The sequence below is a fragment of the Ursus maritimus genome, unplaced genomic scaffold, assembly GCF_017311325.1.
Source record: "Ursus maritimus isolate PB19 unplaced genomic scaffold, ASM1731132v1 scaffold_20, whole genome shotgun sequence".
NCBI lineage: Eukaryota > Metazoa > Chordata > Mammalia > Carnivora > Ursidae > Ursus > Ursus maritimus.
In genome coordinates this window covers 29,658,780-29,802,958 of record NW_024424453.1, presented here as the reverse complement: position 1 = coordinate 29,802,958, position 144,179 = coordinate 29,658,780, and the positions used below count along the sequence as shown (strand labels likewise).

The window sequence follows — 144,179 nt, the reverse complement described above, 5'->3', positions numbered from 1 at the left end:
TATCTCTGATATTAACTCTTATTCTGGGAAGCTCACCAATTTAGATTCTTCTAGGTAGTTAAAGGAGGGGCAAAAATTTCTCCTGAATGAAAAGGGTTTCCCTTGCCTTCAGCTCAAAATAGTCTACATGCCAAAGTGGCCCATTTTGAGGAGACTTGTTCTGAACTCCTTCACACACTTTCTTTTCAGAAAATATCTTTGTAATTCCATCCTCCATTCCCAGCCAGCAAGAACTTTGAAACTGGCAGCCGGGTGGGAAGGTAGGGTGATGGCACTCTTTGCATTTTCAGCAGAGCTATCAAGAGTAAAGAATTAGACTGAAACATTTATAAACCATACCCCCAGGGTAAAGTTTCAAATACTGTCTATTGTCATTATTCACAGCGGCTGTGTCGTACACATTCGCCACAAACCCCGAGTTAGTGAATATACCTAATCATGGCTTCTAGGGAAAATACAGGGTTAGGTTCCCAAAAGCCTCTGATCACAAGATCTTCATCACTCGGTGGATATGTAAGCTTGTTTTATGTGTGTTTCTGTTTAAAGACACCTTACCTAATATACGTTGTTGATTCAGTAACATTAAACTCATGGCCAACAGCGCTAGAACTCATGCCTGAACGAAGCTTATCTAACACATGCTTTCTCCACAAGTCCCTCACAGCCTTCTGCGTTTACCAACACCAAACAGCACTTTTACACTACGCTGGGGGAGCCATTTTAAACAGTGGAGTCACCAACAAAAAGCACAAAAATGCGAAAAAGACACCACTAAATATTAGATCTCAAAAAGGACAGTTGTTCACAACAGGAGAGCTAAAAGAAGGCAGAACATTGCTTTGTTCAACATCAGCTGGGAACGTGGCCGTAGAGCAAGTTAACTATTTCGCTACTCTGCACATGTCCACAAATGACCGTGAAAGCACTGAGTATGGACCTGGGGTTACAAACGGATTTTAGCGAGAAAGCACATGGACAAATGTAGACTCTACACGTGGTGAGGATCAGCTGTATCTAACAAGTGCTAGGGCAGGAGTACCAACACATCAGAAAAGATGCAAACCACATTATTTAAGGCCCTGGGGGCTCCGGGTGTGGCAGGAGGGGATACTTTGTGTGCTGCTGGGCGCTGGGTCATGGGGAACTCTAGGGAGATCCCACAGAAAAAGCTGGGTAGCCAGGGGTGGTATGAAAACAACAGCTAATTATCAATCTATTATAGAAGTCCACGGAATTATTAATCAGATTGGCTCTATTGGCCTTTCCTAATGTCAACATAATAACAGGCTAAGAAACCCCCAATTTTCCCCATTACTCATTATTTTGTCCGTCTCCTTGACTCAGTTATGTTGGAAATTGTATTACGTTTGCCTCAGACCAAAAAAATGTAATTGTACTTAAGAGGAAATCTCCTGACAAATAATTTTAATAGCAATCTATTGGCAAACCAATTATCTTTCCAGCAGCACTGCCCTCCATCTTTGTGGACAGGAGCCAAGCCCACTCTGCCGGAAACGTCGGTGCTGTCCAAGCTTGCAAGACGCCAGTTCACAATAGCATCACACCAGTGCAGAGGGAAGTGGAGTGGAGCAGCCTGTCGGTATGCCTCAGGGAAATAATGACTGAGATGGGAGGAGACGGAGTCTGGCCCTGGCTCAACGCCCTTCAACGTCCAACCTGGTCTTGAGCAGCGCTTCACAAATGTGAGGTACGTACTAATCACCCCAGAATCTTGTGAAAGTGCAAACACTGATTCAGCAGGTCCAAAGTGGGACCTAACTCTGTACATCTCTAACAAGCTCACAGGGGATGCTGATGCTATGGGTCCATGGTCCACACTGGGAACATTAAGGGTCTAGACTGGAGCGGTGGTTCTCAGTCATACCTGAACGTGCATCAAATCACAGAGTCGGCTACAGCACAGAGTGCTGCCCTACTCTGCCCCTAGAGTTTCAGACTCAGTAGCCCTGGTTTAGGAAGTGCCATAGCGAGCCGGGAACAGCCCCACCCCTGTCGGGCACGTGACCCACACATGACCTGCCCCCAGCTGCCCCAGGTACTCCCAATGAGGTTCATTAGCCCCCCCCCCCTCCGCCCTCCACAGCACTTCCGATGGGGCGGTCATGTGACCCGATCTGGCGTCCACGTGACCCACACGTGACTGGATCGGCCCCACCCCTGTCAGGCACATGACCTGCTCCGTACACCCACATGACAGTAATTAGGCTTATTTCATCTATCAACACTAGAGCGGGCTTGCTATCTAACTACTGATTGGAATCCACCATTTTGAGAACTTATGTTGTGTAAGTATCTAATTCATCTCTAGTTTTAACCATAGCAATGGAGGTGAGATAAAATTTTATAAATGCTGGAGGGCTCTTTCCTCAGCAGATTAAGCTTCTGACTGTTCAAATTAGGTAAGATTATGAAATCATAGATTTGGAGAGACTCTTTTTTGAACCGGCCTTCTGGAGAAATCTAGCGATAGGTATTAGCAACAGGAGTATCCTGACCCACTCCTGATGGGCGCGTGATGCCAATATTACAGGCATGTGCCGCGCCCCGGGGTGAAAATGGACAAGGCAAGAAACAACAAATATTGGAGAGCATGTGGAGTGAAGGGAACCCTCTTACGCTGTGGATGGGAGGGCAAGTTGGTGTGGCCACTTTGGAAAACAGTAGTCTCTCAGAAAGTTAAAAATAGAGCTACCCTATGACCCAGCAATTGGACTACTGGGTATTTACCCCAAAGATACAGAGGTAGTGAAGAGAAGGGCCATAGGCACCCTGATCTTCGTAGTAGCAATGTCCACAACAGCTAAATTCTGGAAGGAGCCAAGATGCCCTTCAACAGATGAATGGATAAAGAAGATGTGGTCCATATATACAATGGAATATTACTCAGCCATCAGAGAGAATGATTACCCAACATTTGCAGCAACATGGATGGGACTGGAGGAGATTATGCTAAGTGAAATAAGTCAAGCAGAGAAAGACAATGATCATATGGTTTCACTCATTTGTGGAACATAAGGAATAGCAGGGAGATCGGTAGGGGGGATTGGGATAGGCCAGTGATGGGTATTAAGGAGGGCACATATTACTTGGAGAACTGGGTGTTATACACAAACAATGAATCATGGAACACTACATCAAAAACAGGATGTACTGTATGGTGACTAACATGACATAATAAAAAATTTAAAGAAAAAAGAAAAAAAGAAAAAGTGTACCATCTGTGACTCCAGAAGCTATCAGGAGCTGGCGAAATCTGTATGTCCAACTGAGCAATCCCAGCGAATTCCCACATTCATGGGACACTTGGACCAAAATCCTGAGACCCACACTCACCCCAACCCATTCTCTCCACTTAACCCCAGACTGCCCACAGAATGGTCTATCAGAATTTCCACTCTCCTAGGCACTGACACTAACCATAGTTTGGGTTTCAGAGGTCAACCCCCAGAGGCCTAGATCCAAAGACATAGGGATTGGGGAACCCTGAGCCATAGTTTATCCCTCAGCATGCCACACAGAATAAAACCGTGCCATTTGGGACTCCAGAAACTATTCAGAGCAGGAGAAATCTGCATGTCCCACTGAGTCGATCCCAGACAACTCCCACATTAAGGGGACCCTTGGACAAAAATCCTGAGCTGACATTCACCACAACCCACCAACTCAAATCAGGCCCCCGGGATGATCAGCACAAAGCCTGTAGATCGGACCTCCCATGCTCCTGGGCCCTAACCCAAATGCTAGGTTGGGTTCTCAGAGGTCATTCCCAGTGGCCTATCTGCAAGACAGAGGGTTTTGGGAAACCTGAGCCATACCTGGGAATCAGCATGACACAAGAAGGAAACCATACCATTCGGGAGCTGTAGACAGAATCCAGAGCATGAGAAATCGGAATGCCCACCTGAGCCAATCCCAGCAAACCCGCACTTTCACCACACTACTTGCTGAAAACCCTGAGCCTGACGCTCGCCCGAAACCACGCCCTCAATTCAGGCATCCAGGTTCATGTGTATCCAGCCGGCAGATCAGATCTCCCATGGGCCTCGGCCCTAAACCTACCCCAAGTTGGGTTCTGAGGGTTCCATTCCCAGAGGCCTAGCCATCAAATCCAGAGACTGGGCATCTATTAGCAATACCAAAGGACTCAGGCTGACAGAGAAGGAAACCGTATCATTTGGGACTCCGGAATGGATGCAGAGGAGAAATCTGAATGTCTACCTGCGTTAATCCCCACAATCCCCACATTCACTGGTCCCCAGGCCACAAACCCAATGCTTGACATTCACCCCAACCAATGCCATCAACAATCCCCCCCTAGGGTAATTAGCCACACAGCCAGCCTATCGGAACTCCCATTCTCCTAGGCCTAACCCCTAACCCTAGTTTTGGTTCTGAGAGGTCCATTCTGAGAAGGCTGGAAAGGGAGACATGGCTCCTGATGGGGACACACAGCCCCCCTCCAGGGCAGGGCATCGTCCTCGCCTCACAGGGGATCCATGGAGGTGTTCCATCAGGCGACTGACAGGGCTGCCTCTCGAGAAGGCTACCCTGGCATTGGGTTGCACAGGACAGAGGAGGAGAGCTAGATGGGAGGGAAGACAATACCCTGGAGGCCATGGTTGCTGGTTGCTGACCTGGGGTCATGCCATGAGCCCACATGGCACCTTTCTTTTAGAGAAGGCTACCCCTGCACCTCCTAGAAAATATTTCTAATGAAGTGCAAGTCCATCAGGACTACGGTGTGAACGGTGGTACATAGCCAACATGGTAGGAGTCAGTAATTCTAACAAGGGCTGACCCTCCCATCTCACAAAACCTTCTTCTGTCCCCATGCAACTCATGGTCTACCCTCAGAAAAACCCCCAGGAAACAAACCTTTAATCTGAATGCTCCCTTCACCTTCTGCTTCAAATCTCGTCCAACCACAATCATATGAAACTAGAAATCAATCTCAAGAAGAAAATGGGACAGTCAAAAATAGGGGCGATTTCACAACATGCTACCGAACAACCAACAAAGAAGAAATCAAAAGAAATTTTAGAAGTACCTTGACACAAATGAAAAAGAGAACCTACAAAAACTTATGGGAGGCAGCAAAAGGTGGTTGTTCTTAGAAATTCAGGTCTTCTTCAATCCACAAGAAAGCTCTCCATAGACAACCTAATTTTAAATGGTAAAGAAGTAGGGGGGAAAAAAGCAAAGACCCCAATTAGTAGACATAAGGAAATAACAAAAAGGAATATGGAAATAAATCCAATGGAGACTAAAAGACCAAAAAAAAAAAAAAATCAATGAAAATAAGAGCTTCCTTTTTTGGAAAGATAAACAAAATCATAGCTAGACTCACCAATAAAGAGAGAGGGCTCAAATACAATCAGGAAAGAAAGATAATGGATTCCTGTCTCCCATCCCAATCAAAAGAACACAGGCAGCAACCTCTTCCATCTTGGACACAGCAACTTCTTTCAAGACACGTCTCTAAAGGCAAGAGAAACAAAAGCAAAAATGAACTCCTGGGACTTCATCAAGATAAAAAGTTTCCTCACAGGAAAGGAAATGATTGACAATACTAAAAGGCGACCTACAGAATCAAAGAAGATATTTGCAAATGACATTACAGAGAAATGGCTGGTATCCAAGATCTATAAAGAACTTCTCAAACTCAACACCCAAAACACAAATAATCCAGTCAAGAAATGGGCAGAAGACATGAACAGACACTTCTCCCAAGAAGACATACAAATGGCCAACAGACACATGAAAACATGCTCCACATCACTTGCCATCAGGGAAATACAAATCAAAACCACACTGAGACACCATGTGACACCAGTCAGAATGGCTAAAATTAACAAGGCAGGGAACCACAAATGTCTGTGAGGATGTGGAGAAGGGGAACCCCCTTGCACCGTTGGTGAGAATGCAACTCTGGAAAACAATATGGAGGTTCCTCAAAACGTTAAACACAGAGTGACTCTACGACCCAGCAATTGCATTACTTGGTACTTACCCCATTGACCCAGAGGTAGTGAAAAGAAGGGGCACCTGTATCCCCATGTTCACAGCAGAAATGTCCACAACAGCCAAACTTGGAAGGAGCCAAGATGTCCTTCAACAGATGAGTGGATAAAGAAGATGTGGTTCATACATACAATGGAATATTACTCAGCCATCAGAAAGGATGAATACCCACAATTTGCATGGACATGATTGGACCAGGAGGGGATATGCTAAGTGACATAAGTCAAGCAGAGAAAGACAATTATCATATGGTTTCACTCCTATGTGGAATGGAAGGAATAGCATGGAGGACATGAGGAGAAAGAAGGGAAAAAGGAAAGGGGGGAATCAGAGGGACAGATGAACCATGAGAGACTATGGACTCAGGGAAACAAACTGATGGTTGCAGAAAGGGAGGGGTGTAGGGAGATGGGTTATGCCAGTGATGGGTATTAAGGAGGGCACGTGTTGTGATGAGCACTGGGTGTTCTATGCAAACAATAAATCATGAAATACTACATCAAAAACTAATGAAGTACTGTAGGGTGACTATCATAACATAATTGAAAAAAAAGAGAAAGATAGGAAATCCATACAGGAAAACTGTCACTATTTGCAATGACATGATGCTATATACAGAAAATCCCTCAAAATTCCACCAAAAAACTGTTGGAATAAACAAATTCAGTAAAGCTGCAGAATAGAAAGTCAACATACAGAGACCTGTTGCATTTATTTATTTATTTTAGATTTTACTGATTTATTTGACAGAGAGAGAAAGAGCAGGAACAGGGGGAGTGGCAGGCAGAGGGAGAAGCAGACTCCCCACTAAGCAGGGAGCCCGGTACAGGGCTCGATCCCAGCACTCTGGGACCATGACCTGAGCTGAAGGCAGACGCTTCACCGATGGAGCTACCCAGGTGCCCCAACTTGTTGCATTTCTAGATACTGATGACACACTTTTGCAAAGACAAATTAAGAAAGCAATGCCATTTACAACTGCATTGAGAAAAAAAAACCTAGGCATAAAAGTAACCAAGAATGAGAAAGACCTGGTACACTCAACACATGGCGGAAAAGAAAGGAAAAACGTGTGTGGGTAGGGGATGTATGGGTCAAAGATTTGGAAGGCGACACAAATAAATCGAAGCGTACGCCACGCTCATTAACTGGAAGAGTTAATTACGTGAACATGTCCGTCGTACCCAAAGCAATCAATGGACAGATGTGATGAAATCCCTACCTGAATTCCAATGGCATTATTCAAAGAAACAGAATACAGCCCTCAAGTTCCTATGGAATCACAAAAGACCCCAAATACCCAGCACTAGCTGGAGAAAGCAAGCTACGGCCACCACACTCCCGAATTTCAAGCTAGATTACAAAGCTGTAGTCATCAAAGCAGTATGGTACTGGCATAAACACACACACACACACACACAGGTCAGTGGAACAGAATAGTAAAGCTCAGAAACTAACCCACACCTAGATGGTCCTAACTTACGAAACAGCAGCAGAAGATATGCCATGGGGAAAGGACCATCTCTTCAGTGAACGGTAACAGGAAAACTGGACACTAAATGCAGAAGAATGTAACTGGATCGCTTTCTTACACCGCACACAAAAATGTTTAATGGATGAATGACTTGAACATAAGACCTGAATCCATAAACCTCCAAGAAGACACAGGTACTAAATTTCTCGACTTTGGTCTTGGCAAAGAGTCTTTGGATCGGACACCACATGCAAAGGCAACAGACGCAAAAATATACAAGTGGAATGACATCAAACGGAAATCTTCCGCACAGCCAAAGAAACCATGAAAAACTTAAAAAAGCAGAGGACCCAATGAGAAAAAATATCTGCAAATCCTGTGTGTGAGAAGAGGCTAATAACCAAAATATACAAGACACTCATACAAATCAAAACAAAACCACACACACACACACACACACACGAACTGTATAAAAAATGGGGAGAATATGTGCATAGACACTTTCCAAAGATGGTATACAGGTGGCTACAGAGACAGAAAAACTTGTTCAACATCACTAATCATTGTCAGGGACACATAAGCCAAAACCACAATCAGCTATCACCTCACAATTGCTGGAATGGCAATCGTCCCAGAGACAGACACCAGGTGTGGTCAAGGGTGTGCAGACGAGGGGACCCTGTGCACTGTTGGTGGGAATGGAAATTGGTGTAGCCACTGTGACAAATGGTATGGAGTTTCCTGAAAAATAAATACAACTACCACATGACCTAGTAATGGCTCTACTGAGTATTGATTTGGAGAGTACAAAAACAGTAGCTCAAAAAGACAGATGCACTCCCATGTTCACTGCAGCATTATTCCCAATAAACAGACATAGAAACAGAGACCTTGGGAGCCTTATGCTAAGTAACTCAGACACGGAAAGACAAATACCAGATGCTCTCATGTACATTCCACATGGAATAAACAAATACTGAATGCATAGATATGGAGAACAGGTGGGTGCCTGATTCGGGGGAGGGGAGGGACGGGTGAAGGTGGTCAAAGATGCAGTGTCTGAGTGAGAAAATCCGACAGCCATGGAATGTTCTGTGCAACATGGAGACTAAAGCTAACCCCGCAGGATGGGGTACAGGTTCCCCCACTCTTTGAAAGTACAGTGCTCCTAGGAAACCTTTCACAGCAGAAATGGTGTAAAGAAGGAATGATCATTAATTTATACGGAAAAATGAGTGAACACGCTCAGACTCCAAAAATGACTTCTCTTTGGCTTTTCTTAGGCCTCAGGTCACAACTCCTACCGGATGCCAAAAATAAATGGAGATAAAGCACAGCAGACACTCACAGACACAATTCAAAGCACTGGTGGCTGGACACGGAGAGCAGTTCCCAGGAAGGAGCTGGTTAGGGTGCACGCCACCTCTGTCGTGCTTCTCCCCAAAACAGATGCTGAATGCAATGCTCACTGTTCGACTTTTTCCATAAGAGGAAAAATCCTCTTCAGGTTTCTTCCCATTAGTGAAACCAGGTGATAACCGAGATCTTTCAAAAAAGCCAAATGTCTTCCCATGAACTTTTAAAAAGTGGGAGACACTTGTACTTGAACGTTGCTGAGGGAAGAGATGTGAAAGGTTCTCCCGGACACAAACATCAGCAGAACCACCGGGAAAGGCACCTTCCTCAGCATGTGGAATACGGACTACCTCCTACCCCCAGAAACCTTCTCCTTCCCCTCGCTCAGGACAACCCACAACAGCTGGGAGTTACCCCAGTTCCTCCTTTCTCCCATCCCCGATATCTAAGCCATTGGCAAATCCTGTGAGCTCCATCTTCAAGACGTACCCAGAATAGGACTAACCACTCCTTCAAGGCCACCTGTCTGGTCCACACTGGAGCCCATCTTTTGCCTGAGTTCCTGGGAAAGCATCATCATTGACCTCCCTTGCCCATCCTCAACCCTTTGTCATCTGTTCTCAACCCTGCAGCCAGGATGGCCCAGTGAAACAGGGTCCCATGGGGTCACAGCCCTGCCATGGCTTTCTGTCACACTCTGTCACCTCCCGGAGGTCATGTCCTATGCTGTCTCCTGTGGCCACAGGGTATTCTTGCTGCTCCTGCGTACACCTGGTCTGCTCCTGCCCGCGGCCTTTGCACATGTTTTCCCTTCTGTTTAGAATGCTCTTGATATGATATCACTCACCTTCTTTAGATCTTGACTCAAGTATCACTCTCCTAGTGAAGTACCACCTGGCTCCTATGTGAATAGCAAACACCACCCTCACCTCCCCTTCAGCACCCCCAGCCCTGTCTCCTGCTTTATATTTCCATAGCACTTAGAGTCTCCAGTCCATCTCGGCATGGAAGAAACTGAAGCATAAACTGATCGCTTCACCACCGACTACCCCCCAGTGTCGTGCTCCAAATCCCCAGGGGAAAAGGTGCCCCAGGACTCTTCCACAGCCGGGATGCCGGGGACAAGGGGTCCACCCACCTCCTGCACCCTGAACACCATCAGGAAAGGGAGCTGTACGAGGAATCCACCTGCACATGAAACCTGAAACCAGACACCTTCCTCGATGACAGGTGAGCACACACGCTTCCTCCCCTTGCCTGAGGTGCTCATCCGAGAAAGCTGAGCAGAGATGCTTCCCAGGGTCCAAATCTCCCTCTGGCCAAGGTCCTGGGAAACAGACATCTGATCCGACCCTGCCAGGCTCACACCCGCTCAGTGAATCCTAAGACCCAGAAACATCTTTCCATTCCAGCTCAATCCGTCTCACAGAGAAGCAAACTCCAGCCTCACAAACATGCTCGTCATTAGCTCTGGAATTCCCTGGGTTGTGTCTACACTGGCCCACACAGGAGTCCCATGCAGACCATTCAGCAAACGCCCTAGGCTTGGAAGCCACTTTCAAGCTACCCTTAGAAAGGCAGAAACTGGCCCGATTAGGCAGACCAGCCAAGTGATTTGATGTGCTGCAAACTCGGACAACATCCTCCCTGAACACCAATGCTTCTGAGTCCAAGCTTCCAACCTTTGCTCACTGAGCACTGAGCACCATGTCAGCGTGAACACTGCTCTTTCAACTCACTGGCCTCCCAGGCCTTCCAATCAGAAACCAAGCTCCAGACACCACTCTATTTTCCCTTCAGAGAGAGACGTCAAATGATGGAATAAAACACTCCTGTGCACAGCACACTTCTATCCACATAGAATTCTTGGTCTTTCTCATTCAGGCAGCCCTACAAGACCCACACCAATGAGAGATACCACGAGTTCAATCATCACGTATATATTTGACCTTTTGTTGTTCCTTTTGATATTTTTATCTCAAAGTCAATGTCTCTATTGCTTTGTTAAAATAATAATAATAATGACAATAATAATTAATAATAATGATGATGATGACATGGTCACCTAAGGGTCTGGCTCTCCATAGCCAGACAACATGGCTCTGGTCCAGATAAGGATGAAGACACAACCTCAGCCCATGAAGCAAACCTCACACCCTTAGGGATCCTGACACGCTCACGGGTGAAGAGTTCCTTTGCTACATGAAGTTGTCTGAGTCCAAAGGATACAGGCAACCCCCAGCATTCATTCTGTTTTCTTCATCAATTCCCCAGCTCAAGTCGCAAGTGACTCACCAGGTCAAGCTTCCGAAGCCCAGGATAGGCCTCCAGGTAAGCAGTGCCCCCCCCAACCCCCGCCCCCAGGAAGGCTGACGGGAGGCTCCATCTCCTTTGGGAGCACAATGTGCCACTCCCCGAGCTCCTAAAGAACCTACACTCCTTCTCCATTTCTCCCTCTCACAAAGGCCACCAAACCCTGTGACAGCTCTGAGGCTGTTTTACTTTAACAAATAATTTCTAATATCAGATGTGGCTCGCAGAAAAGAAAAACATGAACACCCACAAAGGATTCCTTTAATATTTCAGAAGACTGTTTTCCCATTGTTTAATTAAACCAGGAAATAAAAATGCACAGATAGCCCCTTCCACTAGCAGGTCCGATTCACTTCACTGGTCGAAAGTAGAGCAGGAAATAAAAGAGTAACAGATGTTCTGAGGACCTGTCATGTCAATCACCTCAGGTCTGAAACTTCACACGCATGCAAGGAAAGAAGCACCACCAAACATCTCGGCCTGGCAACTCTGACAGCCTGAACTGGAGTGACAGGGACAGACGATGAGGCTGTGTGTGTTTGGTGAGGCTGGTGGCCCTGAAGAAGGGGCTTGGCCAGCTCTCCACCTGTGCCTCATCTGTCCTCAGCCAGGAAACTGCTTGCAGCCCTCACCTGTCACAACTCTCACACGGGAGACTCACAGCCACCCCTGGAGCCTGCCCTGCCCACACCCTGCTGCAGAATGCACTCAGCTCTCCTCTGGGACCCCTGTCACCTCTATCTAGACCTGGAACTCCCCTGTCTGCTGCAAAGCTCCAGGTTTCCCCCGTCTTCTTCCAAAATTGCACTGCCCCAAGGCTTTCCTGAGAAAGGGAGAAGGCTACCTAATGAATGGTTCACACCTTCTTTCCCCTTCTGTCATATTTCTCTCCACTTACCTTCCTACCTGTGCAAACTGTTAAGTGACGTATCCATTGAACATGAACGTGCTCTGAGATCTCAATCTTTCATTGCAGCCTTCTCAGGCCTCCTTGTGCAATAACATACCATATCCCTAGGACAGGGAGTTTTTAAATTATTATTTACAGAATCATACAGCCCAAATCACCTCGTTTTTAGTTGCTCTTCATTAGGCAGGACAGTTTCTGTGTAAAAAGCCTTTCCATAGAGATGACCTTCCAGCAATTTTTTTTTTTAATTTTTTATTATGTTATGTTAGTCACCATAGAGTACATCACTAGATTTTGATGTAGTGTTCCATTATTCATTGTTTGCATATAACACCCAGGGCTCCATGCAATACGTGCCCTCCTTAATACCCATCACTAGCCTATCCCAATCCCCCACCCCCCTCCCCTCTGAAGCCCTCAGTTGGTTTCCCAGAGTCCATAGTTTTCATGGTTCATTCCTCCTTCCGTTTACCCCCCCTTCATTCTTCCCTTCCTTCTCCTACTGCTCTCCCTGCTATTTCTTATGTTCCATAAATGATGAAACCATATGATAATTGTCTTTCTCTGGTTGACTTATTTCACCTTCCAGCAATCTCATAAGGAGGAAACAGAAACTGTGTGGGATAACCTGACTCACCCAGCGTCGGGCAAGCAGTTCCAGAACTCAGCCTAGGGCTCCTGATGCCAAGCCTTTTGAGGCCACCAGCAGGCCTCTATCCAAAGGAATTCCCAAAGACTCTCCTTCTGACTCCACCACCAAAGAAACAACAGAGAGAACATGGTACCTCAAAATATCGAGATGATACATCTAGTAAAGCTAGTCAAGCTCAACTTTTAAACAGGAAAAGGCTTCTTTGAATAATTTTGAATTTTCCTTCGACCCTAATTGTAACCCTTGGATGAAAAGACTAATCAGTGATGAAACATCACCTTTGACAAATGACATCATCCAAGTCTGTATGACGACAAAAAGCCATCTAACTCTAAATGGTGGCCACTCAACCATATCTTAGGCCCAACTGAATAAACACTGTTAGATGGAGGAACAAAGTATATCTTAAAAATACATAAAGAGTAAATCTCACCTTCCCTTTCTAATAAAAGAGTGTTTCTAGGAAACAGCTGTTCAAAATACATTCATAAGCAATAAATGAACAGGGAAAATGGGATGCCCTGCAAAGTTCTCCCTGCTCGAAACTAAGTACCTCTTTCACCAAATCCAGAACGCTGACAAGTACTACTTAAGTTTTACTTCATGGTCCAGCTAGAGAAAAGAGAAAAGCCCAGGAGATGGTGGGTTAATGAGAGGTTTTACCTCCAGTCCTGACGTGGAGATGACATTTCGCCAAACGGACCTGCCGCTCTCTCTGAACGCTGGCGTCCTGTGTCAAGCTGCCTCACTGACTCAGACGCAGACGTTCGAAACCTCGGGTTTCGTGGAGCCAGAGCAGAGAAGTGTTGTCAGCTGGGGAGAAGGCGGCTCCTCGGAGCTAAAACCTGCACACGTGCTGCGGTTTCTGGGCGAAGGGGAACACAGGCTTGTCTTTTAGTAGTCATTATCTTCACAGCCCATTCCCACTGTCCCCAGGGGATAGGGCGCACAATGCTGAAGTTGGGTAACGGCTCTGGGGCTTTTTACCGCCACACCTGTGCCTGAGGGAACAGGGAACACCCTGGTGAACTCGGGGTACTGCGCAAGGTCCATTACCTGCACTGTGTCGGGGGACAGGGGGCACCCCACTGAAGTTGGGGATGGTGCGGTCCTGGGGAACACGGGCAACCCTGGAATGTCTGCGACCCATCCCACAAAAGCTCTGGTGAGCGGGCACCCTGGAGTTCATGGGTCTGGGGCATACGGCCAGTTGACGGAGACTGGGCAGATGAGACTTTCAGGGAAAAAGAAAACTCACCTGAGTCTCCATGATGAACTCTCTCCATACACCCTTCCAGAACCCTGCCTCCCACCCGGCGCCCCCTACTCCCGGACCCCCACCCCGGCACACAGCACGCACTCACTCAGCTAGGAACTCCACAGGTCAACTCTCTCAGAGCTCCCCTTCCTTGGCTCCTGGTCTGCGTCCTCGGGCTGCTCCAGGTCCGCCACAGAGACGTAGCTCCACCCCCACGTGATGATTGGTTGGGGAGTGTGGTGCTTCCAGCCCCTTGAATGCTGGACAACCCGCCCCCATGACCCACAACTCTGGGAGCACAGGGGGTCCAGGAGGCACCTCCTTGGCTCAACGCCCTGAGCAGGCATGAGTGGGATCGTGGGCAGGGCCCCAAACACACACACACACAGCCCCTTCCGCGGACCCCTTTAGCTGCAGACCACCCTCAGAGCCCTGCCCCTTCCCTCCTGCACCAACTCTCCCTGCAGGGGTGTGCCTGGTTCCTGGCAAGGTCAGCTGCTCTCAGACTGTTCCAGCCTTGGACTTTAGGAAACGGAATGCTTTCATGCATTTCCAAGGCAATTTTAAGCCCAAAAAGGAATGCTCCAAGCGGCAATAGCTTCGCCTTCTTGTCTCACCCATGGAGTGGATAGTGCTTCTCAGACCTTCAAAGCATCCTTCTAGGATGAGCCCATTTGTGCTGGAATCTGTATACACATACTTGGTTCTGCAGGGAAGGGGCCAGGATGAAGAACAGCCGCCCTTCTGTGCTGTTCCAGTTGTGAACCAGGAACATTTATTTTTCACTTAAAAAGAAAATATAGTGTTATTGTCGACACTAAATGAATGAACCTTTTAAAACATTTTAGAGAGAAAGGAAGAGAGTTTTATTCAAACCCAAGTCAGGACAGATGCCTGGGAGACACAATCTTCACAAAGAAGGGAGTGCTCCAGGGAAGGAACATTTGGGGCAGGATTATATATTTGTTCTGTTTTGTGTTACGTACAGAGTTACACATCACGATGAGGAAGATGATTCCAGAAAGTGACAGACTTTTTCTTGTATTTTCAATATGTACAAGTCAGTATGACTTTAATCTTACGGGAGCCAGAGAGGTTCTTTTGTGTTCTTACCTTGATGTTGGCAAAGGCATTTTTTGGTTATCTTTTTCTTTTCAAAGCAGATGGACAGTATGTGCTGGGGGCAGAAATAGGGCCCATGCTTTGAGGTTTTGCCCAGTCATTTTGAGCTGGGTAAAATGTTAAAGGATAGCTTCCTGGGAGGCCAAGATCAGGGCCCACAGATGGTATGAGATAAAAATTGCTCTTATCCTTATCATCACTACCAAATGGATGAACTTGAGACGAAAGCACCTTTCACATAGTACAAAGAAATCAAAAGGACCCTTACAGAAGGTTACTTGCTCCATGGTCAACACAAGCACCAGAGGCATTCACAGTCTCTGGACTCCGTCCCTTGTCCTGACCAAATCTCTGAAGCATAGAGATCATTTACAGTCAGAATTTTAGAACTGCTAGACATCTTAGAGATGTCTGGCACCATTCCCTTGGAGTACAGAATACAACAGAGTAGTTCACTGTCACGACATGAAAGTGCCCCTGGATGCACTAAGTTCTTTCTCTGCAAATTTTGCCTCACGGAAATCATAATCCTAACATAGAAACACTACAATGGTTGGGAAGTAAATAATCGGAGGTAAGGGAATATTTTAGCAATCTTTGGAAGCACTGTCTCACTCTGTAGAAGAGGCTGAGTGTTTTTAAATACTATTTCCGACCTTATAGCACACTCTGAACAGACCAGAGCCTCCATCAATTAAAAAAGGATAGTTCTTTCAGTAACTTTAATATCAGAAAAATATTATAGTATCTCTATTCCTAGGGATCTTTAAGTCTCTTACTCAAAGGTCCTCCACTGAGATAATTATCTTCATGATCATGATGGGCAGAGGTTAAAAGTGAGGCCGAATTCGTTCCAGTTGGCCACACAACAAAAAAATCCTAATACATCCTAGGTTTCCAGATCCAGAAGACCAGAGGTAAGAGGGAAATGGTACACTGTATGCAAGAACAAGGGATTTGGAGTCAGTTTGGAGATCCCACTTAGGTTTCTGACACTAAAATCCTCTGTAATTCATATCATCTCTGAGCCCTTGTCTAACCATCTATAAAATGGGACTCACTCTATCTACATCCTAGTTTAGAAGTTTAAGAGGGAGAATGCTACGCAGAGCCAGTAAGGTGTCTCCCAAGAGCAGGTGTTCAGGAAGCCATAATTACCATTGGGTCTATTTCTTTTCCAGAGAAAAAAACACATGTTGAAACTGTTTTTCTAAAAGATGACTCACAAGATGATTTTCAAACCTTAAGGAAGGTCAAGAAGCTGCTATTGTGTCGTATTTCTCTCAGAAATCATGTTGTTAGACTGGTGAGGACAATAGCACCATCATCACTAGGAGTGGGGAGCTTTCCATTTCCATATGGCTATGTTGACCCCATTAACTCAGGGCCACCAGAAAGGACAGCTGGACCCCCCCCCAAAGTACGTGTTGGCAATCATCCCCCCAAGCATACGGCCCAGTGATACACATGTGAAGGGTCTCATGACTAAGGTTTTATTAGATGGTAATAAATGACCCTTTCCCAACAATAGCTAGCCCTCTCAAGGTCCTGGAAACCTTGTTTCCAAAATTTCTTAGAGTCTTACCCTAACCCTAACCCCTCCCAACTTGAGGGTATATAATGGGCCACTCCTCATGACCCCGGCGCAGCTCTTTCTGACCACGGGTCCTGTCCCCCTGCTTTAATAAACCACCTTTTTGCACCAAAAGATGAGGGAGAAGGCAAGCTGAGGACAAAGCAGGAACTGACACCCCACAACACCCCCCCCCCACCATCGGATGTACATGACATTTGGGTACTGGTTTCTGCTGGCTCCAAGTGGAGGTCCCACAGCCAGAAGCAGCTAGACCAGGGATATGGAGAGGATCCCATTAGATCCATCAGGAGGAAACCTCACACGGGAGTCTTAAGATTGGCATCCGTGCTAGTCACTTAGGTGGCTATTCCGTGCCCAAGACAGACAACTTTGTGTAAGGACCGCAGTCAAGAGAGGGCATCAAGTTTCTGGGTCTTATTACCATCCCAGCCAGGGTACTCACCTCCAGCCAAAAGGCAGGCTTTTTCCTCCCCATAGAGTAGCCACTGGCTAGAGGATTGCAGCCTGACCTATTGACATAAAGAGTTCCAATAAGACTGTACTCCTTGAAGAGTCCCTAAAAGGAGAAGAAAGGAAGAGGAGAGGAAGTACTCACCAATTTTGCACCAAAGCTCAGAGTCCGGATGAAAAGACTCAAAGCCCCACATTTGAGCGCCATATGATGAGGTTATGGAATACAGGTGAGGTTCAGTGGGGTGGAGTCCAGAGCCGACGGCCAAGAAAGAATTCAAAATTGGTGCAAAATTGGTGGTTTATTAAAGCACGGGGACAAGACCCGTGGGCAGAAAGAGCTGCGGCATGGAGGTTGTGAGGAGGTGGCTGATTATATCCTATGGGGTTGGAGGAGCTTGTAAGGAAAAAGGGAGGTTGAGAAAGTACTTTCATATGTTAAAGAAGCCTTGCAGGGGTCGAGTTGTTTTTTCCTCTAGCAATGCATTAACATTAAAATAGTTGGTAGTTTCCTGGAAGAATGTCACACAAGTCCCGCCCAGAAGTGGGGGTGGGGAGAGGTTGCAGGGTGCGAGTTTGTGCCTTGTGTGCCGCCAGACTTCTGTTCCCTCATCACAGCCCACTGACACGTAGTTAAAACAAGCGGGGTGATCTTCCTCCAGGAACTCAGCTGCCTCAATATTGATACTTTGCTAAGGGCAAAAGGCAACCTTGGCTTGACATGAGCCTGACCACCAGGATCCTGTATGTCTTCTTCAACATATAAAAATCCCTTTAGAAACTTCCTTTATCTCCACCACTCCCCAAGATACATGTTAGCAATCATCCTCTGAACAAACGGCCCACTGATACACATCTGAAGGGTCTCATGACTTAAGGTTTCACTAGACAGTAGTAAATGACCCCTCAAGGTCCTGAAAACCTTGCTTCCAAATTCCTAAGAGACTTACACTATCCCTAACCCCATCCCGACTTGAAAGTATAGAATCAGTCACTCCTCACAATCTCAATGCAGTTCTTTCTGCCCATGAGTCCTGTTCCTGTGCTTTAATAAAACCACCTTTTTTGCACCAAAGATGTCTCAAGAATTCTGTTTGCTCCTGGACCCCAACATTTTGTTGAGGAAAAATAAGAATCAGGCCGGCGAGAGACCAACTGACACCTGGAGAAGTAGGAGAACTCGGATTTATTTTGCATGGCGGGCCCAGATGAGCTTCGTGCTCCAAATTCTGGGCTGCGGGCAACAGGGTTATAGGGCTTTTATGGGGGAGTGCAGGCAGTCAGGCTCCAAGGGCTATGCTGACTGCTGGTAGGTGGGTTGAAACTGGGGGAGTGGGGGCTGCTTCAGGCGGGAACAGTAGCACAGGGAGCCTGTGGCTGGAAGCCCTTTTACAGAGGCAGAAAGGGCTGCTTATCACTTGCTCCCAGTAGGGTTTCTGGTTATCTTGAGCTCATTGTTAGTAACTTTCTGTCTTCCAGGGCCTTCTGGCCTGGGCCTGTTCTGGTCAATTTTCCTCTTTAATCTGAGCAGATTTAGTTCCCATGGTATATCAGTTTTTTATGCCACTCTCCATAAAAAGGGCTCTTGGAAGGGATGGCTGGCTCTAGGAGCCAAAAATGTGACTGCAGGAGCCAGGATAATCCTGAAATATCAGAAAATGAGTAAGTACCAATCATGGAAATCCACCAAGTTGGAATTATGTCAAGGGAAACAGGAGACGACACGAAGAGCCACAGCAGGACTAAACTGATCAACTACACAGCCTACTGCTGGAATACAACCAAAGCCTATAATAACTACCCAGGGTTCACAGTGGTAAAAATAACTTATTACATAGACTTTTTTTTTTTGTAATGAGTAGAAAACAATGCATAAGAATTCCAAATGCTTGATGTAGACACTCAGCCATCCATCACAGAGGTGGAGCTAAATCCACAAAACATCTGACCATTCCTCCTCAACACTGTCAAGGTCACTGAAACAAGGCACATCTCAGAAACTGTCAGAGCCAAGAATAGCCTGAAGAAACGTGATGACCACCTGTCATGTGCTGCCCCACATGGGACCCTGGAGCAGCAAAGGCAGAACAGAGGGAAACCAGACACAATCTGAACTTCAGTTAGTAATAAGTTATCAGGGGCGCCTGAGTGGCTCAAGGCATGATCCTGGAGTTCTGGGATTGAGCCCCATGTCAGGCTCTTGCGCTGGGCGGCTGCTTCTTTCTCTCCCACTCCCCCTGCTTGTGTTCCCTCTCTTGCTGGCTCTCTCTCTCTGTGTCAAATAAATAAATAAAATCTTTGAAAAAAAAAAAGTACTAAGTTATCAATCTTGGTTCATTAACTGTGATGATTCTGGAAAAAATAGAAACAGAATAGAGATTCAAAGTCAAATAAGAGCTGGGCGCCTGGATGACTCAACAGGTTAAGCGTCAGACTGTTGATCTCAGGTAAGGTCTTGATCTGAGGGTCCTGAATTTAAGCCCTGCGTTGCCAATTTTACTTCAAATATTTTTTAAAATTCTAAAAATCAAATAAGAGAACACTGGAAGCCTAGAGGAAATGGGTAATTTCTTTTTCTTTTTTTTCATCTAGCCATTTATACCCTTTCATTTAGGTCCTACCTCAGACATTTTGTTTCAGCCATTTTCCATGAGGCGACTTTGATCAAACAAAACGTTCTCATTCTGTGCCCACTTGGAAGCTTACAATCAGAATTTCCAAAACATGAACATTTTTTTCAAAAGTTAATATCTGAGGTAACTTATTAAGACTTTATATTCTTTGACAAATTTTTAAATGTAACAAAATTTTAAAATTCTATTCCATCTGCTTTAATTTTAATTCCCTGATTTTATTTTATAATAATTTTTTAGTCTATGTTAGTCACCGTACAGTACATCCCTAGTTTTTGATGTAGAGTTCCATGATTCATTACTTGCGTATAACACCCAGTGCACCATGCAATACATGCCCTCCTTAATTCCCATCACCAGCCTGTCCCAGTCTCCCACCCTCCTCCCCTCTGAAGCCCTCAGTTTGTTTCCCAGAATCCATAGTCGCTCATGGTTCAATTCACTGATTTTTAAACTTTTAAAGAATCAACTTTTTATGCGGCTTGCAGTTTTTTACCCATATGATAACCTACTTGCTTTTGGTTCTGCTGTTTTTGGTTTTGTTTACGTGACATTCTTTTTACCACATCAAATTTCCTGATGCTCTTTATGAATATTAAAATATTTTTTTGCTCCAGTTGTTTTGATACACTTGACATACAGAACTGTGTACGTTTAAGGTACCCAGCGTAATGATGTTCCTTTAATATACTGTGAAACAATCACCAGAATACATTTAGTCCACCACCATCATCTCTAGAGATACAAAAATGAAGTAAACAAAAAAGAAAGATAGGTTTTCCTTTGTGATGAAAACTCTCAGAACTTGCTCTTTTCACACCTCTCAAATGCACCATAGAGCAGTAATGAACTGTAGTCCTGGGGTGTACTATAAATCCCTATTCCTTATTGATCTTAAAACTGGAAGTTTGTACCTTTTCACCATTCACTCAATTCCCACACCCCCTCCGCCCTCTGCTTCTGGTTACACATCAGTGCCCTTTAGTGCTGAACATCAGTGCCCTTTAGTGCTGAATAGGTAAAGAAGTGGTACCTATAGAATAGCATCTGAATCAGCCAGAAGAAAAGGACATCCTGCTAAGTGTGGTAACAGTACCGGACTTTGAAAGCATGATGCCAAGTGAAATAAGTGAGACAGGGCAAATACTTTCTGTATATAAGCACAGAGACAGAGATAGATCGATCCTGTCTAAAGAGAGAGACAGAGAGCTATTTTTCCTTCTCTGTGGAATCTGAGAAAAAGAACAGAAAAGGAGGAAGACTAACTCAGAAAAAGAGATCAGATTGAAGTAACCAGAAATGGGTAATTTCTAAATAAAAATGCACATAAACAAAATGGACCCTGATAGAAGGAAAATAGAAACAGACCAAGGAGCATGAAAAGGTCACAGTCAGGCTTAGAAATGTCCCATTGGAAAACTCCCCAGAAACAGATGGGTTCATAGTAAACACCTGAGTGTTCTGATGATCCTATCAAAGCTTGATGTATTTATAGAGTTCATCGAAGGGAGGATTCCAGTGAAATGTGCTGCCAATTCAACCATGACTTGCTGAACAAAAGAAAAAAAATGGTTGATGAGTTTCCCTCCATTCAAAAAAGAAAAGTTAATTTTTAAACAATTCAGGTTTGATGTAAATAATATAATTAAACATAAATAACGTTGCTGTTTTTAACACACCTACTTCTCCATGTGCATCCAACTGTCAACATGGAACGGAGAGGACCTTGCGTTGGGCCCAGGGTGGCCAGGCCACCAGCCCCATGCGCACCTGCTCCAGCCCCACGCACACTTACAGTCAGATGCTCTTGGTGTTTCTCCTCTCCGAGAAGCAGAATCTGTGAAAAGCACTATGGCATGCCATGCTTATGAAGGGCCAAAGCCCCGATGAAGGGACATTTGTGTAAGATACGTCATGCTGAAATGCTACAGGAGAAAGCAAAAATAAACCTGTGAGAAAGTCGGACACCTAAGGTTCTGTGCTCACCTCGGATGACACATCTCTGGGGAACCTGCCATGGATCTCCCTCCTGCGGCCTGAGGACCATCTCTCTACTTTGTTGGCACAACCCCAAATGGTCTGGAAGCTGCGGGCATCCCCACCACCCACTCACAGTTTAGCTGTGGCCAGTTCACCCACTCAGGAAAGGTCTGGGGAATCTCTGAAATTTAGAGTTCTGCGTATCTAGTGTCATCATTTGGAAATTCCAACTGAAATGCAGCCCACCATTCCTGTCCCTTGGTAGGAAAAGGGAAAGATGACAAAAAGCGAACTAGAAGGTAAATGTACAGAAGTCAGTGGATATCAGGACAATGGTGTGAATGTTTGTGTTCCCCCCAAATTCATGTGTTGGAATCCTCATGAAAAATGGGATGGTGTTAGAACAGGTGATTGGGTCATGAGGGTGAGGTCTCCTTGTAAACGAGACCCCAGTGCCTTCCCTCTAAGTGAGGATAAAATAAGCAGTCTGCCACCAGAGACACCCTCATCTCAGACATGCACCCTCCAGAACTGTGAGAAATAGATTTCTATTGTTTATAAGCCACCCGGTCTGTGATATTTTGATAGCAGCCTTGATGGACTGAGGTGATCAGCAATGATGTGTAGGACAATTGGGATGTGAAATGAAAAAAAAATCACAGTACAAAAATGAAGGTTCTTAAGTATAAATCTAGCAATACACATAAAATATTCACAAAACCTGAAGACACAGGGGGCGCCTGGGTGGCACAGCGGTTGGGCGTCTGCCTTCGGCTCAGGGCATGATCCCGGTGTTCTGGGATCGAGCCCCACATCAGGCTCCTCTGCTATGAGCCTGCTTCTTCCTCTCCCACTCCCCCTGCTTGTGTTCCCTCTCTCGCTGGCTGTCTCTGTCTCTATCGAATAAATAAATAAAATCTTTAAAAAAAAAAAAAACCTGAAAACACAGAGGAGAGAAATCAAACAACAGATAAATAAATGTGCCTTTTGCCTCTGTGCATCCGAGAGAGCAGGGTGGGTCACCAGTAGCTTGGAGCCATGTGAGGAAATTTGGCCAGGGTTCCCTTCTTCTGCCTCTGCTCAAACCCAACATCCACACCTCCCACCTCCGAAAGCCCAAGAATAGACAGACCCCATCCCCCTGCACCTCCTCTGGGCCCCTCTCCCAGCCAGCAGCCAGTTCTTGTCACCTCTGTAGGAGAGATAACCCCAGGAAGGCACAGAAAGAGGTCACAGCACCACCTCATCTGTGTCTGCCGGGAGCAAGCTGGCCCTTTAAGGGGGTGAGGGCAGAACAGGCTGTGGGGCTAACACCCCCCTTCTCTGAGGGGCCTGGATGGAGCCAGAGAGCAGGGAGGGAAGTGGTGGGCGAGGGAGTGGGGGCTGGGCAGTGGATTGTTGAGGGGAAGGGAGGGGAGGCAGGAGGGGTCACCTGCCTGCCTGCCTCCATCCAGTCAGGATGTCTGTGCAGGGTCTCCATTCTCAGAGAATCTGCAGCTGGCCAAGTCAGGGTTCTAGATCAAACCCGGTGACTGCAAAGGCTAGGAGTGAAGAAAAGGCCCTGAGGTCCTCACGGGATCCGTGCAGCAGGGTCCTGCCTCTCACTGTGACCGACTCCCACAGGACCACTTCCTTGCCAGGCATCCAGGCTCTGCTGGTCCCAAGAAAGGTCACAGGACAAAGCTGGGCTGGGCCCAGAGCTCCGTGTGTTTCCTGGGAAGGTGGAGGGGTGCCAGGGCCCAGTTGTCACCACTGCTGCAATCTGAGTGTGGGGGAGCTGGCAGGTGGGGCTCACGGGGGCCCAGACCTCCTGTGGCAGGTAGGCAGGTGGCTGCCTTCCTGGACCACATGCCCCCTAGCAGCACAGCCTCTGGGAGGCCAGCGCCAGGGCCCTCCCGCTCTTCCTCCAGGACCACTGACTGCCAGGGATCCACTGGGTCCTAGGTCAGCCACGCAATGGCCTCCCGGGCGCTAGACTCCGAGGCTCCTCGTGGGGAACAGGCGCAGTCCTGGCTCTGCAGCAGACCGGTTCTGTGGGCCCCTATCCAGGTCTAGAACAGAGAGCATGGCGGGAGGGGGTGGGAAGGGCTCAGGCAGCATGTTCAGGACTCTCCCTGGAAGCAGCCTCCCTTTCTCTTCCAGGAAGCTCTCCTGATGTCCTCATCCAGAGTTCAAGCAACGACTGTGCTTGCAACCTTCTATCTTTCCCCCCATGTGCCAGCCCACCCTCAGCCCAGGACCCTGAGTCCCTCAGGACCCTCAGCAATCCCCCACCTCCCTGCCCGGTGCTCACAGCAGCCTGAAACAGGGTACAGGTGCTGACAGGTGCCGAGGACAGAGAACATTCATGGTTGCTGCTCCACACACTCCCATCAGCTACAGAGACTGGGCAAACACACACACACACACACACACACACACACACACACACACCCCTGGGAGACGCTGCTAGGAACGGCACCTTTGGGCTGAGGGCAGCAGACCCGGACCTCTCCGTGGAGCCACAGGAGGTCCCCACCTCCCAAAGGAAAGGATTTCCTAGGTGGGACCAGGAACCACCACCAAGTGGACCACACGTACCTCACCCTCTGTGTCTGCCCTGATCCCTGGAGAGCTGACCCATAGCTAATAGACCACCACCCGGGGCCTCTAAATAACCCGGCTGGTGACGTGGGTCTACAGAGGAGCGCTGGGTGCCTGCGGCCCCGATGACACACTCCAGGACGATCACCTAGGGGTTCTGACAGTGACTGCCTGGGAGAAGGAGGTGGCCTCCACCAAGGACAAAATGCTCAGCTTTAAGCTTTGAGTTATACTTTTGGACAACAATCTTGAAACCTGGGCTCCCTTTTTCAATTTTTTTTCCGGGCTCCCTTTTGAGAGACACCCAGGGGAGGCGGAGGGAAGCCCACCAATGACAGAGAGATCCGGGAAGGATCCCAGGAAGCATCCCGTCCCATCCTCCACTAGCAGTGGGGAACCCGAGACCGCCCGCTGGAGCTTCTCCCCACCCAGGGGGCAGGAGCCATGAGGCCAGTGGGAACGGAGGGCTCTGATGCAAAGACCCTCCAGGTGGTGTTCACCAGGGCACCACAAAGGGGGAAATGTGGACTGGGCTCAGGGGCCATAGGTGCCAGCATACCACCCATGGGAACCAGAAGGGGCCAGGCACTCCACAGTGGCCACCAGAGCAGTAGCCCACAGACCACAGAGGCCCTGAGGACAGCACAAGCACCAGACCCTCCCCACAGACACCCTCAGAGATGCAGGTGGGACGAGACACACAGGAGCTGCAGACACCGCCGTAGTTTGTACTATAACATGACCATTGACCTCACAGGGGCTGCTACCACAAAACAAAAAGAAACCCACCAGAGAGAATGAAGCTACTTGTTTTGACACATTTGAGACACAGCATGTCAAATTAAACCCACTACGTACACCAAAAAAGCTCAAAGCACTGACGAAGGCCCCCATACGAGCCCCCAACTCTCACCCGAAGCCCACATCCTGGGCAGGCCAGACAGGTGGGTGACCCCAGCCCCTCCCCCAACCCTCGCCGCGGCTGTGCATGAACCTGAAGTCCCCGTTGTGCACACTGTAGAGGGATGGGAAGAATGCCACTGGAGAAGGCACGTTCTGGAAGAAGCTTCTCCTCACCCTGAGGCCAGGAGAGGACAGCTGGGGCCTCTGCACACCCAAGGAGGGTCCTCCGAGGCCCAGCTCCAGGAAGCATGAGGTCCCTGTGGGAGCTTCACTCCCTTCCAGCCAGAGGCCGCCCTGCCTCATCTGTGCTGCCTGCCTTCTCGCCTCTTGTTGGATCCAAACCTGTTCTTGGGGCAAAACCCAGCACCTGCCCCTGCGGCCTCCCGGGCTAATGATCCCATAGAACTCACTTCCACCGAGACAGGTATCCTTTACGCGGTGAGCTGTGATGGTGGGTTTAAGGCTACAGGGTGACCATTGTGTCCTCGTCCCACAGAGGGAGCTGGCGCCTCGGGAACCACACTTGTGCCACTGGCGGACGGGAGGCAGCTTCCCGCCCCACCTGACTCCTCTCTGAGCAACAGACCCACAGGCCCTGCCACGAGTGTGGCCCTCACCTGTTGAAGAGGAGCCAGGGACTGGGACCACGACTCAGCTCTGAGGCAGACCAGGGACAGCTGAGCCTTACTCGGCTTACAGATGCTGTTACTGAGGCAGGTGAAAGACCCAGCCCTGGGCCCTGGGAACAGTGATGGTTTGGAGCCCACCCGGTTCCTTCAGGGCAGGATTAGTGCATGTGAATCACTCGTGACACTCACGTGACCCGCCGGGATGCTCACGTGACTCGCCCCTGATGCCCATGTGGTGGTAATTAGGCTTATTTCATCTATCAACACTAGAGGGCGCTTGATACTTAACTACTGAATGGATGAGCACATGATTCCCCCAGGAAAAGGAGGTGACTGGCCCGGGCCACCCACGTGACCTCCACGTGACTGGAACAGCCCCGCCCCTGCCAGGCACGTGGCGGGCGTTTGACGGGAACGTTACCGCCCCTGCCGCCCATGTGACCGCCGTAGCTGCTGCCCCACATGGTGCTAAGTAGGCTCCTTACCTCTCCCGGCACTAGAGGGCGAGTGCTATGGCACTTCCTATGAATTTGCCTTTTTTATTAATTTATTTTTTAAAGATTTATTTATTTGAGAGAGAGAGAGGGCAGGAGGAAGAGCAGAGGGAGAGGGAGAAGCCAACTCCCTCCTGAGCACGGAGTCTGATGCCGGGCTTGATTCCAGGACCCTGGGGTCATGATCTGAGCTGAAGGCAGATGCTTCACCAACTGAGCCACCCAAGTGCCCTTTGAATTTGCCTTTTTAAAGCAAGGTGACAATAATGCAGCTAGTCTGGGCATCACACTTCAAGAATTACAGGTCTAATCTAATATTGTTTCCTCCAGCTTATTTATACACATAATAATGCTAGTGTTTCATCATGTTGGCCAAGAACTTAGGGTTCCTATAAAAGGTATCATGCTAGTGATGATGTATCCAAGGTCAGGAACCACATCTTACCTTCATTTCATACAATATCAGTGCACTAAGGACAAATTAATACAATCTGGATTTGTGACCATTAAATAATGAATTTTACTGTCTGATGAGAACTTTTACCCTTCTAAGTGCTTTCTATTTCAACTGGTACAAAACTAATCACCAGCTGCCAACTCACTCTCAATTCATTTTTACAAATTCCAAATTTTACAAATTTCTTCTTTCTCATTTTGCAAATGAGAAGTCCTAGAAGGAAAGCAACGGGGGAGTGGGGCTATGGCTCCTTCACTGTGTATCTCCTATGCCTAAAACAAAATCTGTCAAAATGTAAGTGCTCAATAAATATTTGAGGAGGAGAAAGGGAGGGAGGGAGGAAATGTATACTCTTAGTTAAATCCTTAGTTCAATATACAGTTGGCAGTTAGCAGGTTTTCAGAATGACTAAACTGAAACCCTTTCTAACAGCAGAATTTTATGTTTATGAAGTCCTTCTGGCAATAATAATTCAAATGATTTCTTAATAATAATAATGGTAATAAATATTAAGAGCCACTGTGTTACAATACCATTAGTTTATACAAAGCAGTTGGCAACTAGGTCACTGAGAGGGCATAACTATGATCTATTCATCAAATAAGAACATTTTCTTTCTTCTAACCAAGCTGACTGATCAGCAGAGAGTTCTCTCCTGCACAAAGACAGTGGCCACCAGCCAGAGAAAATTACGGTCTGTTTATCCAGCTACACAACTAAGGCCAGGTGTTTGTTCACAGCAAGTCCAATGTCCCTTCGCTGAGGTGTTCCAAGAACTGGTGAGGCCTATCCGCCTCCCTAGAGATGAGACCCACGCTTGCAGACATTTGTCAGGTGCCCACCACGTGGAGGCGACTTGAGGGTCTAGAGGAGATGAGAGGAGAATCAGAGGCCATCTGTACCTAGAGTAGGTCCCCGTTGATCTGGAGGCAAGAGAAGGTAAATAAGTGACTGGGTTGCCATAGTGACGTGCACAAAGGCTGTGGGACAGAGCAGGTAGTGGCAATCCAACTCCTTGGGGGAATCAGAAAAGACTTTGAGAAAGCACCAGTGGTACAGGCTCCTAAAGGATGTGAAAACGTGGAGAAGAGCAGAAAGCAGGGCACAGTGCATTCTTGGTGGAGAACACCACGTGCAGAGGTATCTGGAAGTGTACCCTTAGAGAAGAACGGGCATTGTTATACAAGTGGGGGGTGAGGGAGTGTTTGTCTTGTCTCCCAGCTTTGAGCACCTGACACCTGCGTCCACCCAAGTTGATTAAATAGCTATTTATAACACATGTAGGTATTTTCAATTCAGGGCTTGAAGACAACAGCAAACAATTTGTTAAGAATGACTGAGCCCACTCTTCTGGGTGGGGAGTCTGCTTCTCCCTCTCCCTCTGCCCCTCCCCCTGCTATTGCTCACGAGCTCCCTCTCGCTCTCGCTCTCTCTCAAATAAATAGATAAAATCTTTTAAAAAAAAGAAGAAAAGAAAGAAAGAAAAAAGAATGCCTGAGCCCAAACAATGGAATGAGAAGCACATACAGTTTACTACACGGCTCTGGTAGCAAGAGCAATAGATCTAGAAAGGTCTGGTATTGACTTCCAATTTCTCATCGCAAAGAAAATGGTAAACATCCTGAGCCACTGGGTCTCTGTTACTCCAGATTTCTTTTCTTCTTTCATTGTTTGAGAGGTGCTGACCCACATTTTGGAGTCTCGTGCCGTTTTATCCCAGCAGCACCAACACTGTTTTCTTGAATGGGAACTTGTACTTTCAGTGTTTGCCTCGGCACAGATTCAAGGTGTGTTGTCATAACAGAGATCTGGAAATAGCTCTGCACGGGGAATTCTCTTGCTTACTAGATAAGTTATTGGTCCATAAATGGCTTCTGTCTTTCGTGACAGAGCCACGAACCAAGAAATGCAGACAGCCTCGAGGAATGGAAAAAGCAAGAAGAATGCAGTTTTCCCTGGAACCTCCAAAAGGAGCACAACCCCACCAGCACTTTGATTTTAGCAAATAGCTGAGACCTATTTCAGACTTCTGACCTCGAGAACTGTAATAACTGTTAATAAATTTGAGTCGTTTTAAGTTACCAAAACAAAAGCTTCTGTCATTTGTCACAGAAGACATAAGAAACTGGAGCGCCTGGGTGGCTCAGTCGGTTGAGCATCTGTCATCGACTCAGGTCGTGATCCCAGGGTCTTGGTATGGAGTCCTACATCGGGCTCCCTGCTGGGGGGGGCAGGGAGCCTGCTTCTCCCCCCCCCATTCGTGTTCGCTCTCTCTGTGTCAAATAAATAAATTCTTTAAAAAAAAAAAAAGACATAGGAAATGAATACAATATCCTTTAAAGATAAAATGGAAGCACAGCAAAGTTCACTAACTTGGTAGTAAGTGGCTACCTGGGGTCCAAACCCCCGATTCACGTTAACTACATTAGAGCGAAATTCTGGATTTAAGACATAATATTTGGCAGGATTTGTCGACTATTTAATATGCAAGGATTTAGGAGGTGAAGAAATCCAGGGTAATACCAAGGTTTCTTATTTAAGCCACTATAAAGAAGTGACCTCATTCACTGATGGGATTTTAAGAATCAAATGAGCAAGCTTGGGAGAGGACTGAAACACAACTGTATTTAATCTACATACTCAAATCCAGATTCTGCCAATTGTGAAGCTAAACTGTGGTAGGTCCTCCTAAGGAATAACATCACCAACAGGATCTTCCCTGGGGCTCCTCATTCAAGTGCAAGGGATGCAGAGTTGGGATGGAGGGATGGAAAACCAGCATGAGAGAGTTTTGTCAAACACAGTAGTCTCTGTCTTTCAAAAGAGGACCTCCCTGTTGTGTGGGAATTATTATTGGATTGGCACCTCTCTTCAATGTCATGAACTTCTCTCAAAATCAATTTATAAACCAGCTGTCTATCAAACATTCCTAATTCACAATTCATTTTTCAATCTGCAATACAGTATGAAGATCTGAGGAAACTCCTTTGGGAGAAGTTATTTAATGTTGAGAGGAAAATGTCCTACTGGCTAATCTGATGGAAATTCCCTGCCTGAGGTAAGCACTACTGTGTAAGTGGAAACCCATAGGCTTTGGAATCACAGTGACCTGGGTTTCGAATGCTGGTTCTACGGCTTACTATCTGTGTGATTTGGACAAATTACTTAACCTCCCTGAGCCTTCTTTCCTCATTTGAAAAATGAGGATTAAGTCCCACCTATCATTAGGAGGATTAAATGAGACACATATATAAAGTGCCTTGAAGATAAAAGGCACTTAACATTTCCTTTAGCTTTTAAAATCAGAAAGACCTGTGGTAAAAAAGAAAGGGAAAAAATTCTTTCGAAATATGTCATTACCTATTGTGTGAGGTCGGTTTTACACAGTGCATTTTTACCACCTCTAAGGTGTGGGTCAGCCTTGGCAACTACTTGCCAAGTAAAATGGAGGTCTTCGTGATTACCACCCAGCTCAGATGACTTATTACACAGATTCAAATTCTGGGCTCCCAAGCTCTGCAGAGACTGCTGGAGTTAATGACAGCTGCTTTTAACACAGGAGAGCAGAGATCAAATTTCTACTCTTCTAGGGTCACTCAACCCAATCAGCTCATCGACAAGCATGACCCATGCAAAACAAGCTCCCATGAGGTCCAGTCTAATTCCATAGTTGTACTCAAAGAAATGAAGTTCAATAGGAAACATAAAATGGAAAAATCAAATATTTTCCTCTCTCCTCTGGATCATCTCCCCTCCATGACTGCTCATGAGCTATGCTCTTTCTCAGAAGACCCTGTTTCACTCTCTTCCTTCATTCAGTACATTCAAGTGTCACCTGTTCAAAGAGACCTCCCTAATGTCTTTATCTAATAGTATTGTTTCTTTCCCTTCATCCTGCTTGATTTTTTTTCACAGAACTTATTACTATCTGAAATTATACCATAGATTTATGTTTATTTGAGTATGATCTGTTTCTTCCACTCTAGGAAGAAAAGGGTCTTTCTCTGTTTTGTTATGTTGTTATTCACTGCTATATCACTAGCACTTAAAACTGGTCTGGGCACATAGCAAGTGCTCAATAAATTTTTGTTGACTGAATGTCAAAAGATCAGTTGTCTAGGATAATAATATGTATTATTTATATTATTTATCGAGTCAGACCCCCAGGAATCCTATGAGTTAAGCACTGTTATTATCATCCCTGTTTGATAGGTGAGGAAACAGATTTCATGAGCTCAAGGAACTTGCCCAGAGATACACAAGTTGCATGTGGTGGGATCAGAAGCCAAACCTACCCTTGTGCCCTGAATCCCTACACCACATCCCTGTCTGCAGAATTGGAGTAGACAAGTAATTAGATTAATGGGCCTTTAAGGCCACTTCCAAGTCAGAGGTGATGAGAAGACACTCAGAAGACTGTATGATGTTGCAAAAAAGTGAAACATTATAACTATTAGGAAGTAAGTTTGTCAGTTCCTCCCTGGAGCCTCAGCAGGAAATGGGTATGTAACTCAAATAGAGGGACAGGGAGCAAATATGTTCTAAAAGAGGCAGCATTCTCTTTTAACTCAACCATTGGAGCCTACATAGATTGACTTTATAAAGATCCATCTGTGGGGGGCGCCGGAGTGGCTCAGTCAGTTGGGCACCTGCCTTCGGCTCAGACCATGATTCCAGGGTCCTGAAATCAAACTCAGCTCACCTGCCCCCCTCCTGGCAGGCTCCCTGCTCAGGGGGCAGAATCTGTTGTCCCTCTCCCTCTGCCCCTCCCCCTGCTCATGCATGTGTGTGCTCGCTCGTTCTCTGTCTCCCTCTTTCCCAAATAAATAAATAAAATCTTTAAAAAAGAAATCCATCTGGGAACACAGAAACATCCTCTACTCCAAACCTGTTCTGTCCCTGTCCAAAGACACACCGTAGATTTACTGCTCAGAAAGGTGAGTTCATATTGAGAACAGAAGGTGTGAAGAGAAAACAATAGGTGAAGACAAGAAGCAAGTGGCTGGGACCATGCAAAGAGGGAGGTAACCCTGTGCTCGCAGCACGTATGCTAGAAGAAAGTAACTCCAAGTTCTAGGGTAGGTTGGCTTAAGTGTCACCTGGGTTTTCAGAGAATAAGGGAAGAATGTCACACACACACACACACACACACACACACACACAGCCAATTCCTCTTTTTTGAGTCCTCTGAGCCCACCACGTGTTAGGTAATGTTTAGTTTATCTGATTTCACTTGCCTCGCTCTCAGAAATACTTCCTAAAAGTAAACACACTTTCTCTCTGCAACACCAGCATCTACCAACCACAGGACTCAAAATTCAGATTCCATAAATATTTGCTAAATAAATGCACAATAGAAAAGAAAATTGATTTTTGCTAATTTAAATACCCAGATAATACTTTTAAAATATGTCATTTAATCTTTAAACGTCTGACTCATATGTACCTTTTAGCAGAGATAAAGCAGAATGGTTAAAAATACTACTAGCTTTATATTCAGGAAATCCTGGATTTCACTCTGGCCCTTAGTAGTCTGCATCCTGAGAAAATCTGTTCACCTCCAAACTTTCTTCATCTGGGCAGAGGCGATCACAGCTACTTTTCCGTCTGAGGTCACTGAGGGGACGTGACCGCTGGCTGACCCGTGACCCGGCCCCCCAGCCGTGGAGGCTCCTTACCCCCTGTGCTTGGAACCTGCGGACTTCTGCCCACCATCCCCACAGTGGGGGCCATGTCCAAGGACGGAGCTTTGAGAGAGCCGTGTGTTGTTGCGACCATCTGGATGTATCCTTGACTGAACCCATTAAGGCCTCCGTATAAACTTGGAAGATTCCAGTGGCCCGTGAGGAGATCTACTCGTTTTCCGGAGCCCGAGACAAAGCTCACGAGTAAGTTTCCTCGCCTGTTCAACCTGCCACCTACCGATCCAGAGGGGCCTGCCTCTCCTCAGTCTCTCTGCCCTCCGTCTGCAGGGACCAGTTTCAGATTTCACCCCAGGGAAAGTCCCCACGTTGCGAACCAGCACTTTCGGGGGTGTCGTGAGGGTGGTGGAAAGCCCTTGGCACAGGGTCTGACCATAGAAAGCTTCCGGAAAATGCTACGCGTTGCCCTTAGAAAGTGATTTCATTTATTTGTCTGAGGTTAGCCTCCTTGCAATGCGCTGTGTTGGAGCTCTGGGAGATAATTGGATGATCATTTTCCAAGGTTTAAAAAGTTGAAAGGAAAAATAGATATAACGAACTATGTAAGAACTTAATACTTTAGCATGTCAAAAATATCAGCAAAATTTAACCAAATAGCAAACTAGGAAAAATATTTGCAATAAATAAAATAAAGATTTAATTTTAAAGAGATCGATACAAAAAATGTTTGAATGCTATTTAAAGAGGTAAACGGTATTAACAAAAAATTCACCAAAAAGAAATTTAGGGGCACCTGGGTGGCTCAGTCAGTTAAGTGACTGTCTGCCTTCGGCTCAGGTCATGATCCCCTGCTCAGCGGGGATCCTGCTTCTCCCTCTCTCTGCTGCTCCCCCTGCTTGTGCTTTCTCTCTCTGTCAAATAAACAAAACATTTTTTTTTAAAAAAGGAAAAAAGAAATTAACATAGCTGAAAAAAACCCAGAAATTAAAAATAAAGCTTTTATACTCACCAATAATTGAAGGACTACCTAACAAAACATTGAAATGCTATTTTTTGTATCTCTGAAAGGATACACAAGAAAGTGTTGATGTTCATTGATTCCAGTAAGGGAAAATAGTGGCTAAGGGACAGGAGTACCAAGAAATACATTTTCACACCTATTGAATTTTGACTCATAATGATTAACATATTTTTTAATTAGTTAAGTTTAAAAAACAAATGGAAACAAGAGGGTATGTGTTGAATATACAATACAACATCTGGACAGCACTGGGCATTATTTAGGCCACAAGATAAGTCAGACTTGGAATATCTCCGGTCCTGAAGTAACTAAGAGTCTTTCTGGACTTTTCTTCCTCCATGTTCCTTAAATGTCAGTGTTCTAAAGGTTCTGAACCAATTCTTTTTTCGTTCCTAGATGATCCCATCCACTGTAGTAGATTTAACTATCATCACTATGCTGACTGGTCTCAAACATATATCTCTAGCCATATGGTCACCCCTAAGTTTTACCCATGTGTAATCTGTTTCTAGTTCATTTGGCCCAAGAGAGTGGTTCCTACAAGTATCAACATGTCTCATCAATCATCTTCCCTGCTCCAGAGATGGCCCCTGGAAGCCCCAAACCTAACTTCCTTTCAAATTTCCTATCTTTCGATTTTTCATTCTGTGCTTGTTGTTTACTATTGCTAAAACAGAAGAGTTAATTTAAAAAAAAAAAAAAAGAAAGAAAGAAATATTATTTTTGGTATATCAAATTATTGAGAGAGAGGGAGAGCATGGAAGGAAGGAAGAAAATATTAAGGTGTGGAAATTTTATGCTTTCAACTGGGGTTTTATATATGGCTGGTGGTGATAAAAATTGAAAGAAGTTTCCTAAAAACAGTTTGGCAATGTTATGAAGAGCATTTTAAGAATTCACACCCTTGGGGCACCTGGGTGGCTCAGTAGGTAGAGCATGTGTCTCTTGATTTCGGGGTCATGGGTTCGAGGCCCACATTGGGGGTAGAGATTACTTTAAAAAAAAAAAAAGTCAAATTCACACCCTTTGATTCAGTAGTTGCAGTTCTTGAATCTATCCTGAGGTAATAATAAAAATGACATAAGATTTATATATAATAATGTTCATTTCAGGATAATTCAAAATAAGAAAAAAGAAAAAAATGAGTGTTAAATTATTACATTATATGAAATGCAGTAATTGTGGCATCTGGGTAGCTCAGTCAGTTAAGCGACCAACCATTGATTTCAGCTCAGGTCATGATCTCTAGTTTCCTGAGATCAAGCCCCACGTTGGGCTCTGTGCTCCCTCTCCCTCTGCCCTCCCCTAGCTCACTCTCTCTCCCTTCCTCCCTCTCTCTCTCTCAAAAAGTTAATTTTTTAAAATTAAAAAAAAATGCAGTCATTAACATAATTTTAAATATATATATATACTATCTTAGGAAAATTCTTAAGCTAATGCTCAGGAAAAAATAGTGGGACTGCAAAATATTATGTTTTTTGGAATTTGAGATTTTCATGGAATTTTGTGGTTCTAGTTATATATGTATGTATGCGCATACATATACTCTTTTATGGATTACAAGATATATATTCTCACATTTTGAAATGTGAGATCCATCTCAAACCAACTGTTTTAGATTCTGTAAACTACTGTGGATTTTTTTTTATTATTATTAAAAGATTTTATTTATTTGACAGAGAGAGAGACAGCCAGTGAAAGAGGGAGTACAAGCAGGGGGAGTGGGAGAGGAAGAAGCAGCCTCCCAATGGAGGAGCCTGATGCGGGGTTCGATCCCAGAACGCCGGGATCACGCCCTGAGCTGAAGGCAGACGCTTAACGACTGCACCACCCAGGCGCCCCAATACTGTGGATTTATGATACTACTTTCTCTTATCCGTTTGTTGATGATACTATGGGTAACTTATTTTCTTCTTTATAGCTATTGTTTTCATAAATCCATAATGAATATATTTTACTGTTCTAATAATATTCAGCAAGTAAATAATAGTAAATAATTGACTGACTGCCTGATCAATCACTCTAGGGAAGAAGTGCTAACACATTAAGTAAAAAAAAAAAAAAAAGTAAAAGAAAGAGGAAAGAGGTATAAAGCAGTGCTAGTAGTAAGAATAGTTAGAAGCAATAGTTGTGCTGCCAGAAAGAGAAGGAGGTGGGGGATTATGGGTTGCATTATGTCTCCCCAAAACATGTTGGAGTCCCAACCCCCAGTACCTGTGAATGTGACCTTATTTGCAAATAGGATCTTTGTAGATGATCAGGTTAAAATGAGGTCTATAGGGTGCCACTAATGAATATGACTTATACAAAGGGGAAATGTAAACATCTAGACACGCACACACACACGGAGAATGCCTTGGGAGATCAAGGCAAAGATTGGGGTGATGCATCTATAAGCCAAGAGACACCCAAAATTACCAGGAAACCACCAGAAACTAGGGAAGAGGCATGGAAGAGATTCTCCCTCATAGCCCCAGGAGGAACCAATTTTAATTAAGTAACCTTAATCTTGGATTTCCAGCATCCAGAACCGTGAGACAATAATTTCGGTTGTTTAAGCCATGTAGTCTGTGGTACTTTGTCACACTGGCCTTAGAAAACTAATATAAGGGGGAGCAAGAAGGGGAAGAGGGAGAGAAGAAAAGACAGCAACTCTTGTCAGCCTGGTAAACTGAGCTCTGGGGAAAAAAAAGAAAAGAAAGGAAAATGTTTCCAAAAACCTAATTTGTTATGTTAAAATAGTCAATATAACCACAAGTTTCCTAAAAATAGTTAATACATGTTACCTATGTAGTGTTTCATTCCTGAAGAGATAATGGATCAGTGCAGACTGTCTGAATGGCATTGGGTTGCCTTCTTCTGCATTAGAAATAGACTTCAGGGGCGCCTGGCTGGCTCAGTCATTAAGCATCTGCCTTTGACTCAAGTCATGATCCCCAAGTCCAGGGATTGAGCCCCAAGTCAGGCTCCCTGCTCAGCGGGGAGTCTGCTTCTCCCTCTGCTCCTCCGCCCATTCACACTCTCACTCTCTCAAATAAAAAAATAAAATCTTAAAAAAAAAAAAAGAAATAGACTTCAATGGCAAGATTCAGGGACAGGTAAGCGTTATCTCAGAGGTGAACTGAGAAAAGAAAAAGAATGCTAAACATTCTCAGAGGGCAAGAGATCTGGGATCAAAGCCTGATTAGCAATAGTGTTCTCCTCCCAGCTCCATGCAGTGATGTCCTGTGAGGCTGTGAGACCCATGGGAAAAGGATCCGGGAGTACAGTTCATGCTCCCTTGGGAGGCCTGCTGTTCAAAGTGGGCATACAGCCTAGAGCAAAGGATTTTTATGCTTTCCAGGATTTCTGTATTTATTTTTTGGCCAGAGTCGTTCCCTAAGTCAGTGTTTTTTAAAGGGAGATTGACATACCACGCTCAGCAACATCACTTGGAGAATATACTTGAAATTCCAATTTCTGTCCCTACCCAAGCCTCCAAATTTGGAGATTCAGGACCTCCGGGAGCAGAATCCAAGATTCTGCATTTCTTTTTTCCAGCATCCCCAGGGATTCTTTCAGAATAAGTCTAGGGCCTAGCAGCCTTCTGGTCCCCGTATCCTTCTGTTGTCTAAGTAACAAGTTCTGAATGTTTGGTTGGTTAGTTTTATAGGGAATACATTCCCCCACATTCTACATTTTTCTTTATGCTAAGAAAGGATCTAGAGATATCTGGCATCCTCACAGTATAATTGAAGCTATGGATCAGGATATAGAAATTATGAATTCATGTGGCTGTTTATTATGATATGCGGGTTGTTTTGCTGATGGACAGGCTCAAAATGGGAGGAAGTTTAGAATATATATTGTAATATGAAGGAAAGGCCCAGCCATATGATAATTGGGGAAAGTTTGCCACTTGTGTAGAGAAAAAAAATACGTGAAGATGGCCCCTATATCAAAATAATGGTACAGTCCACAAAGAAGATCTAATTATCATAAACTGTTATACAGCAAATATCATAGCATATAAATCCACAAAGGCAACACTTTCAAAAAATGCAATGAGAAGTGAGCAGAAACACAGGTACAGTAGGAGAATTTAGCTTGCTTTTGAAAAGTAATAACAATGAACAAAGTGCTCTGTCATCAAAAAAAATTTTGAAACTCCCACTTTGGTCAAATGAAACAACATGAAAGAAAGACAAAAACAGAAAGCAATGAATTAAAAAGAAAAGAAAAAAGAGAGGCAGAGCTAATAAATAACCCAAGAATTGAATCTTGAAACAATAACAGTGAAATAGCTCACTGGCTAATATAATTTTTAAACAGCAAGTGACAAATTAAGCAGTGAGGAAAAAAATGTGCACATATACACAAATATAAAAGGACTTTAAAAATATGGTGAGAAAACTGGATGAAATGGATTATTTTAATATAAATTATCCAATTTATGTAAATACCAGTGATATGTTAATATAAATAATTAACACAGACAGCAAAAGAGATGGGAGAAAAAAGGAAACCAATACCACAAACAGAAAATTGTCAAATAACCACCCTTTAAAATCCACTAAATCCAGACAATTTCACAGGAAACTTCAATCACCTTCTGTCAAACTTACAAGGAGCAAAGATTTCCAATGCTATTAAAATAGTTCCAAAGCATAAGAGAAAAGGAGGGCATCCAAACAGTATTTACAAAGCCAGTATAACTTTGACACCAAAACCTGAAAACGCTGACACAAACAGCTACAGACCATTATCTTATGAATATTATTTAAAAATCCAAAATAAAATCATAGAAATGGAAGTCAGTTGTGCGTTAAAAGAAAAATGCACCATGACCAAAAAGGGATTGACTGCAGAAATTTAAAATTAAAATTCAACATATTAAGAGATCAAGGAACAAAAATAGATAATTCTTTCCATGGATGTTAAAAAGGAATTTGTAATATAGCCACACCTATTCAATATTCACTTATGAATTTTTGGAGACTCTTAATAAATCAGGAATAGAAGAATATTTTTAATTCTACTAATTTGGGGTGGGGTGGGGAATGTATGCTCATATCTATGTGCATGTGTGTGTTAAATAAAAAGTCCAGCTTCCTGTCTAATGGTGAAACATTAGTATTCCCTTTAAAGTCAGAAATGAGTTTAAAATGCCCCATAGCACAACTATGATTTAAAATTACATTTTAAGGAGCGCCTGGGTGGCTCGGTCAGTTAAGTGCTCAACTCTTGGTTTTGGCTCAGGTTATGATCTCAGGGTTGTGAGACAGCCCTGTGTCCAGCTCCAAGCTCAGCATGGAGCCTTCTTGAGATTCTCTCTCTCCTTCTCCCTCTGCCCCTCCCCTCACACTTGCACGAGTGCACGCCCTCACTCTCTCTCTCTCTCTCTCTCAAATAAATAAATAAAATCTTTAAAAGCCCTCAGAATACAACCGAGCCTCCTCCTGTTAAGATGTGTGAATTGTCCGTTTCCTGTGCAAACTTTCCTCTGTGTTCTGGATCCCATTCCCTCCTCCTATTCAAGGACTTTCCTCTATACTGTACTACATCATCATACAAACTCAATCCCTAAACACTCACAAACACAGAAGGGGGAAAGCCCCCATCTCCTTCCTCAACTTTTCCATCGATCTCCCATTTCCCTCCCCTTTCCACAGCTAATACTTTCCAGAGCCATTGGTGGTTGTGGCTTGTACATCCTCACCTCTCGTTCCCTTCTCAATGGGTTCTGACTGAACTTCCATCTCCCCCACCCCGTGGGCACTGCTCCTTATCAAAATCAACGTGACCTCATCTTGCCAAATCCAGTGGTCACTGCTTCTGTCCTCATCTTTCTTCTGCAAACACTCAGGGCTTTCGAAATGGCCAACCACCACCTCTGTGAAATTCTCCCTCTGGCCAGCGTCTGTGATTACACCTCCCTAGTCCCTTCCAAGTCCTCATTACACATCTCCAGGCCCCTCCTCTCCACTCTAAATACTGCTGTATTAGGGGCTCTGTTCATCTTTTCTTAACGACATCACTGAGGTGTAATTACATACCATAAAATTCATCCATTTTAAGTGTACCATTCAATGATTTCTAGTAAATCTACAGAGTTGTGCAACCATCACCACTACCCAGTTTTAGAACATTTCTCTTGCCCCAGTAAGGCCTCTTTTGCTCATTTATAGCTAATTCTGGTTCCCACATCCAGCCTCAGCAGCTACAAATCAACTTGCTCTATATATAGATCCACTTTTCCTTTTCTCTTTTGATGCATTCTCTGTAGGTGATTTCATATACACCTGTGGCTCTATACCCCATTTCTATGCCCAGGATAATCAGATTTATGTCAAGAGACCAATCTCTCTGCTGAACTTCAGATTCATATATTCAACAAGCATTCAACATTTCTATTTGGATTTTTTTTTAAGATTTTATTTACTTATTTATTTATTTGAGAGATAGAGTGAGCAAGAGAGAGAACACAAGAGGAGGAGCAGAGGGAGAGGGAGAAGCAGTCTCCCCTGCCCAGGAGGGAGCCTGACACAGGGCTTGATCCCAGAACCCTGAGATCATGACCTGAGCTGAAGGCAGATGCTTAGCCGACTGAGCCACCCAGGCACCCCTCTACTTGGATTTTTAACAGACATTTCAAACACTTCAAAACAGGATTGTTGCTTATTTACACATGATATAGCGGCTAAAAGTGGTCTGCAGCCAGACATCCAGGGTTTGAATCTTGGCTTATCACTTATTAGTCATGTGACCTTAGGCAAGTAACTTAATCTCTCTGTGCCTTAATTCCCTCATCTGTAGAATGGTATTTAATAATGGTACCTATGTCATTGGACTCTTAAGGGAATTAAACAATTAACATCCACAAAGCATTTTAAACAGAACCCTCAGTATAGTAAATCAGTGGTTCTCAAATTTTCCAGCACATTAGGATCTCTTGGGGCAGCTTTTAAAATTCTGGATGCCCAGACTACTATACCCCATGTCAATTAAATTAGAATTTCTGGAGGTGACACCCAGACATAGGTATTTTTTAATTCCCAAGCGATTTCAGTGTGAGGTTAAGGCTGAGAACCAGGGCAGTAAGAGCTCGCTAAGTTAGTATTAAATGAGTAAGATAAAACGGTTTCTTTTTGGGGGCACCTGAGTGGCTCAGTCAGTTAAGCATATGACTCTTGATTTTAGCTCAGGTCATGATCTCAGGGTTGTGTGAGATCAAGCCCCAAGTCGGGCTCCACACTTGGGATTCTCTCTCTCTCTGTCCCTCCCCCCCACTCCCCCCAACGCCACTCATGCTTTCTCTCTCCCTCTCTCTCAATAAAATAAAATAAGAAATTTAAAAAAAAACAATGTTTCTTTCTCAAGCTTAACTTCCTGCTCTTCCCCATGTCCACATATCTGTATCTGACACTTTTGTTGCTTACCCACAGCATCCATCCACATTTTTTTCTTGCTTAAAGAATGCCAATCTTGTTCAGGTACCAGACAGTCAGGTGCTTCATGGGACTAGGCCCCTTCCCAGCTCCAGGGAATAACGCATGGTTGATCTATGTCAATCACAGTGATCCTACCCACTACCAGGGACTGGTTTAGGTGTGGTGTTGTTGATGTGATTGTGGTCAGTAAAACATGAGGTTTTCTTCACTGATAAAGTGAACCATCATGAATGAAATACCCATCCTTTTTCTGCACCTGGCTGTTTCCACCTACATGCTATAATACCATAGCTATATTATGGTATAGCAGCTATGCCTACAATCGTGGCAGCCACCTTGAGACCATGAATAGAGCTAATCTAACAGAGAAGAAAAAAATTAAAATAGCCCAGGCTCTTGATGACATCCTTGAGCCCCTAAATTAGCCAAGCCTGGAATATTCTACCTGTGTATTTCTTGTTACATGAAAATTGAGATGGCTCTTCAGCAATTCATGGCCCAGAGCATCCTGATATGTGACCTCAGGAACAACAGAACCATTCATCCAATTTCTCAAACACAAGGCCTAGGAGTGCTCCTTGATTCCCCCACCCCTCACGTCTCATATCCAAGACTGGTCAGCCCTTCCTTCCAAATATGTATTTTTCCATCCATCTACTTCTTTCCACCTCCCTTATATCTACCCTGAGCTAAGCCATCTATCCACTGGGCAGGTGTCATCGCCTCTGGGCTCTCCTCTTTGCTCCCCCTTTTGCTCTTCTATAACACATTCTTTTTTTTTTTTTTTTTTTTAAAGATTTTATTTATTTATTTCACAGAGATAGAGACAGCCAGCGAGAGAGGGAACACAAGCAGGGGGAGTGGGAGAGGAAGAAGCAGGCTCATAGCAGAGGAGCCTGATGTGGGGCTCGATCCCAGAACACCGGGATCACGCCCTGAGCCGAAGGCAGACGCTTAACCGCTGTGCCACCCAGGCGCCCCATCTATAACACATTCTTAACAAGCAGCCACAGCGATTTGTAACACACCTCACTCCCTTGATTACATCCCTCATTTGCCTCCCCGTTGCATTCAGAATGAGTCCAAACTCTTCACCACAACAAACAAGACCCTGTGTGATTCAGCAACTTCTCACCTCTCTGACCTTGTCCCCTCGAGCCCTTCCCCATGTTCACTGCTCTCCAGCCACACTGGCTTTCTTTTCTTCCGTCTGATACAACAACCTCATTCCTGTCTCAGGGCACATCGGTCTCCACCTGCCCTTCACCTTGCCCAGTCCACTCTGCTCCAGAGGTGGTTGTAGCTCACACCTTCATTTCACTCAGGCTTCACCTCAGATGTCACCTCAGGGAAACCCTCCCTGGCCACCCATTTTAAGTCACCCCCCTCCACCCACAGGATTGCTCACTGTCATATCACCTCATTTTACTGTACTTACAGTAATTATTACTATCTGAAATCATCCGGTTCATTCCTTCATTTATTTGCTTATTTGTCTCTCCTGCTAAAATAAGTTTCATTAAAGAAGGAACTCACCCATTCACTGTTTTTGTTTTGTTCACTCCAGCATGCCCAGGATTTAGAACAGTGCCTGACACATGTAGATACTCAATAAACATGTCTTTGATTGAATGTGGAATGTTGGGCACGTAACCAAATCCAAGGCAACTGTAGTTTTCCTCAGGAGGTTTGAACTGGAGTTGGAGAAGTGTCTTTTCTTCTTGGATGAAGCTATGAGCAGTCTTGGTTCTAGTTTCAATTGGGAAGATTTATGGTTTGAGAAATTGAAGCCACATGAAGAAAGGAGAAAAGAAGAATGAATTAGATGAACCATAGTGACATTTTTTTTAATGTTTTATTTATTTATTTGAGAGAGAGCGTGTGCGAGGGGGCAGAGGCAGAGGGAGAGAGAATCTCAAGCGGTCTCCTCACTGAGCACAGAACCCAACACGGGGCTTGATCTCACGACCCTGAGATCATGACCTGAGCCGAAACCAAGAGTCAGACGCTCAACAGACTGAGTCACCCAGGTGTCCCCGCCAGTGACATTTTTGTTCCAAGTCCCCATTGATCTTTACCCTTTCCTTTGTTCAGTTACATGAAACAAAAATTCTCTTACTTGCCTGAGATGAACAAATCTGTCACCTGCCACCAAAAGAATCTTTAGTACGAAGGTGGGTTGCAGGCTTCAGAGAGGGCTCTGAGTGCCTTCCCAAAGGAAGCTCCAACATCAGCCATTGGGGGGGGGGTACAAGTCAGGAGTCAGATACCATGACTGAGGCCCCACTCTCCCTCTCATTAACACCAAGCCAATGAGAATGCCCTTCATTATCTGGAAAAGTAGCAGTAACAAATATTCTGAGCATACATGGCACTGTGATGCTCAGATCTGCCTTCAAGAACAAACTTGCCAGAAACTCCGAGGAGCCTCCAGTTGCACTACTTTTGGGATCCACTGTAGCGTTTGAGCTGAGGCCACATTCTTCTCAGGCAGCTCCCAGACAATGACTGAGCACAGTGGGATACTGAACTTTGGCCCAGTTCAGGATTCCTCCATTGCACTGGAGTCTCCATTTTGCAGTCTGAGTGTTTGCAGTAGGAGCCACAGTTTGAGGCTCTTTCTACGTAATCCTTCCATCCATCACTCCTTGTCCCAAGTATTGGACCTGCATCACAGTCTGAAGTCCTTCCCTGCCTACTTTTCTCCCTTTCCCCTCTAATAGGCATTATCCCCAACAAAGAGCTCATGCTTCTAACTCTGTCTTGACTTCTGCTTCCTGGAGGACCTAACCAACACATTAACCAAGTGCAGGGCAAGGCCAGCCGCCCTTATGGTAGCTGGGGGCCAATATACGGAAGAAAGCATGAGACACTGGCAGGATGGAAGGAGGGGAGGCTCCTGGAGGATCCATGCTTTATAGTTGCAGAGCAACAACCTGCTTGTGTTTGGCAGGCGGCTGAGAGCCTCTGTTGAAGGAAGGACAGAGAAAGAAGGTGCAGAAGACCGTCAACAGCAGCAGGGGTAGAAATAAAACAGAGCTCAGCACCATCTCCCTGGGATCTTTCCCTCCTCCTCCATTGTTGGGACTGTGTATGGATAGCCGTGATTCAGATGTTTTTAACTCTGGGTTCCTGCATTTTGCCTATAACACATTCTTTAACTATCACACGGATTCTCATGCTGCCGGTGCTATGTGCACAGAGCTCTTGCCATTTCTTGGAAAGGAAGAGAAGAATTTTCTTTCATCACAAGAGTGTGTTCTGTCTTTTGGAGACCACAGACATTTCCCTTAGGAAGCTGCCTGGTCCGGCCCTAACCTTTCCAGGTCCAGCACCTTGTGTTCTTGCTTTCACACAGATGCCTCCCTGGCCTCAGTATCTGTCTGCTTACTTTCTGCTTCCAGTTATCCCTAGTCCACTACCCTGTAACCTTTCTGTCCTTCCTTGATGAAATGAAAAGAGTAAGGATTTTGAGGTTAGGTAGACCTGAGTTCCCATTCTTACACTGTACTCTTTAGCTATCTGCCTTTCAAGTCTGTTGTGGGGATTCGATGAGGTAAGAGGTGCCGTGTGACGGGCAGAGTTCACAGCTTACAGTGGGCACTCCATAAATGTTAATGCCCTCTCTTCCTCTCTTTCTTCTCTAAGGGGCACTTCTAAATCCAACATCTAGTGTTCACTCTCTGACCTCGACTTTATAATTACCATTCTTTACCCTTCTGTTTGAGCTCTTGCACAATTTCCCTGGCCCACCCACGCTCTCCCATAACTACACCCATAACTGGAGTTTTACAATCTCCTACCTGTCTCTCAGTCAGGATGTCCCATATTCCTCCCCCTCCAAGATGAGGAAATTGTAGTGACGCCGTACTTAACAATGCAGTACTAACGCCATGGGGGATCCAGTGGTGTGATGGAGCCAGCTTACACTGGCTTGTGAGAACCAAGTGCTGACTTTTCAGGAATTTTGTAAGCTGGTTGCTAAACCCAGCCATAATTAAAAATTAAAGTATATAAACTTAAAATTAAATCAATTGTATTAAAAACAAAGTTAATAAATACTCAAAATTCATCACTTCCAAATTATTTTACTACATTGTATTATTATCCATTCTCTCGAGGTTATTTATACTCAGGTAAGACCACTAACTATGACGGGAATACTATACAACGGTGTGCTTAGCTCTTCCCAGCTGCATATTCAGTAGCAGCTTGAAATCGGCCATGGTGGGAATATTTACACCACGGAAATTGGCAAAAGCTACAAATCGGATTTTTTTTTTCAGATCCTGTTGTTAAATATTTACAACATACCATTCAAAGGATCATTTCGAATACAGTCCAGCAATAATCACCAAATATACAAAAGTAGCTAAAGACATAAGGTAAGTTTTAAAAAGATGTTTTTACCCTCAAGATATCCCAGTCCAACTACTTGCAGTTCCCCAGAATGCATCATGTTCTCTGATTCCTTCCTATCTTTTCCACTGACCTAAATACTAGGTTAATAATTGCTTAGGTCAATGTTCCTCTTCTTAGCAACCATAACATTCTGTGCATGTTTCACTGGCTTCATCACGGTACAGTTGTTTGTCCTCCCCCACAAGACAGTATGCTCCCTGAGGGTGGGGTTGTGTCTTCCCAAACTTGGTGTTCCCAGAGCCTGTTCATAACAGATACTCAACAAATGTTTTGAATCATTAGCCTGCCAGTAGCAACAATTCTCAAACATTTGGTCTCAGGACCCCTTTATACTCTTAAAAATAATCAAAGGTGCTTTTTGTTTTTGCGGTTTGTATCTATTGATATTTACTCTATTCAAAATTAAAATTGAAGACATTTTAAAACACAAGAATACACAAGCACACATTCAACTTGCCATCAGAGCAATGATGTTATCACCTGCTATGTAGACTTTGGGAAATTCCAATGAGTACCCATGAGAGACAGAGAATGAAAAAGAAAATAAAATTTTAGCATTGTTATAAAAATAGGTTTGACTCCATGGACCCTCAGAATAGATCTCAGAAACCTAGAAGGATCTCAGGGACCCCCTGAAGGGTCTCAGAGTCCCAACCCACACTTTGAGTACCACTGCCTTATGGTAAACCTTCACCTGAACAAACTGATGCAGAAAAAAATACTCTGTCCTGGATTGGGTACCATGGATTTGACAGAAGGGATGATGATTTAGGATGGAGCATAGCAACTATGTCCCAGTGGGATCTTTGAGAAGAGGTGGAATTGGCAACCATTTGATGTGAATCATTGTTATGTGGATTAAAAGATGGAATTTTATAAAGCCATAACATGGTATTAAACACATCAATAAAATATATTTTTTGATAGGACTTCTCTAAGCTGAGGTACTTTTTTTCATACAGACAATTTGTATTTTTGAACAACTGATATGGTGGGATGTGTTTTGTTACTCTTTACACTATTTTTCCATAATGCTAGTAGCAGCAGTAACTTTAAAACCCTTCAGCTACAAGGACCCTAGTCTTCTGTTAGGCTTTCTGACAACAAAAAGAAGGGGTGCGTGAATGGAGACTCTTGTGACTTTCCTTTGAATTATAAGACTCTTCTGACTGAAACAATCATGTAGTCTTATAATCTGGTCCAATCCACTAATATCTATACATTACTACAGTAATTTCCTTTAAGAATTCACTGTGTTGACCAAAATTGGGACTATAGAAATATTTTTGTTTCCTATATTATATGATATCCAAAATTATATTATAATTATATTGAATTTTTCTCATGCTAAGAGTAATATTTCTGTATTCGACATTATTTCTAATGACCAGTGTCAAGTAAAGAGTACGAACTCCAGGTTACTCAATTTTATTTGAACAAATGTAGCCTAATAAATTTATTGAGAAGTGAAGAAAGATGAAATAGAGTAAAGTGGTTATATTTTAAATGTTTTAGGAAATCTACTCTCAGCCTCACTGTGCTATAACAGGAGCCATCTTACTGCCTGCCGCAAAGATTCCCCATCAAGCATTACAAAGGGTCCTCATGTTTTCTTGCATTAATATCCCTTTAAGGATGATTAATGCCACACTTCCAGAGAGAGGGTATATTTATCCTGGGGCATGGATTCCTGTGTATGTGTGTGTGTGTGTGTGAGAGAGAGAGAGAGAGAGAGAGAGAGAGAGGACTGGAGAGGGTAAAATCATAATGGAGTGTGTGCCCCATGATAAGTAAGTTATTTATTTTTTTCCTTTTCTTTACTCATCCTCCCACCTGCCTCCCCTCTGGTAACCATCAGTTTGTTCTCTATAGTTAAGAATCTGTTTCTTGGTTTGTCTCTCTTTTTTTCCCCTTTGGTCATTTGTTTTATTTCTTAAATTCAACATATGAGTGAGACCACATGGAATTTGTCTTGCTCTGACTGATTTATGTCGCTCAGCATTATACTGTCTACCTCCACCCATGTTGTTGCAAATGGCAAGATTCCATTCTTTTTATGGCTAATAACACTCCATTGTGTATATATACCACATCTTCTTTATCCATTCATCTACTGATGGACACTTGGCTGCTTCCATAATTTGGCTATTATAAATAATGCTGCAATAAATACAGGGGTGCATAGATCCCTTGGAATTAGTGTTTTTGTATTTTTTGCGTAGATACCCAGTAGTGCGATTCCTGGATCGTAGGGTAGTTCTATTTTTAACTTTTTGAGGTGATAAGTAACTTAAAATATAATTTTTATTAAAATAAAACATGAACATTATCACATAAAATGAAGAAGTTATATTAATTTTTCACATCCAATATGGAACTCAAAAATATGTCTCCTTCATCTGACCATTTCCCCAAAAATACATCCACTTAATGGAAATTAGCAGAGAGCCTCAAGTTAGCAGTCAAATACTGGAGAAGAGGACTTAGAAAATCACAAAGCTTTGAACGTCTCAAAATCAAGAGATGAATATTGACATGAATTTATTTATCCAAAGAAAAATCCTTCTGGTAATGGAAGAAACAGAAAACCAGTTTACAGATATTATAAGGAAGTTTTGAAACGTGTTGGGAGTTGTTGTTTTTTTTTTTTTTTTAGATAAAGGAATTAATCAATAAGAATTCATCCATTCATTCAACAAATATTCACTAAACCCCTACTATGTACCAGATCTTGTTCTATCCAATGAGGACCCAGCAGTAAACTCCTCTACTCTCACAGAGTTTACATTCTAATGGAGGAGACAGACAATAAACGAACAAATAACTAAATCTGTAGCATAGTGTCAGGTATGAAAAAGGCCATAACAGAAATAAAGCTGGATGGTGTGACTGAGGCTGCTGGGAAGCTGCTACTTTAACTGGGGTGGTCAAGGAAGGCCTGTGTAAAGAAGTAAAGTGAGGGACACCTGGGTGGCTCAGTTGGTTGAGAGTCTGCCTTCGGCTCAGGTCAGGATCCCAGCGCCCTGGGATCGAGTCTGGCATGGGGCTCCTTGCTCAGCAGGGAGCAGGCTTCTCCCTCTGCCTGTTGCTCTCCCTGCTTGTGCACACTCTCTCTCTCTTTCTCTCTCTCTCTCTCTCTCTGACAAATAAATAAAATCTTTAAAAGACGAAGAAGAAGAAGAAGAAGTAAAGTGAGACCATCAGCTCACCTGAGGGGAGAGTGTCCCGGAGAGAGGGCACTGTAAAATGTAAGGTGTGTAGAGTGGAACCTTTCATGGCTTGCTGGGCGATCTAGGGGGTTGATGTGGCCAGAATGGAGTAAGCAAGGGAAGAGTGAGGAGAGATAAGTTGAAGAGGTAACAGGCTCCAGATCAAGCAGGACCTTGTATGTCATGGAGGGATTTGGGATTATATTCTAAGTGTGGTGGGAAGTCAATGGAGGATTTTTAATGGGCTACTGACAGGATGTGATTCAGGGAATTCTTAAGGACAAACTGAGGACCTTTTAAATGGGTATTGCATTATCCTGGGATTTTCATGATACTACAGGAAGTTGTGAAATCTTTTTAATACAAGATACGTCAAAAGATAGAGAAGGGGGACAGGACAGAAATTGAGACAGGAGAAAGAAGTTTTTCTCTCTTCATCAGCTTAAGAATCGGCCCTATAATAGGAATAGCAAGGTGAACTATGCTATAAACTCAGTGTCCTTTCAGAACTACCTTCTATAACTCTGAGGGTACCTGCTAATCAAATGAGAAATAGCAGACGATTCATATTAGACGTTTTAAAATTCCTATTCTGATTTTAATAAAAAAATATCTGTTCATTGTGAGAAATTTGGAAAGTAGACAAGAGCAGAAAGAAGAAAGTGAAACCACTCACAATCACATCACCCAGGAATAAAACACCATCAAAATGTGCATGTTTCTTCAACGCACAATACACAAAATGAGATAGGATAGTATTTCTATAAAAGTGGTGAGTTCTTTCCTTCCATGTTAAATACAGTAGAACCAATACAATGGTCAGTCTGGATGGCTGTATTAGAGGTAGAACAGTGGTAGGACAATATTTGCCTGGTTATCCCAGTGACCAGAGCCTTGGAATGACTCCCGAGGTCGATGATGACACAACTATGTCTCCTATCAGTGCCTGAACAATTGAGCTTTGTTCCCGGGTGACCGTTTCAGACCCCATCCCTGTTCTTCAGAGCTCCTTCTCAGTTATGAGTCACTGTCACCTCTTCTCTCAGGTGAGTTAGTTCTGAATGTGAGGAAAGCAGCGTTATCACAGGGGCGGAGGAGTAGAAGGGAGGCCAGCTCTATGCAGGTAACTACAGTCTGAGGAATAGCTGAAGGTCAGCTTTGTTCAGCCTAACAGATAAAAATCCTCTGTTCCTTTCAGTTCTTGTTGTCCTTATCCTCCCCAAGCCTTCATTTCCTTGGAGACAGAACCAGAGGAAGTCAGATTATTGCATCTCAAAAGAAGAAAGATGTTGTTCTCTCCCATGTTCCAATTCGTAGAGTCATGTCTGGGAACAAGGGTGAGGGGAGTGAGGCATTCACTCTGGCTCATAATATAAGGGGATGCCAAAAACTTCCTAATAATGGTCAATAATATTTTAACACAGTATTTTGAAAAACAAAAATTGATGCAAAACAGTCTATCATTTAAAAAGATGTCAAAGTTTAAAATAAAGACAGGATCAGCATTACCGATTTTCCTTTTGCCTCAGGCTCGCATCAGGTTTGGCAGGGCATTGTCACCGATCTTATACACCCCCACACCAGCAATGACGTTGACGCTGGATGTTTACCTAAATATTCGAAATTAAATAGACATACCAAGGGCAAATAGACTTACAGATAGACACTAAACACCGAAAATGCTTAGTTGAGGGGAGAAAAACTTTTATTCTAAGCCCATCTTATACTAAATTTTGCCGCAGAGCAGCTAACATTGTAACCAAGTTCTGATACGACAATTTGCCCTGACGCTGACTGTTGATCAATCATTACTATTTAGTGCCCAATCGTCCATAAGTCACTGAGAGTCAAATAATACAACTGTGAGGGTGTAACAAGTCAGGGAGTTTAAACACAGCCTTCCTACCTGGGGAGCAACCAATATATCTATTGATGGATCTTAACTCCAACCCAGACTCTTGCTATCAGCGGCACACTTGGTGATTTTACAGCCCTTGATCTACCAAGGATGATGAATTCTTCTCCTATGAATAATTGTTCATTGTCACGGATTCTGAGTTATACCACCCAAATCTCCCTTCATGAGCTGAAGGATTCATTCCTTCCAGCTCTTGGGACTTTGTTCTCTGACATTACTTAGCTGTCAACTCCTTTGAGAATTGCCATGGCAGAAGAAAGCCACCTTAGCCATGGTCACACTCCCCGCCCTGGGAGCAGCCTGCATCCAATGACTGGCTGAGGCAGGGGTAAAAAACGCCCAGTTACCTCACCCCAGTTCAGGGCAACTCCAAAAGGCTGTACCAGCTTCCGCACTCCTAGCATGGTCAGCTGAGGACTTCTCCCTCTGCCCAACCCTGCTTATTTCTCTTCCCCCTTCTGTTGTTGATCCTGAGAACATTCCTAAATAAATTTCCTGCATGCAAATCTCTATCCAGGAGTTGGCTTTCCAATGAACCCAACCTGCCCCATTTACCGGACTTCTTAATGTTGTGTTGTGTTAGTTACACAGATGTGGAACACTCCCTATATGAAGAAACAAAAGTGATTCAGACAGTAAGTTCTTCTAATCATCGACATGAAAATTATCGGCGCCCTTTATTGGGATATCAATAAAGACAATATTTTCTCAAGTCTCACCTTTTTTTCCTTTATTTAAGATTTTTTTCATTTATTTTTGCGCACACATACGCAAGAGAAAGAGAGAGAGAGTGAGCAGGGGGAGGGGCACGGGGAGAGGGAGACTCAGACTCCCCGCTGGGCAGGGAGCCTGATGCAGGACTCAATCCCAGGACCCCAGGATCATGACCTGAGCCGAAGGCAGACGCTTAACCGGCTGACACACCCAGGCGCCCTGAAGTCTCACCTTTAATACTACCATATCCATGTTTACTCCAGATGACTCTTTTAAGTCTTTGCAAAGGCCTTATGAGTTCAAGGTTCAAGAGACCAAAGAAGATTTTTAAATGAATCTTATCTGAGTTGAGGTTCTTTCAGACTCAACTTCATGGTGTTCAGATCTATAGTTATGGTCTTCTCCTCCCCTTATAATTTAATAATCAAAGTAGAAGTTAGGGTGGTGAGTAGGGTAAAGGATAGAAGTCTAAACCACTTATCCCAACTTGAATCAGTTTAAATTGAGATGTATTCAATTTAATCAGCCTTTTTCCGGTTCTCTCTTTAAGAGTTGTTTGCTGGGACTGCTGCTACTACTGTTCCTACTTGGAGGGCTAAAAGGAGCCCAGAAGAGGTGATGCAGAGGAAGTAGGATCAGAAGAGGGTTCTAGCCAACCTAGCACAACATGGCATAGGTGGGTTAGAGAACCAGAGTCACTACCAGGAAGCACTAAGGCATCAATCCAGAGGTAGATAAGGAAGAAGACAAGAGAACAAGGAGCCAGGCTGATCCTTGAAAACACATTGAACAGAATCATGTATCTGCCACAATTTAAGGTATGTGGGTCAAAACCAAGTGAAAGGTAAACGGGTGCTGGAGCTTCCTTAGTCAGGTTGCCTGGTGCGTACAGCAGGGATCATCAGCGTGGCAATTTCAGATTTTACCTAGACCACCTCTCAACCTTCATCCCCTTTTCCCTGAACTCATCTCCTCAAAATGTCACCCACTGAAAATGAAAGAGGGGACTGGCATGTGAAGAATGTGATAGCAAAGAGAGGGTCCCAAGTCCCCTGAAATGTCTAACCCTACCACACATTCCTTCATTCTTCACACATGTTTTCCCATACCAGAAGAAACAACCACTCCCCCACACACCACATTCTAGGGCAGCCTATGATCCCATGACCACAGAGTCCTCTTGCCACAGGTATGTGCAGTGTACCAGAGAGCAGCTTCTGGGACAAACCATTGTTCTCCCTCTGCTGATGGGGTGCAAGCGTCATGACAGTTCAGCCTACAATAGGGCTGACAGGTTGGGGGAAAAATGGAAAGCTAAATTCCTTCCGTCCAGATTATCCTCTTTTGTAGCGTCCCTGATGCGATCAGGCCTGGAGAGGCAAGGGTGTGACTCACCCAGAATGCAGGACGTAGGGCTCATGGCCCAAGGTGGTGACTGACAACACAGAGTTATAGGTAAGTTTGTTGTTGTCATTGTTTTTCAGTTGTGTCAGGTTAGGAAAGGTACTTCTAATCCTAATTTGGGATGCCACAGATGAACCCCAAATATCTTAAGGTGTCACTAAAAATTTTCAAAATAAAATTTCTCTTCAATTTAAAAAGACCTCTCAAAAAAAAAAAAAACACAAAACAAACCCAAAACAAAAATAAAAACAACTCTCTAGGCTACATGAGAGTTTTACAATAGGGAGCCAAGTTTGGCCTGGGGAATAGACCCAAAATACACCAGTACCCGCAGTTCCTTCCATATTTCTGTGCCTATATTTCTGGATTCCCAAAAGGTTAGGAATCACTGGCCTAAGGTTTCCAAAGTCGAGGTAGATCCTTTCCCAAGTGACAGCCACAGAGCAAACACTGTATCACACCCCACCCGATCTAAAGAAAAGAGAATGGTAAACTTAAAAAAAAACAAAAACCAAGTCTCCTAACATGCTCTGTGACCTTGAGCAACAGCTTTCTCCTCTCTGGGCCTCAGTGTTCTACCTTAAATCCAGAAGACTGTGATCTCTCACACCCAGCCCCCAAATTATCTGACCTGACACTTGCCAAACCCCGCCCCAAACTACCTGGTAATCTATTTCTGAGTCTGGCTCCTCCCAGTGACTCCTTCCCTTTCAGTCCCTTTGTTAAATAGCTTCCCCCCCTAATGGCTTTTGCTCTGAAAACAGCACCTCCAAACTCCTGCCCGGGACCGCACTCCCCAGCATGAGGGCTGCCCTGCTCCCCGTGGCCAGGGCAGCAAGCCTTTGCCTCTGCTTCTTGCTTCTGCTCTCCTGGGTAGAACGAGGTGCGGTAGCTAAGGAACTGAAGTTTGTGACACTGGTGAGTAGACTTTTCTCGTTGTTTTTCCCTTCAAACTGTTACGAGCAGGGTCTGATGCCCAAAGTGTCAGGTTTCACTTTACCCCCTACTGTTGTCTCCCAGAGACCAAACTCAGAAAGTGAATAATCAAGTTTCGCAAGTTCCTTCTAACGAATACCTAACATGTCCTGACAGAAAGTGTTTGCTTTGGTTATTTGTGCCTTTGCCGCTATTATTTATTTATTCACTTAGTTCACGGCTGAGCTGAGTGCGTGTTGCTTTTGACAGCCACACGGCGCCGTGGGGGAAGCCTCAGCTGGCCACGTTAGCACCGGGAGCGAACCAGGCTGCATTCAGCGTAATGATTACTTGTTCGCAAACTAAAAAACTGTCATCTTCTGCGTTAGGTAGCCCCTTCCCCTTTTCTTTATCAGGAAATTGGAAACTATATTTGTAAACAGTCTTTGAAGCATAAAAGTGAAACTAAATTCGAGATTTCAAGGAAGACTTCCTGATATGTAGATTTGGTTGGTCATTAAAATAATGTTTTTCTCCACCCCGTGTACTGTGACAAGTTATGGGAAAAGAGGGATGGCCGATGTGTGAGGTTAAGGAAAGAAAATAGACTGTTGACGTTGTCTTAAAAATAGGTAGGAAGGGGGTTTGCAAAGTGAAGGGGATTTTTCACTTTACCTAGAAGTCCTGGAATTAATCCCTCTGTGTTTCTGGGTTTCTCTGTCTGTGATTTTCTCTGTTATCTCTACTTCTCTTGAGCTGTTTCACTGTCTCCCTCAGCCTCTGCCCCTCTCTTTGTCTTTCACACCCACTCTCTCAACCTCTTTCTCTTCCTCACCTTTTTTTATTTAATAGTGTGAAAATATGCTGATAAATAAGTAAATTTTCTTACTCTAAGAATACTCAAAATTTATTTCTGTAATTTGTAGGGAGGTCATCTTTTACGTAAAAATCAAACATGAAGTTCCTATTTCTTCAGCTTGGTGTATTCAGAACTCCTTTCTTTCCCTTCTACAGAAACCAATTTCATAACCATATGATTATGCAAATTATGATTATTACTGCAGTAAATCTTTACTAGGTCATGAGTCAACAAATGAGAGAGAATCAGAGAAACATATTATCAATTTATTTACGAATGATTTGCCAGCTGTCAGACTTTGGAGCTGAAAAAAAAGAAAAGTGTGTCATATAGTGTACCTCCTGCAGAGAAATCCGTGCAAGTTGGACTTTTACTTATATTCATGGGTTCCTTGCCAACACGTGCATTAAGCAAGTGTGAGTATGCTGCAGAAATTGCACTGTCAACACTGTGAGCCTGTGGCAAGTTGCTTGAGAGGTGATCCTCTCCTGAACTTGCAATTACCCGCATGAGGTCGATTCTCTCCCTGTTTTACTACAGTACGGGTTCACTTCCCTTGACTACCAAACCGTTGTGTGCTTCCTTTCTCCCCCTTCACTCTCAGTTAACATGTGTTCAGGGACTACAAGTTAATTCTTCCCTAAGAAAAACCTTACAGGGGCGCCTGGGTGGCTCAGTCAGTTGGGCATCTGCCTTCAGTTCAGGTCAATCCCAGGATCCTGGGATCGAGTCCTGCATCTGGCTCTCTGTTCCCCGGGGAGCCTGCTTCTCCCCTGCCTGCTACTCCCCCTGCTTCTGCACTCTCTCTCTCTCTCTCTCTGTGTCAAATAAATAAATAAAATCTTAAGAAAAAAGAGAAGAAAAGGAAAGAAAACCTTACAAGGATAGCTCTCTTGGAGGTAAAAAGATTAACAATTATCACACAAGGCTAATACTAGCGATTTTTCCTACCAAGGCTTTCTTCCATTAATGGTAGAGGAAGGGCAACTAAATACAACTTTTTTGGCCCGTACAAAACAATATCTTTCTAAGGACTTAAGCGATGAAATACTACTTTCTTCTTTTCATTGATTATGGAGAATATTTGATTATAAATGGTTAAATTATATACCCAGGCAAATCCTTAGAAAATTATTAGAACCGGAATAAAAGAAAGGTGCCTCTGATCAAAGTGGTAACATTTGTAACAGTAACCAATCATTACTCAATGCTTACTATATGCCAGGCACTGTTCTGAGAGTTCAATATGGAGTATGTCACATTATCCTCCCAACAATCCTGTAAAGTAGGGTTGCTAAGAAAACACCGGATACCCAGTTAAATTTGAATTTCAGATAAAGAGCAAATAATTTCATAGCATGAAGTATGTTTTGTGCAATATTTGGGCATCCTGTAATTTGGTTTGCTATACCTGGCAACTGTTCTATAAAGTTTTAGAAAAACCATACTATCTCTATTTTATAGATAAAGAAATTGAGACACAAAGAGGTTAAGCAACTTGTCCATAGTTACATGGTAACCATGGTGTAGCCAGGATTTGAATCCAGGCTGTATGATCAAAGAGGCTAGGCTCCCCATCACTACACGTATTCCATTCCTGCTGTGTGCATGTAAGCCAGTACATGGAGCTGAGATCTCCCCAGGGAGGTTGGGTGTACAGACTTAACTCATAATCAGCAGGTAGTTTCCTCGCTGTTTCTCCATGATCCAAGGAAAAGAAATCTTTCCCAATTCTGAAAAGATGTTCTTGGCAAAAAGAGCAGGAAACTGTCCTTGCTTCTTGTTCTGTCTCATGAGCAGAGTTATCACACAATCTTTTAAAACAGGTTTATCAACGTGTGTCCCAGGGAATGCTAGTTTGACGAGTTGTTAACAGGAGTTGCTTGTAAAAAATGGGTTTCAATAGTCAAATCAGTTTGGGGAACAGAACAAGGGTTACACTGTATTTCAGGTCTCGAAAGATAGGACTCCTTAGTCTTTAATATTCTAATATATGTGGGCACCTGGGTGGCTCAGTCGGTTAAGCATCTGCCTTTGGCTCAGGTCATGATCCCAGGGTCCTGGGATCAAATCCCACATCAGGTTCCCTGCTCAGGGAGGAGTCTGCTTCTCCCTCTCCCTGTGCCCCTCCACTCGTGCTCTCTCTCTTGCTGTCTCTCAAATGAATAAATAAAATCTTTTTAAAAATAATAATAATATTTTAACGTGGCTTTAAAGGACATGATCTAGTAGTAAACCATATTTCCTAAGCTTTGACCACAGAATCCACCCCCTTCTTTTTCCAGAGTGTCCCACAGAAAACCCTTAGAGAATCATTATTTTTAACTTTTTAGAGAAACAGTAGTAAGTATGGTGAGTATGAGAGGTCAAGGGAGACCTCTCTTGGTTGCCTTTTTCAGGAGGGAGCTGAATTTAGTGACCGCCAGGATTAGAAACAGAAGATATTCCAGGCAGATAGAACATCACCACGCTGAGGCTGAAGCAATGTATTGGATGGAACAGCAGGGGCTCTGTGGCTAAACACGTTTAGCAAGAGTGTAGGGTAGTAACATCAAGGTGGGCAGGGCCAGATCAGGTAGGATGATGAAACAAGCCACATCTGCTCAGCAGTCTCGAGGGAGAAGGATCATTCATGAAAGTACCAAACCATGTTCTTTTTTTAAAAAAAGCTACCTGTGATCTAAAAGGATAATGTGATGTGGTGAGGGAAATCATGAAAACGAGGAGGTCTGGACGGCTCATTCAATCTCTTTGAACCTCAGTTTCCTTCTTTGTTCAGGATATCAATCAGGATATCAATCAATTTGTCCTGGCCTCACGGGAGTTGTGAGAATTAAAAGAGAGAGTGGGGAAAAGACTGTATAAAACTGTGGAGGGTTGCATCCACATAAGGGGTTGTTATCCTGGATGTCTTCCTACGGCAATTACCACTAGGACTGCAAAATAGTCCTACTGCTGACCCTCTATGTTTAGGTTTCTAAAGGATTTCACAGAGTATGATTGTTGGACTGAGAACAGAAGTTACAGATCTGGCAGAGCAGCAGTTAAGAAGTTTGCCTTACCACAGGCTTAAAAAAACACCTAAGCTCAGTCCAAAGGCTCCAGCTGAAACTCCAGGAGCTCAAGAATGGCACGTGTGCACTTGAAGGCACTCACTGATATGCACACGGGCGAGCGTATGCACACGCACACATACTGATTTCCAGTGTCCGGGGTCAGGGAGGAGTCGGTTTATTAATTGTCTCTGGGGGACACCCCTTCTGAAGAGCTCACAGCATGTTTGAGCCATACCTCAAAAACCCTTAAAACCTACTGCAACAGAGGGGGGTACAATTATTCCTGACCTGTAAGGACAGAGTAAGAAAGCTTGTTTAAGCCTGTAATTATGCCCCAGGACTCTGCTGTTTAAATAACCCTCCTCTAAGGGGACCACGCTTATTTTTCTCCCCAGGCTATACTGTCATTTAGATGCAAATCTCAGTTTTATTTTTTAAATAGTATTTGGAAGTGTTTGTTACATCAAGGTTTTCCTCTAGTGCAACACCATCCCCTCCCCCGCAACATGCAGAGCTTCCAATCTTAGAGGAAAAGACTAGAGTTTATAAAGAAGCCCCAGATCCCAGATCACCCACTGGTGGGATGCCAAGGGGTGTGTTTTAGCAGAGAAATGAGCCTCTTACACAGGTTAAGAATGCTGGCATTGGAGGCACACTGTCTGTGTTTGGATCTCTGCTGTGCCACTTACGTGCTGTGTGACCTTGGGGAGGTCACTTAACTAGGGCTAATTTCCTTGTTTGTAAAATAATGATAATAATCATAAATGCTTTGTAGAACTGATGAATGGATTAAATTATGAGAAGTACTTAGCACAGTTTCTAGGACACAGCAAGCATTCAAAAAACCTTGAGGAGTTATTGTGGTTATAGGCTGGTAGGAAGCATTGTAAATTATTTTACCACAATGTCTCTCATCTGACTTCCCTTTGGCTAACTCAGGAGTTCTCAACCAGAGATGATTTTGCCCCTTACTGCACAATTGGCAGTGTCTGGTGAATTTTTTAGTTGTCACAATTAGGGACAGCTGCTGGCATCCAGCGTGCAAAGGCCCGGCATGCTGCTAAACACTGTACAGCAACAGGATAGCCCCTCGCAAGGAATTATCCAGCCCAAAATGTCAACAGTGCTGAGGTTGAGATGCCCTGGAAACTAAACATTGTAGGTTTTATAATCTATTGAAACCACGTAACAATTTTAGTTAACTCAGATCTAGAAAAGTATTTTGCATAATTACCTGGGATGTAAAAAGTCAAAAATATGTTTAGATTCTAGAAAGAGCACTAATGAGGGGCGCCTGGGTGGCTCATTCGGTTAAGCGTCTGCCTTCAGCTCAGGTCATGATCTCAGGGTCCTGGAATGGAGCCCCACTTGCTCAGCAGGGAGCCTGCTTCTCCCTCTCTGTCTGCACCCCCCCCCCCACGCCTCCAAAGAAAGAGCACTAATGATTAGCCTTGATCATTTCTCAGATTATGCAGCCTTTCTTCCAGCCATGAAGGGACCATTCATGACAGCAGTTTCTTACCTGACCAAAATGATTTCTTAAGATCCTCTGCACCATGGTCTCTGTTTGCTGTAGCCTGTCCTACTGTGATTTTTATTTCTCACCAGTTTAGGGGATGTAAAGATAAGTTTTCTTTAAACGCCAGAGACACAACCCAGGTCCTATAAGCCTCCCTCACTTGCTTGGAATCTGATCTGAAAGAAGGCTAAAATTTAGGACTCTTTCTTATTCTGTGTCTACTGGAGCATCTTCGCCGGGTAGTGTAAATGGCAAGGGCAGGAGATCTCAGATAATGCAGGGGAATATGCGGCCCTCCGCTGTGTTAAAATGGTTTGCTGGCATCGGTATAGACTGCATCTTGGATTTCTTGAGTGTTTTCATGTCTTATCTTTTGCTTTGTATTTGGTTTGGTATTTTATTCGGAAAGCATCCTGGAGTCAGAAAATACCAAGGTTTTGAAAGTCCAGACTACTCTCCCCAAAGAGGAAAATGTGCAATCAAAATAGCATGACATGCATACAAATCCAGAAGTATGTTCTTAGAGTATTAAGAATTAGCTTTTCTTTCTTTTTTTTTTTTAAAGATTTATTTATTTATTTATTTATTTGACAGGATAGAGACAGCCAGCGAGAGAGGGAACACAAGCAGGGGGAGTGGGAGAGGAAGAAGCAGGCTCATAGCGGAGGAGCCTGATGTGGGGCTCGATCCCATAACGCTGGGATCACGCCCTGAGCCGAAGGCAGACGCTTAACCGCTGTGCCACCCAGGCGCCCCAAGAATTAGCTTTTCTAATCTCCGTCTCCATAAATCCTTTATGTCTAATTTCCTAAAAACTAATAAATCATTGGCTCAAGATGGTCACAAACTGTATGTGGCATTTAAAAGCTACTATTTTTATCATATGTAAAAATGTTAACACCATAATTAAGGAAGAATACTTCTCATCAGAGTCTGTCGGCAATAAAGTGATCTTGCTAAGCTTTTTGTTCCTTCTTGACCCAATATAAAAACCAGTGTCAGTGCGTGGCTCCCCTGCTTTCTAATGACTGACAGACTTGTTAAATTACCTGAAACACAGGAAAGTGTTAGTGAGCTTAAAACAGTGGTTCTTAACCTGAGATTTACCTGGGAAGTTCTTTTTTTTTTTTAAGATTTTTAAAATTTTTTTGAGAGAGAGTAGAATGAGAGAGCATGAGCAGGGGGAGAGGCAGAAGGTGAGGGAGAAGCAGACTCCCCGCTGAGCAGGGAGCCCAACACAGGGCTCAATCCCAGGACCCTGAGATCATGACCTGAGCCGAAGGCAGATGCTTAACTGACTGAGCCACCCAGGCTCCCCTTACCTGGGGAGGTCTTAAAATCCTGATGCACTGACCACATCCCAAGGTGGAGAACCAGTGGTTTAGAAGAAAATCTATTAGGATGAGCTAAGACAAAACACCTAAGTGAAATTTGTAACGTTACGGTCTCAATCTCTTTTCAGGTGTTTAGGCATGGAGACCGAAGTCCCATTGAAACCTTCCCTAACGACCCCATCAAGGAATCCTCATGGCCTCAAGGATTTGGCCAACTCACTCAGGTTGGTTGAATTTTCAGCTAAAGATTGCTGATGAGTCTTAAGGGAAACTATGTGGAGTTTGTAATACATTGAAACCATATAACTACTTCAGTTACTCAGATCTGGGAGAGAATTTTGCACAATTACCAAGAAACTAAAACGTCTAAAATGCGTTTTGATCGTGAAAGGCGAGGCACTAAAGGTTAACTTCAATAATTTCTGATCATGACCAACTAGTGACAGTAACTGTAGAATTGTATAAAATTGCCCGTTTTGATCTTTTTTTTTTTTTGCCCTGTTTGGCTTTATTAAAGCATAAGAGCTGTGCGTGGGAACGGACGAATACATGAGCTTAAAGATGCTGAAGAGAGCCCAGAGACACTTGGAAGCCAGCCCCTGAGTTTCTCAGCCTCCCCCTAAGGAAGTAGAAAATAATCTTGCAATCGATAAACTGAATCAGCGGGGTTGGGAAGACAGGATTCCTCTGGAAGTGCTGATACCAAATTTGATTATTTTATCAGCTGGATATACTGGGATTGAGCCTTCTTATAAGTGGTCTTAAACATAGGGAGCCCTACTTTCTAAAGAGCACCAAAGGAGAAGGTGAAGAGGGGGTTGGGTGGAAGACAAAGTCATCTGTAGTCACTGCCCCAGTACCCCACCGCTTCTCTTGCAAGAGTGGATGGCTCTTCTGTTTGGAGCCGGAGGCCACGTGTGTTGCTTCTGTCTCAACCAAAACACTGTTTAAATACATTAAGGAAATGTCATAGAGTGTTTAGAGTTGAGTATCTCTAAACATTTATCTAAACATTTAACTAAGCATTTAAACCAATGGGTCTCAGTCTTGGCTAAACATTGAAATTATTTGGAGAGCTTTAAAAAATACCGATGTCTGTCTATCTCCCAGACAGAGGTTCTTATTTAATTCATCTAGGGTATGACCTGGATATTGGGATTTTTAGAAACTCCTCCGTTGATCAGTTGACTCTAATGTGCAGCGAAGTCTGAGAATCACTTCTCTAATTCGACCGCAATGTTTCATAGAGGAGTAATCCCACAGAGGCTGTTTGAGGTCAGCATCTTTTGGCTGCCGGGTCAGAGCTCCTCCCACCATAGCCTACCCAGCTTCAGGCTTCTTGGGAACAGTAATAAAAACTCAAGGCTACTTCTTAATACCTGTGGCTGTGTGGAGACTCCTGTTCCCTTATTCTGCTTTTCCAGTGAGACTCTAAGATTCTTTCAGACTGTGGGATCTGGATTCTCCTTCTGGGAGTCTCTGACTAGCCATCAGATTTCCCTAGAGCAGTTTCTCAAGCTTCCAAGTACAAATGTATCATTTAGAGATCTTTTAAAATGCAGGTTCTAATAGTCAAAGGAAATGAAAACACTAATTCAAAAAGATATCTGCACCCCCATGTTCGTTGCAGTGTTATTTACAATAGCCAAGATACGGAAACAACCTAAATGCCCATCAACAAATGAATGAATAATGAAGTTGTGGTATATATCTATAGTGGAGTATTATTTAGCCATAAAAAATGATAAAATCCTACTGTCTGCAGCCACATGGGTAAACCTTGAAGACATTATGCTAAGTAATAGAAGCCAGAGAAAGACAAATACTATATGATCTCATTTATATGTGGAATCTAAAAAAATTTAAAATTTAAAAAACCAAACTCATAGAGAAAGGGATCAGATCTGTGGTTGCCAGAGGCCAGGTGTGAGGGGAAGAGGATTGGGGAAGAGGTGGTCAAAAGATACAAACTTCCAGTTACGAGGTAAATAAGTAGTAGGGATTTAATGTACGGTGTAACGACTATAGATAAAACAGCTCGATAATACATACGAAAGTTGTTACGAGAGTAATCCCAAGAGTTCTCATCACAAGGAAAAACACAACCTCTCTGATTCCTGAAGCTCTAGTAAAACTCAGGATTAAAGACAGACTTGAAGGCAGTGTTTCTCAAAGCATGGCACTCTACTACACAGATCAGAATCACTCAGGACAGTTGTTAAAATGCAGGTTCCAGGGCCACCCCGGGGTCTAGCAAGAAGGAAATCTCGGAGGGAAGTGCTGAGGCATCTGCCTTTCAACAAGCATCCCTAGATAATTTTGCTTCTGATGCACCCTAATGCTTGAGGATCACTGAACTAAAGCAACATTTCTCAGTGTTTACTGGCCATCAGAATCTTAGTAAGCTTGGTACAAAGGGGTTCCTGAGCTCCACACACCCCCCAAAGGTGCTGGCTCAGGAGATCAAGTTGGGGCCTAAGAATTTGGTTTCTAACAAGTGATGCTAATACTGCTGATCCCCAGACCACACTTTGAGTAACAGGCTCTAGTTTTTCATGAACCAGGCGTAAGTAAACCGTGCAGATAATAAATCATTACACCCAGAGGTGAAAGTGATCTTCAGATTCATCAAGTCCAACCTCTCATCAGATGGTTGAATGTCTTCCACAAAACCTCCACCAAGTGGTCAACCAGCTCCCTTGAATGTTCCACCGACAAAGATGAGTCAGTGATGTTCTACCACGCCAGAGATGAACCATTTACTTAAATCAGATCAATCACCAGCTGTGAACTGTGCAAGGCTCTATGTTAAGTGCTAATGAAGTTGCATGAGTTTTCTCAAGGAGTCATGGCTGAAGATTACAACTCTCTTTTGTTGTTTCATTTAAAAATATGTTGTTGTTGTTGTTGTTGTTGTCGTGGAACTATTAAAGTACACATGGTTCGCTCCACACATTCAATGAGGAGAGGTGAGATTCATACATGAGATGTGCAGAATTTACTTTCACTGATTTTTGCTTTTATTTGTTCCCATAGCTGGGCATGGAGCAGCATTATGAACTCGGACAGTATGTAAGGAAAAGATATAGAAATTTTTTGAATGAGTCCTACAAACATGAACAGGTGAGTTGGGGAGCCAAGAGTGGGAGCCTTTTTCCCTGAAAGAATTTAACATAATGTTGCATGTGTAAAAGTGCTTTGCTCATTTCCCAAGGAACTTACACAAGTCAGAGATCTTATTTACAAATGTACTCCTCCTTTTTTTTTTTTTTTTAAGATTTTGTTTATTTATTTGAGAGGAGAGAGAAAGAATGAGAACATGAGTGGGAGGTGGGGCAGAGGGAGAGGGAGAAGCAGACTCACTGCCAAGCAGGGAGCCTGATGTGGGGCTCAACCCAAGGACCCTGGGATCATGACCTGAGCCGAAGGCAGTCATTTAACCAACTGAGCCACCCAGGTGCCCCAAATGTACTCCTCTTTATACAAATACTTTTTTCCTAAAAAATTTATAAATATGACTAAGTTCAAAACTTTATGGACATCTATGGCAAATAGTTTGGCTCGGCAAGTAGCCATCACTTAATTGGTCTCTTTATCAGTTCAACTATTGACGTACCAAGTGGCATTCTCATCATACTGTCTCTTCCACTGTAGATATTATGATCATGATGCTACCACAATGTTTGCTAATGTTTTCATGTGAGGGTCCTGGCCTTTCTCAAATGTACTCTTTGCTCCACAGGGAAAAACGCACAGTTCCAATCAGTTGGAATCTCCTTTGATTTTTCCCACTCTAGGTTTATATTCAAAGTACAGACGTCGATCGGACTTTGATGAGTGCTATGACAAACCTTGCAGGCCTATTTCCTCCAGAGGGTATCAGCGTCTGGAATCCCAGCCTACCCTGGCAGCCCATCCCAGTGCACACACTCTCTCTTTCTGAAGATCGGGTGAGTATTCTGGAAAAACCTCCTATTTGACCTAGGAGGAGGAAGGCAGGTTGCCCAGTACTTGTGGGTTTGGAGGTCTGCATGCTGCTTGGTCGGTGCAATCTTTTTTTTTTTTTTTTTTTAAAGATTTTGTTTATTTATTCGACAGAGATAGCCAGCGAGAGAGGGAACACAAGCAGGAGGAGTGGGAGAGGAAGAAGCAAGCTCATAGTGGAAGAGCCTGATGTGGGGCTCGATCCCACAACGCAGGGATCACGCCCTGAGCCAAAGGCAGAGGCTTAACCGCTGCGCCACCCAGGCGCCCCGGTCGGTGCAATCTTAATATTTTTCCAAATAAAGGTGTGAAGGACAAAGTAGGACGTAGGAAGCCCCAGGTAAGAGAGAGTAGGAACAGAATGTCAGTCTGGACCTTCATCAGCCACTTTGTTTTGCCACCCTTTCAACAAATGGCAGTATGGGGGCTCCTGGGGGTACAGTTGATTAAGTGGCCAACTCTTGGTTTCAGCTCAGGTCATGGTTTCCCGGTCATGGGATCAAGTCCCACCTCAGGCTCCGCACTCCACGCTCAGAGCCAAGTCTGCCTGAGTTTCTCTCTCCCTGTCCCCCTGCCCCTCCCCACCCCGTGCTCTCTCTCTCTCTCTCTCAAATAAATAAATAAATCTTTTTTTAAAAATGGCAATTTTCCCCTCTCCATCTTCACATGTACACACACACACACACAGACTTCCCCTTTTTCTACCTTCAATTCCCAGGTTTTTGGTGCCCCACATAGGGTTCTCCTTTCTCCAGAATATTCTAAGAGCTCTCTACCTACAAAATTTCCCTCCCCACATGAAAACCCCCATTCTGAGGTAGGGGAAAAAAAGAAAGATTTGAGTGCATAGTCAGTGACCAGTACTTTGATATGTGTCATCATATTTACCTTTCATAACAACCTTGAATGGACAATATCACTGTTCTCCTTTTATAGCCAGGGAAATATGTGCTCAGAGAGAGAAACAAAATAAGCTCAGTGCCACGAAGCTGGTAAGCATCGCTATTGGGACAAGAACCAGGCCTATCTCATTCCAGACAATTTCCTTCCCTGTAAACTAGTGGTTCTCAAAGTTATTATATTAGAATTACCTGAAAAAAATTTTTTTAAATCCTGGCACCTAGGGCACTTGCTATAACGAATCAGGATCTCTGAGGGTGGGATGCAGGCATCAGTACTTTAAAATAATGTCCCTAGATGATTCTAGTGGACAACCAAGTTTGAGAACCAGTACCGTAAACCAAGCTGTCTGAATGGGGCTATTTGAAAGAAACTCTCAAATTTATTTGCACTGGGCAGGAGGCACCAAAAGCTCTTTAACGTTTTCAGAGGAACTGCTTTGGTTTTAAATAGTATTAAATGAATCTAACTAACCTCCCAGGTGTGGAATTTAAGGCTATATGAAGGAGGGGCATCCAGATGGCTCAGTCAGTTGGGTGTCAGACTCTTGATATCGGCTCGGGTCATGATCTCAGGGTTGTGAGATCATGCCCCACTTCAGGCTCTGTGCTGGGTGTGGAGCCTGCTTAAGTTTCTCTATCTTCCTCTCCCTCTGCTCCTCCCCCTTCTAAAAAAAAAAAAAAAAAAAAAAAGACTGTATGAAAGGAATAGTTTGGGACAAGGAATCCATCCTGATTCCCCTGCAGTCCCACTGTAAGCATGACAATGTCCTCTCTCGGTAGCTGAGGCTTAGCATGCCTTCTGCATCGGGCTGTTGCCCAGGGGCCCCTGGGGTAGGTTCCATCCTCTTTGCCCTGCCAGTACTCCTAGACATTTGACTTAACTGTTGCATCTGATGACGTAAGAATCTTCCCCAAATACTTTGTAGAAACAGCCTGAATCTGTCGACCTCAGTCTAGGTAAGTCTACTCCAACCACTTTTTTTGATGTTTCCTGAAAAGACAAGATGATTCATTTGTACGTCTTTCCTTCACAGAATCAAGAGAGAAGTATTATGATGATTAGTATTCTTAGGAGTTTGTGAATATTTTCTTCCAAAAGGAAAAAAAAAATCACTGTTGCCACAGCCTTTTCTGCATAGATAGACACTGGACAGCAGCATCCAATTTAGCCAGTGTAGAACAAGGTAGATGTTTAACCCTTAATCCTGAAAGATAGTAATTAAATTATGTAGTAAAGAGACTATAGGAGCTATTAGAAAAGGAAAAGAGAGGAGTGCCGGGGTGTTTCAGTCAGTTAAGCATCTGCCTTCAGGTCACGCCGTGATCTCGGGGTTCTGGGATCAAGCCCTGTGTCAGGCTCCCCGCTCAGCGGGGAGTCTGCTTCTCCCTCTGCCTCCTGCTTGAATGCTTTCTCTCTCTTTGTCAAATAAATAAATAAAATATTAAAAAAAAAAAGGAAAAGAGGAAAAACAAAGGAGAGTGAGGAAGAGAGGAACAAGAATATCTCCCCATGGCTTCCAGCTACGTCCTCACTAAGATAAAAACAGTTCTAACATCAACCAAGAAACCTGACAAACATCCGTCAATCAACACACTTTAGCTGTGCTAAAGGCTGTAGAAAAACACGAGGCCAGGTTTCTTCCCTAATTTATCACCCATTTGATGAAAACCGATTTGCATGTGTGACACGTGTAGACCATGCTACAAAGTGGTGGGCGATGAAGCAAGAACAAGTTGCACCTGCTAGAGGAACTCACAGAAGGACCCCGGTGGCGCGATCACAGGGCAGCCATTCGAGTCTTCACGGAGAGAGTGAGAGCTTGAACCAGACCTCGGAGGAGGGAAGGAAAGGAGAAGAAGGCAACCCAAAAGCATGGCAGTGGGTGAATATACAGATGGCTTGCCCTTCTGTGTCCAGAGTTCTTATTTAGAAGGAATGAAAACGTCTGATTAGCTATGTTGGGCACAGACCGGAGAATACACACGTGATAGCCAGGAGGAACCTTGAGCCTGAGAGGCAGTGCGATGGAGGAGGAGGGCTGCATTTAAAGCCGGGGAAACCCAGGTCTGAGAGCCAACTACCATTTCAGACACTTGACCTCCAGTCACCTCCCTGCTCCAGTGTCCTTTTCTGTAACATGGGAACAACAGTACCTCTCTAACTACTTCAGGACGATTTGTGAAAATCCAGCTAAGAAATGGAAGAGACTTTGTGAATTGCAAAATGCTGGTTGGATTTTTAGGTGATTATTCCACTTATTTTCAGCTTCTTTCAATATGTGGGATGAGAAAATGAAAGTCTAGGAAGGTTGAGTAATTCACTAAAACCTCGACCTTTAAATGAAGAGCCCTGTGCCTTTTCCCTCCGCAGTGCCGTTCCTTCTGTGGGAAAATCGGAAGGCCATGCGGGAAAATTGGGCTGTAAAGCAGCGGATGTAAAAGACACCCGTGCACACACAATGAGCCGTGCTCTGAGGTATCTGTCTGATTGTGGTTTGGAAGGAAAGAATACTAGGGCCTCAGAGAATAACTGTTGAAGCAATTCAGGAATGAAACAAATGAAGGTCTGAAATTAGATGGTAAAGGCGTGAGAGGAAGGAAGGCAAAATAAGGCAAATGACAGAATCAGGAAGCAACTTATTATTATTATTTTTTTAAGATTTTACTTATTTGAGAGAGAGAGCAGGAGCAGAGGGAGGAGACTCCCCGCTGAGCAAGAAGCCTGATGCAGGGCTCGATCCCAGGACCCTGGGATCATGACCTGAGCCAAAGGCAGACGCTTAACCAACTGAGCCACCCAGGTGACCCAGGAAGCAACCTATTTTTAAAAAGTTTTCTGAGCAGCTACAAATATGGCTGACTCTGTTCTAGACATTGACAACACAACAATGGACAAAACAGACAAGATGCTGGCTGTCCTTGAGTTGATATTTTATAGGAAATAGATGACAAAGTAAAAAATAGTAATAATCTCAAATGGCGATGAGTTCCCCCGAAGGAAATAAAACAAGGCAATGTGATCATGGCTGCGGCTGAGTTTGAAGAGCCTGGCAGGAGTGACGGGGGGCAAGGTCTCAGGGAACAGGCAGAGCCCCCAAACCTGTGAGTTCAGGGGACAACAAGGTGGCCTCCGGTGTTGCTAGAGAAGAATAAGGGGGCAGTAGCAGGAAAGCAGGGCAGAGATCTCTAGGGTTAACTGAGTTTGGATTTTATTCCAAGTAAGATGAAAGCCAGTGAAAATTATAAACTACAGAATGGTATGATCTGATTAATGCTTTAGAAAGATTGGTATTTATAAAAATAAAACAAAAAGGATTAGGGTAGCTGTGGTATGGAGAATGAATTGTAAAGATGGAAAGAGTGGATGGATGCCTAGTGACCAAATAGGAGGCCCTTGCATTAATCAAAACACAGGTTATGATGGTGGGAACAATGAATATGATGAAGAGGAGTCTAGTTTGGATATATTCTGAAAGTGGGCAAGGAAACTGATTAGTCTATGAAACAGGATGATACATTTTACCATTGGCAAAAGTAGATTACAAAGGCAGAATGGTTAAAAATGAAGTTGACTTCGGTTTTGTACATGTTAAACTTGAGGAAGAAGAGAAACATCCAAGTAGTGATGTCCCCCAAGGGCTGGAAATACAAGACCGGCCACAAATGAAAAGTCCGAGCAACAAAATAAGCTGAGTCGTCACCAACCTAGAGATTATAGTTAAGACTACAGAAGATCGTCCAATTTATAATGGGTTTTAAAATGTATTTTTCAATATATTTAGTATATGCCCTTATTTTGACCGGAACTTAAGTCAATGAATGATTAACCAATCTTTTTCCAGAACCTCTTATTTATTTCTCTATATTTATGTGTATGTTGGAGGAGGAGGTGGGGGGGCAGGATGCCTTTGCACATACATGTGTATCTCGTGCTAGAAATGTAAGAGGTCCAGTAGGAAGCAACATAACAGTTACATCAACATGGAAAACGAGGAAGTGTATTTACCAACAACACAGTCCTTTTTAAGCAAGTTCATGAAAGAAAAAAGAAAAAGCTTTTCCGTTCTGTGTGCATATCCTACTATTTAAGACCTACAGACCATTTCTCTCTTTTTCCTCAATTTTAGAATTTCCATTCTCAAAACACATTTGAATCTTTTATTCAGGTCACTTTGCACCTAAGGAGGCTTGAAATATGGCTGCGGCTTCTCTAACGAAGTTCTTCTGACTAATAAAGAATTTATGGTTTTTCTTTTGTCCTCAGTTGCTTTACCTGCCTTTCCGGGACTGCCCTCGTTTTAAAGAACTTAAGGAGGAGACTCTCCAGTCGACGGAATTCCAGCAGAGGTTGCATCCTTATAAGGTTAAAAATCATGTCATTTAGTGGTGTACAGGAGGGCGAGGGCCAAGACAAAGGATGAAGCTCCAGCTTCTTAAAGGTGTGGGTGAAATGTGTCTGCCAGTGGCTGGTTATAGCAGTGGGTTAAAATGTTTAATGCAGGTCAGTCATCACCATCTGGTCCCCTTCCCTGCCACAAGCCAGGAAAGAAGCCAGTCCCTCTCTAATCTTATACCCATCTACCAGAGGAACCAGAAAGTGCATGCCTGGCTCAGAATAAATGCAAGTTTAAAATCATCTGCCCCAAAGAGGCTGAGGGGCTGGGACCATTGATTTCATATACAAAGGATAGTCTTTTTTATTTTATGTTTCCATTTTGCAGAACACACCCTTTTAAGACCATGTAAAAGGTAGATATAATGCTTTGTGTTTTTAAAAATAAAATTTTAAATCTCTAATACATTTACACAGTTCAAAAATTTTAAAAATATAAAAAGGAATACAGCAGAAAGTCTCTTAATGACCCCACAGGTCATTGGTGGCAGCGTTTTCTTGTCTTGCAGTTTCTTTATGCATATGCAAATAAATATGAATTATTCTGGAAACTTCCCCTTTGCTACATAAAAGTAGTATACTGTATTCACAGAGTTGGGCACCTTGGGTTTTTTTCACTTAACAATATATCTTAGAAATATTACTCTATCTGTACATGAAGAATTTCATCATTTTTTATAACTGCATTTGAATTCGTGGACAAACCATACTTTCTTTAACTAGTCTATATTGATGGACAAGTGAGTCATTTCTAATCATTTACCGTCTGTATGAGTATCTTGTGCATCTAAATATTTTCACAAGAATATCTGTGGAATAATATCCCAGAAGTAGAAATTCTGGGGCAATTTGAAATATTATCGAATTGCCCTCCGAAGAGGTTATACTAATGTCTGCCCCAATCAACAAGGCACAGGATTGCCTGTTTCTCTCTAGCCTTGCCAATAGTGTAGTGACAACTTCGGGGATATTTGCCAATCTATAAATATAAAATGGTACCACTAGAAGCATCCCTTCTAAAATCAGCAACAAGATAAGGAAGCCCAGTACCATCACCATTAGAAAGCATTGTGCTGTTGTATTTTTCTCTTATGATAAGTGTGTTTGGGATATCTTTAGTTAAACGCCTTTTGTATTTCCAGTTGTCTTCATATCCCTTAAGCATTTATCCTTTGGATTATTGGTTTTCTCTTTTCCGTACATTTTAGGAGCTTCCTGTATATAGTTTGATATTTTTTTTCCGTGACACGAATGGCATGGTTTCTATTGTTTGCCTGTTGATATTGGTTACGGTGTTTTCGCCATGTCTGTGTTTTTATTTTCTTTGTGAATTTTAGAATCCACTTGTCTCAGTTCCAAAAACTTTTTTTTTTTTTTTTACTTTTTAGTGTTTTTATTGAGGTCATATTAAATTTATAAATTAACTTGGAGAATTTACAACACTATGATGTTGAGTATTTCTTTCTAAGAACATGGTACACTTTCCTATTTGTCCTTATCTTCAAAAAAATTTTTAAGGTTTTCTTCACATAGGTCTTTACATTTATCTTTAAGCTTGTTCCAAGATTATAATATCTGCAAATAACTTTGGCTTACCTCAACTTTTCCAATATTTTTACCTCTGATTTCTTTTTTTTTTTTTTAAGATTTTTATATATTTATTTGACAGAGAGAAAGTGAGAGAGCACAAGCAGAGGGAGAGGGAGAAGCAGGCTCCCCGCTGAGCAGGGAGCCTGATGCGGGGCTCAAACCCAGGATCCTGGGATCATGACCTAAGCTGCAGGCAGACGCTTAAACAACTGAGCCACCCAGGCGCCCCTTACCTCTGATTTCTTTTGCATGTTTGCACGGGCCAGTATTTAGAGTACAGTAGGACATAACAGTATTGGCTGTGGGCATCCTCGTCTGGTTTTTTATTTTAGAAGTGTTTTTCTATTAAACATGCTGGCTTCAGGGCCGAATAGTGATATTTGTACCATGTTAAGGAACTAACCATCTTTCCTATTTTATTGATTGTTTTTATCAATACTGGTGTTTAGTTTTTTTAAAAAATCTTTTTAACATTATCTAAATATAATCAAGGAGTGCCTGGTGGCTTAGTCTGTTAAGCGTTCCACTCTGGATTTCAGCTCAAGTCATGATCTCAGGGTTGTAAGATCGATCCCCATGTAAGGCTCTGTGCTCAATGGGGAGTCTGCTTCTCTCTGCCTCTGCCCCTCCCCCACCCACCAGCACATGCTCTCTCTCTCTCTCAAATAAATAAATCTTTTATATAGATAGGTAGATGAAATCAAGTTATTTTTCTCCTTGCATCAATTACTAAGATTAATTATATTCATAGATTTGCTACTAAAGAGCCATCTTTGCATGTCTAGACTCAAGCCCCTTTCTTTGGATATTGAATTATTTGTTAATATTTTACTCATACCTTTTGCATTCATATTCAAAGTAGCATTGGACTATAGTTTTCTGGCCAATCTTTTGTCAGTGTCAGTGTTGCACGTGGTTCGTAAAAATGTTTTGAAAGTTTTCTTTTTTTTTTTTTCTTTCTCTATACTCAGTAACAGTTAAAATAGCATTAGAATAATTTGCTCTTGAAAATCTTGGTAGAATTTCTCCATAAAGTCATCTGGCCCTGGAGCTTTTGTTTGGTTTGCCTTGGTTGGGGGTGAGATCTTTAATAATTACATTTATTTTATGGCTATCTGTTTGAGTTAATATTTGGAAATTATAGTTTCCTAGAAAATTTATCCATCAAATAATATCTTCCACAAGGATTCCCAGAAATTGCTGCCAAATTCATCAGGCAGATAGCTGAATAGTGGATCTCATTACCATGACAATCCAAGAATAATATAGAACCTAGAGAAATGTTTGCATCCCACCCAAATTTCAAATTTATAGCCAGAAAGCAGGTCCAGTTTCTGCGGTATATTCCTGAGGTGCTTTGGCCTAAGACATGCTTTCTCTTCTCACCTTGACCAGTCATATATATGTGAGTTCTACTTCACCTACTTCCCAAAAAATTTTTGGGCATTGGGTCCATTGGCTACACACACACCAGGTCTTATTCCTGAACTACCAGGTACCAGAGGTTCTGCTTGGCCTGATTCCAGGACAAACTAGGACACGTGGCAGGAAGCCAGTGTGCACCCACAGTTTTAATGCAATCATGAAAAATGACCAATTAGTGTTCGTGAAATTCTTTGGGCTCATGCAACCACAGCCAATATTCCTGGTGCACTTTTATGTGAAGAACAGCGTTCTCAGTGGGGGCAGATTTGCCCCACAGGGAACACTGGCAATGTTTGGAGACACTTCGGGTTGTCACAACTGAGGGATTAGGGATGATGTTAACCATCTGGTGGGCAGAGGCCGGGCATACATCCCAGCACCCTACAAAGCACAGGGCGCCCTCCACAACAAAATTATCCAGCCCCAAATATCAGTGATGCTGAAATTGAGTGACTCAAACGTAAAAATGTTTTCTCTGTGTGTTTCAGGACTTTATAGAAACCTTGCCAACATTTACAGGATACCATACCCAGGACCTTTTTGGAATGTGGACTAAAGTCTACGACCCTTTATTTTGTGAGGTAAAAGAAAAAATATCAAAGATTAACTTGCAATCTGATTTTTTGATTTATGCCTGTTTTGAAACAGTTGAAAACATTTTCTTACCCTTTGTGGCAGATATATTAATTATGCTTCCTTTGACATTGAAACATAATTCAAGACTTCTTTATATTAAATTGAAAACTCGAACTTTTTCTCTCCATTATTTATGTTGTCCCCCTTTAGAAAATTGCAGGCAAAATTGCTTTTCTTCTATGTCTTGGCGTTTACTTATTTTTCAGCCACTGAGGACTGCTGGGCTCCTGTCATGGATTTTAATGAAAAAAACAATATTATTATATAGAGGGAAGAAAAAAAAAGATTACCTGATTTCTGGATATAGAAATAAGCAAGACAACTTTAAGCCCGGCTATAGAAATTGGTTTGATTGGGAATCTCTTCCTTGCCGTACATGCCTATGAAATAACCTCTGAAGCTAGATCAATTACCTTGGGGTTTTCAAGGCAACTTGGTATTTTTCACTCACTATGCACCACCTACTGGCCAAAAGGAGTACTCTATAATCCTGCTTTCCCTACCGGGTTCACTGAATCCTAGGGCAAAATTCTGACCACATACTGGATTTATATCCACCTCTGACTTTGAGGTCATCATGAGGGCCTGGGGGCCAGCAATTACCTTCATGGTTCCGTGTCGGTAACAAATGACACAGTTTGTCCCCCTCCATAACAGTTTATTGACCTTTACATGACCTTCCTGATATTTTTACTTTATCATTAGCATCTGTTTCAAGGAAAATTTATTAGCCTTATAAAAGACTCCTTAGGGGCGCCTGGGTGGCTAGTTGGTTAAGCATCTGACGCTTGGTTTAGACTCAGGTCACGATCTCAAGGTCATGAGATCGAGCCCCATGTTGGGCTCTGCCCTGGGTGTGGAGCCTGCTTGGGATTCTCTCTCTTCCTCTGCCCCCCCCCCCCACAAATAAACAAATAAATCTTCAAAAAAAAAAGAAAAAAGGAAAGGAAAGACTCCTCAGTGGAGACAAGAAGCCATATTTTGGTTCAAGTCTTGATTTTTTTTTTTCTTCCTCACTATCGGTTGATCTGAGCTGTTCCATGATGTGGCCATGGTGCATGGTTTGCTTTTCACTTCTCTCCCACTTATTTCTTCCATAGGCACTCCACTTTGATCTTCTCTTTCAAGAACTCTCTCTCTCTCTCTCTCAATCCTTGAATCTGGGGGTTCTGAATCAACTTTTTTTCATACCAAGTAATAAATATTGGCAAGAAGTCTACACCGGCCCTGCTGTCCAGCTTATTCATCCATGTAATACATATTCACTGAGAGCCTACTGTGTGTACTGTACACATTCCCCAGGAGTCAGTGAACTGGAAGCTGATGGGAATGGAGGGTCTGGTATTGAAGGCTCCAGAAATATATTGCCTCTCCTAGCTGTCCTCTCAGGGCACTCACTCAGCTTTGACAGAAATATCATCGAACCCTGTCAGTGTCAGCTTCCCCACAGGTTCATAGATTTCTAAACCTTTCATAAAGGAATGAGGTACATTCTTGCCCTACCTCACCCTTACTCTGCAAATTAGAAATTCCCCCTTTGGACCCATGGTTCAGCCAAAAGCTACGGACTTGGTAGGAAGGGGCGAATCAGTCTCTGTGAATTTCCCTGCTGAAAATCCATACCACGACTTACCACAAAGTAAAGTTTTCCTAGAGAGAAATGTCAGGATAAGAAAGACTAGGCCCAGTAGTTCTTGAGGGACAAAGAGGACAAAAAAGTCAAATAAAAATACACATTTTCTTCTCTTTTTCTTTGCTACAGAGTGTTCACAATTTCACGTTACCCTCCTGGGCCACAGAGGATACCATGACTAAGTTGAAAGAATTATCAGAATTGTCCATCCTGTCTATCTATGGAATTCACAAGCAGAAAGAGAAATCTAGACTGCAGGGGGGTAAGTATATAAAAAAGTGGAAGGACTGTACTAGATTTGTGGTTGAGTGATCCGGGTCTGAGTGCCGTCCCACCACTAATCAGCTGTGTGACCTTGGACTAGTCACGTCATCACTCCAGCACTAGTTTCCATTCTGCAAAATGGGAATAATAATGATGCCCTCCTCACAGGGAGTAAGGATTAAAATAAATGTATGTATTCAGAAAGTTTGGGATAAACAGTGCCTGGCATATAATACACTGTCAATAAACATGATGTGTTTTTATAGTCATTAATATTACCTACTCTGGGCCTTAGTTTTTCCAATCTAGAAAATGGAAGCTTTGGGCTAAAGCTAAATGATACTTTTCATCCTTTCCAGATCAAACAATTAAGGATCTTGTATCTAAGCCCCATGAAAAGCAATTACGTCTGGCTGCCTATAGGATGAATTCTTCAAGTGGGAAGTATGATGAAAGAGGACTGTTTTCCTGAGGTCCTTGTTGGTAGCCATTGTGAAAGTTAATTGCAGACTAATTATGTCATGTAGATTCATACATATTGCAATTGACGAATTTATGGCACAGCTTAAATTTTTCCATTGGTGTTGAAAGACATTTATTTCTCAGTGATGCCTCCTTTCAGCTGGATTTGGCATAGGACATCCTATCATAACGAAGGTAGACCCAGGCAAGAGGCTGCCAAGCCCTTATAATCAGCATAGGTGGATGGAAGAAAGGAGGTAGAAACAGACAGGACAGCAAGAGATGCTGATGCCTCTGAGGGCAATTGGGCGGCAGGCCAAGACACCATGGGGGGCGTCAGCTCTAGGGGTTGTTAATGTAGACATTAAAAGTGAGGATGGAGAGCAAGAGGAGGTCCGTTATGTCAGGTAGACATCACAGTGAAGAAATTCTAAGCCACAGGAGATGTTCCAAGTCACAGACTCTAGACAGTTTGAGAGAAACAGGGCAATCACATCAAGACTCCAACCATCGCCAGACCCTGTTCACTGTGGGGTGAGAACCAGTTCAGCAGAGCCCCAGGAGAAGACGTAGAGACAAAGCTTCCTGGCTGTTGGACCAAACTGGGCAGATTTTCACTCAGGGCTGTGTGTTGGGACGTGGCCCAAGCAGCAGCCTCATCTGATGTGTAAACAAGAAAAGAGGCAGGGGGTGGACATTGGGCCCCATTGGCTACACATACGCCAGGTCTTATTCCTGAACCACCAGGTGCCAGAGGTATGACCCAATCCCAAGCCGCATCAGATGGTGGAGACAGGGCTTTTGAGCAAGTTCCCCCAACCCAGTCATGATGGCTGAGGAGGTCAGCCCCTCACCACTCAACATGCAGTCCGTGAGGAGCAGCAGCAGCGTCACCAAGGCCCTGGTTGGAAATACAGACTCTCAGGCCCCGCCCCAGTCCACCTGAATCAGAATCTGCATTCTACAGCGATCCCTAGGTACCTCACGAAACATGAACGTTCAGAAGCGCTTTTCTAGATGCCAGAAATGTGAAGAAATGGGCCAGGAAGGCCAGGCAGAAACTGAGAAGAGTCTAGTAATAGATGCAGGAGTCTGAATAGGAAGAAAAACTGGGGGTTTTCCTCACAGTTTATTCATGTTTCCTCTTCTTGTTTTCCTTTGACTACTAGACATTGCATTTCAGGGAAGTCACTCCCCTGCTCAATCCGGTTTTCCCCTCTGCTGAGAGCATTGAACTGGATTCTGTCTGTTAAGAGTCCTTCCCTAAGCTGTTCTTTTGGTCTCAACTCCAAAGGCTGGTATTTGTGTGAATGCACCTGTCCTATTTTCTGGAGAAGTCCAGGGTGTGGATTGGCCAGGAGATTGTTTCCTGAGTGATTCCTGCCAAAACCCAAGTTCAGCCTATTGTTTGGATCTGGCTAGGCAAGAGAGATTTGTCAACTACATGCTTGTTGGATGATGAAGCGGCTAAATGCAATCCTACAGAGAAAACATATGTTGTCTGGGTGACACAGAGTCGCACAAGAGCACCAGGACTTTGACTGGCATCTGGCGATCTTTGCCGAAACTTTTGTTCCATCAGTTGGTTTTAGGGATGACTTAGTTTGGTACTCCACACCCTTCCACCCACCTCCTTCTACACACACACACCACACACACACACACACACACACACACACACACACACACACAAATTCCTGAGGTTCATTTAGGAATTTTTGATAAATGGCTGGTCATGTCTGTATTAATGCAAAGCTGTCCTCGCTGTATGCCACAGGTTGATGTAAGCTACAGCCTGCAAGCCAAGTCCAGTCTGCTGCCTACTTTTTTGTAAATAAAATGTGATTGAAACTCAGCCACATTCATTTAGGTAGTGCTATGGCTGTTTTGGGGCTTCTCCCTGAGAGGGAACAGTTATGGCCGACTGCATGGCCCACAGAGCCTAAAACATGGTCTGGCCCTTTATAGAAAACGTGTGGCAGCCCCTGCTGTAGCTCCCGAGTGTGGGAGGGGAAGCTTGTGTCTTCCAGGCAGTGATACTTTGTCTAGTGTAAGCAGTTAATAAATGATGCCACAGGGAGCTCAGAAGCTAGGCTGTGCTACAGTGTAGTCTAAGGATTAAGACATGCTGGATTCGGAGAAGTTCAGCCCCTCTGTGCACACGGTGTGGAATCTTGGACGAGTTGCTGCAAGTCTCTGAACCTCAGTGTCCCCTCCCATAAAACCTAATGCCAAGGGCCTGGGGGTAACTGTGGTGGTTACCCCTAGTTTCTTCTGGGGCAAGATGGACAGTCACCCCAGAACCAAGGGCTGAGATCATATCCCATTGTCAGCCCCGAAGGCTGCTGCAGAGGCACCTGTCAATGGACAGGTTGCTGATAGGTGATGGTGTCATCCCTAAAGGACGCTGAGAAAGCCACCTTCTCTGAAGCAGAGGGATGTAGACCTGTTGGAGATGTGGCTTCCAGGTTCTTCCATTCCTAGTCAAGGGAGTCCCAGCATCTACAGAAAGAGCAAACCGGCTCCCTTCCTAATTAACCCTTTATGGTGCCTCTTGGTAGACAGATGAATGAACAGTCTCTTTGTACTATTTTATGAGCTTTTTGAGGGCAGGAGTGTGATTCACCTAGCATAGCATCTGACCCATGGTAGCTGCTCCGTGTGTTTGCTGAGTGGACCGGAGAGCCTGGAATGACAGTCTGTTAACATCAATGCCTGCTCTTTACAAAAACAAACTGGTCATTCTGAAGCCAGGAGATTACACATGTAGTACAGAAACCAACAGGGGCAGCTGGGTGACGTGGTCGGTTGAGAGTCAGACTCTTGGCTGTGGCTCAGGTCCCGATCTCCAGGTTATGGGATTGAGCCCCACATCTGGCTCCATGCTCAGCATGGAATCCTCCCTCTCCCTCTGCCCCTCCCCATGGCACACTCTCTCTCTAAAATAAATTAATAAATCTTAAAAAAACAAACAAACAAACAAAACAACCACCGGAGATATAAGGAGTGTTCAGGTGATGGTTGTGGAAATCCAGCACCTGGCACCCCAAAATACCCCTCAGCCTTCACCGTCGGCCAGGAGGGTGGAAACTCTGAGTTGTGTGCCTGCCCTTCACCACCTCAGGAACAACAGATACGAGGGGCAAGAGCGCTCCTCTATGGAGCCCTCAGATGGAAGATGCTGGCTGCCCCCTAATAGTGATCCCCAGAGTTGTCCACAGAAAACAGTCCATGCCCTATACAGACATCCAGAGACTGCTTTCTCCCATGGCCTCCCACAGGTTTGACTACCAGAGAGTAGAAGCAAGAAGGGTGAAGACAGAGTAGACGCCAGGCTGTCATTTTAGGGCTGCCCTGGAGAAAAGCACTAGCTAGCAACTGTCTGAAAAATACCATTTGTCATTCCTTCTGAGTTCCTCAACCTCCTCTCTCAAGCTTTGACAAAACCTGGGGAGAGTAGGGTCCTCGTATGCCAACCCAGCTCTCCTTGCCCAGCCTGTGGATGAGTCACTGTATGTCACCAGGCCTCAGCTTTCTCACTGTAAATGGGGGATAGAAGTAGGGCTTCAGTAGAACACTGTAAAGCACACAGTAGATGCAAACCCAAAGTTACTTCTTTTCCTCTCTTAGGTCTTGAGAACCATGGCAGGGAGAACCAGACAGTAGGAATTAACAGAAAGTTTAAGCCCATGCTTGGTTCAGCTCCTTTGTTGATCTTTCTTTTTTAAGGTGTCCTGGTCAGTGAGATCCTCAGTCACATGAAGAGTGCAACTCAGCCCTCGAACCACAGGAAACTTGTCATGTACTCTGCGGTAAGTGTTTTCCCCTCCGCTCAACATCCCTTCGTTCAGGCAGTCGTGTCTTTAAGGAGGGAGCCTCCTTTTCTTCCTCATCATTTCCCTATGGCCCAGTAGATGGTAGACATTTTAGACAGTGATTCTTCAACTCTCCTAAATATGTATATACAAGACCACCTCCATGGTTGGCATTTTTAAATTTTATTTATTTTATTTTAAATTTTACTTTTAAAACTAAATACATAATTCTGGCCCTTAAGGCGTTTATGGTCTGGGACTGACAAGAAGACATAAACACCATACAAAGCAGTATAGAAATGCAGTGCAAACAAGCGCTTTGGTGACACGGAGAAGGCAAGTACCACTTCTGTTCCAAACTAAAAGCAGAGCATGAACAGGATGTGGTGATGAATGGGATGTGGGCGGGGAGTAACGATGTGGAGGTACAACCACAGGTGAAGGCCATGTTTCCAGCCTCCAGCACGGCAAGGAGGGTGGAACCATTAACCAGCCGTTAGTTAACCGAGGCGCTCTGGCCGCGGGAATGGAGCAATTTAGACAACTGGGTTTGAAAGGCCAGGGAGCATCCAAATAGAAATCTCCAGGAGGCAAAAGGACTAGAAGAGAGAAGGAGAAAAAGAGCTGCAACGTGAAGTTAGAGCCAAATGGGGTGCAGAAAGGAAAAGGGAGGTCTCGGTGAAGGCTTCAGCTTAGGAGCAGGGGCCAGCGAAAGGCACTGTTCAGGGGGTGGGGACGGGGACAGGGGTTCAAGGGGTGTGTAGAGCACCAAAATGGCTGTCCGGGGAGTCTGCAATGAGCAGGGAACCAGGACACACAGGATGGGAACTCAGCTTCCCACCCACTTCTCTATGACAGGGGAGTTCTCAGATGGGGTTTGGCTGGAGAAAGCCATGTTTTCATTCTGCAGGAAGATGGAAGAGACGACTTCCAGGGAAGCTTGTTGCTCCTCTGAGGTTCTGAATGGTGTAAGCCAAAGAGCTCCTGGACGGAACAGCGTAGTCCTTCCGGGGCGGGGGCTTCCAGAAACCAGTCCGTTCTGCCAGTTTCTTTAGTTTCACATCTGGTTTCCAGTTCTAACTTGCGTGATTTCTGGCAAGTCATAAATCTGTAACTCTAGTTCTTTCTCCAGTAAATCAGTTCTAAGCCCTTTTTAATACGGCCATAGAGTTTAGGCAACCAAATGTTATGCCCACTTTGTAGATACAGATGCAGAGGACTTTCAAAGATGATATAGTTAATTAGTGACCAAACTGGGACTGAAGACCAGTCCCCTATGCCTTCTAGGCACTCTGGGATGAACAATTGACAATTTTGGGCTATGCACTCTATTTCCTTACATTTTAACCTAACATTTATAGCCTTATATATTCTTCCCCAACTTTACTTTTTTAAGATTTTTTTATTCATTCATTTCAGAGAGAGAGAGAGCACAATCGGGGGGAAAAGTAGGGGGAGAGGGAGAAGCAGACTCCCGCTGAGCAGGGAGACTGACATGGGGCTCAATCCCAGGACCCTGGGATCATGACCTGAGCAAGTAGATGCTTAACTGACTGAGCCACCCAGGCGTCCCTCTTCCCCAACTCTAAAATTACAGATTATTCTAATCTGTAAAAGAAATATAATCTAGCATTAATATGTTCCAAATATTTTAAATTTAATGAAAATTAATGAAACAAGCTAAAATAGATGTTGCACTGGGAAAAAGCATGGTACAAAACCTGAACGCTAGACTCAAATTTACTTTCTTCCTTTTTGGGGTTATATGATTAAGCAAGTTACTTAATTTATCAAGGTCTGCTTGTTCATCTTTTTAATGGGAATAATGATATGTAAAAGAAGCATACTGCCTAGCACATAACAGATGCTCCACAAAACTTAGTCCTTCCCCTCTCTGCCATGGGGGTATGGCACATTTAAGTGAATCAAAAACCATCATCGTTCTCTACAAGTGCTTAATACTACCTATGGAATGTATATCTGAATCAGAGGTAAAGATCAAAAATGACTTGTTTCAAATCCCCACAGCATGACACTACCGTGAGTGGCCTACAGATGGCACTAGATGTTTACAATGGAATCCTTCCTCCCTATGCTTCCTGCCACATAATGGAATTGTATCTTGAGAAGGGGTAAGTATCTAAGAGGTGCTTTTCACACTTAATACCGCTGGCCCCCAGGTTTTGTTATTATTGTTGTTATTATTAGCTTAAATATTTTCTTAAAACATTTAATTTTCAGTTAGGTACATAAATTTAAAATCATATACTATGGAAAATAATTCCCTAAGTTAAAAACATTGCTATTTTTCCACTTTCAAATTTCATGAAACAAATTATCCAAACTCTTTGTATGCATCTTAATTTGTATCTTCACCACTAGAGCCAATTTTGAGTCCCCTCAAACTGTTTTCCGGATATATTAACTAATAAGGGTAATTTTCGCTGCTATACAAATGAACATCAGATTCTCAGAGGCTTATCCCAATGGATGATTCTTTCTCACTCATCCAATTCAACAGAGATGTCGGCCATCACTCGTAGTGCCTGGGTGGCTCAGTCAGTTAAGCGTCCAACTCTTTTTTTTTTTTTTTTTTTTTAAAGATTTTATTTATTTATTCGACAGAGATAGAGACAGCCAGCGAGAGAGGGAACACAAGCAGGGGGAGTGGGAGAGGAAGAAGCAGGCTCCCAGCGGAAGAGCCTGATGTGGGGCTCGATCCCATAACGCCAGGATCACGCCCTGAGCCGAAGGCAGACGCTTAACGACTATGCCACCCAGGCGCCCCAAGCGTCCAACTCTTGATTTTGGCTGAGATCATGATCTCAGGGTCATGAGATCAAGCCCCATATCAAGCTCAGCACTAGACTCTCTTTTCCTTTCCCTCTGCCCTTCCACCCCCTAAAAAGAGAGGGAGGGAGGGAGGGAGGGAGGGAGGGAAGGAGAGAGAGAGAGAGAGAGAGAGAGAGAGAGAGAGAGAGGTGATGTCCCTGGCCATTAGGAGGTGACTCATCCATGGTGTGATTTGGAAACCCAGGGTTCTATCTTTTTAGGACCTATAGAAAGCCTATAACTCCCACAGGCACAATAGTGATTCCTCTCTGATGGATTTGGGCAAAGTAAATTGAAAGGATTCACCATTTTAAATGCCATTAAAAACACTCATGATTCTGGGGAAGAAGTCAAAATACCAACATTATCAGAAGTTTGGAAGAAGTTGATTCCAAAGCCCTCATGGATGACTTAGAGGGATTTAAGACTTCAGTGCAGATGTTGTAGAAATAGCAAGAGAACTAGAATTAGAAGTGGAGCCTGAAGATGGGACTGGATTGCTGCAATCTCATGTTAAAACTAACGGGTGAGGAGTCGCTTCTTATGGATGAGCTAAGAAAGTGGTTTCTTGAGGTGGAAATTACTCCTACTCCTGGTGAAAATGCTGGGGACATTGTTGTTGAAATGACAACGAAGGACTGGGAATATCACATCAACTTAGTTGATAAAGCAACAGTAGGGTTTGAGGAGATTGACTCTAATTTTGAAAGAAGTTTTACTGTGGGTAAAATGCTATCAAACAGGATCACATGCTACAGAGAAATGGTTTCTGAAAGGAAGAGTGGCAAACTTCATCGTTGCCTTATTTTAAGAAATTGCTATAGTCACCCCAGACTTCCACACCACCCTGCAGTCAGCAGCCATCAACACTGAGGCAAGACCCTCCACCAGCAAAAAGATTACAATTCGCTGAAAGCCCAGATGATGGTTAGCATTTTTTAGCAATAAAGTATTCTTAATTAAGTTATACACATTTTAGACATAAATCTATTGCACACTTAATAGACTACAATATAATGTAAATATAACTTTTATATGCACTGGGAAACCAAAAAATTCATTTGATTCACTTTATTGTGATATTTGCTTTATTGTTCTGGTCTGAAACCAAACTCACAACATCTCCAAGGAGTGTGTACAGTCTCTTGGTCCCACCTACATGCAAGGGAGTCTGAGAAATGTAGTCACTTTTTCAGCAGTAACTCTATTATATGGAAAGAGGATCATGAATTTTGATCGACTATTAGTCATCTTTGCCATGTCATCTTGAGATAAAAGATGCTGTCACTGGGAAAGTCATCCCAGGGTGCAAGTAGTCATTCATATAATATTGGGAAGTTTTTAAAAACATATCTCTAAGTGAATATGTGTGGTTACTACTGTTTATGTGGCTTTTAAAAGTGAGGTTTTTTAATTTTTTTGAAGATGTTATTTATTTGACAGACCATGAGTGAGGGAACACAAGCAGGGGAACTGGGAGAGGGAGAAGCAGGCTTCCCGCTGAGCAGGGAGCCCGATGCGGGGCTCGATCCCAGGACCCTGGGATCATGACCAGAGCCGAAGGTAGACGCTTAATGACTGAGCCACCCAGGTGCCCCCAAAGTGAAGTTTTTTTAAAGATTGATTTATTCATTTTAGAGATAGACAGAGACAGAGCACAAGCAGGAGGGGCAGAGGGAGAGGGAGAGAATCTCAAGCAGACTTCAATTCTAGCGCGGAGCCCGACTCGGGGCTCGATCCCATGATCATGAGATCACGACCTGAGCCGAAACCAAGAGTCTGATGCTTCAACAACTGCTCCACCCGTGCGCCCCTGCAAGTGATATTTTAGAAGCCTTCTTTATAAAAACACCCAACAGTTACAGTTGTGAGGTTACTACCCCAAGGATGACCACTAAATCCCACTTCAGTTTGTCTCCTGCTTCTTTGGCAAATGACTCCGTGAGGCTCTCATACTGGTTTTAAAAGGTTGTCATACATCTTGTTTTTTCAAATAAAGTATCAAATATGAGGGAGTAGGAGGACTTCGGTATACACCCACACCCTCTCTCTGAGGTGTAATTTTGACAACATCTGGATGTATATTTAAGCACAGGTGTGTTAAATATTGCTCAGTTCCAGGTTTATTGCCTGGATAAGGAAAGCAGGGGTACCTTCATTCAGAGGAAAACCTAAAAGAAATCCTGAGAGGAAAAGAGAAAATGAAGCAAATGAGAATCATGAAGGGGAGAGAATAAGAGAAAGAAAACCCAACACCTTACCTACCCTCCACTTCTTATTCAAAGCCTCATCAGATCACCCCAGTTCCCCCACCATCACCTCTCAGCTCCCTCCCAATTAAGCATCCTGGTCCCCACCTCTTTTGCCCCTGGTTATCTAACGTACCAGCCCTCCCATTTCCACCCTCTGGATCTGGCCCTCCCCATTCCCACACCTATGTTGGCTAATATCTACTCACTCCTGTAAATTCTTCCCCTCTTAACTTGTGTCTTCTTAACTTCTTTGTTTTTGTTTTGTTTATTTTTTTAGATTTTATTTGTTTGAGAGAGAGAGCGCGCACACATGGGGGGGAGGGGCAGAGGGAAAAGCAGACTCCCTGCTGAGCAGGGAGCCCAATGCAGGGCTTGATCCCAGAACCCTGGGATCATGACCCGAGCTGAAGGCAGGTGCTTAACCAACTGAGCCACCCAGATTCCCCTAACCTCTTAACTTCTTAACATATTACAGGCCAGGTGGGAAATAATTCAGTGGCATTTCAACGACACAGAACTAATGGCTCTGTCTTCTCCCTTCCTCCACCAGGGAGTACTTTGTAGAGATGTACTACCGGAATGAGACCCAGCATGAGCCATACCCCCTCACGCTGCCAGGCTGCACTCCCAGCTGTCCTCTGACGGAGTTTGCTGAGCTGGTTGCCCCTGTGATCCCCCAGGACTGGTCCGCGGAGTGTACGACCACAAGCAATGACCAAGGTACTGAGAATGTTATGGATTGGTGTATATACAAAGCTCTGCAGAAAAGGCAGAATACCCTTTCTCCAGGCAGATGGTGGCTTTGAGAGTAGAACTCGACCATCACCCCCAGCTTTGAGTGAAATGGGTTTGGGGTGATAATTGTCTGTTTCAGGGACACCCAACTTCAGTCAACTCCTGCCTCTCCACCAGGCCCTGACCCCACTTGCCTAAACCTTGACTTGGTTTTTTCAGTGTTAATAGTAAAGGGCATCATGTCAAAATAGAACCAGAGATACAAGTTAGATCAAAGTTCGTGGGGTGGCCATGAGCTATATGATTAACCACATAGAACCTTTTGGGGGGTTTTTGTGTTGTTTTTAAGAACTCCCAGCTATCACTTGAGCAGGATTAAATGAGGTTGTTCTTTAAGTGTCTGAAGTGAAATAGATTACAAACAAAATCCACAATCTAGAGTGAGAGCAAGGAAGGGAAGAAGTTAATCCCAGGCATATGGGCAAGGGACCAGCTTATCTATTACCTCCAGCCTTCTCACAAGGAGAGGCAGAGAAATGAATACAGTGGAGCAATCCAGAGAAATCATCGACACTGGGAAACTGGTACTATCTTTTTCTATTTATGTTAAAACATATTGGGTAGAAAAACTGAAAAGTAAATACATCTTTGTATCCTTTAGCCCTGGAAAATCCATGTTACTTTTGAAGAAACCAAAAGCAAAGTTGCCAGAAAACGTTGCTGTATATAATATATATGGCAGCTCTTGGAGTGCAGACATGCTAGCAAATCAGTAATTTTATTTAGGTGCACAACACATCAGAGATGAGAGCCCTGCATGAGTGGTTTCTCTTGAAGATGATAAGAGACGTTGACTCTGGAGTTGATTTAAGAGAGAAAGTACAATGACACATATGAAACTGGAACAAAAGTAGAAATGTAAGAATGTTCTAAATGCCTCCAAGAGCAAAACTTACTGGAATGTTGAAAGTATGGCCGTGTGATAGCTGTTCTGAGGACAAGAGGGATGTGTAAGGCTTTGATCCTGAGATCTTCAGGAAACCTCAGCAAGCTCACAGTCCTGCGGAAACTACTCACTAATACAAGAAGAAATCACGTGCAAATGACACTCTTTAGAGTCCTATAGATTTGCCGGGTGGCAGATGCAACACATCTAGAGAACACCGTGCCACGTTACCATTACAGATAAAGATGAAATGGTTTCTAGAGATGGTTTCTACTGGATGCCAGAGTCCAGAGCAAAGCCATTCCCTCGCCTAGTGGGTTATGGTATGACTGACACGAGACATTGATTCATATATTTATTTGTATTATTTTTTCCCAAGTAAATATTTGTCCCCAGCGCTACCATCTAATTACCCTTCCTCCCCCATGCATGTAACTTTCCTCCAGCAGTAAGCCAAAGGTAAAATAGTGAATAAAGTCACTAGTAGGGAGTTCAAAAACATTACTTTCATAATGAATTGTGAAAAGTGAGTGTATGTTTAATTAGAATAAAATCTCGGAAGGACAGATTTGAGGGGCTCTATTTTTGTTTGGGGATTTTATTTTAATGTAACCGGAGGGAAAATACTAATGTAAAGTAAAAATGATTTTGACTGGCTTGGATGAATGTTTTACATTGAAAATGTATTTAGTTTGGACTTTATTGCTTCAGAAAAAGGCTAAGCTGATGGATGGCTCTGCTTCATCTCTTAAGGGGGAATTTGCAAGAAAACATCCTTGGAAAATGTACAATGTAGACAGGAAGCAAAAAGATACATGTTACACAGAATAACAAGGGTTATATCTTATGACTACAAGGGTCGCTAGGGGACAAGAGCTAACTGGATTCAGAGGGAGGGAGGCAGTAAGGAATGGCAGCAAAGGCCATCTGTAGGTAGCTGCACCATCTGAAATCAGTTTGGATGGAGGTTTCTAATGGTGTGGTACAAGGCACTAGAAAGCCATTTATCAAATGTCTTAGTGGCTTGAACCTGGAAAGAGTAGGGGAGTTACTCAGCAGAAGATTCTGGGTCCAAGGAGATTCCCACAGGTTTCCCTCAAGGGGCCAATTCAAGAAGACAAAATACCAGAAATACCTTTGCCTGACATAATTAGTGATCAATAAATATTTGCTCAAGGAATGTATAAATTACTTAACTTTCCTCCCTGAACCCACTGTCCCTCTCTTGATTGGCAGCAATATCCAATAAGCTGGTAGTTACTTTTGATCCCAACCTCTCCTCTATTCTCCATAGCCAGTCCACCACCTCCTTATCAAACCTACCTGTAGAGTGTTTATAAAATTCTTCTCCTCAAGACAACAGCATCAGGGCGCCTGGGTGGCTCAGTCGGTTAAACATCTTCCTTCTGCTCAGGTCATGATCCTGGGGTCCTGGGATCGAGTCCCGCATCGTGCTCCTTGCTCATTGGAGAGCCTGCCTCTCCCTCTGCCCCTCCCCCTGCTTGTGCTCGTGCTCTCTTGCTCTCTTTCTCCCAAATAAATAAATAAAATCTTAAAAAAAAAAGAAAGACACCAGGATCAACAACCTAATATTCAAATAGAGCAACTAATTACAAAATATGTTAATAAAGAGAAAACATTAAGGATTGTTGTGCTGGGCCATGTGAAATTGGTCATGGTGTCATAGCAGGAGCATTTTCACCACAGAAACCAGCATATGCCACCAATCAGAGTTTTGTTTTTTGTGTTTTTGATCCGGTTTACTAGCACACCACTGGTTTTAGCTCAGAGAGAGCTTAGTAAGAGTCTATAACATGAGGTGGTCTCCAACAAGGTGAATTCAATAACCGAACTGCTTTAAGGAAAAAGGATTAGATTTGTTCCATATGGTCTCAACGAGTGATGTTTGGGGCAGCAGGTAAAAATTTCAGAAGGACAGACTGCAGTCAGTGTTGGGAAATTCCTGGAACAAGAAGTTCTGTTTGCCTTGGCAGAGACTCCACAAAGCAGACCAAAGCACACAAGGTTATAGGCATTGAATGATTCCTTAGTAGGGCCACAAAATTTAGCAAATAAAAGTATAGGGTGCCCAGATAAATTTGAAAAATAGCTTTAACTGTTGGATTTTTATAATATATTGGGGGGGGGGCGATGGCTACAGAACATTTAGGGTGTCCAGGGAAAGCCAATACAGAAAGCAGGACAAACATTAAATACAGTACATATCCTAGACATGCAAAATGCCCGGCAACCCCACCACCCATGAATCCTACTCCTACCTGTAAGCAGTGTTATTCACTAGTGCTAGACCCAATCAATTTCATTCTCATATCAACTAAGTTAAGCAGAATCTTTGCTGGGAAATTCGTAAGTCTAAGTTCCATACTATATTACTTGAAAATGATAAAATTCTTTTTTTTAGAAAATACTTTCTTGGGACACCTGGGTGGCTCGCTCTGTTAAGCATCTGCCTTTGGCTCAGGTCATGATTCCAGGGTCCTGGGATCGAGCCCCACATCAGGTTCTCTGCTCAGCGGGGAGACTGCTTCTCCCTCTCCCTCTGCCACTCCCCCTGCTTCTGCTCTCTCTCTCTCTCTCTCAAATAAATAAATAAAATCTTTTTTTAAAAAATTAGAAAATACTTCCTTAATTCCAAAGTTTTACTGACACCATCAGACTTTCTTTGCTAGCACTCTCCCAAACCCTCTAATCTCTGACATCACATATTTAGTGGGAAGGAGAATTACTGGTGGGAAGTTGCCTTATAATCTTTGTAAAGCTGAAACTCTAGAGTAGATACGCACACACGCAAGGCAAGATCCAGACCTTTTTCCTCCTTGAATCTTCAGACAATGCCTAGAACCTGGTATCTTCAGTCAAAATTTGCTAATTGAATAAAGGTTCAGCCCTGAAGTGTCTGGGTGGCTCAGTCAGTTAAGCATCCCACTGTTGATTTCGGCTCCGGTCATGAACTCAGGATTGTGAGATTGAACCCCGAGTTGGGCTCCCTGCTCAGCAGGGTGTCTGCTTAAGATTCTCTCTCTCCCTCTGCCCCTACCCACCTCTCTCTCTCTCTCTCAAATAAATAAACCTTTAATAATAAATAAATAAATAGATAAATAAATAAATAAATAAATAAATAAATAAATAAATATTCAGCTCTTCATACTTAGCCTGACTTCTTCATGGTTGGGTCCAGATATCAGAAGCCTAGAACCCAGTTGTTGAATAAATAGGGGAGAGAAACTGTGAGTGAGCCTCAAATGTGACTGCACTATAAAGACTCCGTCACTGACTACATAGAAATATGTATAGGTCAATATGTCTATGTTATTTGGTCTGTTTTCAGCATAGTCACCTCGGCATTTTCTTGTTTCCCCATTGCTATTTAGAGATCCTGTTCAATGATACCCCTTCCAGCAACGCCCTCCCCTCAGAGAGAAGGCCAGTTACAGCACCTGTTTCTCATTCTTGTTGCCACTATCATCAGTTTCCCAGGACATGTGTCATCACTCGTTAAGGACATTCGGAACTCGCTTTGGTATATACTGACTCACTCCTCACTCCCACTCCTGTCCTCCATCTAGGCAATTCTGACCTCACAGTAGTGGCCCATCCCATACCCTGCCCACCACAGCAATATCCAACCCTAGACTAAACCAACCACACAGTTTCTGTGTTCCGATCGGCTGAGTGCATCAGAAGCCTGTTGTTATCATTGCAAATTATGAATGTTGAAACTTCTGTTCCAACCCCAGGTGGATCTTTCAACACTACTTGGCACACGTATTCACCCTTACTGGACTTTTTTCCTGTACTCTACAGGAAAGCCTTGTTATTTTCCCCAGACTTTCAATTCCACCTTGGCTTCTTTAATTCTTATGAGATCACCTGAGAAGAGCAAGATGGTCCATTGAAAAGTCTTTCAGGTTCTCCTGTCACTACACCAAAATATCTTAGTAGCCTTAACCTGCCTTTGCTGCTGCCCCTCAGGAAAACATGTTCCTCCCTGAGTAACCTAACTCCTTTCCTCATGCATATGATCCCACCCCGCATCTCTTGGGACCTTGATGAATTGTAGCTTCATTTTCTTTCTCTGCGATGCCTTTCTTCTATTAGGAACATGCCCAAATCTCTCATCAAAGAACAGCTTCGAGCACCTGCTCTCACTCTCTTCAATCCCAATTTTCTTGAACTAATCATTTACATTCTGAATTTCCTCATCTCTCTCTCACTTCTGAACTATTCGAAAAAATGATGTTCTTCCTTCCATCTCTCTTTGGAAACATACCTTTTGAAATTCATCGGTGCCTAATTCATCAACCTGTCTTCCTTTTCCTGCCAATATCACATATCCCCATTTTACAGAGAAGAAAACTGAGCCTCAGAAAATAACATGCCACAAGTGGTAGGGTCAGGATTCAAGCCTCACACTCTCCAACACCATATTTCTACTGTATCATCTTCCCTTTCCATCCCACACTGGCTTGTTGACTATCCTCCTGAGACAAATTCCCAAAAATTAAATTAGCAGATTAAAGAATATGAATATTTAATAAACAGGAGCTATTTTTTGAGTACCTATTATGTACCTAATAGGTGCCTATGGAGGAGGCGTTAAGTCTGCTAAGGAAACAGCAAGACAAGAAAATTATCCCCGTGTGACCTAGACCGCTTGGCAGGGGTGTGGGGAGGCAGGTAAGGAGGACAGGGAGATAAAGAATTAAACAAGCCCTAACGGTTAAGTACCATGAATACTATAATAAAGGACATGTGGAAAAGGCATTTAGCTTAAGTCTAAGAGGTCAGGGAAGGCTTTTCAAAAGGGGTGATGTTTAAATCAAAGCCTGAAGGAGATAAAGAATTAACTGGGTGAGTGGAGGTGTAGAAAGAGGAAAATGTTACAAACAAGAGAAAATGTGTAGAAACCCAAAGGCTAGAGACAACATATGGGGCATTTTAGGAATTAGAAGGAGTATGTCTGGTTAGAGTGCAAAGATGCCGAGGAGGTGGGCAGTAAGTGTCTCAGGTCCAGTTGAGTAGCTCTGGCCATTAAAAGTTTTAGGCAGATAGGGGCACCGGGGTGACTCAGTCAGTTAAGCGTCTGCCTTAGGCTCAGGTCATGATCCCAGGGTCCTGGGGTCGAGTCTGCATCAGGCTCCCTGCTCAGCAGGAAGTCTGCTTCTCCCTCTCCTACCCTCTTCCCCCTGCTCCTGCTCCCTCTCCCTCACTCTCTCAAGTAAATAAAATCTTAAAAAAAAAAAAAAGATTTTAGGCAGAGGACAAATGATGGGCCAGGCTTCTTTTAGAAAGACCTCTGTCTTCAGTGGGGAGAGTGGACTGGAGAGCAGTGGGACTGAAGGCAGGGAGCACGGCTGGGAGGCTGTCGCAGTAATCCAAGGATGAGGATGAGGGCAGACTTACTCAAAGGGGAAAGAGGAAGAGTAGACAGGACGTGGGGAGTAACAGCAAGAGGAAGAGGCTTTTAATACTTATTGCCAAAATGGTTTTCAGAAAAGTAGTGCTGATGCACACGGCCTTCAGCAGCTTTCCCATGTTCCCCTGTGGAAGAGAACTTGTCAGTCATTTCCAGCACTGTCTCTTCGCAGTAAGATACAATGGATCACTCCCTCTTTTTCTCAGATTCTAGAACATTACTCTGTGAAAATCACAAAATCCTTCACAGTACAAGGGAGTGTATAATTTAAAATATTAAGGAGAGAGAGAGAGAGAGAGAATCTCTCCTGAGACTTTTCATGTTCTCAGACTCATACCCTAAATGACCATGTCCTATGAGTTGTCCTTGGTGCCCTCACTCCACCCTCAACATGAGCCAGTATTACCCAGGCCTCCGTCTTCTACACCTACAATCTTTATTTCCATGTCTCCATATAGAATTCTAGACCTGTTTAGAATGCTAGCCCTCATCTGATCCTTTCTACGAGGATAATAACCCATCTCAATCCTACATTTGAAATGAAATTTATTATCTCTTCCACTCCAAACTGATCCTTTTTAATGTGCTTCCAATCTCAGTTCATAGCCTAACCATCTTCTTCACCCAAACTAGAACCCATGGGTGGCCATGACTCCACTTCTCCTTTACCAGTACATTTCGTCCACGACAGAGCCTGTCGATTCTACTTCAGGAGTTGCTAGAATTCCATCATCCGTGCTGTCAGGACCACACTCCCAGTGCTGAGCCCTCAGTATCTTGTCAAAGGCATTTCTATAGTTATCAGGCCTAGAGTATCTCTACCATCCTATCTTTCTCTGCAGTTGTTTTTTGTTTTAAACACAAATTGGGCCATGTCACTTCCATGTGTCATAATTGGTGATGATTTCCATGTTTCCCGTGACAAACCAGACCTTCTAAGACCTAGGCTGCCACCTACCTCTCTGGTCTCGACTCACCAGAAGCTATACTCCATCCACGTGCAACTGCTCATTATTTCCCAAACACACTCTTGTGCAACTCATTCTGTCTCATGGCAAAGTCTTATTTACTTCAAAGGCCAGCTCAAATCCTAGCATTTTCTCAGAAAACTTTTCAACCTCTTTGTCTTCTACATAGAAAGCTTTATACTAATCTCAACTTTTTCTCTATTCCAATGGCGAGTCTTTTACACTTTTATTTTACTATTTATCACATGATCTCATAATTGTCTATCTGGTTCTCCCACTAGCTATTGATGATCCCAAAAGCAGGGATCATGGAACCCCCAAACCCAACACTGGGTTAGGCCTATAGCTGGCCTAGCATATGGTGTGTGCCCACTGCCTGTCTAGGAAAGAATGAAGGAAGGAAAAAGATTGGGAAAGGATATTCCATGGACTACTATGACAACATAGCCAATAAAAATTATTGAAAATAAATTTCCAAATACAGGAAGTTATCCATGAACATTAATTTTAAAGAATCATTTGTCTCTGCCTTCTTCCCTCATTTCCACTTAGTCCTAATTGAATAAATGTTCAGTTACCTCCACCTTTATATTAGCTCCATTCACAGTGGTAATGGCACCTGTCCACAAGGATCCAACTTTATTAATATTCACCTTCTCATGATGCTAACAAGCATCCTGACATCATGAGAAAAGCAATGAACTAAGAATTGAGAACCTGTGAGTTCTAGATCATTAAGTCTTTCCACAAATATTTATTGGGCACCTGCTATGTGCCAGGGATTCTAAGTGCCTGGGATTCATTCATGAACAAAAAAGTTTGCCTTCATGAGGCTTACATTCTATTAGAAGGCACGAGGAATGGATAATAAATAATAAACATAATAAACACTTTGGAAGGTGAGGATCCCAAGTGCCACACTGGGAGTGGGTGTGGGGAAAGGGCATATTAGTTGCACCTTTAAATAGAAAGCCCTCACTGAGAAGATGACATTTGAGGGGTGCTTGGGTGGCTCAGTTGGTTAGGCATCTGACTCTTGATTTCAGCTCAGGTCCTGATCTCGGGGTTGTAGGATTGAGCCCCACATCGGGCTCCAGGTTCAGTGGGGAGTCTGCTTCAGATTCTTTCCTTCTGCCCTTCCCCCTGCTCACTCTCTCTCTCTCTCAAATAAATAAATAAATAAATCTAAAAAAAAAAAAAGATGAGATTTGAGCAAAGAAGGTGATGGAGTTATGTAATGCAAAGATTCATGAGCAGAGCATCTAGGCGGTGGTAGCAAGTATAGCAAAGGCAGTAAATGGGTGTGTGCCTGGAATGTCTAAGGAACAACAGGAAGGCCTGTGTGGCCAAAAGAGAGTACGCGAAGGGAGAGTAGTAGGAGAGGAACTCCAAGAGGTTAACCAAGCTAGATGTTATAGAGCCTTATAAACTGTTATCATGAGGACTTTGGCTTTCATTCTGAGTAAGATGAGCATTCATTGCAGACTTTAAGTAGAGGAGTGTCATGAATTGACTTGAAGTCATTTGGCTGCTGTGTTGAAAATAGATTGTAGGGGATAAAGGATAGAATCTAGGGAACAAGTCAGGAGGATGTTGTAGTAATCCTGGCAAAAGTTTATTGTGGTTCCAAACAGGGAGGTGGCAGAGGAGGGGAGAAATCACTGGTTTCTGGATATAATTTTGGTAGAACCAACAGGATTTCCTGTCATATTGATTACAGAATGTGGAGAAAGAGAGGAGTCAAGGAAGTGTCCGAGACTTTGGGGCTGGGACAAAAGAAGAAGGAAGTTTCCATCAACTGAGATGGGGAAGACTGCTGGAAGAACAGAGTTTGGGGCGGGCGGGCGGGGGCACAANNNAGGGAATTGGGAGTTTAGTTTTGGACTAATTAAGATTGAAATCCCTATTAGATGTCCAAGGAAATATGTCAAGTACACAGTTGGATATGAGTTCTGAGTTTGGGGAAGATTTAAATTTGGAAGTCATTAGTGAACAGATGGTTTTTAAAATCATGATACTGATAAGCCCACATATTCTAACCCAAATACAATTATCTGCTTATCCTTAGCCAAATTATCTAGTCCCTCTACTTTTTTTTTCATCTCTACAATGATAAGGTTAAGTTAAATATGTGATTTTCAACTGTGTTCCATGGAGCACAAGGGCTTCGTAGACAGAGCTGCCAGGATCAGAGAGATGTTTGCTTTCCCACGGCCTAAGCCAACAAGCAATCCTTTATTTCTACAGTGAAGATCAGACATACATTTAGAGATGGTACAAATTGATATTTATGATATATACAGTGTCATGGACGTGTGTGTGTGTGTGTGTGTGTGTGTGTGTGTATGTGTGTTTAGGGTAACTTTCCAGATGAAATAATGAATAACATCGCATAAAAAATGACCCCATATATCTCCCCATGACTGGTCGGCTATCAAAGTGATATGTATAAATAAAGGTACAGATTAGGAATAGTACATGGTTATCCTAAAAATGCTTGCCATTGTTAACATGTGCTCAAGGTTTCCTCTCTAAAAGATATTTACTGAAAATCATATTCAGAAACTTAAAGATGCTATTCTATTTCTTTTAGATCCAATTAGTGACAGTATTTCCTTTGACCCTTAGACCATGAGCAATTGATCATTTTAACTGTATAAGAATGCATGAAGTTAAAGCTGGGAAAGGACCTTAGAAATACTTTAATCAAAAAAAAGGGGAGGGGGAAGCCTGGGTGGCTCAGTCAGTTAAGCATCTGACTTTGGCTCAGGTCATGGTCTCAGGGTCCTGGGATCCAGCCTTGCATCAGGCTCCGGGCTCAGCGGGAAATCTGCTTCTCTCTCTGCCTCTGCTCCTCCCCCTGCTTGTAGCTTCTCTCTCTCACACACATAAATAAATAAATCTTTTCTTTATTTAATCTTTTTTTTTTTAAGATTTCATTCATTTAAGAGAGAGAGAAGGCATGAGTGGAAGGGCAGAGGGAGTGGGAGAAGCAGACTCCCCTCTGAGCAGGGAGCCTGACTTGGGGCCGATCCCAGGACCCTGAGATCATGACCAAAGCCAAAGGCAGATGCCCAACCAACCAAGTGACCCAAGCGCCTCTAAATACATAAATCTTAAAAAAAAAGAAAAAAGAAAAAAAGAAATACTTCAATTACCCTCCCTTTACAGTGGAGCTGAGGCTCAGAGGTCAAAGGTCATGCCAGAACTGGAACCTAGGTCATCTCCTGACTCCTAGTCTAGTGTTCTTATCAACACACTATGCTGATTTCAAGGTTGCTTCAGAAATGCCACTGAAGTTTACAATTAAGGCACTGAGGTGTGATCTTTCTATTTTCCTCATCTATTAATTTTACAATCTTTATATTTTCCTAATCCATTAATTTTACATTAATGCCCTTCCAAATTTCCACAGTTCTAAGGGTCGTCCTTGCCGTTGCCTTTTGCCTGGTGTCTGGTGTCCTAGTGGTGCTGCTGTTTACCCTCCTCCGCCATGGGCCCTGCTGGCACAGAGACCCCTATCGGAACATCTGAACAGAAGGCTGGATGAAGGCAGACACACCAGACCAACGTCTTGGGATGGATGCAGCATCTCTCAGTGATGCCTCACTTAAAGGACAGGCTTTCACCACATGGACATCACTATGCCCATACCCATCCCTTTGAGCCTGTCTAGAGCAGGGTGTGAACTCACAGTGACCCAGCGACTGATGAACGAACCCCAGGTTGCTTGGGTAGCTCTCCTGATGGTTGCACTCCTCATTGTAGTGTAGGCTTCTCATTCGGCTAGAAGGAGGCTCTTCTGCAAAGGATAGTTATACTCCCTGGCATGGGTGTCCAGAAAGAAAGAAGAAATTGAAGTCCAATCAGCCGCTGCCTGCAAAGAGCAAAGTGTGTGACAAAGACATAGATTAGACAAGTTTGGATAATGAAGACAATTAAACTAGAAGTAGTATCATGTAGGACGGTTCTTAAGAAGTAAGACCCAATAAGAAGGTATAAATAAATCATTTCTTTAGCTGTTAAGTAGATTAAATACGAACATGTACACACTCCTGAAAAGAAACTCCCACCCAGTATTTGGTAGCTAACAGCTTTCTGTATGTGTATATGTGCTAACACACATACATACACATAGATGTATTGAAACGGCCTTGGAGAGAGGTATTTCATTCTCAGCAACTGTAATATCAACTACTGTAATGGTGGCTCAGGTCATTTCCCCCACAGCTTCTATAATGGGAAATGACTAGAAACTCCAGGCAGCCATGTTTCTTTTTTTTTTTTTTTTCATGTTTCTTTTTTTTTTTGAACCTCTACCATCATCAGACCTAGATATTTTTATAGTTCCGATTTCTTTATTTCATCTTAAAAGCAAGAGATGTACTTTGACAAGAACTCTTCATGGCTATGATGAAATAATAAGGTATTTAATCACCACAAATAGATCTGAATTTCTCAAGTGGTGAAGTAGAAAGAGAAGTGAGCTGAAGGTTGATGACATCCTGCCTCAGCTCTGTGCTGGCTTCAGGCCAACAAAGTTCTTTAAAGTCTTAAACCTTGGTTTCATAATCTAAAAATGAAGAGTCTGGACTAGATGAACATAGAAGTCACATCTAGTTCTCATGTTCTGTGAACAGTTTGTTTTTCATTTCATGCTATGCATTGGTCATTGCCCAAGCAAGCACTTTCATGAATGATGCCATTGCATTTAGCCTGAAATGTATTCTAAACAATCTTATCCCATGCTGAGCCTTTAACCGTCCAGTTGGTGGGAAATTCAGTCTCATTCATTGGTAGGGTTCTTCACCTTCTCAGGTATTACTAAAGGTCCCAGAATGTAATTGGTGGGAAGAGCTGGATAAGGATCCTCTAGGCTGCCATCCACACTGGTCTCCAATAAACACACTGTCCATTCCCACATGGTCTCCTGAAGGTAGGCAGAGGACATCTGTTCATGGCTTCCAAGGCCACACATTTGGTCTCCATCATCCTGGCATTGTCCAGTCCCCTACCGGGGGTGATACCTATAAACCAGAAGCCCTCCTAGAACCCCTCCCCATCTCTTAGTCTCAGGAATCTTCCTCTCCCCTTGGATTCCATAGCTTTCTCCTGTAAACTTCAAGCACTTACCTCTATCACTTTCTACATAATTCTCACTGAGCCAAGGCTACTGGGGGCGGGGGGGGGGGGAGCCTGAGAAAGAGAGAGTTGTGTTCTCTTGCAACTGTTGCTTCCTCCTGCAACACAAAAGGCATGTAGGCAAAGATATGCAAGATCTGGCTTCATTCTCAACCTGGGAAGGGGGAAAACATCTATAGCAGCAAGAACAAAGGACAATTTACTGTCTCTGTCAAGTAGCCAGACATTTTAGTAATGACCCTAACATCTAATGCTAATAAGTAATGAGATTTGAAAATAGAAGTAAAAAATAGAACCATAAGTCATGGATTTTCACACTTATTTAACGAACATTGATAGAGGACCTATTTGCTAATCACTGGCCTAAATGCTAGATTGTCCATCCTTAATGTGATTATTAAGGTGTTTGGCCCCAACGACAGCCTTATACAGGGTTGATAGAATGTAAAAGTAAAAGCTTTCACAACCTTTCCCTAATATCATCTTTTAATACTGTCAATGGCTAAAAGGACCCCTATTTTCTATTGTTTCTGGACTTTTTTTTTTTTACTATCCCCCATTTCTCTTCCTTCTACCATCTCTTGATTATTGTAAAGAAAGCTCTAACTCCCAGCTTAGTTGTTTCTTTTACCTTCCACAGAGCTGCTCTGTTGATAAACACTGTAATTGTTTTCATAGTTCATGGCAGAATACAAAATCACAAGTGACAGATGATCTATAGTGACAAAGCAGAGAACACAAATGCACTGTAACATTCCTCAGGAAATAAGCTAATCATCCATCTTCAACAGAAAAATATGCAAATCCTCTCTATTGATAAAAGTGCCCTTTTCAGATGGGTCAGAGAAGCTCAGTTGACATGAGGATAAATATTGTTTGAAAGATAACTGCTAAGATTGAGATAACTTCTGCTCTGAAATGTATTCCCTACATTTGAATCAGTATAGAGGTCTTTGAACAGGATTAGAATAATGTAGTCATTACCACATCCATGTAGGAAAATGCCCTGATCATAAAAAAATATCCATATATATGTAGAAAAGTTCTAAGGAAGTTATAGGTAGAGAATTCGTAGCTAGAATGGCATTGCATAAAGAAAATATTAAGAGAATATGATTATAAAAAGAATAATTTATGATATTAGAAGAGTACAAGCCTTAGAGGTAACATTGTATTGGAAGTTGTTCAACCAACAAACCTTTTTTATATTAGAACTGACATTTCTTCTCCCTGAATTCAGTCATGTTACCTGTTCTCCCAACTTCCTGTTCTCGTTCTGTCTTGTTCTAATACTGATCCTTTCTTCATTGCCAGGGGAGTTTCTTGGCAAGTGAAAGCCGAAATGTGAGTTTTCTCCTTCAAAACTCTCTTTATAGAAACCCCATCTGAGTAGTAATGGATATGTGCTACATTTTGGTGCTTTAGACCAGGACCGTCTAATAGAAACACGATGCAAGCCACAAATAAGGACCACATATGGGATTTAAAATTTTCTAATAGCTACATTATAAAAAGGTAAAAATAAACATAAAATTAATTCTAATAAAATTTATTTAACCTAGTGCTCTGGAAAAAAATCACTTCATGTAATTAATATTTTTAAAAAATTATTAATGAGATATTTTTCAGGGGTTTTTTTTAGAGTAAGTATTTGAAATCTGATGTGTATTTTACCCTTACAGCACATCTCAATTTGAACTAGGTACGTGTCAAGTTTCAACAGCCATATGTGTCGGTGGCTACCATATTGGACAATTACACTTTAGATCACAAGATGACAAATTTTTTGAAGCAGAATTTTTCGGGTGGTTCTGTTTTGTTTTGTTTTGTTTTTGCAAGGTTCACTTTCAGGTTATTGTGAAAAATGAAAGTCATCTTTCTTATATGTCTACATCTTACTGTTTTTGTATGTGTGCTGAACTGATCAAGGATTTTTCTAAAATGTTATATCTGCAGACCTGTCTTAACAGCAGCACCCCAGACCTGTTCCAAAACCATCGTATACTAAATGAACCAGGTCCTCTTCTTATAAAATTTCTAAAGAAGGAATCTGACAACACATTTAGAATATAAGTACCGCTAGATTGGGGGAGGAGTGCCTTTTAAATTTTTATTAATTTTTTTTGTTATGAGTAATTGTATTTAAAAAACAAAAATAAATTCAGATAATACAGAAGGATATACAATATAAGATAAAAGTTCTTTCTACCCACTTCCATTCAGCAGAAGCAATCCTGTCAACAATATCTGGTTTTAGTTCTTCTAGTGACTAGCATGAATTTTATGAGCTGTACTTTATACCTAGATTTTCTGAAATTTCGCATCTTTCACTGCTCTTATAATGCATGGTGTCCTCTTTCTTGTATTATTTTTTTCATTTTCTTGAAGTAATTTTTTAAAGGATACTTGAGCACTAAGCTTTCTGATTCTGACATGTCCAAATATGTGTGTATTTTGCCCTTCCACTTACCTATCAGTCAGCAAGGTATACATTCTCAGGTTGAAAATCATTTTGCCCCAGAATGTGAATGCGGTATTCTGTTGTCTTCTAACACACAGGACTGCCGATGAGAAGTCTGATTGGTATCATTCTCATCCAATGTAAGTAATCTGGTGGTGTTTATCTTTTTTTTCCTGAGTCTTTTTAAGGTATTCTTTTTATCCATGGAGTTCTGAAATTTCACTAGAATGTATGTAGGCATGGGTCTCTGTTTTCTGTCTAATTATATCTGGCTTATACTTGTCTTTGACTCAAGAAAATTGTATTCTTGAACTTGAATTTCCTGGATTTATTCTCCATGCTTCAACTTTTCTCACATATTTTCCAGCTTTTTATTTTATATCTCTACATTCTAGGAAATTTTATTTTCCAGAACACTAATTTAATCTTCAGCAAATCCGTTTTTCTTTTTTTATTTCTAAGAATACTTTCCTATTCATTGATTGTTCCTTTTTCATAATGGCCACTTCTTATTTTATGAATGTAATCTATTCTTGAGGCTTGAAGAATCTTACTTGGGGGGTGCCTGGGTGGCTCAGTTGGTTGGCATCTACCTTCAGCTCGGGTCATAATCTCAGGATCCTGGGATCGAGCCCTGTGTAAGGCCCCCTGCTCAGTGGGATGCCTGCTTCTCCCTCTCCCTCTGCCCCTCCGCCCTGCTTGTGCACGCTTTCTCTCTCTCTCTCCAATAAATAAATAAAATCTTTAAAAAAAAATCCTACTTGATGGGGCGCCTGGGTGGCTCAGTCGTTAAGCGTCTGCCTTCGGCTCAGGGTGTGATCCTGGCGTTCTGGGATCGAGCCCCTCATCAGGCTCCTCTGCTGGGAGCCTGCTTCTTCTGCTCCCATCCCCCTGCTTGTATTCCCTCTCTCGCTGGCTGTCTCTCTCTCTGTCAAATAAATAAATAAAATCTTAAAAAAAAAAAATCCTACTTGAAATTTTTTTCAAGTTCTCCTTGCTCCCTAAATTACCTCTGTTTCTCTGGGCTCAGTTGCTTAAATTTATTAATCTTGGACTTTCTCTTTCATGCTCTGTTTTTTTCTCTAATATTCATGAATCATAATCCACAAATGAAGAATTCTGTGGGTTAGTAGGGATGGCTGGTCTTGATTTCCCTCTTAGTCATGTATATCTGTTTTCCCCAAAAATATCTTCTTGAATAACTGCATTAAAATTCTCATTTGCTTGGAATATTACTCAGCCATCAAAAAGAATGAAATCTTGCCATTTGCAACAACATGGATGGAGTTAGAGTGTTTTACACTAAGTGAAATAAGTCAGAGAAAGACAAACCATATGATCTCACTCATATGTGGAATTTAAGAAGAAAACAGATGAACATATGGGAAGGGGGCAAAGAGAAAAGGGAGAGAGGGAAACAAGCCATAAGAGACTCTTAACATAAAGAACAAACAGAGGGTTGATGGAGGGAGGTTGGTGGGGGGATGGGCTAGATGAGTGGATTCAGGAGGGCACTTGTTATGATGAGCACTGGGTGTTGTATGTAAGTGATGAATCACAGAATTCTACTTCAGAAACCAACATTGCACTGTATGTTAACTACCTAAAATTTTTTTTGACTTAATTTAAAAATTCTCCTTTGCTAATTGCAACATCCTCATCATCTCTGGACCAGTCTTAATTGATTGTCTTTTTTCTAAGTATAGATTATGTTTTCCTGTTTCTTTGAATATAGAGTAATTTTGGATTGTGTCTTAGACATTGTGAATGATATGTTGTAGAGACTCTGGATGCCATCATGTTCCTCTAGAAAGTTTTTTTTTTCTTAAGCAGTCAGTGAAATTGGGTAACATCAAACTGCAAACTGTCTCCCCTGCAATGGACAACAGCTCAAGTATCAGTTCAGTTCTTTTAGCCTAAATTGGGCTGGTTGGAGTCTTCCCTGTATATGGTTAATTAAGCTATGGGGTCAGCCGTAGAGTTTGGGCAGAGTTTATACATAGAACCTGGGGTTTCTCCTCTCCTGCTTTCATTTTGGGGGTATTTTCTTTTCACTTTTAAGAGGCTATGGATGCCCCCAAACTGTCCTCTAGTACCTCAAGCTGGTAAGACTATGTTTTGTTTTGTTTTCCTGCATTTTAACTATCTTCTCTCCACACTCTGCCCTGCATGGCACAGACTTTAGCCTGCGCTCAGTCTAAAGGCCATTAAAAAACAAAAACAAAAACAACCTAGCAGCTATTCCCTTTTTCCAAATGCTGATTTCCCTCCAGAATCTACTTGCTTTTGATTGCTCCCAAGTACCTTTAATTAGTTGTATTTTATATTTCTCCCAGAGTTTACAGTTGTTATCTGTGGGAGTTAGTCCGATAGGAGGAACATAATCATTATCGGAAGTGCTCTCATTTGAATGGGAAGGGCTGATTTGAAAGTAGTGTTTGTGGGCAGGAAAGTGGCATGTGAGCTAACAGACATATGAATGAATGAATGAATGAATGAATGAATGAATAGACTTTCGGCTAGGGTGACTGTTTCTGTGAATACATCTCCTGGGTGGAATGACCTTAACTTTAAAAAGTGTTCCCTCCATGTCTGTGATGTAAGTCCTGACTTATCTTAACATCTACTCTGTTTCTCTTTCAGGGCAAAGCAGCCACGCTAGGAGTCCCCCCAAATGAGCACCCCCTTTCCACAGACAGCATAGCTCCAGAGTTTTATCTGGGAGGCAGCCACTCCACGTATGGAAGAAGGAGTGGGATGTGCAGCGGATAGACCCTGCCTTCTTTACGTAGCTACCCCGACAAGTCCTCCACAGTTCGCTAACGATCTACGTGGTGAGCAAAGCTCCAACCTTCGCCGTGGCTGCCTCAGAAAGAACCACGTTCATCTCTTGTGGGTCTGACTACAATTTCCCCATTTTGACTTCTTCATCAGTTCAATCTTATCTGCTTATCTTTGAAGAATTTCTCAAAATATCTGATCTGCACTGTCACTGTCTGTAGCACTGTTGTGATTTCATTCTTATTTTTAACATCTTTTATATTACTGCAGGAAAACATTGGGAGGAAGGGAAGTTAGCTGCAATGGGTCTTTTTTTTTCCCCTAAAGAGGAAACCCTGAGTTTGTTTTTCTAGCAAAGGGGTCTATAATTGTGTGTGTCAAAGTTAAGAAAGTTAGCCATGCCATTCAGTGAAGGAAAAAGAAAAAAAGACATAATACTATGTGCACGATTTAATCTCACCAACATTTGCTAAGTGCCTGCTTTTAGAATGAAGTAGGGTCCCTAGTTTCTCTCATATTTTTTTTAAGATGTTATTTATTTATTTGTCAGAGAGAGAGAGCACACAAGCAGGGGGAGCGGCAGGCAGAGGGAGAAGCAGACTCCCCACTGAGCAAGGAGCCCGATTCAGGACTCCATCCCAGGACCCTGGGATCATGACCTGAGCTGAAGACAGATGCTTAACCAACTGAGCCACCCAGGTGTCCCTCTCATATTTTAAAAATAGAATTTTAGCTCAAGGAAAGGTTAAGTACCATTGTGCCATTATTTGACGTAAGGAATACAGTACTAAATTATTTGTAAACCCTGCCTTCATAAAGCTCACAGATACATAATTTCTTTAACTGCGTTTTTCTGTTTTTACTAGCTTATATGATTTTTACTTCAAAGTGCCTCAAGGACCTGGCCCTTCCTTTGTAGTGCTGTCACCAAATTTTGCCCTTCAGTACATGTCTCGTTTTAAACCACATGGCCTCCTCGTCCTTCCAGTTAATTCTGCACAAAACATACATATTCCCCCTGAAGGTAACTGTAGAAGTCTGGACTGTCTTGCCAAGAAGGGGCCTGGTGGAATGCCAGGGTATCTCCCAATATGATGACTGGTGAACCCAGGACTCCATAGGCAACCGCTCCAAATGGGGACCGATGTCAGCAGCTTAACGCTGCTTCCTCAGTAAGAGTTTTGGGAGATGGGTTCCTNGGGGGGGGGGGGGGGGGGGTCTGCAGGTGGTTCAGGACTGACTGAAACTCTGCAGGCCTGGAAACAGCTGACAAGATGTGTTCCAGTGGAGCCAGGGACCTAGAACGGCCAGCTATAGGGAGAGGCAGGATCACAGGAGGGGTTCTTGGGAGTACATGCATCTGCCTAACCTTAGCCATAACTGACTCAAATGCGCATATTCTCCCTAAAGGCCGAGCTGGAGAAATCTGGTCTGCCTTGGGGAGGCGGGGAGCAGGGGGTGCACAGGATGTCCTTCAATAAGAGACACCTGCTGGCTGGAGAAGCCGATACCCCATCAAGGAGCTAGACCAAATTGGGGCTGACTGTTGCCAGTTTAAAGCTGCAGACTCAGAAAGATTTGGGAGAGTTGGCCTCCCTTCTCCCTGCAGGCTCATTCTGGAGCTCCACGTGCCTGGCGTGCCCCTACAGGCTAAGGCCAGCTGACAAGGTGTGGTATGCGCCCACACACACCACACACTTCAGGGCAGCCAGGGAGCTGGAACAGGGCAGGCGTAGGAGTAGGCGGGGTCAAAAGAGAAGGCTGTTTCAGGTATCTGACATCTTCCTAATTCCAATCCTAACCTACACAAATGCACGTATTCTCCCTGTAGTTAAACCTGGAGGAATCTGGACTGCCTTGCCACAATGGGGCCTGGAGGACAGCAGGGTATCCTTCACTCAGAGACACCCGGGAGACTTGATTATTGGTATAGATCCTATCAGGCAGCCAGTGCAAATGGGGACTGCCTGTGGGCAGTCTAAATTGCATCCCCAGAAAGAATTCCAGGTGGTGCGCTCCCTCCACCCTAGGGGCCATGCACATAATTCTGGACTGGCTGAAGTCCACAGGCCTGGAGGGCTCAGGGTTCCCAAGGCAGGCTGACGAGGTATGTACAGTAACAAGGGCCAGACTTGGAAGAGGGCAAGTGTCTGGAAAGGCCAAGTCTCATGGGAGTGGGCTGTTGGGGGTACAAGGCATCTGCCTAATTCCAAGCCTTAACCAACACATACAACACCTCAGAGATATCAGGGTTCAGTTCCAGCTACTGTAATAAAGCAAATATTACATTAAAGTGAGTCAATTGAAATGTTTGGTTTCCCGGTGTATATAAAAGTTCTATTTGAGGCACCTGGGTGGCTCAGTTGGTTGAGCATCTGACTCTTGATTTCAGCTCAGATCGTGATCTCAGGGTTTTAAGTTCCAGTCCCACAGGGGGCTCGGACCGCCGGACGTGGAGCCTACTTAAGATTCTCTCTCTCTCTCTGCTCCTCCCTGCTCACGCTCTCAGGTTTATCTACTTCATCAAGAGTCTGTGGAGTAACTCAGAGGTCTAAAACTGCCTTAATTAAGTAGACTTGAAAATATATTTTCAAAAAAAGAACCATAGAAGTTGGAAAAATGCTCACATTTTGAAATGTAGTTTTAATAAGTCTCATCTCACCGGAAGGAAAGAGGAAATTAAAGAACTAAGACGTATTAAAATTGTGGTTTTGAGAACAAAGAGTGATGACTCCTCAAAAAGGTCAGGCATTCACAATTTGTGGCTCCCAAAGTAACTAATTTTGTTATTAAATGAATAGAAATATGCTTACAGTGATCGTATTTCCAGGCCCAAACATAGGAAAAATAAACTCACAATGCAATAAAATATTTGAAACAATAATTTCCCTGAAAAAACCTGGGACAAATAGTAACCTTACCAAAGATAAGTAAGTAACATACCAAAGAACATTTAAAGCCAAACTTTATTTTTTAATTTTTTAAAAGATTTTATGTATTTGTTTATTTGAGAGAGAGAGAGAGAGCACGCCCAAGCAGGAGGGAGGGGGGAGGAGAAAGGGAAGAGGGAAGACAGGGAGGAGAGGGGAGGAGGGGAGAGGAGGAGAAGGGAGGAGAGAGGGGGGAGAGGTAGAAGCAGACTTCCGGCTAAGTAGGGAGCCCAACAGGAGGCTGGTTTCCAGGACCCTGAGCTCCCGACCTGAGCCAAAGGCAGATGCTTAACTGAGTGAGCCACCCAGGTGCCCCTAAAGCCAAACCTTAGTATGTAACTCTTTGTTGTTTTATCTTCTAAAACTACTCGTTAGTACCACCTTTTCCTGTCTGTCTTCCATCCCCCTTACATATGTTGTAGAAAGCAAATCATACTTGAAATGAATAAGCTGGATGGGGGGAAATTAAACATGTATGTCCCTCCTTCAATCTTTAGAAGTATTTTTTTAATTATTTTTTCCTTTTTTGGCAATGTCTTCTCACATATATGTCTGATCTACCTATAGTCCAATATTTTAAAATTTTATAGATGAGGAACCAAGTCTTTTAAGCCAAATTTTTGTCAAGTACTTATGTGTTAGAAGTTACTATTCTTGGGGCGCCTGGGTATCTCGGTTGGGCGGCCGACTCTTGATTTTGGCTATGGTCGTGATCTCAGGGTGTGGAGTCTGCTTAAGATTCTCTCTCTCCCTCTCTGCTCCTACCCCCTCTAAAAAAATAGTAATAAAATTTAAAAATGAAAAAGCTACTATTTTTAGTGAGGTGACTCAAGGAGAATTTTATTCAATACCATTATCAAACATGGGGAACAAAAGAGAATAAGGTAGTGGAGCCAAATTTCGTGGGTTCAGATCCGTGCTCTGCGCCTTACTAGCTATATGGTCCTGGGCAAGTTATTTAACATTCCCATGCCTCAGTTTCCTCATCTGTAAATGGGAATAATTATAGTGTCTACCTCAGAGGATTGTTACAGGAATAAACAGGTTAATATTTGTAAAGTGCCAGGAACAGTACCTGGCACATAGTAAACACCATATAAGGGTTTGTTAAATAAAATATTGAATGAAAAGACAGGAATTTATCATTCCCAACTTAAAAACATTATGATTTTGGGGCACCTGGGTGGCTCATTCGTTGGGCGTCTGCCTTCAGCGCAGGTCATGATTCCAGGAGCTGGAATCGAGCCCCGAGTAGGGCTCGGTGGGGAGCCTGCTTCTCCTTCTCCTTCTGCCTGCTGCTCCCCCTGCTTGTGCTCTCTCTCTCTCTCCCTCTGTGTCAAATAAATAAACAAATAAATAAATAACGTTATGATTTTGTGTTTTATAAAGTTAAAAGAAATAACAATGAAATGTCATTTTTTATTAGCTCTCTGTATAATCTTGAAAGCGGGGTTGGGTTTTTTTTCCAATCTTCTTTTACTACATCTTGAAATAACAACTATTATTAAAATGATGAAAAGTTTCATTTGGTGGAAGAATAAGAAAATTTGAGATCTTATTAAAAAATTACTTTGGTTGGGGATTTATTTTTGAGAGACTATAATATTCTTAATATTCTCCAGAAAAATCAAAGCAACTAGATTTTAGCACAAGGTCAACTGTGATAGAATGTTTAGAAAATAAAAGTCATTAAAATGTGAAGAAAGATTCCACAGTGAGGCCAGCTTAAGTTATTATCAATTCGATGGGAAGGCAGATATTGCAAACAAACAAACCAAAAACAAGCAAATGAGTTTCTCTAAAGATCTGTTATCTTGTTAATGATAGAATAATTTCAAGTAGACTAATATTGAATATAGGTGGTAGATCTCTTTCTTTCTTTAATCTCTTGCTGTAAGTTCTTTCTTATAATTATAGATGTAAATTACCTCCTCTGTGCCCAGGCTCTAATGACCTCAATGAAGCAGACATAACAATGTCTCCAAAACTGAACAGACTGCTGGTGAATGCAGGGGCCCTTCAGTAACTAGGTGATTTCAGGCAGGATCTAGTCATCCCCACGATCAGACTATGAAGCAGCTTTTCCAGGTGGTGTTCGCATTCTCTCTCCAGTAAGTCCTCAGAAAATCATGAATGGTCCTTTCTCACAGCATGGAAATCCTGGATAGAGTAGGCTACCAAGTTACTAAAACAGTCACTTTGTTTATCTTCTTTTTCCTTTCTGCATAGATCACCTTCCTGGAGTCTCGAGAGTGACATTCAGTTCAGATCATTCATCGTGTACAAAATTACCTCCCTTGGTTTTCCAAAAGATTGACAGGGACAAATGGAGATGAGAAAAGCATTTATAATGCTTTTAATGCAATAAAGTTTCATAAGACATTAAGAAGCTGTTATTTTCATAACTTAAATATCTATATATATGCAATTCCTAAGAAGTTATTCTTGGTTAAAATGTGGAAAAGTACCCGTATGAATGGGAATTTGTGAACTTGGAACACCCTAGTTTCACTAAAGCAATTGTTGAAAAACATTCCTGTGGTCAACAAAGAAATTTTGCACGTTCATTTAACAAACACTTGTAGGGCACTTACTATGTGCTAGTCCTGTGAGGTAGGTATGAATAGTAATATCATGCCCATTTTACAGATGGGGAGACTGAGGCTAAGTGATCTGCTTATAGTCACAGAGCTGGAATGTGGCAAGGATGGAATCTGAGCCCAAGATGTCCTCTTCTACTCAGCATGCTTTTAAACTGCTAAACCATACTACCTTCCTTTGAAGAAAAGTACTCAGGTAAGATTCTCAGAAAATCACTTCGCATTCTTATTTTACTTTCGTTGTGTTCTTTCTATCCAAAATGTCTCACTTGTGCGATGTTAATGCCTAAAGAAAATGACTGCTAAGATGATATGTGAGTCGCATTCAAGTAGAATGTCTTTTTATTTTGATAATTTCAAACTTGATGTCTCCTCATGAAATTGAGTTGGGTGTTTTTAAATTTTTTTTTACTTTATTTAGGATAATAACATTCTTATCTGGCCATTTCAAAATTCCTGAAAGATTTAGAAAGTAGCTCTATACTTACAAAACATGTAATTCTCTTGATTAAATCTGACCTGCTACAATTACATAGACTTGTCCTTAAAGTGGTTTTTATGTAGATGCAATAGGATATGAAGATAAGATTTGATACTCTCAGAATTTTATGAATGACATTTCGGAGCTAAGATATTCAAGTTAACAATCTAATATGTTGATGAAATAATCAGATATGTGTTAATAACTTAGCCTTCCCTTAGCTCCACTTAACAAAAAATTAGTGCTGAGAACTCAAAGTTGTCAGCCCTCCCCCTCATTTTCATGCTGCAAAATCACTGCCAAATCATATCATCACAACTGAATAGCTGATTAGTATTGAAAGTCTATTATAACCTTCTCAAAGAGTGCTAAACCTTGACACCAAATGAAGAAATAAATAAATAAGGACAAGTTTCCAGAAACCAGAGCACATAAACCAGACATATGACAATAAAGTTAGTCAACCTAATGAGAATTTACTTTCACCAAATTAGCACAATAACTTTGTAGACCCGTGTTTTGTAGACCATAATTAATGATCCTTTTCAGGGAAACATGCTGAAATGAAAATATTACTGCTTGCCCCATTAACGATGCATTATCCTTTTGGAAGGCAAATGTAGGTTCTAAATAGTGTTGCCCATTTTAGAGCAGTCGAACATAAATGAAATAAATTAAGGCAAAGAATTGCTGGCATTGGATGCTGGTCAAGTGGCTATGAATAAGTGACTCCATTTCTTTTCTTTTCCTCTTTCTTTCTTTCTTTCTTTCTTTCTTTCTTTCTTTCTTTCTAGAAAGGGAGGGTGGGGAGGGGCAGAGGGAGGAGAGAGATCTTAAGGACACTCCGCACATCCAGCTCAGAGCCTGACACAGGGCACGATCTCACAACCCTGAGATCATGACCCGAGCCCAAATCAAGTGTCAGAAGCTTAACCCAGTGAGCCATCCAGCTGCCCCTAAATGACTCCATTTCTGTACTCCTCTCTTCCTTGTTGGATTTGCAACCCCTACATGCCAATTTCAAGCATTTTAGCTTCATCTTCACCATTTGGGCCATAGCTAAAGCATTTATGGCCTAATGTATCTTTTGATTGACCCCTTTTAAAATATTGTACTATCCCATATGTGAACCCAGAAATGCTAGTTATAAATATTCTAATATACATTAAGCTAAATATAAACCCTAGAATCATAAAAAGTTGATATGCACACTATCTGAAATCACAAGTGGCACATACATATTTTAGGAACCACTTAAATAATTCAGGAATCACTGAAAGTATTTCAAGAGAGATCCATTTGGGGGCGCCTGGGTGGCTCATTTGGTTAAGCCACCAACTCTTGATTTCGCCTCAGGCCATGATCTCAGGGTCCTGGGATCAAGCCCCCATCCAGCTCTATGCTCAGTGTGGAGTCTGCTTGAGATTGTCTCTCTCTCTCTCTCTGCCCCTCCCCCCTCTCTCAAATAACTAAATAAATCTTTAGGGGAAAAAAAGAAGTTCTGGGGAAGAAAAAGATCCATTTGGTCCTTGGTAGGACTATGTGTGCCAATGTTTCAAATGTATTAATTCATCTAAATCTCGTTATACTCCTATGAGGGCGTGGGGGGATATTATTTTATCGTTAGCTTACAGATGTGTAAATTGAGGCACAGACAGATTTTAAGTCACATGCCCTAGTCACATAGCAGGCTCTGTGGTGCAGCCAGATTTCAGTTACAACAGGTCGACTTCAGAGCCTGTGCTCACAGCCATGATGATGGCTACTCCATCTTCTGTTCTGTTACTCTCAGTCTGTCTCCAGACCCAGGTCAAGTGTTCATATGTACAGAAATTGCTTCCAGCACAACTACACCATTTTAACTTTCATTTCCATTATCCTCTCTCTAATCCTCTCATACTCTGCCCTGGACAGAGTGTAACCTCTGAAAATCTTTGGGAACCAATCCAGGAATCAGCATTTGGGGAGGATCCTGGGGCTAATCTGAGATCTTGGAACGCAGGCTGGGTACCTTAAGAATCAGAGGCCAGGGGTGCCTGGGTAGCTCAGTAGGTTAAGAATCTGACTCTTGGTTTCCACTGGGGTCATGATCTCATGGGTCCTGAGATCAAGCCCCGTGGTGGGCTCCTCTCTCAGAGGGGAGACTGCTTGAAGAGTCTCTCCTTCTGCCCCTCCCCCCACTCATGTGCTTGCATGCTCTCTCCTTCTCTCTCTCTCTCTCTAAAGTAAATAAATAAATAAATATTTTTAAAAAGATTTTATTAATTTATTGAGAGCAAGAAAGAGCATGAGCATGAACTGGGGAGAGGGACAGAGGATGAGGGAGAAACAGAATCCCCCACTGAGCAGGGAGCCCAACATGGGGCTTGATCCAGGACCCTAAGATCATGACCTGAGCCAAAGGCAGATGCTCAACTGACTGAACCACCCAGGCGCCCCAATAAATAAATCTTAAAAAAAAAAAAAAGAATCATAGGGCATTTATTGGACAATATACTTTGATTCTGTGATGTTACTGCTCATAGTTCTTTAATGACAGCAAAATGCCATGCAAACCTCAATATGACAAGAATTCCACAGTCCCCTTTTTCTGCCTGTCAATTTGCTAATTAATGTGAAGGATACAAAAGACATGTGGAACATGGCATCATCCTCTGTTCTATCTGTTACTCTCTGATGACCTTCCCCAAATTTCAGTGGCTTGAAACAGACATTTTATTTTGCCCACCATTTTATAGGTAAGGGATTCTGTAAGTGTTCAGAGGAGCATTTCACCTCTGATTCGCATGGTATCAAGTAGGATGGCTAAGACTGAAGGACCCACTGCCAATATGGCTGCTTCACCCAGGTGTCTAGTACTTCAGTGTTCCTTGGCCACCTTTTCTCTCTGTATGGCATTTCGCCTTCCAAGGCCTCTTCGTAGGGCTTAGTTAGGTTTTTCACAGTATGGTGGTCTAGGTTAATTGCACTTCTTACATGGAGTCTTGCCTCTATGAGGAAGAAAGTAGAAGCTGACAGATCAGTTAAGGCCAATGCTCAGACTGGTATAACTTCACTTCTAACATATTCTGTTGGTCAAAGCTGTCACAGGCAGATTCAAGGGAGTGGAGAAAGAGTCGGCCTCTTGATGGGGGAATGCCAAGGTCATAATCAGAAAGAGCATGTAGGGGCCAGAAAATTGCCCCCAGGAACATGCAGTCTGCCACACCTCAAAAAGCTTTTACTCTAAGGCAGGGATTCATAAATAAGAGGCCCTGCATAAAATTCAGGAGGTCTTTGAACTTAGAAGGGGAAAATAATATTTTTATTTTCCATAGTCTCTAAACTTCAGCATTTTTTGTCCATTGTCCATTTTGAATATAAGCACAAATTATAGTACTTACAGCAACACTTGTGATTTTGTTACCAGTAGAAATCACATATATTTTTATGCACATTTGGTTGTTACAAATATCTCAAAATATCATTTATACTCATCACTATTTTGAAATTATAGTGGCTATAAAATCCTCCACTAGATGTTACTTAAAGTGGTAATAAGGAAGCAATATAGGGCTGGCTGGGTGGCTCAGTAGGTTAAGTGTTCAACTCTTGATTTTGGCTTAGGTCATGATCTCAAGGTTGTGAGATCGAGCCCCGTGGTGGGCTCAGCGCTGGGTGTGGAGCCTGCTTAAGATTCTCCCTCTTCCTCTGCCCCCCCTCTAAAAAAAAAAGAGAGAGAGAGAGAGAGAAGCAATATATTACTCTATTACAATTTTGGTTTTTAGCATTTTGTAGCTATATTTTTAGCATTTGGTAGCTATATTTCCATTTAATTCCATTAAAAGGTCTCTTTTATAATCTTATATATTTTATTTTAAATATTTAAAAACATTACTCCAGAGAGGGGTCTATACAGTGCACCAGAAAGCCAAAGGGTTTCATGGCCCAATAGAAAGTTTAAAAATTCCTACCTTGGATGAAGATCAAAGCATTAAACACATAAATGCAAAATAATTAGAGAAGCCCTACATCATGGTATAATCTAATGTGAATGTTGTAACACAGACTTTAAGTACTACAGGATTTCTTCCTCCTAACGCTATAATTTGATTCAAGATACCATGTTTTTTAATGATTTTTGACAGTTGCATACACTCATGAAATCATGATCACAGGAGGAATTAAAACAAAACAAAAACAACCTAAACAGTGGCAGATCTTCAAAATTCTTATCTGGGGTACCTGGGTGGCTCAGTTGGTTAAGTGTCTGCCTTCAGCTCAGGTCATGATCCCAGGGTCCTGGGATTAAGTCCCGCATCAGGCTTCTTGCTCAGCGGGGAGTCTGCTTCTCCCTGTCCCTCTGCCCCTCCTTCTGCTTGGGCTCTCTCTCTCTCTCAAATAAATAAATAAAATCTTTAAAAAAAAAAAAAAGGAATTTCTTAACTCCTAGCATCTAGAGAGTATCCTGAAATTCCAGAGAGGGAAAATATGACCTACAAGGGAACAAGAATATGATTTCATCTTAGAATCCTTTAGAACCCTCTGAGAAAAATAATTATGAACTTAAGATTCTATACCTAGTAAACATGTCAATCAAGTGAGAAGGAAAAATAAAGGCACTTTCAGACATGTAAAAATTCAGAAGGTTTATTTCTTATTCACCCTTTCAAGAGAATTACTTGAAGATGTTCTTAGCCATAACAAGAATAAAATCCAAGAAAGGTAAAGATTTGAGATCTAAGAACACTGGCTTCAACCAAAGACAAGGGAAAAAAGGAAGTCAGGATGACAGGCTGGCATCCAGCCCAGAGTGCTCTCTAGTCCAGATTGGAATAAGAAGGCAGAAGTTTCTGGGAAATATATCTTCAATAATTACATTGCATCTCTTACCATGGATGGAATATGTTTAGGAAGATAGATAATCTTAGTAACTTGATGAAGACATATAACAAAAAAAGTAAAATAAAATACAGACACTTTGGAATCATAGAATAATGAACAATAGTAACATAACCACAATAATGAAAATACTATGTATTGATGTTATCAGTTTTAGATTCAACCAACAGACAAGGCATACAAGGATTAATTATGATTACAGAAGAGATGATGAAAGTTCTCAAATTTGGAGGAGGTTACAGATAGAAAAGTGGAAAAAGAGGCAGAGGGATGAATAGGAGTCCTAACTTACTCATGCTATTAATAATAGCTAACACTGAGTAGTTACCATACTCTCATCCTAAAGAGGTAACGTGAATTAATTCATCTAATTTCCCATGATGAGGACACGGAGGCACAAGGAAGTACCTAACTTTCTATCTTCCATTGTTTCTTACTTCATGGAAAGTCAAAAAGGTACAAAAGACACTTTGTGATGGATCAAGAAAACAGGAGATGTGGGGCGCCTGGGTGGCGCTGTTGTTAAGCGTCTGCCTTCGGCTCAGGGCGTGATCCCAGCGTTATGGGATCGAGCCCCACATTAGGCTCCTCCACTATGAGCCTGCTTCTTCCTCTCCCATTCCCCCTGCTTGTGTTTCCTCTCTCACTGGCTGTCTCTATCTCTGTCAAATAAATAAAAAAAATCTTAAAAAAAAAAAAAGAAAATAGGAGATGTATATATATTATTTCTAGAAACCATAATGTATGTACCAAAGGCATAATGGCACAAAAATGGGTCTGTAGATGGCAATGGTGATTTTTATAACTCCATAGGAATGAAATCAGTTTTGTACAAGTTCATGAACAGAGAGCCCAATGAGAGGGGAAAGAATATAAATTCCAGAAATATGCACAAATGATATAAATTAATATACGACAGGGGTGGTATTTCAGTGAAGAAAAGAGAAGGCTAAGCAACTGGCTAGCTATTTAGAAAGAACATAAGAAAAAATTTTCAGATGAACTACACATTTATATTTTTAAGTGAAATCCTATCATGTAAGATTATACAGATATATGCATACAATTTGGGGAATAGGAAAAGTTTTTTTTAAAGGCTTTCACTTAGAAGTGATAATCTATGAGATTAATAAATAAAACTACATATGTATTTAAAATTAGAGCATGGGGGCGCCTGGGTGGCACAGCAGTTAAGCGTCTGCCTTCGGCTCAGGGCGTGATCTCAGCGTTATGGGATCGAGCCCCACATCGGGCTCCTCCGCTGTGAGCCTGCTTCTTCCTCTCCCACTCCTCCTACTTGTGTTCCCTCTCTCACTGGCTGTCTCTATCTCTGTCAAATAAATAAATGAAATCTTTTAAAAAAATAAAAAATAAAAAAATAAAATTAGAGCATGGAGGGGCCCTGAGCGACTCAGTCGGTTGGGTGTCTGCCTTTGGCTCAGGTCATGATCCCAGGGTCCTGGGATTGAGCCCCATGTCAGGCGCCCTTCTCAGCAGGGAGCCTACTTCTCCCTCTGCCCCTCCCCTGCCTCATGCTCTCTCTCAAAGAAATAAATAAAAATCGTTAAAAATAAATAAATAATAAAAATAAAATTAGAGCATGGAACAAAATAGTATAAAGCAAAGCTAACAAGAGCAAATAACAAACCTGGGAAGAAAATGGCAACATGAATGATAGTGGGCTTTTTTTCTTTCCTCTGCAGGTAAGGAGCTCTTAGAAATTAATAAGGGGAAGGCCAACAGTCCAATCAAAAAACTGGCAAAGAACAATACACAAAAAATAAAATGCAAATCACTTCCAAAGGGAAAACTTACTGAATGTTACGAAGTTTGAAATGCAGCAAACTATCCAGGGATTTAAGAAATTTTGTTTACATTAGATTCTGCAGTTGAACCAACATTAACAATCCTCCCGAGATTACTTTTAGTGATTTGGCAGGACAAAGAACAAATCAGTGGGATGATGAACTAATGGGACATAAGGAAGTGAAAGTGAAGAATGTAAAGAGGAAAAAGGGAGGGAGCTGGACAAGACTGGAGGTCACTGGGTCAGGGGAAGAAAGAATCAGCCCGAGAAACATTTCAAGCTATAAAAAAGAGGGGCTGGATTAAGAAAGTCAAGTAGTTAATTATGAATTTCGAGCTAGGCAAGGAAAGAGAGGTGGGAAGAATGTGGAGTTGACACCAAAGGGAAGATGGAGAGACTGAGGGGATCTGAGGAGTTTTTTTTGGGGGGGGGGTGTTTTATTTTAAGATTTTATTTCTTTATTTGACAGAGACAGAAAGAGACACAGCCAGCGAGAGAGGGAACACGAGCAGGTGGAGTGGGAAAGGAAGAAGCAGGCTCCCAGAGGAGTAGGGAGCCCGATGCAGGGCTCGATCCCAAGACCTTGGGATCAGGCCCTGAGCCGAAGGCAAATGCTTTCACGACCACCCACCCAGGCGCCCCTGGGATCTGAGGTTTTAACAAGGCTAAGTGGAGTGTGGGCATGAAGAGCTAGAAGGATAGAAGTTTTGGTCAGTAACTGGGATTTTAGACTTTGATTTCTAAGATGGATCAAACTCCCACATACAAAATGTGACCCATTTAGTGGGTAACTGAACTGGAGAGAAAGTAGTCATTGCAGTGGAATTTGGGCAAGGTTAATATTTTGGATGGACCATCTAAACACCGAACACCTATAACAGCACTGAGACCCAACAGTGGACATCGTCAGAATGGCCAACAGATGACACAGAGGAAGCAGCTGAAGGAATATTTGTGGGAGAGGATCAGGAGTGAGGACCCTGGGTTTTCCAAGGTCATGGTGTCTAGGATGTCAGAACTGGAAATGAACTAAAGAACTGCAAGTTTCCAGTAATTAACAGATATGCTTATAATATCTATTCCATAAAGCTGTTGTGACAATCCAGTGAGATGACATATGTAAATAGCCTGGTGTAGTGGTAGCCAGCATTAATATTAGCATAATTAGCCTTATTATGTATTCCTGGGAGCAGAGAGGAAATACATGTAATTAATCACATCTCACATTTTCATTTGGGAGATGGAATACTGGAAAGCAGACCAAAGGACCTGCTAGGTCATGCCACCATTCTGTGATAGAAATTCTAGGTTCTGGAACTGGTTCCTTATTCCCAACACTGAATTAGTTCATTCTGGGAAGGGGGAAAAAAAAAAAAAGCTGCATTCTTCAAAAACTCTCTAAATGCGTATGGGCAAGCAGAAACCTGCTTTCAGTCTCACGTGGGCAACAGAAAATATCATAACAAATCTAAAGCGTAAAATAAAATGAGTCCTTGAATAATTTTAGGGAAATATAGTACACTACTATAAGAAAGGAAAATACAGCTCAAAATTGTTTTATTGGTCAGTTTATCATCTCAATATAAAATACACTAATGGAAACTTAAAAAGAGCATGCCTTTGAATTTTAATGAATTTCAGTGAAATGTAGTTACAATCTGAAGTTACACAGATAAATAGATTGATGGAATAAAGGTCTATATACTCAACTATGTCCATTAATAAAACTGTTTATTATTAATCTGTTAAACTTTTGACAGATTGCAATTATATTTATGTGCGATAGACCCAGTTCATGGTCCCAGTTGTATATGATACAGATAAGTAACAATCAACAGAGACAGAGAACGGAGCAAAAGTTGATGATTCTGATTGAGGGGGTAGAATTTGGCTCCAACTCCCATCTTTTCTTCAGGGGCCTTTTTAAAGATTTTACTAATTTATTTGAGAGAGAGAGAGCAGGAGTGGAGGGGGGGAGTAGAGGAAGAGGGGAAACAGACTCCCTGCTAAGCAGGGAGCCTGACTTGGGGCTCCATCTCAGGACTCCAGGATCATGACCTGAGCTGAAGGCAGACGCTTAACCAACTGAACCACCCAGGTGGCCCCTTCAAGCACTTTTTAAAGGAAAGGGACATTAAGAAAATTTTGTGTTATATTTTTCTTTTTAAATTTTATTTTCAGTAAAATTGCCCTTTTCTTTTTGGTGTTACAGTTGTATGAATTTTAACACATGTATAGATCCACGTATCCACCTCCATACTCAGGGCACAAAACAGTTTCTTCACCCCCAAAAATTCCTTGAGTCATTTCTTAATGGTCACTCCTCCCCCTGCCCATAATCCCTGTGAATTTCTAATCTGGTTGTCATCTTTGTAGTTTTGCCTTTTGGAGACACAGAAACGAGATCACACAGCGGGTTACCTTTTGAAACTAACTTCTTTCACTCCGCATGCTTTTAAGATTCAGGTTGTTACGTGTATCAGGAGTTTGTTACTTTTTACTGCTGCGTGGTATTCCTTAGTACAAATTTATCAGTTTATTTATTCACCCCTTGAAGGAAATTTGTGTTTTCAAATGTAGTCAATTACAAATAGAACCGTGATAAACATTTGTGTACAGATTTTTGTGTGGATATGTTTCATTTCTTAAAGCAGGTACCAGGAGTGGAATTTTTGGGTCATGCAATTATTGGGTCAAGAAACTATCAGTTTTCCAGAGTAGCGATACCATTTTGCATTCCTACTGGTAGCACCTGGTATTGTCAGTAATTCTTATTTTAGCCACTCAGAAATATATAGCCACTCAGAAATGTAATGATATGTCATCGATTACTGGAGTTTCCCTAATAGCTGATGATGTTGAACATTTTTTTTCCTGTGCGTCTTTGCCATCCATTTTGAACTCAGGTAGTATAGTTTGTCAAAACAATTTTCAGAAAAAGGCAAAAGCATGACTCAAACAAATATAAACGAACACATGTTAAGTATTTTACTTCACTTGCTAGTAAGGGAACCAAGCAGATGTTATAAATCATTCAAAGGGAAGATCAAAAGAGCACGCATTTACACAGAGTAAAGGAATATTGAAATGAATTGCACATGGAGAAGAAACTGGTTTTTCCAGGGTGTGAGGGAGTACATTTGAACCTCTGCCAAATGAAACAGAATGCCTATCTGTCTTACACAGCTATGAAACAGCTCCCGTCGAATCAGAACCTGATGAAGTAGAAAAGTACGTTTATAGATAATGCATAGTTTTCTACTAAGTACAAAATGTTCTTTCTACGGGTTGCTCCAAATTTATTCTTCCTTTAAAAACTTATTTTACCTCTTCTAGTTTCTTTGCTTTTTCATATAAAAGTTAGAATCGGCTTGTCTGTATCTACCAAAAATCCTGCTTGTCTTTGGATTGGTATTGTATTGTCTATAGTTCCATTTGGGTAGAAGATGATATCTTGGCTTTGCTGAGCCTTCCAATTCAAGAATATGGTATATTTTTTCATTAATATGTCTTCTTTGATTTCTCTTATCAGCATTTTGTAGTTTTCAGCATACAGACTCTGTACGTGTTTTGTTAGATCTAGACCAAAGTATTTAATTGTTTGAGCTATTGTAAATTGTATTTTTAAATATTTGCTTTCTAGTTATGCATTGCTAGTGTACAATTGATTTTTGAGCATTGACTGTGTATTGCAACCCTGCTAAACTCTTATTAATTCCAGGAACTCTTCTGTAGATAGTTTGAGATTTTTTACTTACAGAATCATGTTATCTCAGAATAGGAACCATTTTGTTTTTTTCTTTCAATCTGCATGTCTTATTTTTTTTCCCCCTGGCCTTATTGCTCTGGGTTAAAATTTTCAATACAATGCTGAATAAGAGTGGTGAGAGTGGACATCCTTAACTTATTCCCCGGTTTGGGAGAAAGCACTTAACCATTAAGTATGATATTAGCTGTAGATTTTAATTTTTTTTATTTTTTTATATATTCTTTAGCAGGTTGAAGAAATTCCCTTCTAATTCTAGTTTGCTGCAAGTTTCTGTTCAGAATGATCTTCAGATTTTATCAAATGCTTTTCTGTATCAATTGATATGCTCAGAAAGTTTTTCTTCTTCATATTGTTGATATGGTGGGTTACATTGATTGATATCTGAATGTTGAAACTTCCATCCTGGGATAAACTCCACTAAGTATGATCTATTATTCTTTTTATATATCCCTCAATTCAATTTGGTAATATTTTATTGAATATTTTTACATCCATCTTCATGAGAAATATGTCTATAGTAATTTTCTTTTCTTATGTTTTCTCTGTCTACTTTTGGTATCAGAGTAATGCTAGCCTTATGAAATGACCTGGGATGTGTTCCCTCTTTTTCTATTTCATGAAGGTTATTGTATAGAATTGGTCCCCATTCTCCTTTAGATGTTCTTAGAATTCATCTGTGGAACCACTGGGGTTGGGCAATTTATTTTTGGAAGGCTTTTAACTACAAATTTAATTTCTTTAATAGTTACAGAACAACTCATGTTATAGATTTTTCTTGGTTGAGCTGAAATTGGTCCATTTCATCTAAGGTATTGAATTTGTGTGCATAGAGTTGTTCATAATATTCTCTTATTAACCTTTTAATGTTTACAGAGTCTGTACTGATCTACCCATTTTTAGTCTGATATTGGTAACTTGCATCTTCTCTCTCTTTTTGTCAGTCTTGCTAGAAGTTATTCAATTTTATTGCACTCAGAAACCAGCCTTTAGTTTAATTGATTTTCTCTATTTTCTGTTTTCAATTATATTAATTTATAGTCTCATCTCATTTTCCTCTGTTATCCTTGCTTTGGGTTTAGTTTATTTTTCTTTTTTCTAGTTTCTTAAGGTGAACATAAGCAATTGATTTGATTATTTTTTCCCTTTCTAATATAAGCATTTTAATGCTATAAATTTTCCTCTAAGCACTCCTTTAGCTGCATCCCACAAATTTCGGTGTTACATTCATTTTCTTTTCATTCAAAATATTTTATAATTTACCCTGAAACTTACTTTTTCAGCCATGGATTATTTGGAAGTGTATTGATTAGCTTCAAGTGCTTAGAGATTTTTCTGTTATATTTCTCTTATTGATTTATAGTTTGATTTCATTAGGTTTAAGGATACACTCTGTATGTTTTGAATTTTTAAAAACTTGTTAAGGTTTGTTTAAAGATTTGGAATATGGTCTATCTTGGTAAATGTTCCACGTACACTTAAAAAAATGTTTTCTTCTGTTGTTAGGTGGAATATTTTTCAAATATCAGTTGGCTGCTGGCTTTGTTCAGACACTTTATATCCTTGATATTCTATTAGCTCTATTACTGAGAAAGAGTATTGATGTCTCCAACTCTAATTATGGATCTGTCCTTCTCCTTCCAATTCTGTCAGGTTTTGCTTCATGTGTTTTGAAACTCTGTTGTTAAGTACACATTTAGGATTGTTATGGTTTCTTGGTTAGCTAACCCTCTTTATTACCAGTAATTTTCTTTTCTCTGAAGTCAGGCCTGACATCAGTACAACCACCTCAGCTCTCTTGACTAGTGTCTGTATGGAAAATTTTCTTCATCCTTTTATTTTAATCTATGTGTATCGTTACATTTGAACTAAGTTTCTTATAGATGGCACTGAGTGGGGTCATGTTTCCTAATCCATTCTGAGAATTTCTGTTTTTAAATTGGAATGTTCAGATCATTTATATTAATGTTATTATTGATATGTTTGGATTTTAATTGATGGTACTCCAAATTCTGGTGTTTTTCCCCAGTCTGCCATTGCTTTCCAGAGTCTTCAAGTATTGTTCCATGCATTCTGTCCAGGTTTTGTAGTTATACTCAGTGAAAGACAAGATATAAACTGTGGTTACTCCATCTTAGTTATAACTGGAACTCTGGAAATAATTATTTTTAGAGTTCCCCTTAATCGAGGAATTAGATTCCAAGTTTCTGACTGTCAGCATGTTAAAGTCCTTATCAGATCACAGGATTTCAAATTTGCCATGAATCCAGCATACTTACATAAGTATTTTCCTTCGTCAGTTAAAAAACAAAACAAAATTCCCAGGATTCCTAGGGAGGTCTGCTAGAAATGTACCCCTACAGACTCAGAAGCTCCCCTTAGGTCAGAGATGTTTGGGGTGATCCACAAAGTTGCAGACTTTTCTGAGATCAAATGAAACAGAATCGCTAGGCTGGCAGATGTCTGATGTTACAAAATCATGGCATGTAGAGATGGGTCATTTTTGAAGGTTTTACTGTCTTTTCCTGACAAACCGCCGAAGTACACTACCTATTGTCTTTTAACAAGAGAGTGCTGACTTCAAAGATCCCCACTCTACCCACCTTCTTTCAAAATTCCGAATTTAAGACAAGTGTCAGTGTCTATTAGCGCCATATATGGTAGCTTAGATCCTATAGGACTGAGGCTGGGATGTTTCAGTCACTGAAATATTCTTTCTCAGGGCCCAGAGCTTCTGAGATGTTTATTTACTGTGCGGACATACTTTCTCAGTGGTATCAGAATACAGAAACTTACTATTATTACAACATTCATTTGTATATATCCGTCGTGTATACCCTTTGAATGGTCTAATCTCTGTGATTCAAGAAGTTGGGGCCAGCTCCTTCCCCAAATAGTTGAGGTTGCAGAAGACTCAACCACTAGTTTGTAGGTGTAGTCTGCCACCTACTGTCCAAAAATGGTATTTGCATGCTTGCGTTCATAGCTTAAAAACATGATTCAAAATGCAAATTATGTTTCAGTGTTTCTTCTGAATGAGACAGCAAATCTGGATTTTTTCAATTCACCATCTAATGATCTGCCTCCTGCATTCTAAACACTATATCTAGCTAAAATTCACCATCCCTATTCCCTTAATATTGGCCCAGTACTTGGGCTTTAATTGATCAGAAAAAATATCATTAAGGGAGTGGGTAATATCAATCAAATTCTTAGATATTTTATTGCCTATGCGTAGTTAGAGGTTTGATTAAGGTCTCTAGCTGCTTCGGGGGGAAAAAAAAACATTTCCTCATCTAGATTTAAATTCTATGGTCAGAAATGTAGAAGAGGTAGAAAAAGGGTAAACCAGACCTTGGCAATTTCTTTTCTCTTTTCCTGGGAACTTCTGCCCCTATGTCTTCCCAGGTTTCCCTCCTTGTCAACATTGAGATCGCAGCTCAAAAGCTTCCTAGAGAGCCTTTCCAGACCTCCTGAGTAGACACTCTGCTACCCCTCCCCACCCCATCACTCTGTAGCTATTACCCTGTTTTTACTTCTTCCCAACACTTTCACTAACTGAAACTATTTGATTCATTTATTTGTCAATGTGTCTATTGTCTTCCTTCCTTTCCCACACCCACTAGAGGTAAGGGCCATTTTCTTGTTGACTGCTACATCCCAAATACTCAGAACAGGATCTAACACACAGTATTTGTTGAAAAAAACTAATAGATACAATTATTTTGTGATACCAGCCATCTGCTAGATTAGAAATTCTGTCTGGGGGCGCCTCGGTGGCGCAGTTGTTAGGCGTCTGCCTTCGGTTCAGGGCTTGATCCCGGCGTTCAGGGATCGAGTCCCACATCAGGCTCCTCCGCTGGGAGCCTGCTTCTTCCTCTCCCACACGCCCTGCTTGTGTTCCCTCTCTCGCTGCCTGTCTCTCTGTCTGTCACATAGATAAGTAGGATCTTTGGAGGAAAAAAAAAAAGAAAAGAAAAGAAATTCTGTCTGGTTTGGTCTTGGAAAAGTCTACATTATGAATACTCGCCTCAAGCACGTCCTGACTCTGGAAAACTTGAGTCTGCAGCAGTGAGCTGGGACGGACGGGTTTTATGAGTAGCTCATCCGAAGAGTCCTTAGGAGTTGATTGGGTTTCTTTTTTTTTTAATTGCTGAAGGAAGATACCTATATAAATATGTTAGATTATGGCAAATTTGAGATTCTGTGATCATAAAGAGGTTTAATAACTTGCCTAAATTCATCTTTCTTAAAGAGGTAGTGAATGATAGAAATGGGATTCCCATCTATGTAGTCTGGCTCCAAAGTTCATGCTCTCAACGACTACCATGTTGTGGTCCAGGAATTCTCAAAGTTGAACCACCTGGAAGGCTTGTTACGACAGATTGTTGGGCCCTACTCACAGAGACTAATTCAGTAGGTATAGGGTAAGATCCTAGCATTTGCCTCTCATTAAGTTCCCAGTTCATTTAAGAAAGAAACAAATTGAACCTGTGGACATTCCCACTCTGGCTGAAAAGGTTCCTGATGCTGACCTGACATTACTCCAACTTCTGATGCAATTCTCCCTACTAGTTGATCCTACAAAGTATTGTCTTCTTTGTGGTGATAACAAAGTCAATCCTAGATTCTAGCACTTAGCCCCAAATGAAATGATGCTGTTGGTTGATGACCATTGCAACTTTCTGTTGATTTCTCCTTCATTACCTGCCCCCTCCAATTTTACCTGAGCTATGCAGGTATCCACTAGGAAAGGATAATATTCTGAAAAAAATATTCTGAAAAAAATATTTCTTACGGTTTTATTTTGCTCAAGATCAAAAATTTTGAAAATGTAGAAAAGGCACAATGAAGTTAAAAACATTTCTTACCATACCACTACCAAATGTTAATCAACTGTAATGTATTTGCATCTAGTCACTTTTCCATTCTTATCTTTTTTAAATAAAAAATTGGTATGCCCTTATTAGAGGATCTCAGCAAATAGTATTTGAAAAGACACACTGGAAATCAGGTTGAGCTGACTGGGGGCTGTCCCAGGCTGGCCTGCGATCTTTACAAATTGCATCCTTCAGGATACATCTGAGCAGAGAGGCGTGTTCCTAGAAGACACTGATGCAACTCCCATCAACAAAAGCCCAAGTTGCCTTAATAAGACTTTGTAAATGTTCTCCTTGTTAAGAGGGCAAGATTTATGCTGATTTTATCTAGTTACGCTCTCAGCCACAAAGAATTTCTCCTGTTCTCAGTGCTCATATTATAAGCCACTAAACTCTGATCACAAAGTGAAACAAGGAACATTTAACAGAGACATGCAGGTTCCTGTGAAGGCATGTCTAATACCTGGGTTATTTTATTTCTTTAAGCATGTAGTCTTATATTACCCAATTTAACTATCTATAGTGACTCCGTTGCATTTCATAGCAACAAGTAAAAAGCAGGAATTCTTCTGACCCACTTGTCAAGAGCCATGTTCTTCAAAGCTTTTCCACTGTTCTTGGAGGAGTTACAAAAATTACTTTCAACCTGTCTTGACTCGGACAAGCTCTCTAATCTCAGTTTCTTTATCTTTGAAATGTGAATGATAACATTATCTATTTCATAGAATTTGTTGAAGATTAAATGAGTTGATGCAAAACACCTATCAAATACCTGGTGCATGGTAAACACAAAAAATAGCAATTAATATCTATTACTAACAAGGACTGCATAATTAAGTCCTGACCTGCTTTCAGACAATTTCTGAGAAGCAATGTTAAAGTTCATAGTCTTGTGATGAGTTCAGTAATGTGTAAAAACAGATATAATGGCTATGTTAGTGGAGAAATGTAATAGGATAGTGAACGGAAGTGCTGTTTTGAGTAAATTAAATGTACATGAAGAAATATGCTTTGTCAAGGACATGAAGGCAAGCAGAATCATAGATCACTTCCCTTTTTAGAGTATTGTCTCTAAGACTGGATTCTATACCTTAAAAAGGCCCAGAATAACAAAGAAGGAACAAAGAGATAGTATATAATACCATATGGGTTATGTATATAAATTATATGTGAATAATATGTAAAATTGTATGCAAATAATAGCATTGATTTAAGACATGATTTTTGTCACTTTACCATACAACGGAGCAATTCCACACCAAGATATCTACCCAAGAAAAATGAAAACATGTCCAACTAAAGATTTGTACAAGAATGTCCACAGCAGCATTATTCGTATTCACCAAAAACTGGAAACAATCCAAATGTCTATCAGCTAGTAAAAGAACAAATTGTGGCACATCCCTACCATGGAATACTTCCAGGAAATAAAAAGGAATTAATTGCTGACACATGCAACAGCATGCATAAACTTTTTAGAAATGCTAACGAAACCAGACACGAAAGACTGTATGTTGTATGATTCTATTTATATGGAATTTAGAAAAGGCAAATCCACAGAAACAGAAGGCAAATCAGAGTTAGCCTGAGGCTAAAAGTAGGAGCAGGGAATTACTGCAAATGGAAATGAAAAAACTTTTTGGAGTGATTGAAATGTTCCAAAATTGGACTGTGGTGATGGTTGAATAACTGTATGAGTTTACTCAAATACATTGAACTGTCCACTTAAAATGTGCACTTAAAATAAGTTTTATTATAAAATAAGTTTTATTAGAAACTGTGCACTTAAGATAAATTTTATTATATGTAAATTATACATTAATAAAGCTGTTAAAAAGCTAGCAGGGAAAAAACACTTTGTGGGGTGGAAAATAAAAACTAAAAAAGACTAACAGTACTGGGATTGTTTAGATTGGATCTGATAAGGCTGAGACTCAACTAAGTAATTACTGTCCAGTACTGGTCCCCAAAGCATAAAGTACCCAATTTACTCCAATGACAAATTTAAATGCAGGAGAAAATAAATCCCATATATAAGAATTTGTGATAATATCAAATCAAAGTTACCTTTATTTCAGCTTACACCTTTAAACGATGGTAAGAATCCTGAAAAGTAGCAGATAATTCAAATATTCTTAAATGGAAATGAAGTTTCTTATAACAAAGTAAAAGCACTCACTTTGACACCTGAATAGATTGGAAAAATTCAATCAAATAGGATGGTACAAAGAGTCAACTTACTAAAAGCATGCCTTGTATGGTGCTATAAACCGTATAAGAACTGCTTTTGTCCATCACCTGACCATGCATCCAACCTATTTGCTTGCAGGAGGACCAATTTTTAGTAAGCAATTTAGACCAAGTTCTTTAAAATTTTATGTGTAATTTTTTTTTCAAATATAAGAAATAAGAAAGCATATGATAGCATTGTCTGAAATGGCAAGATCCCGGAAAAAAACTATCAACAAGGGAATAGAATTACGGTGCAACTTACTGTAGAATAATGTGAAGCTCTCAGAATTACTAAGTTAGATTTATATGCATTGAACTGGAGGAATGTCTGTGATATGCTGGGGAAAAAGCAAGATTTAGGGGCAAGTGTATAGTATCATCCCACCTTTGTAAAAAATAAAACTATATTTTTCCAGATGTATGTAGGTGTTGGTAAAAATACAGAGAAAAGCTTGGAAGGATAAACACCAACAGAATGTTAATAAACCCCAAGTGGCTGGATTTGGAGAGAGGTGGGTGATATATCTCTGTATTGATTTTGTTTTGATATCTTTCTGTATTGTTAGACTGGTTACAATGAACAAAAAATTAGTTTGCAATTTCAAAAGTCAAATAAAAGAATTGCTTTTTAAGTGTTCATTTCCTCATTGCTTTATTCTCAAGATAGCAGCGTTAACCCAGAGAAATTGAGAGGTGGTTGTACTGTTTGAACTGTTTAAAAATGGAAATGAACATATCATAGGAAAATTGCACTCCTAGGACTCGTCTGGTTTTAGTCCCTCCTCTTTCCTCTCCCCACACTCAGCCAAATTCTTCATGTTGATATAGTGGACTTGGAATGAAATAAAACCACAGAGCTGATTTCTTTCCTAAATGTGGAAGCAGATGATAGGCACACCTGATCTCTTCCGTGAACTTGGCTATTGCTATGTATGGACCAGCTGTCATTTGTAGATAATTTACTGCTGAATTTCCATGTCGGTTGTTGATTTTTTCCTGTTACTACCTTCCATTTTGTTCAGATAAATTGTTTTTGGTAAACCAATTAAGCATATAAACCTATGCTGGAAGAAATTGATAGGTAATACTTCAAAAATAAGCAAGATGGAAGCATGGCAATCTAATTTCATCCAGTAACATAGGGTTTCCACAATCTCAGTAAAATCTCAGTAATTAGCAATAAGGGGCGCCTGGGTGGCTCAGTCGTTAAGTGTCTGCCTTTCAGCTCGGGTCATGATCCCAGGGTCCTGGGATTGAGCCCCCACATCAGGCTCCATGCTCAGCGGAAAGTCTGCTTCTCCCTCTCCCACTCCCCCTGAATATGTTCCCTCTCTTGCTGTCTCTCTCTGTCAAATAAATAAAATCTTAAAAAAAAAAAATCTCAGTAATTAGCAATCAGCTTAAACAACATGTGTTTCAACTTACTATTCTTTACCAGCCCTGTTCAGAAAGAGTTGCCTTCAAAATGAAAGAAACAAGGAAACAAAAAAAGATAATGCATGTATAGTGTTATTAGCAGTGTCTGAAAAGAGTAAGTATTTAATAAACATCAGCTGCTGTTACTATAATTTGGGATTGTTCTATGGTTGGGTATAAAACTGAGTCTTAGCAATGCCCATCATGAACGTAATGCTCATGGTTGAACTTACTGACACTTCTCAGCCTCTATCATGCTCTTTTTTAATGCAGCTGAATATCATCCTTTTTCCTATGGGAGTTTACATGTGCATTTCAACACTGATATTTATATTGAATTCCACAAGATTGCTTTACTACTGTTGGAAATTCCTTTGTCTTCAAAATGTTTAGAAGAACTTCCTTGCTTTTGGAGATAGCTGAAAGAAAAAAAAAACACAGCTTACTGTTTTCATTTCTGGAGATAAAAATAATAAAAATAGGATATGAGAGATGATCCAGGGATATAGCAAGTGAGTCCAACTCCAAGAAGATCTAGGATAAAACATGACTGGAGATTGTAGTCATTAAAGGGATAGGACACGGGGCGCCTGGGTGGCACTGCGGTTAAGCGTCTGCCTTCGGCTCAGGGTGTGATCCCGGTGTTCTGGGATCGAGCCCCACATCAGGCTCCTCTGCTATGAGCCTGCTTCTTCCTCTCCCACTCCCCCTGCTTGTGTTCCCTCTCTCACTGGCTGTCTCTATCTCTGTCAAATAAATAAATAAAATCTTTAAAAAAATAAAAAAAGAAATAAAGGGATAGGACACTTAGATCACAGGACTGAAACTTAAAAGAATCAATATCAGAACCGGGAGTGGTTGTTTTCAGGAAATCTTTGCAGACATGTGTTCCCATGTGTTCATGTACTTTATTTTTGTGACATGCTTGGCATATGTAATATATAATAACAAATTACACGTGTTAAAATATTATGTGTACATATTACAAAAATAAAATCACTATAGAAATATTCTAAGCCACAGGAAGGCTACAATTTATTACAGAGTGAGAAAGAATTGTACCAAACTGAATAATAAAGAAGTCAAGAGATATTCTTGCACATTTTTTTCCTGCACATTTTTTGAAATGACCTACATCCAATGATGTTCATTCCAGCCTTGTTTGTAAAAGCAAAAGATTGGAAACAACCTAAATGTCCATCGATAGGAGAGAAGTTGAATTATGATTCATCTGTACAATGGAATAATTTCCAGCCTTCACAAAGAATGAGACAAATGAAACCAATTTCGAAGATATATCATTAATGAAAAATGTAAGATATTGAACTGTGAGTGTGGTTTGTTACCATTGTGTCAAAATTAACTATATATACATACACATCCATATACATACATGTCTATCCATTATACATGTACACATCAGTTTATGTATGTGTGTAAGATATGCAGAATCATGGAATGGTCCTGATGCTCTCTAGTTCTCATTCTTTTTTTTTTTTTTAAAGATTTTATCCATTCATTTTTGTGAGATAGAGAGTACGAGAGCAAGCACGAGTGGGGGGAGGGGCAGAGGGAGAAGCAGATTCCCCACCCAGTGGGGAGCCCGATGTGGGGCTCTATTCCAGGACCCTGGGATCATGACCTGAGCTGAAGGCAGATGCTTAACTGACTGAGCCACCCAGGTGCCCACTAGTTCTCATTCTTGTAACATCCTATAATAGCTGGGATTAAAAAAAAAAAAGAAGAAAGAAAGAAATACAGAAAAATTGAAATGCTATCAGATTTTTAAGTGACATCTTTTTAGGGAGCTGAGTTTAGCCTTCCTCCTCAGTGAAACAAATTATCATTGCAACTGTAGTCCTAATAGTAGTAGCAGGAGTATTTACTGTGTTCTTGCTACGTTCCAGGTACTTTTCCACGCACTTTAGATCTGCATAGAAATCTTCACTGTAATTCTATGAGGTGTGTGTTCTTTTTACTCATTTTACGATGAGGAAACGGAGGCAGAGAGACTAGAGTAACTTGCCTAACTCTCTCCCTCTCGGAAGTGAGGAGTGGACAGTGACTATGGTCTTCATTCATCAAGGAGGGACAGCCAGTATCATTCTTACCATCAAACTTCTCATCTGATTTCAGCAAGACCCCTGCAAGATGAATTCGTGGGTCGCTCTGAACATAGCGCTCGAGATGCCTGCCTCACCCTACCTCAGACAGCTTTAATGAGCACCGAGAGGTGAACATATGTGAGATGAGTTAACATCTTTAAGAAAAATGACATACATTCTATTATTTCTGAAACACTTAAGATAGAACAAGGTTTTTATAATCTCAATACAGGTAACATTACCATTTACCTAGCTGGTCACTTCTACAAGAAAAGTCTCTTTGTTCTCTGGATCTCATGTATTTTAGGAAAGCTATTGCTCTTTTTTTTTTTTTTTTTAAAGATTTTATTTATTTATTTGACAGAGAGAGACATCCAGTGAGAGAGGGAAAACAAGCAGGGGGAGTGGGAGAGGAAGAGTCAGGCTCCTAGTGGAGGAGCCTGATGTGGGGCTCGATCCCAGAACACCGGGATCACGCCCTGAGCCGAAGGCAGACACTTACTTAACGACTAAGCCACCCAGGCGCCCCAGCTATTGCTCTTTTTATGTAAGTCTAAAAAAACTTCCAATTGAGAAAAATTGCGACAGAAATCTCCACGCGAGGACACTGGGGACAACAGACAATAAGGAGCAACTGAAGAAAGAGGAGATGACAGTGGAGACCCCTGACAGCATCTCCTGGCAAGCAGTACGAAAAAAAAATGTTTCCTAGCCTTCCGCTTCTAACAAGGACAGAGCTGGCTCCGAACAGGCATAATTCTGAAAATTATGAAATATGCTAATGCTGATACTGTGTCTTCTATGGGAGATTATCTAAACATTTTCCCCAAAGAGAGCAAGTTGACAACCTCTTTATTCTCCAGAGCAAACCTCTTGCCCAGGATATTGGAGGTTTTACCAGGGCTGCTACAAAAGCAGAGGGAGACTTCTGCCCTTTGTGTTTGGGCTCAAACTCCCTCCCCTCTAGAAAACTGGGCTTATGAAATCCACAGCATTGACACTTTAGTCAAACGTGAGCAAGAACATGGTAGGACTGTATAGTGAGAGGGCATCGTGCCTCGGTCATGGAAAGCCTTTTCTCAACATCAGCTCTCAACTAGAAGCCAAAACACTGCTTATGGCAGCAGGAAGTTTACAAAGCAGTAAACATCTTTCCTCTCTAATGAGTCTGGCTTATAAAGAGAATAATTGTGTTGAGCAGATAACGTGGAATACAGTGGGAAGTGAAGAGTGTCTGGACCAGAACAGGGTCAGAACTGAAGTGCTCGGAGAAAAACAATCATTGATTTTATTTATTTGTTTTTATGGATTTTGTTTTTAAGTCTTTACTCGCAGAGAATGGACCATAGTCTTGGTTTGGCTACTGTATGTAGACTTCCCAATGCCAAGAAAAGGGTGGAAAGGGGAGAAAACGTCTCCCTTTTTGCATTAGAAAGAGAAATGTCAGCAAAAGGTATTGGTTTGTTTTCTTTGTTCTTTTTATCAGCAAAGCCAGTGTGCTGCTATTGTTTGCTGGCCTAACAAAAATGAAATCAAGGCTTTCACTGAACAGCCTTCTATTCTTCTGCCAAATGCTGAATCAACAGCCCAGCTTCTGCAACGGCTTGCTTTAATGATCCTAGACAGTTTCTGTTCATGTCATGCACTGGGTCACAAAGAGGAAAGAGGGATGGGAAGAGCAGAACAGAAGAAACAGAAAGCAGAATGGGACAGAGACGAAATGAGTGCTTTGGAGGCTCTTTGGACGGGTATCAAACCAGTTCCTCAGAGAGGCGTAACTGGAATTATTTATTGGCTTCCTACTACATATGTTTTGTAGTTACTTCATGTAGTGTGGTAAAAATCAGTGTTTGTGAAATCTCCATCCTTCTCATTAAACGGAGTACATTGAAATGTTCTCAACAAATCCTGTTGCGATCTTCAAAACTTCCTCTGCGAACTTTGTTTTATGGATTCTGAAAACTGTGGTGAGACTATCTGACCAGCAGAATCAAGGTTTGATGCAAAAGGCAGCCTCCAGTCCAGAAGCTTGTTAGGGAGGGCCTGGGGGTGCTGCATGCTTCACTCTGGCCCTTCCCCTGGCAGAACTCCAGATCGGGTCTCAGTCTCGCAGTCCAGATAGCTAGAGGGTTGAGCGAGCCCCCAGGGCTCTGAGTTCACAGGGATGACTTGTAGTAACGGTTGTGGCGTTCGGAGCCAGAGGAAGTCGGGCTTTCTTTTCAACGTTCAAGCCACCACTCCCTCCCGTCTGGTTTGTGGCACTGGATTTGCCATCATCCAGGACCCCTGAAGCGGAAAAGATGTTCTAGACCCCAGTCATGAGCACAGCAGCAAGGAATGACTTGTTGCCTCTTTCAACAAAAAACACTCTAATAATCTGAAATTGTATGATCAAATGCACCTAAGTCAATGCAGATTCTCACAAACAAGGTTAATCAGGGTGTTTTTGTCGTAAACGTTGCCTGAGGTAATGGACTATGTAGGAGGCCTCTTCAACTCTGTTGATGGCTGAAGGCCTCTTGGTGATTTTTTATGTTAAATTCCTCTTGAGTGAAGTTGGGGGAGTGATTAAAAAGTAAAGCAAAGTACTTTTATTGAAGTAAAAAGAAAAAAAATATACAGCTGGAGAAAGAGAAAAAAGAGAGGTCAATTAAACATGTTTGAAGAGAAAACCAGCTTTCTTTGCTCATCCTTTGGGGGATGTCACCACCATTAAGGGCTGTGGTAATACTATTCATCTGCTTTCTTTCTTTCTTTCTTTCTTTCTTTCTTTCTTTCTTTCTTTCTTTCTAAATAATTCTGCATTTAATTTTTGTTCAAGAAATTCAACATTTATTGAGCAAGTGCAGAGTCCACACAAGAAATTATTTTTATCCTATGAACTAAGATTCTAACAATTGTACTGAAAGTAACACCCGCTAAAAAGTTCTAAGACTGGCTTCTCTAAAACAGAAATCAATTTTGATGTCATGGTGCTTCAAAACACCGAAAGTGGGTTGGCAATGATAAGAGAATTAGTAGTTTTATTACATTATGCTGTTTATAAACATAACAGGTATTTAAATGCAAGGAGTAAAAATGTACCATTCATTTCTGAATTCATCTCACTTCTTAAAATATTGGGAGATGGTTCCCAATGTTGAACTAGTCCTCTTCCTTTTCCCAAGACACCTTTCGACAAATGGAAGAATAGGTGAATGAGTTAAGGAGTAAAACTAAGGGAAACAAGGAAAAGAACCAACAGTTTCCAGGACCTCATTTCTTAACATATCTGATACCATATAGACGTGGACTCTGGGTACAAGTCAACTGATAATGTAACAAATTAAATCCAAAGATACAGCCATTTTACTTTTTTTTTTTTTTTTTAAGAAAAGAGAAACATGAAAATGTCCTCCTTAATCCATCAGCATTGATCCTATGCAGTTTAATTTCAGTTGATTTTGGATTATTTTGCAGTTTCACTTCCCCCTTGGCATTTCTTTGATGTCACTAGAAATAGACTATTTGGCTTTCCATCTGTCACTCCTTTTTTTTTTTTTTTAAAGATTTTATTTATTTATTTGACACTGAGAGAGAGAGAGCACGAGCGAGCACAGGCAGGAGAAACTGCAGAGGGAGAGGGAAAGGGAGAAGCAGATTCCCCGCTGAGTGGAGAGCCCTCCGTGGGGCTTGATTCCAGGACCCTGGAATTATGACTGGAGCCAAAGGCAGCCGCTCAACCAACTGAGCCACCCAGGTGCACCCATTTCTGTTATTACTAATTTAAGCTATAAATGGGCTGGAACTGAGGGATCAGTTGCAGATGAGGGTAAATTATATTTTCTGTTATTTAAAATTATGGGCACAATATTGTTTGAGGAGAAAATTTACCTATAGGTCAAATTTTAATAAAAAGATAGCACAGTAATACTTATAAAATTGATGTTGATAAGAATAAGACACAAAAGTGGTTCTTCCATGTTATTTTGAGGAAACACACCATAAACAAAGTGTGGAAGAGTTTTCCTTCATTTGAAAATCTCTAACATGTATTTTTAGTAGAATTATAAACAAAACTGACTCCTTAACAATCAAGGAGAGAGGAAGTCATGGCTAGTAGAGTTCCTGTGCTGAATGAAGCTAATCGGTTTAGAGCATGGATTTTGAAATCCAAGAGACCTGTCTGGAAAGGCTCTGGAGCTTTTGGTGGTAAGACGTTGGGAAAGCTAACTACCTTCACTAATGTCTTGGGTTCCTCACCTATAAAATGGGGATAATCATAGCATCTTCCTATAGAGGTTTGCAATGAAAATTAAATCAGATGATATGTTAAAGCTCATAACACAGAGTAACTATTTAATAAACGATAGACATGATATAGGTTAATATATGATACAATATTTCTTTGAAAACTGGTCCAAACTTAACTAAAATTGTGGATTAAGTGGAGTATCTTTTCTTAGCCTTTTGAGATAGTATAGAAATCCTTAATAACAAATTAAAGTACCTTTTGGAAGGGGAAGGTGCTAAATAATGATTTAGCACATTTCGCTTGTTTCAGACTTAAGGCACCGTAAAGCCACCATCTATTTGAATTTCTCACTGTATTATTCATTGGGACATTTTTGCAAAACCTGGGCTTATTCATGTTTTAGAACCAATTTGGTTGTTGACAGAGATTTAAATTTAGACGTAAGAACTATCTTGTTTTCGTATATATTTAACATATATAAATGTAGAGATATCTTATGGCAAACATAGTTTTCTAATAGTTATATAGCTTTTCAAGTAATCAATATTTACACACCGACACATAGGTTAATGAAATCCACATTATAGAGAAAATATTTCTTCTAAGACTATATAGGAAAAAAGAATAAGGACATTAAATTTAGTGATTTGATGAACTTTGTCTTATTATTTTTTTAAGTTTTTAAAGGTTTTATATATTTATTTGTCATTGAGAGAGAGAGAGAGAACACAAGCAGCGGGAGCTGCAGGGAGAGGGAGAAGCAGGCTCCCCACTGAGCAAGGAGCCTGATGCCAGACTCTTTCCCAGGACCCTGGGATCATGACCTAAGCCAAAGGCAGACACTCAACTGACTGGGCCACCCAGGCATCCCATGATTTGGTGAACTTTTAAAGCGTTCCTTAATCTAAGCTATTCATATGATTTTTGAAAGATTCTGTTATCAGACCATAAATGATACAACTCCCACCTACAGATAAGATTGTTTGTTGGAAATTCCTTGGTTTAGAAATGTTAATGACCTCATGAAACACTTAACCCCTAAACTTCTAACTAGCTATTACTCTATACATTTTCTCTCTGGTGGAAATTCTCATTTTGTAATTCTCCTAAAACCATCTGTGACTCCCTTAGCATCTTTTCCTCCACCTACTGATGGTAATAATAATCACAACACAGTTTGTATTCTGGTCATGGCAGAAAATCTTTAAGTTCCTAAGGAGTACTGAGGAAGGACCAGAAGATCTAAACTGTCTATCCCTCCAAGTGTACCATTTCACCTATAAATAAAAACAGCCATCACATTACTCTTGGAAGACCCTGGGCTTTGGCACCAGGTGGATGTGCATTTAAATTCTAACTCTGGCACTCACCTAAGGGGGGACTTTGGGCAAGTCCCATAAGCCCTCTGATCTCATCTATACAAAACAGGTAACAAGATGTTGTAACAGATCAGGGCATAAGGTAAACTCTCAGTGCACAGTAATGCTCCTCCCTTCAAACTCTTCTTTGATCTCTCATGCTTGTCTCCAACTTCCATTTTCAACATAGTAATATAAAGCATCCTATTCTCTGACTATATATTCACAGATTTGAAAAATAAATAAGTGAACAAACAAACAAACAAATAAATAAATAAATACAAACCTCCCCAGCTCAGAGCTGGGTTTAGATCATTAGAAGCCCTCAATTCTACACCCATGAAATAAGTGAAGGGAACTCAACAAAATTTTTATTTTTTCCCATGATTATTACTTTGGTGCTCTTTGTAAAACACTAACTAGCAAATCCTTTTCAAGTGTCTTTTATCTTGGGGGGTCTTTGCTTTGCTGGTCCTAAGCACTTTCTTAAACTGCCGACTGTGTAATCCAGCACTGCCCCAAACTGTGCATTATTTGCTTCCAGAATTACAGAGAAAGAGAACAAAAGGTATATAAGGAAGAGAGGAAGTTAACACTTGAGGAGCATGAATGGTGCTTACTAAGTGGTCCAGAAAAGTTAGTTTTCTTCTGCCCTTCTTTCTTGGTTTTTAAAATTTAGACAGTATTGGGGCACCTAGGTGGCTTGTCAGTTGAGGGTCTGCCTTCGGCTCTGGTATGAACCCAGGGTCCTGGGATCAAGCCTCAAGTCTGGCTCCCTGCTCAGCAGGGAGCCTGCTTCTTCTCCCTCTGCCTGCCCCTCCCCCTGCTTGTGCAGGCTCTCTCCCTCTCTCTTAAATAAATAAATAAAATCTTAAAAAACAAACAAGCTAAAATTTAGATGGTATTAATTTACACCCTATTATGAAAGATAAGGACTTGGCACATTTAGACTATCTCCCTCTCCTCCCTTACCCCATTTTTAAGTATATGATTTTTATTCTTCTATTATGTACATTTATAATATTAAATAATACCAGTCCATCATTATTAGTGTGTCTTGACTCTTAATCCTCGAAGCAACTGGAGTTGATATGTATATTGCCTTCCTTTCATCGATAAGGAAATTGAGATTCAAAGTTAAGTAGCTAATAAGTGGTAGAGCTGGGATTTGAACACATACAGGATGAAGGAAAGATTAGAGAAAAAAAATATATCTCCCCAAGTAAATGCAGTGTCCAAAGATCATTATAAACGGGGAAAAAAGTGGGGCCTTACTTGTAATTGTTTCTTCCTAGTGCAGTAGCTGCTTTCTACTCTCAAAGGTTTATCTGACAGGCAGATCTGTGATAGATCGAATTTAACTGTACCATTTTTTGAAATTGGGTGGCTGCAATGACTAGTATATGTGAGTTACTTTTATATTAGTAAGATTTTTTTCAAATTGCCCTTATTAGTAGGTGCTTTTATTTTGCTTTACATTGATTTACTATTTATTATTTTGCCAAATCCACAGTATGGATTTGAGAGCCAGTAGCTGAGCTTGAAATACTACTTCCTATATTAGTTTTATTTTCCTTTATGCTAAGTAAGTGGCTGCCACCTCATTTACTGCTGCTCAGAAGGAAAAAAAAAGTCATATTTTTCTTGGCAAAATTAGGTTTCACATAGAAATGGCAGTCATATCATCTTCATATGCACAAAGCCAGCAAGAATTTAATTGTGTAATTAAGTTTTATGTTCTTAGATGAACATAATATGAACAAGTCATTACCCAATATCAACAGATAGACATCTTTTCCTTGTAGTTGAGATGAATTTTGATGAAATCAATGGGAAGTAGAAGCTTCTATTGCACCTAATTAACTTTAAAGGATGTTTTCTCACCTTGATTTCTGTGTGAATGGGCCATTGGCATTCTAAGAACTTCAAGATCAAATTTTGGCTCATTACTCAAATATCCTATTGTGCAGACAAACACTGGATGCATCTAGGTCTTTGGGCGTCCTTAACATTTATGTATGACTTTAGCAAGGCGACTCTGTGCTCCCTTGTAAGAAATAAAAAAATAATGACACCTTTTTGGCATGAACTGTTTTATGATTTTTCCTGATAAGAGTGTTCAGATACAGTTGTTGAGAACTTGAACTTCTCTTGTTTTGTGAATAATAGACGGTTTAAATGTCTGTTTCCCTTGTCTTGGTCAGACGGAGGAAACTCAAACACAACGATTATATAAACCAGCTGGAGATCCTGAGATTAACTATAGTGAGGAAATCAGCAGGTACCAAGCACTCAGTAAGCAGGTAAGCACGTAAGTAATTTTAACTCTCACTACCGTCTCTCAAGATACCGATATCCCTAGTTTACGGGGTGAGGGAACCGAGGCTCAAAGAGGATCAGGAATTTGCGTGTGATCTTTTACCACCTTATATTTCCTTGAAGGGCTCATGACTAAAATCTTGTTCACTCCAAAACCTTCTATGGAAAAACATATAGAAGACTCTAGATTATTTCTCAAATCTGGTAATAGTGGAAGTGTTTGCATTAACTAGTAAGAACATTTGAATTGGAAAATCCTCAGCGATGTGTATATTACACACAAAAAAAAGAGAGAAAAAAAGTCTTTGGAGTTAAGTTTAACAAAAGAATGTAGAATGTCCTTTTCCTTAATCAATTAATTTTTCAATAATGGTTTCAAAGTGTTAAATGACAGACCAGGTATTTCATTTTCCCCCTTGATCCAACCCTGAAAGTATGGTAAGAACTAGATAATTTTCTGTAATTAAATGAAAGTATATTTTTATTATTATAAGTACAAAATCCTTTATATAACTTAATTATATGTTTTTTAAAAGACATTTTCATTCATATTAATTGATGTGGTTTTTGAATGTTGGTGAGGTCCGGAGCTGACGGCCACGAAAGAAATCTTGAGAGGTCTTTGGTGCAAAAAGGTGGTTTTATTTAAGCACAGGGACAGGACCCATGGGCAGAAAGGGGTGCTGCCCTGGGATTGTAAGGAGCAACTGATTACATACTTTGGGGTTGGAGGAAGTCAAGATAAGGGAAGTGTCAAAAGGCTTTTCATATGCTAAAGAAGACTCGTGGGATACCGAGGCCTTGCAAAACTGTTGCTTTTTCCTCTAGCAAAATATTAAGACAGTTGAGAGCTCCCTGGACGAACATTATCATCTGCCTGCCTCAAGTATTTGTCAATGGGCTGCAGGTTATAAAGACATTTAATTTTACCTACATTTCTGTCTGCCTTTGTTTCCCACATCATTAATAATAAAATTAGAGTTCTTGGGGTAGGATTAAGTGAGCAGGGGAAATGAGTCTAAGATTTTTTTTTTTTAATTCTGGGAACTATGTATGTGCACAAACATATGTATATGTATCAAGGAAGCCTTGTGTCATCATCATTTGTCATATGTTGGCAAAAATTTCAAGTCTATATAATTATTAGAATAGTATAGAGGAATACAAAAAACTACATGTGATGAGATAAACCTTGAGAAAAACTGACCAAAAAAACCCCCTCAACCACATAAAAAATTAAAATTAAATCTGGTAGGAGATGATTCTGTGGGAGCTTCAAGCTTGACAGCTCAACTGAAAAGTATTTTCTGATTGTGTGTCTGCACAAGACTTTCTCAACCAGCACTGTCCAAGAGAAATACAATAGGAGCCACCTGTAACATTTTACATTTTCTAGTAGCTACATTTTAAAAAAAGAAACAAGTGAAATTAAATTTAATAATGTATTTTTTTTTTAGATTTATTTGAGAGAGAGAGAGGGAGAGAGAAAGCCTGAGCCCCACCAAGTGAGCACAGGGAGGGGTAGAGGGAGAGGGAGAGAGAAACTCCAGCAGATTCCTGTCTGAGCTCAGAGCCCAACGCCAGACTCCATCTGACAAGCCCTGAGATCATAACCTGAGACAAAACCAAGAGTGGGATGCTTAACCGACTGTGCCACCCAGGCGCCCCTTTAATAATGTGTCTTATTTAACCAAATATGTATCCAAAATATTATTTCAACAAGTTATCAATATATAAATTATTAATGCAATATTTTAGTATTCTTCATATTAAATCTGTATTTTAGCTTTATTTCAAGTATTCAGGAGCTACATGGGGTTAGTGGCTACCGTACTGGAAACTAAAATCTCTCCTGACTTGAAAACTAACTTCACCACTGATGAAAGCTATTGATATCTAAAAAGCTGTGAAATACTGTCAGTATATGTCACACAATTTAGAAGGGCATCTTCTGTGTTCTCCTTTCCTAACTAAATTTGATTTGTGTGCACTATGATAGTGTCAGGAAATCTAATGCAAATTTAAATTCTGAGTAAAAAGACAAATCCAGAAAGAGAAGTCTGAGGGGCCGGCCTTGTATTTGTCACTTTTTAAAAAAGAGTTGGAGTGTGTGTGTGGGGGGGTGGGTACTGATTTAACGGAACAATAGGGAAAGAAGGGACAAGTCCTCCTAGCCTTCCTGACTCTTCCGTTTAGTTCTAGTATCTTAAGAATGACATTGACAAATTTGTACAATTCAAATTAAGAGCAACCAAGGCAATTGTGAAAAGGCTTGAAACCACATCCTGTGAGCAACAGCTGAAAAGCATGAGGGATATGGCTTCGGAATATGGGAAGCTGTGGTAGTCAGAGTGATAAGCAGAGGAGAGAGACTGACACAGGTGATTAGCTTAAAGGGATGTCACACGGAGGAAAAACAAAAAAACCCAAAATGCTCATGAAAGAGAAGTCAAGTTGGCTGAATACAAAGAAGATAGCTTCTAAAAATGAAGATAAATGTCTTGGGAGGCAGGCAATTTCCCACTACTGGGGATGGTGGCATTTCATAATGCCTAAGTCTCCACCCAACTCTGAGAACTGATTTTATCTGTCCTAAATATTGAACAGGGAGGCAGTGTGGAGGTTTACTACTTCACTGGCCCTGATGTTACATGTCCTGTGACCAAATCTCTGTTTAACCTTCAGGAGTTAGGTCACCTTGGACAAGTCTCATGGACTCTCTGGGTTTGCTTCCTGTATAAAATAAAAATAATACACTCCATACAGACTTCTGGAATTGTTGAAAGTCTTTGCAACCTATAAAATGCCGCATAAACATAAGTTTCTGTTTCCATGGGATAAGACAAGAAGGTCCCTTAACTCAGCTCTCCTGTTTTTTTCTTCTCCTCCCCTTCTACTCTAAGGTTCTGTCCACACCCAGCTATTCCTGGCACCACCCCTTACATGCACCTTATCTTACTGTTGCAGTACAGGAAAGACTACTACTATAAGGCTAAATGCAGTGTTTTTCTGCCCCAAGGTAGGGCAAAAGGTCAATAGAGTCAAGAAGCAAAGTCTGTAAAAACCACTGTCTACATTTCTCATCTTGCAAAACAAGTCAACCGCTGAAAGGGACTCTGAGAAATCAGTTTCAGCATTGCTCTGCAGAATATTAAACCCCTTATCAGACCTCATATTTAACCCTCATAGGATAATGTATCCATGCAAGACACCCCCATCCATTTTTTGAACTTTGCAGCAGAATCATTCATTTTTGAACTGTGGTATGTATGTAGGTATGTATGTACGTATGTATGTATGATTTAGTTCAGACAGTGCGCGTGCGCACAAGAGGATAAGGTAGGCAGAGACAGAGGGAGAAGCAGACACCCCACTGAGCAGAGAGCCCTACATGGGGCTTGATCCCAGGACCCTGGGATCATGACCCCGAGAGGAAGGCAGACGCCCAACCTTCAGAGCCACCCAGGTACCCCATGAACTGTGGTCTTTAGAATTCAGGCCTGGGAGAGGAGACTGAATGAACTTCCATAAACTTGCTCACAGGTAACACAAAATGTCCCCTTTTTTCTCTAACCTGACATCCCACCTCCAGCTCCTATGTGTGGGACTATGGAGTCAGACTGCTAGGGTTCAAACGCCAAGTCCATTACTGTGGGGAGGTGCCTTAATTTATCTGCAAAACGAGGATAATTCCTACTTCAGAGTTGAGGTTTAACTAATGCAAATAAAACCCTTGGCACGTGATCAGCGGACAATAAACGGAGCTATCAGTATTCTCTTCCCGGCAATCCCATAGACGACAAGCTGTAGGCATCTCCCAAGCTTTAGTCTTGGCCATCTCCCAGACCAACCAAAATTTAAACCCTTAACTGTCATTCTGGAAGTCTTAACAGTGGTGAACCTGCTGGCTCGCAATCCAACCAAACCGGATAGCAGGCTGAGCCTTCGGATTGCCTCGCGGATATTCCACGGCATTTGAAGTCCGTGGCGAAGCTGGGGAAAGGATTTAAAAACAGGACTTCAGGGAATTAACAGTGTAAACAGCTGCAACGCAGCACAGCCGCTGGGAGGACTCCGAGGCACACGCCGAGGGGCGTGGCCCCACCCGCGCGCGCGCGCGCGCGCGCTCCGGGGCGGGTCCTCCTCCGCACTGCGTGGACTCCGGATCCTACAGCCGGCCCCGTCACTCTGCGCATGTGTAAATTCTGGGGTGGGGGGGCGGGCGGGCTGGTAGAACGCGGAATTTCTGGGAAAGGGGGCGAATGGAACTGGGAGAGCCGAGAAACACGAGCGGGCGGGGCGGGGCAGAAGGCGGAAGAATTGAAATCAGCTGACCAGGTCTCGTGACAGCCTGGGCCGGTGGCGACGCAGGCGTATTGGAGCGCGGTTGCTGAAAGCCTGAGCGAAGATGGCGGCCTCCAGAGTGAGCCTCTGAGAGGCAGAGGGAGGAGGCGGAGGGGGCGGGGAGGCCGCGCCGCCGCGGCTCCAGGAACCCGCGGCAGCGGAGCTACAGGGCCCCGACGGGGGAAAGGGGAAGTGGTGAGGGGGAGGAGGCCGGAGGGCGCCTCATTTCACTCCGGACGCAGAGCCGGCGGCGGGAGGAGCTCGGGCTGGAGCCTCTCCAGTCTCCCGCGAAGGTAAACCACTCCGGGCACCGGCCTCTGGGGCTCTGCCTTACCCCCTCCCCACGCCACGGGGACCTGGGGGGCTAAGGACAAGAAAAAAGACGGGTGGTGTCTTGGCCGCCGCAGCCTCCAGCTGCTAGGGAAAGCCGATTACCCTCCCCCAAGGCTGCTGGTCTGGTTCCGCCCGTCGGATCCCCCGGCTCCAAATGACATTTTCCCTGGGCGCTGCCTTGTTCAGCCCACCCCTCTTTTTTGGATTATTTTTTCGTTTTCTACCCACCATGGTCCCCAGAGCACCTCTGTACATCCTTACCCCCACACACCCCTTATTACCTTCTGGGCTCCGCCCTCAGGATTCCCTTCCAGCTTCCTAGTCTGAACACACTTTCTGCTGGTTGCCGGCAACTCTTGTTTCCTGGGGTACGCGACCCTCCTTCCCTCCTTCCCTCCCACGTCCGGTGTAGACTTTGACTTTCTTTGCTTAGCTTTGTTTCATTTCGTGTGGAGATGGGGAGCACCCGCGTCGTTTCTTCTCCAGTCTTTCCCTTTTTCAAAATCAAGTTTACCCCCCAGGTGTTTCCTTTCCTGCAGGGGAGCTTATTTTCAGTGGCCTTTCCTTCACTGCTGTGGTTTTGCCTCTGAATGTGGCCTTTGGAATGGGTGAAGTAGGACTCAGACGCTCAGTGAAGAGGCGGTTAAACGCAGATTTGACTCATTAGACTTAAGAAGAGTGCCTTCCCTTAAACTGTCTTATTGTAGGTTGTTCAGTTACTCCTGTTTTGAGATTGTTTCATCAGTCGTTGGGGGGGGGGTTTAAAAAAAATCCCCCCCCCCCTTACGAGGCTATGGACTCCTAAAGTAATGATTTCTCTTTGCTTTTCCCTTTTACCCTACTGTGATTTCTTCCAAACAGGAGAGCCTATGCCTGGTGCTTTTACCTCCTCTGTGAAGGGCTTTACACTGTAGGGTTATTTTGAGCCTTTTGGAGTGTAAGGTTTTCGCGAAAAAAAATACAGAATATTTCTTCGGGATCTGCCCCAGTGATTGTCTTTCTTGCTGTGTTTTCTTTTTTACTTTATGGATCTGATCGATTTCTAGGTTTGAAAGTACCGTCTGCAGAGTTTGAGGAAATTACAGTGGTCAGGTTTTGTAGTACATTACCAGTACTTTGTGAGTCTATGGGAATATGAAATAAGATTTGCCCTAAAAAATTTAAAAAAGGAAATTTCAAAAACTCGTCAGAAACTCGCTATCCGAAAAAGACTTGATTCACATTTCTTTGCTTTCTGTAAAGTGCTATATTGTTTGACTGAATTTAGCATATAACCTAAAACCTTGTTAACATTTGAAATGTAATATGAAACAGTGTTTTAAGGAGCTATATCTCAAACCTGGCTTTTGCTATTATTATCACAATGGGGCATTAAGTCCTGTTGAGAAAATGTTACACTGTATTCCTAGTTTGAAAACAGGAAGTAGAACATATTAAGGGAGGAAAAGAATAGTCAGAGGGTTATTAAGAGATAGGAATGTCAAGAACCTTAAGTCTATAGTTCAGTTTATGGAAAATACCACCATTTGTATTCCACCG

At 42.2% G+C, this 144,179-nt stretch overlaps 2 protein-coding genes across 9 annotated transcripts in view; both read left to right on the top strand.

The window, feature by feature from the left end:
• Positions 1-51,688: 51,688 nt before the first annotated feature.
• On the top strand, positions 51,689-138,898 carry ACP3 (acid phosphatase 3). Of its 7 annotated transcripts, XR_005836571.1 has the most exons (16): positions 51,692-53,531; positions 60,425-60,520; positions 63,333-63,419; positions 64,094-64,246; positions 69,447-69,545; positions 73,079-73,171; positions 74,989-75,121; positions 79,315-79,397; positions 81,429-81,532; positions 85,035-85,204; positions 95,986-99,227; positions 100,272-100,313; positions 102,817-103,065; positions 108,534-108,680; positions 126,948-127,043; positions 137,849-138,898. XR_005836571.1 is itself a non-coding variant. In XM_008708665.2 (12 exons), the coding sequence occupies exons 1-12, from the start codon at positions 53,415-53,417 to the stop codon at positions 102,849-102,851; spliced, it is 1,212 nt and encodes a 403-aa protein (XP_008706887.1). In that variant the 5' UTR covers positions 51,689-53,414; the 3' UTR covers positions 102,852-103,164. The 7 variants fall into 7 exon arrangements, 3 of the variants coding, with proteins under 3 accessions (XP_008706887.1, XP_008706894.1, XP_008706900.1); XR_005836570.1 differs by lacking the exon at positions 126,948-127,043; XR_005836569.1 differs by lacking the exons at positions 108,534-108,680; positions 126,948-127,043; positions 137,849-138,898 and having other exon boundaries at positions 95,986-96,566; positions 102,817-103,164.
• A 3,469-nt stretch (positions 138,899-142,367) lies between these two features.
• Positions 142,368-144,179, top strand: part of DNAJC13 (DnaJ heat shock protein family (Hsp40) member C13) — a 119,689-nt gene continuing 117,877 nt past the window's right edge. Inside the window, exon 1 of one of the 2 annotated variants that reach the window (XM_040636812.1) lies at positions 142,368-142,600. The gene's annotated coding sequence lies outside the window, so the exon portion shown is untranslated. The remainder of the gene's footprint in view (positions 142,601-144,179) is intronic. The other variant, XM_040636813.1, reaches the window with a different exon arrangement.

Coding starts and splice junctions, on each gene's coding strand:
- ACP3 (XM_008708665.2), top strand. CDS start 53,415: ATGAGGGCTGCCCTGCTCCCCGTGGCCAGGGCAGCAAGCCTTTGCCTC. Junction 75,122..79,314: donor GAAATCTAGACTGCAGGGGG/GTAAGTATATAA, acceptor TTCTTTTTTAAG/GTGTCCTGGTCAGTGAGATC. Junction 85,205..100,271: donor GACCACAAGCAATGACCAAG/GTACTGAGAATG, acceptor TCTAACACACAG/GACTGCCGATGAGAAGTCTG.